The sequence below is a fragment of the Apis florea genome, unplaced genomic scaffold (assembly GCF_048593485.1).
Source record: "Apis florea isolate Af1SG1 unplaced genomic scaffold, ASM4859348v1 contig_2492_pilon, whole genome shotgun sequence".
Taxonomy (NCBI): Eukaryota; Metazoa; Arthropoda; class Insecta; order Hymenoptera; family Apidae; genus Apis; species Apis florea.
The window spans coordinates 4808910-4933539 of record NW_028256593.1 but is presented as its reverse complement, the minus strand read 5'-3'; the positions used below and the strand labels follow the sequence as shown (position 1 = coordinate 4933539).

General features: G+C 33.8%; 4 protein-coding genes and 1 long non-coding RNA gene across 5 annotated transcripts; 2 read left to right on the top strand and 3 right to left on the bottom strand.

Moving 5' to 3' along the window:
* The first annotated feature begins 3495 nt into the window (after positions 1-3495).
* LOC105735332 (proteasome assembly chaperone 4) lies at positions 3496-4546 on the top strand. Its single transcript, XM_012486026.3, has one exon. The coding sequence runs from the start codon at positions 3932-3934 to the stop codon at positions 4313-4315; it is 384 nt and encodes a 127-aa protein (XP_012341480.1). The 5' UTR covers positions 3496-3931; the 3' UTR covers positions 4316-4546.
* Positions 4547-4819: 273 nt separating this feature from the next.
* On the top strand, positions 4820-107789 carry LOC100864473 (midasin). The gene is given in 20 exon segments (XM_086906269.1): positions 4820-4991; positions 5530-5756; positions 6397-6636; positions 6734-11582; positions 12478-12777; positions 12963-13187; positions 13439-13567; positions 90352-90499; positions 92505-92743; positions 93756-93967; positions 94874-95341; positions 95917-96332; positions 96413-97503; positions 99515-102738; positions 102740-103615; positions 104564-105831; positions 105907-106257; positions 106339-107125; positions 107206-107446; positions 107520-107789. Coding segments are annotated over 20 exon segments (15555 nt in total). The 5' UTR covers positions 4820-4910; the 3' UTR covers positions 107703-107789.
* On the bottom strand, positions 10699-11791 carry LOC147657949 (uncharacterized). Its single transcript, XR_015291623.1, has 2 exons — positions 11296-11791; positions 10699-10890 (listed from the first exon to the last, which is right to left on the bottom strand). It is a non-coding gene; the product is annotated as an uncharacterized LOC147657949 (long non-coding RNA).
* On the bottom strand, positions 15059-68338 carry LOC100870144 (uncharacterized). The gene is made up of 8 exons (XM_086906271.1): positions 67925-68338; positions 33670-33925; positions 31676-31928; positions 24902-25156; positions 21287-21391; positions 20248-20430; positions 19215-19517; positions 15059-18600 (listed from the first exon to the last, which is right to left on the bottom strand). The coding sequence occupies exons 2-8, from the start codon at positions 33903-33905 to the stop codon at positions 18421-18423; spliced, it is 1515 nt and encodes a 504-aa protein (XP_086762397.1). The 5' UTR covers positions 33906-33925; positions 67925-68338; the 3' UTR covers positions 15059-18420.
* LOC147657948 (uncharacterized) lies at positions 107466-109598 on the bottom strand. Its single transcript, XM_086906270.1, has 3 exons — positions 109368-109598; positions 108743-109015; positions 107466-107698 (listed from the first exon to the last, which is right to left on the bottom strand). Exons 1-3 carry the CDS (start codon positions 109387-109389, stop codon positions 107661-107663), a joined length of 333 nt encoding a protein of 110 aa, XP_086762396.1. The 5' UTR covers positions 109390-109598; the 3' UTR covers positions 107466-107660.
* Between the last annotated feature and the right edge of the window lie 15032 nt (positions 109599-124630).

Genomic DNA, 124630 nt, shown 5'->3' with positions numbered 1-124630 from the left:
TCTTCAAGAACGCTAGAGGAAGAGGCTAGATAGAACAGGATCAAGGACACAAGAAGGCACAGAGGAACAGCCGTGGAAGAGAAGCAAGAAGAGGTGAAATAGCCGAGGAGAGAAGCGAAGAAAGAGAAGGAGGAGGAGGAGAAAGAAGAAGAAGAAGAAGAAGAAGAAGAAGAAGAGGAGGAGAAGAAGAGGAGAAAGAGAGAAGCGTGGAAGGAGGGAGAAGGATGCTCCTAATTCGCAGTTCGGGGCGTGGTTTTTTTTCGTAGACAGAGAGGGACAGAGGGTGGGCTGGAGGTTGGAGCGAGGGAGATGGGAAGGCAGGCACAAAGCGAGCTGAGGTATAAATTGGTTTGTTTGCCGCGGAGATAAAAGGGGCCGCTAAATGTTATCTTTAAGGTGTCGGATCAACGCAAATGTGGCTGAGTTACTCGTAATTATAGTATACACGGGCCGAGACCCTCGGCCTCTACCTGCCGCGCCATCGCCCTCCCGCTCTCCTCCCTCCTTCTCTCCCTTCCACCCTTCCGCCTCGCTCCTTCTCGCTCCTTCTGCCGCCTCGTTTCACCCCATTGGCGTAACTATCGACCGAGATCGACCGATCTGCAACGGATCGAGACCGTGCTTGCTCGGTTAGCTTAGGTTAGGTTAGGTTAGGTTAGGTTAGGTTAGGTTAGCTTGCCCTGAAAAGGAGTGGGGCGCGCCTCCTTCCCCCCCTCCACTCTCGTACGACATCGAGCATCGAGATCACGCTCGTTCGGATGAGATTCGATCGATCTTGCGATTTTTTTTTTTTTCGAGAGAGAGAGATAATGGATGGAATTTTTCGAATTAGATATAATTCGATATTCGGCTCTCTTTTCATGTTCGATCGAGGACCCACTCGAATGTCGAGTATCGGCATTTTTGATTTTTTTTCGAAATTTTTGTCAAGTATCAAGGGGTTATGATGAGGCGAGGGAGAGATTTGAAACGAACGATAATTTATATATAGGATTGATTTCGATTAGGTTGTTGATTAAATTTTTGAAGATTTTATTCTTTTCGAGAATTAATCTTGCGAATTAATTTAATGGGGATTGGGGATTTGGTGTGTTACTATGTAACGATGTAAAAGCTACGCGATACGCAAGATGCAAGAGAAATTCATTCATTCTGACTGAGTTTATACGAAAGTTATTACAGTACGATATCTGTAATTGGAAATTAATATGTGAATGAAAATAGATATTTTTTTTTTCTTTTTCTTTTTTTTTTTTTTTTTTTTCTTTTTTCTTTTTTCTTTTAATCTCCACATCTTTTCATAGAAATTTATTTCAATATCTATAGTTATTAATCATAAACGTGTAATTCAAAAAGCATTCTTCTTGAAAAGTAATGGGCATGACTAACATGTTGGTATGTCGGTAACCAAACTTGTCAGCTGTCAGAATGATTTCACGGATATATATTTACGTACTTACTTACATATGTCTTATTATGGTTCATGGGACATTTCATATGAAATCTTTACCATTACGTGTTTCTTTATTATCTAAAAGGTACAATGACAAATTTCATTTGTAATAAATTATGATCAACGTTAATGGGTGTAATAATGAAACATGTAGATATGTTAACAATAGTATTAAATATTTACTTACCTTTTACAATAAAATAAAAATGTATTGAGATATGGAATCGGAGAATATAAATTATGACGCATCATTTTTAAAAGTCGTTCGTATTACGCGCATGTTAGCACGTAGCAACAGCATGCGCAGGGGAATTAACAGGGAGAATTAACGGCTAGAAATCCAATTATAAGTTTAAAAATTTAGAAATGATTTCAAAATATACAAGTACTTTATATTTTGATGATAATATTTATACGTGTAATAATAAAATTATTGGTATTGGTTTTAAACATAGTTTTTTAATATCTTACGAGGTATTAAATTAATTTAAAAAATCGATTTCAAATTATTTCATTTAAATTATGCGTCTTTAATCAATTCGAGATTAATAAGTTATTATAAAGTTAATCCTTTTCCTTTTTATGATCAATGTTATATCCTTATCGTTAAAGTTTTCTTTCTCAAAGAAATTTAGGGGAAATACTTTTTATTTAAAACACAAGATATTTAAATGAAAAAAAATGGTAAATTTGTTTAACACGTAATTTTAACAAATATTTTAAATTTATTGCATATTGATTGTGTATTAAAAATTCGCAATACGTACAAGATAAAATATGCAAAATATATTTAAATCAAATTACTCGTATACACAATTTGAAAACAATTTATACTCATCTCGTGGTTTTTGAAGATGTTACGCCAATGGGAATGCTTTTTATCTCAGTTTCCAACAAGATGGGACTCCCCATTGGTGCGGCTTGAAACAGCCCCGCGTACAGTGGGGCCAACATTATAGTACAAAATAATAATTCATAAATTATACGCGCCACGACCGTTTAGAGGCTTAGGTATACAGCTCACTGCACATGCAGGTGATTTTGGTGCAGGTATATCAATAAGCCTCGCTAGCTGTGTAACTATCATATAGGGTGATTTAAAATTAATTTCATTATTTTTTCATACTTTTTTACACTTGACATAAACGTGTATTAAAAAACATTTCGATTTTATAGTTTATCCGATATTGTTCGAGGATTGTAACCTTTTAATAATAATATAAAATTTAATGTAAAAAAAAAAAGAAGGAAAGTATTTTTTAAATTTTAATAATAATAAAATAAAACTGTTATAATATTTTAATAATTGTAATATGAATATACGCAATGTGAATGTATAAGTAATGAAAAGTGGTTATTTTAAATAACTTGACAATTTACATTCTAATTAACTTGTTATTTTATAAAATTGATATACAATAAAAATAAAATATATATTTTTTGAGAAAATAATTTTAAACGTTTAATTTAAAAATTCACGTATAGTATCTGGCGGCACTGTTTTAATTTATTTTTATATCGTATTGGTCTTGTGCTTTCACTTTTCACTTTTCAAATATATCTTGTAAATGTATATGATCAACGTATTATTATAACGTGTTATAATTCTTCTATGCTTCGAGAATATATTGAAGCTTTTAAACAAAAATGATGAAAATGTGTTCAATTGATATCTCGTGTTTCGTTTGTGATTATGTATCGAGAGCAAGAATAGATAAGGAAAATCAATAATGAAAGAAGGATAAAGATAAAGTAAAAATTAGAGAATTAGCGCCATCTCTAGAGTGTCGATGAATGAAATTAATATATAGACAAGAAGAGCAAATAATAGAAGGAAGATAGAGATAGAATAAGAATTGGTTATAAAAGCCATCTCTTGAGTGTTAAAAAAAAGAACTTTTTAAAAACACTTAAGAGATGGTACTTATTAATTATTCTACTTTATCTTTTGATGAGACATATCCGATATCCAAGAGATGGCGTTGATTTTCAATTTCTATTCTACTTTATCTTCGAAGTATCTATCTTTTATCTTCATAATTTTCAATTTTTACTCTATGTTATCCTATTGTTGAAAAGATGTCTTTAACACTCAAAAGATGGTACTGATAATCATATCCTATATTATTTCTATCTCTCTCTTATCTCTCATTTGCTCTATCTAAACTTGCTCTGCAAAATTTACGCGCTCAAGAAACGGTTCCTATATATAATTATATTGTATTTTGTGTTTAACCTAATTTTGAAAGTTAATCTTATTTATCTTCTAGTTAAAAAAAAAATTCAAAATAGATTAGAAATATAGATATCTTATATTTCATGTATATATCGTATAGTATCGTATAATATTATTTATTATCGATAAATATAATTTAATATTTTGAGGTTACGTTCTATAAGAATATTGATTCTGATCGGCAAATTTTAAAATTATAACAAAAGTGCTGAATAACGATTGAATAATAGTCTGAAGAAAATATGGAAAATCAATCAGAAGAAATGGAAAAAAACAAATGTGATTTGAAATTTCATGAATTTATGGCAGAAATTGGTGACTTGTCAATTGTTTGTCATATAATTAAAATGGAAGATTCTCTTTATGTGTGGATAGGCAATTGTAATGAAAATGTTATGAATGATTTATCTTTTGCAATTAAATCACCATATGAAAAGGAACCACTTACAACGAAGATAATGGGATCAATTGTCAATGATTGTTCGAGTAATCTTGCTAAAAGACTTTCAAAAAAACTTTCAATGCCCGTTTACATCAGCTTTAATGTTCAGGTTGATAATTTTTCTTTACTTGGTATTGAAAGAAGACTACAAGATGAATTTAAGTTACATCCTGAGATTTTTTGAACTTGATATTAATCAATTATGTTATATAAATCTACACTAAACATAATATTTTTATATAAAATGTAATTTCAATTTATATATTTTTTGTATTGCAATGTGTAAAAAAATGTTTGTTTATTTGTTTTAAGAAATTCAAAATTTTGTAAATAAAATTATTTTCTATAAATAATTTAATTTTGAATTGATAATGTAAATGGATATACAAATAAAAAAATTATGCATATAATAAAATGATTACTTTATTTAAATTTTGATATTAAAACATTCACATCTCAAATTTGTATAGAAAAAGTTAAATAATGATATGATTTTCACATTTTTTAAAAATATGTAAACAATGTAAATTCACTTATTTTTCTTTTTTAATAAAATCGTATTTTTAATGTAGATATTAATTGATCTTTTGATATTTATTAGCCAACTTGTCAACTCTACATAGTATCTAGTAAATACTCTAGAGATTTTTTGTGCAATAAGTATTGTAATCCTTAAGGACTAACTTCAGTTCGTGCCGTCAAAAACACGTGGTTATTTGCTCATTGATTTCAACATTTATCCAGAATTGCACATGTGATTTAATTTTATATTTTCAAAAATGTTTTTACAAAGTTTGACAACTTTTATTAAGAAAAAGAAAAATTATGCTGAGAAACTAGCGTCTTTTGAAATTGATAGAGTAAGCATGAAAATTTTTTTTTAAGTATTTTAAATATATTCTTTTAGTTTGTAAACATCGTATTTAATATTTTCTTTATTCTTGTTTTTTTTTGTTGTTACTATTTTTTATTCTATAAATTTTGCTTAGATTTTTTTTTTATATATTATATTATTTTTAATAATAAGATTTTTTGATATTATTTTCATCTAATTATAACATATTAAAAGAAAACGATCTTTAATTTCCACATGTATAATATCCTTTTTAATTTAATAAAAATTATTATGTTTAATGAATGAGTATAATATATAAGTTATATATAAAAATTTATAAAAAAATAGAAAATTTCTTTTATTTTATTTATTACTTATATTTAGATTTATATATATGTTTATATGTATTAAAATAATTTATTAAATTATTAATTTTTTTGTCATTGAAATAATTTATTAAATTTACTAAATATAACATTCTCATCAAATGTATTGTATTAGCTGGTGTATTATCTTTATTAATCTAAAATTGTTATACATAATATGATGTAATTATATTATAGGAACCAAACAAAGATGAGTACAAAAAAATTTTAGATATTTTGTGTGAATTTTTAATGAATCCAAAATCTACGGAAGATATTGCTGAATGTTTTCCACAATTATTGCCTATATTAATCTCTACAAGTATCTCAATGGAAAAAATTTCTTTTGATGATGGAGATTCACTTCATAAATTAAATTCTGTCATTTTAGGAAAACTACTTTGTAAAAATCAAGATTTGTTAATGTATGTATATTTTTATAATTCTTTATATTGTAATATTTTATATTTTATATTTATATTTTCCTATTGTATAATTTATTATATATATATATATATATACATAATATATATATATACATATATATATATAAATTATATATATTAATACAAATATATATATTATTTTTTTATATCAATATGAGAAATTATTATCATTAAAGTTACTACTTATAAAATTATCTTCTCATATTTTTAAGTAAATTTATTTTATGTGAAATAATATTTTATTTAACATTATGATTTTTCTGTGTTCCATAATATTTTAGGTTGAATATTGAAGAGTGGAGAAATTCATACAAGGATGCAAATAATAATTTTCCAATACTTTGCAATTTATTAGACTTTTTTTGCTACTTGAATTTAAAAATATTTATTCTTAAAATATGTAATGAATGTAAAATATATTTGGAAAAAATTAAAGTTTTTTATAATATAGTATTTTGTGTGTTTTCTTAGCAATATTATCAATGCAGTTCAAACAAGTAATTTAAATATTTAAATGATTAAATATATTAATAAAGATTGATTAGATATATATAGAAATTTATGAAATTAATATAAAATATTTTTGGATAAAAAATAAATTGGTATTATTTTATTACAGATTTGTTCTACATTATTTTGAGTTAAATCCAGCTCCATTTGAATCTATAGAAGTTGATTATAGTCCATCTTCAAAGCGATGTAATAAACGAAAAATAACATCTTTTATAGAAGTATCTGATTATGATTTAGTAACTGCTTGTTATGATATTCTATGTAGTGCATCAATGCATTTTAAACACATATGGAATTGGTCTAAATTTTATAAATATTTAATTCATGAAGATGAAGGTGTTAGATGGTAAGATATATAAAATTAAATATTAATAAATGATTAAATTTAAATAATAAATGTTTATGAAAGAAATGTATAAAAATAATTTTTAATTATTTTTCAGGATAGCAATAAATTGCATTGCTGTTGTGTTAGGAATGTCGGAATCTTGCTATTTATCTCGTGCAAATGATTTTCTTTCAAAAATTCAACAATTCTTTATTGAAAGTAAAGAAATTAATAAACATAATGTAACATTTGAAGATATCAAAGAAATAGATCAAATTTTTGATGTACCTTCAGTAGTATCTATTGGAGGAATATTACTTCCAGTATTTGAAAAATCTAAATGTAAAAATGATTTGAATCTAGTTCCTGTACCATCTACACGACAAAACTTGCAGAACTTAGCTTTTGCAATATCTTCAAATAATTGTGTATGTTTACAAGGTGCAGTTGGTTCAGGAAAGACTGCATTAGTAGAATTTTTAGCACATGCTACTGGTCATGATGCACAAAATTTTGCAAAAGTACAATTAGGTGATCAAACAGATTCTAAAATGTTATTGGGAATGTACAGATGTACTGAAATTCCTGGAGAATTTTTATGGCAACCAGGGATATTGACTGAAGCTGTGTTATCTGGCAAATGGCTGCTTTTGGAAGATATTGATTGTGCTGCATCAGATGTTCTTAGTGTGATTGGACAACTTGTAGAAACTAAAACATTATCAGTTCCTGGTTACAGAGATTTAATACACATAAAAAGTGGATTTCAATTGTTTGTTACAAGAAGATTGATTTCTGGAGGAACACAAAAATCACTTCAAATGCCAATACAGAAAGAATGGTCTTGTGTTAATGTAGAATCTTTATCAAAAAAAGAACTTGTGACAATAGTTCAAACTTTATTTCCAGTATTACATACAGTAGCTACAAGAATTGTTGATGTATTTTTATTATTTTCTGCTGGAAATCATGAAGATGAAATTGAAATGATTAATATAAAGAATTCTCGACAAATTTCTACCAGGGATTTGATTAAATGGTGTTCCAGAGCTATTATTGATTTTGATGTATCTTCACCTATTTCGGCATTGAAAATCTTTCAAGATGCTTTGGATGTTTTTTGTTGTTCTATATCAAATTCTGTACAACGTTTAAATTTGGCAATAGCAGTAGCGCATAAATTAGGTATTGTAAAAACAAAAGCTGAATTTTTTGTTGAAATACATAAACCATCTGTAAATATTCACAAAAAATGTCTCATTGTTGGTAGAGCAAAGTTAGAAATAAAAAAATCTGACAAAGTTAAATTAGAATCAAAAAATTCAAATTTTTCTTATACAAGACCATCCGTTTGTCTTTTAGAACGAATAGCTAGTTGTATTATTCAAAAAGAACCAGTTCTTTTAGTTGGAGAGACTGGAACAGGCAAAACAAGTTGTGTACAATATCTTGCGCAAATAACAGGCCATAAATTAATAGTAATAAATATGAATCAGCAAAGTGAAAGTACAGATTTACTTGGTGGTTATAAACCAGTAGATCTTAAACTTTTGATCCTTCCAATTCGTGAAGAATTTGAAATTTTATTTCGATCGTATTTTGCAATTGAACCAAATCTAAAATTTTTGAATCATATCGGATATTGCTTTGAAGAAAGAAAATGGAAAACATTGACTACTTTAATGATTCATAGCACTAATGCTGCTTTAAGAAGATTGAGAGCATCTATGAAAAATCAAGATGAGGTAAAAGTTTTAAAGAAATGGGAAAATATAGCACAGAAATTAGAAAAACTTCAATCTCAAGTGCAAAGTCAATATTCCTTAGCATTTTCTTTTGTAGAAGGTAGTTTAATAAAAGCATTAAAGAATGGAGATTGGGTTTTATTAGATGAAATTAATTTGGCTACTGCAGAAACATTGGAATGTCTTTCTGGTTTATTGGAAGGATCCTGTGGATCTCTATCTTTGTTAGAGCGTGGAGATAAAGAACCTATAAAAAGACATAAAGATTTTGCAATATTTGCTTGTATGAATCCTGCAACAGATGTTGGTAAAAAAGATTTGCCAGTAGGATTAAGAAATAGATTTACAGAATTTTTTGTTGATGAACTTATAGAGAAATCAGATTTAGAACTTTTAGTAAGTTCATATTTGAATGATTTAAATCTTCCATCAGGAAAAATTGAAAGCATTGTCAAATTTTACTTAAATGTCAGGAAAGAAGCAGAAACTACTCTTCTTGATGGAACTGGACATAAACCACATTATAGTTTGAGAACTTTGTGTCGAGCTTTAAATGTATCTGCACAAAATCCTTGTGCAAATGCACTGAGATCTTTATATGAAGCATTTTGTTTAAGTTTTCTAACACAATTAGATAGTAACTCTTATCCCATAGTACATAAAATGATTGTAAAAGCTATCTTAGGAGATAAAAATGCAAGTGCTATTATTGGAATTCCAATTCCAAGACCACATGGTTCTGTTGATAATTTTATCTGCTTTGAAGGCTATTGGATTCCTAAAGGTGATCTTGATCCAAAAATTCCAGAAAATTATATTCTTACAGAAACAGTCAAACAAAATTTGAAAGATTTAGTACGAGTAGTATCAATAGGTAAAATACCTGTACTATTGCAAGGTGACACTTCTGTTGGAAAAACTAGTTTGATTACATATTTGGCAAAAGCTTCTGGACATGTCTGTGTTAGAATTAATAATCATGAACACACTGATTTACAAGAATATGTTGGTACTTATATTGCTGATTCTACTGGAAAGTTGGTCTTTAAAGAGGGTATTCTAGTAGATGCTATGCGAAAAGGATATTGGATAATTTTGGACGAATTAAATTTAGCACCTAGCGATGTTTTAGAAGCTTTGAACAGAGTTCTTGATGATAATAGAGAATTGTTTATTCCTGAAACTCAACAAGTTGTAAAAGCACATAATAATTTCATGTTATTTGCTACTCAAAACCCTCCAGGTTTATATGGTGGAAGAAAAATATTATCACGTGCATTTCGAAATAGATTTGTTGAGTTACATTTTGATGAAATTCCATCTAAAGAACTTCAAGTAATTTTGCATAAAAGATGTAAGATGCCAGAAACATATTGTAAACAAGTAATCAATGTAATGACAGAACTTCAAATACGAAGAAAGAGTACTGCAACTTTTGCTGGAAAGAAGGGTTTTATAACTCTTAGAGATTTGTTTCGTTGGGCTGAAAGATATCATCTCGCACCCGATACTGGAAGCACTTTGTATGATTGGAGTCAACATTTAGCTGATGAAGGATATTTAGTTCTTTCTTCAAAAGTTCGTCATCCTGATGAATGTTTAGAAATTATACAAGTATTAAAGAAACATTTAAGAAGAGATGTTGATCCAGATGCTTTATTTTCACTTTCTGAAAAAACTTCTACTGTTACTAAGCCAATTTTGGAATCTCTTTTGTCAAAAAAGATCCCAGGATTTGAACATTTAGTTTGGACATATCAAATGCGTAAAATGGCAGTACTTCTTTCAAAAGCCTGTGACTTTAAAGAACCAGTTCTTCTAATTGGTGAAACAGGGGGTGGAAAAACTACAGTTTGCCAACTATTATCTGTAATTAGACACCAGGAACTTAGTATTGTCAATTGTCATATGCATACAGAAGCTTCAGATTTTCTTGGAAGTCTTCGTCCAGTCAGAGAACATGGAGAAAATCAGAAATTGTTTGAATGGGTTGATGGTCCTTTAGTGAAATCTATGAAAAATGGAGGCTTTTTTTTAATAGATGAAATTTCTTTAGCGGATGATAGTGTACTTGAACGATTGAACTCTCTTTTAGAACCTGAACGTAAACTTTTAATCGCTGAAAAACCATCGTCCGAAGAAAATGCAACAGTCACTGCTCATGAAAATTTTATTTTCGTTGGTACAATGAATCCTGGCGGTGACTACGGTAAAAAAGAACTTTCACCAGCCCTTAGAAATAGATTTACGGAAATTTGGTGCGAAGGTTGTGTTTCAATGGATGATCTTAAATACATTATAGAACATAATTTACATAAGGAATTCAAGAAAAATATTTCTACAGCGATAATAGAGTTTATTAAATGGTTACAATCTATGGAAATAGGGAAAAAACTTGTTGTTAGTGTCAGAGATATACTTACATGGGTCAATTTTGTTAATTGTTGTGAAAATTTAAAAATAGGAGATGCCTTCTTCCATGGTGCAGCTTTAAGTTATATCGATGGACTTGGATCTGGTTTAACTGCTGCAGAAAATTCAAGAAAATTAAAAGATTTTAAGGATTCAGCATTGAAATTTATTGAACAGCAAATACAAAATACATTAAAATCTGAATTAATATTAAATTATAAGGAATTTGATATTGAATACCATAAAGATAAATTTGGAATACATCCATTTTACGTGAAGAAGAGAAACGAACAAATTCCAAGCAATATACAATTTGCTTTTTCAAGCCCAACAACAAAAATGAATACTCTAAAAGTTTTACGTGCTTTACAGTTAAGGAAACCAATCTTATTGGAAGGTAGTCCAGGAGTTGGCAAAACTAGTTTAGTTTCTGCACTTGCTAGAGCATCTGGACATCATCTTCTTAGATTAAATCTAAGCGATCAAACAGATATTTCGGATTTATTTGGAGCTGATTTACCAGTGGAAGGAGGGAAGCCTGGTGAATTTTCATGGAGGGATGGTCCTTTTTTAAGAGCTTTCAAAAATGGAGATTGGATTCTTCTGGATGAATTAAATCTTGCGTCCCAGTCAGTTCTCGAAGGATTAAATGCCTGTCTTGATCATCGTGGTGAAATTTACATTCCAGAATTAGGAATGACTTTTATTGTGAAATCAGGAACTCGATTATTCGGCTGTCAAAATCCTCTTCGTCAAGGTGGAGCTAGAAGAGGTCTTCCAAAATCATTTTTGAATCGTTTTACACAAGTAAGATATCTTTTTAAATTTTGTTCAAAACAGTAATACATTGTTTAGCACGCTATATAAAATTTTTTGTTAAAGATTTTTTAAGAATTTTTTTAAATCAAAATATATAAAAAAAATTTAATCTAATATATTCTGATCATTGTTTATACGTGTAATTAATTTCACGTTACGATCGGCTATTGGGATCAATAGTAACTACAACTGCCACTAGGTGGCTTCTAATGTCGCTAGACATTCTCGCTGCCAAAAGCGGTACATTAACATATATGATATCGGGTTCAGAATTAGCTTCATTCTCTGGAATATGCATTTTTTAATAATTATATTTTATTTTTATTTTTTATTTATTTTTTTTTTAAAGAAGATTATAAAGAATCTTTTTTTTTTTTTATGTTTTCCAAGTGAAGTCATATAACGAAAGTTGTTAGTTTTCTTTTGTAAAATTCATTTCATCTTTTATGATGTACTCCTATAATCCATTATTCCTTATATTTATAACGTTAATTAGACTGTAGAATATAAGAAAAGGGATAATATTAAAAAAATTGGAGTATAAAATTTAAAATATTAATAAATTATTAAAGTAGATTAGAGAAATTAAGGATTTTGCAGTTTTTTTTTTTAATGTTCCGGGTATATTTAAGAATATTGGTTATTATTGAATCATTTTTCCTTCTTATTTGTAGTATTTATAATAAAACTAAATATTATTGATCTTATTATAATTGTTTTTAAAGGACGGAATTGTAGGACTTTGTTTTTCGTAATACGAAATATTTATAATTTAAAGCTAAAATATTATAAACAAATTTGATAAATATATAGAAATAATAGATGGATGAAAATAGAATTTATCAGAAATTTTTTTCTATTCGACTTTTTATTTTTTGTTTAGGTTTTTGTAGATGCTCTCGAACAAAGCGATTTAAAGTTCATTCTAAATGTTCAATTTCCGGAGTTACCAGAAGATTTACTCGATAAGATGATACAGTTTAATGAAGAATTAAGCTCTCAGATTGGAATTACCTGGGGCCATTCAGGATCACCTTGGGAAATGAACCTTAGAGATGTTACCAGATGGTGTGAAATAATGATGGCAGGTTTTAAATTGTGTAAAGAAAAGATATTCAATCCTGGAAATGGTGCTCAGTTAATTTATATAAATAGAATGAGAACTAATGAAGATAAAAAAAAGGTAATGTATAATATATAATATTTTTAATATTTGGTATATCAAATATTCTTCTTTATATAATTTATTTCTTAGTGTATAATAATATATGTATATTGCTGTAAATTTTTTTTCTAATATTTTACATATTTTTTTAATTTTATTAATCTAAAATTAATTTTAATTTTTTTTTTTTTGTTAAATTACAGATAATCGACATATATAACAGGATATTTTCTCGGAATGATTGGCGTTTACCAGATACAGAATTTCCAATTCACTTGACGAAAGAGAAGATTTTTTTGGGAGATGAAGTATTGGATCGTAACGATTCTGCGATCTATGAGAACAATGATTTGTTGCTTCTAAGGGAACAAAAAATTGTTCTTAAAGGACTTGCACAATGTGTTAACATGAATTGGATGTCTATTCTCGTAAGTTTTTAAAGTAATCTTATTCTTTAGTAAAATTATGATTTAAAAATTATTTTTATTTTATTCTTTTTTACGTATATTTTACGTATAATGATAATAATAATTTTAAATGAAAATTTTTATAAAGGTTTTGGAAAAAAGTGAGATCATAATTTTTAAATAAAAATATTTTATTGTTTTATTTTATTTATTTTTTTATTGATTGTAATTAAAATACTGTTATAATATTGTAATTATTAATTCTACGATAGATTGGAGGATCTGGAACTGGGAAAAGCAGTCTCGTTCATCTTCTCGCAAACTTGACTGGACGGAAGCTCAAATCGCTTGTCGTAAATTCTGCGATGGACACTACGGAAATTTTGGGTGGCTTCGAGCAGGTAAGTCATTTTATAAAAATAATTATTTTTTAACATTACACTTCGATGACATGATTTTTACTTCATGTTAAATATAGAAAATTCTGTAAATATTGCAACTATATTGGTGCAATATTAAAATTTTATCTTGGGATTTAATTAGAAATTTTAAAAATACGAGTATATTGTTTTTGTGTGATTATAACATATTAATTATTTTTTAAAATAATTTTATTTATAAAAGATTACAATTTGTCTGAATTTTTTAAATAGATTTTTTTTTTACCAACCATCTGAATTTTTCTCGTTTATACATTGAATGATTGGACTAATCTTGTTTTGAATAAAAATAAGACAAAATGAAAATGGTAAAATTTGCATGGTTTAATGAGTTTCTCCGCTGACACGATTTTTTTTAATGGATTTATCGATTCGTCTGTATAATGGAACTTTTTTCTTCGAATGAAATATCTCTTTTTTTACAAATTGGTTTTATGAAATATTTCTCTAATAAAGAAATATAACACGTAGGAATGAAACAAGAAGTAAAATATTAAATATTAAAAGATATGCATATATCTTTTTATATTATATATCATAATTCTTTTTAAATTTTATCCACAATATAAACATATAAAACTTCGTTAAATTTTTTCTTTATATTTATTTCTTTATTTTATTTTATACAATTTGTTCAGTTTGTTTATTTCGTTAAAGTTATTAATTATATTTACTTTATTCATTTCACTCATTTTATTTATACACTCTTTTTTCAAATTTTTTCTTTTTCTCTTCACATTTTATTCAAATTATTCATTTATTTTTATTTTCCATTACTATTTACCTTCGTTTATTACCATCTTATGATATTGCATCGTTTTCTTTTTATTCGTAACTTAGGGCAAATATTACATGCACGATAAATCGTATTATGCAATTGTCCATATTTCTATGTTCCAAAGGGAAATCCTTAGTATCATAAGTTGTTAGACGAGAGTAATATGTTTATTGCTAGAAAGAAGTCTCTCAGGGGCAAGAAAGGTCGTTTGCTAGGATCGTCTATCTCGGCTTCAGTCGTTTTGTTGACAAACCTGACACCGTACGCTACATAGTAGTAGAAGAACTATAATTTGAATATTCAAAATCGTAAAAATTATTTTCATTTATTAAAGTTACATTAGGATAATCATTTAATTATTTTCGAAATTATTAATTATATAGTATGTCTAGCTTATTCATATATTGCCATTATCTAAGCCTCGATAAATTTAGATAATTACAGATCAGGAAAGAATCAATCAGATATCTCTTTTATAGAAATTAGGATAATATCTCTATTTAGAGACTCGAAGATGTGCTTCAACGTCACTTTGAGAATTTTTTTATCATTTTGATTTGATCACGTTTCTCTTACATATATATTTCGCGAATCTACCGTGTGGCAAAAATAACAGAACTCTAAAAAAAAAAAAAAAAAAAAAAGAAAGGAAATAATCAAAAGAATATCCGTTGTCAAAGATAATCTATCTTTATTTACACACTCATATATAACATCGATTCCATAATTTATTATATAAACGCAAATAATGCTTGTTGTATAATCAATGCGATACAAATATTGCAATCAATTTTTTTCGGACGATCTTTTTTGTGTGTAATATCTATTAATCTGCCAGGCACAGTTTATCAATAAACCTAATTAAATTAATATCCTTAACTCTATCATTTGGCGAACACTCATCGTTTTATTTTATTTTTTATTATTTTCATAATTTCGTAAGTTCGCTTCTCTTACAAAAGTCTTTCGAGAGAAATTGACATTGTTTCAGGGATTTTCCGGACTTAATTTCCTTTTTTCTTTTTCTTTTTCCTTTCGAATTGTCTCGTAATAAATATTTAAATATTCCAATTTTGGAAAGGAAATAATCATCGTTTCGATAATCGAATATCGAATTAATACGATCGAAACAATAATTGGATATAGGAAATGATCAGTTTCAGTTAATTCAAGTTTGATTTAACGCAAATTACGGTTGTATTATATACGCGTGATCGAAAAAATAACATTGTAGTATTATAGCTCGTGAAATTTATTAAACGCATGCAGAAGAAAAATCACAAAATGTTTCCTCGTGAATAAGTTAGAAATAGAAAGAAAAAATCGATTCAACAAAATCAAGTTTAAAAATACGAATAATCCGTTTCGTGAAATTATAAATCGATATTTATTTTTAAATAAATACGTACATTTTTTTAATCGTATTATTTCAGGTATTACAGCGAAATATATACATATATATACACTATTTTTCGATAGTGGAAAAATTATTTTTCTCCATTTGACTTGAATAAATTCGTTCAATTTTAAACAATTTTACTTTTTTTTTTTTTTTTTTTTTTTTTATGAAAACCACTCCGCGTAGAAACCGATGAATTTGCAGAAAATATCGATATTCCACTGTAGACACTGCATATATATTTGAAGATCTCGACTAATATTAGTAAACGTTCTAGCTATTACAGTTTGGATCCGCAGATCTATGAATCTATGGATTCTCCGCGAGGCATGGTAATTATATGAATTCTGCTTACGATCCATTTGCTCACGAAACGTTCAGTATTGACGATGTTCAATTGTTCGAATCGCTTCTTGAATAATGCTCGTGCAGTACGTATTAGGGGATCGAAATAAGGATGAAAATATTGCTGATATCGAGTAATAAAATTTCGATGATATCGAGTCATTGTACAATTATATATATATATTTGTACAAGGTGTGTACGTGTAAAGTTTTATAGAGAAAAATCGATTTTCGAGAAAAACATATTTGAAATATCATTTTAAAATAACGGATGATGGTGTTTGTTATGAAATTAATAATATTTTTAAAAAAAGGAAAAAATAGTATGTATCTCTCTCAACTATTTATTATAAATAGAAAAGTATAGTTAGCAATGTTTAAAAATGGGGAAAAAATTATTTATAAAATTTAATAATACGATACAATTGATTATAATAATATTTCTATAAAATGAAATACAAATACGTATAATTTGAAATACGATACGATTCTTGATCTCTCCGTTTATTCTCATCTTGTTATCTTGTTAAATTATTTATCTCCATAGAAATTGCTTGAATCTTAATACGATAAACGAACATTGTGAAATATATTTTATTTATTTTTTTTTTTTACGACAAAATTTCCCAGAAATTTGTTCTGGGAAAAATTAAAGAATAGTTGTTTTCAAGCATAAATTAAAAAATTATTCGAGAATTATTAAAAACGTGTATTTTTTTTTTTGTCAAATAAATTAGATCAGAGAACGCGCGTCCGGAAATCCCTAAAGTTTTGCATTTAGAAAATATATATGTATATGTATACATATATTTAGTTGCGTATGCACATATACAAGATGGTTATTGGATTTATATCCTTTTTTCTTTTTTTTTTTTAAATATAACTTTTATCAAATCTAATTTGAATTAGCAATTTTTATTATTTCTTAGAAATGATCGATCGATGATATGATAAAAATTAGTACTTTTAAAAAAAAGGTTATAATTCGTTTCATCAATCAATTGTGAAAAGTTTATCAATCTAGAGTTGACTCGTTCGTTTTCTAATTAATATCAGTTTCTTGAATTTTTTTTCACGTACATTTACATAATTTGTAAAATATATCATTTTTCTGACTATCGTTAATTTTAGAATATTAATTTTTAAATTTTATTGGCACACATTTTCGAACAATAATACATATATGACAAATTCGTGTTTTTATTTATATTACATATATTATTAACTCAAATAAAAATTGTATTACAATTTACTTTCACTTGTCAAACAATTTAAATCCGTGGCATTTATTTCTCGCACACCCTGTATACGTGTACATGCATCTACGCGTTTGTATAATATATTCGTATAATAAGTCCGTATATTAACGTTAATAATAAATAATATATAATAATAGTAATAATAATCGAGACAAAAAACTCGATTCATTTTGAGTCCCCATTTTGAGTGGAAAGCTCATTCGAAGGTGCAGACTATCTAACATATCTCCTAATTTAATCGCTTAATTAATCACTAGTTGGTGCACCTAATGCCTTTTTCGATTCACAATTAAAGGAACTATACGTTTGTTGGTGATTTTTTTTTTTATTTCCTGTACTTTCTACTAACTTTAATAATCGCTAACTTCTTTTCTCTTGTTTCGTTTCTCTCTCTTTTTTTTTATAATTTTTTTTTTCAAACTGGCGTTACCTAAATAGAGTAGTCATCTAGAAAGCGAAGTTTTACATGGAAACGTGCTTAATGTCGACGAAAGATTATCCCTACGTATTTTTTATCCCTTTTTTTTTTCTTTTCATGATTTGGCAATTTTTGAAGACTTTTGGACGGTTCCTCGCAGAACCTTTTTTTTTTTTTTTTTTTGGCAACGCTTTTATCTTTCTCTTTTTCGGAGGAAGAAGAATCTTTGGTTATGTTCAAAGAATGTCTCCGATAGAGATCCGTCTTACCGACTGAGAAGTGAACGTTCTGCGATTCTTTCCTCTTCGAAAGGTGTTCGAAACATTTTCAAGCGAATATTTCATTGGACACAAGTTTCTTTGCTTTCTTTTTTTTCTTTTTTTCTTTTTTTTTTTTTGTTTGACAAAGTTTTGACAAACAATGAGAAATTATAAGTATCTTGGAAAACAAGATCCGATACAAATGTTACAAATTTTTTATCTCGCATAAAATAATAAACGATACTAAAATATACCATTTATCGATAAAGAAGAGTATTATTAAAATTAATCTATTAGAACAGTTTAAATTGGTCGAACGAATATTTTCTATTGAGAACTATTTTTCTCAACGCGATCATTCGCTAGGTAAATCGCTGCTAGTCGGGCTGACGTTCACTTTCGAGTCGCTTAATTTCAGGGGTGGGGGTATTAATATGCTCGATCTTCTACTAACATCTTCCTGGTAAATGCTCGACGTGCTTTTCGATCTTGACACCAGAATCCATGGATCCGGTGGTACGATCACGGAGTCGTCCTGTACGGTTTTAATTCCGCGATTAATTACGATTAGTTAATCTTAAACAGAAAGTGTAGAGAAAGACACCTTGATTAATCACGAACATCATAGAGTTACGAGTTTCATTGCATGCTATAGAACTGTAAGAATCATGCAATTAATAACGTGATCAATTATAATTCGATCAAGCTTGGAATTTTTCTTCTTATGGAAAAGGATAACGAATGGAAAGAGAGGGACAGGATTTTTTTTTAAGAGGAATCGTTTCTTAATAATTTTTTCTACGTTACCTACATTCACTGCCATTGATAATTACCCTCGGATACTCTGTTCGAGAAGTTGTGCACGATCGATAAAGTCAACTTACGTCCAACAAATTACGAATTCGAAACTATTGTGTTTCTGATCAAATAATTAAGAGCTAACAAGGATATCAGCTATTCATGAAAAGATGCAATTCGATAACTGATGATGAAATTAGCCTAAACAACTAAGTTAAACTAAAAGCCATTCCTCGCGAGCCAATAATAAAACATTCCAGTTTTTCGCATTCGATCTTTGCAATTTAGCCAGAGAGAAAGGTGAAAGTTGGAAGGAAAGTTTGAAAGAGCGAACGTTTGTTCATCAAGTACCAGTAAGTGTTTGCCGGTGGGCGGCAAGGGCGGTTTGAGGAGGGCCACGTCCGTCAGATCGGGACACGCGTTAGGCTGAACCAACGGGGGTTCGGGGGGCGAAGGGACCGCCTCGATCGGCTCTTGGTATCGTGGTGGTTGCACGGCACTTTCGACGGGGATGCTTGGACCCAGGATCCAGCTGGCGATCACCTCGCAGCAGCCGCAGAAGAATTCTGAAAGACCTTGACGCAGACCACGGTGCAGGCTGAGGAAAAGTACCGGGTTCACGAATGCGTGAATGTACGCGATATGTAGAGTCACCTGCAATTTATTAAAATTCTTTCGTGACAAACTCGCTCTTCCTATGATTTTTCGAATTTATTCTCTCGCAACTGTATTAAAAAAAAAAAAAAAAGGAAAGTTTCGTACGGGAGAGGCAAAAAGTGAGAGAGCTCGAATTTGTATTGCGCGCCAAAAAGTAAAGCCGCATCCGGTTCGCGTGAATTCGGCGTTGCACCGTTCGAAAAGCTTCTGTGCGCTCGATCGGTTAAAAAGAGTTGGCGCGTCTCTTTCGTACGTGAAACGCAATAAAAAAAAAATTTGTTAACCAAGTAATAAAAGTTTACGAATATTATTTAAATATATTCTCTTTCGAGAATTTTATCCCGAAGATTTTATTACTTGCTGCAGAATCATTGAATAATTGATTGCCTTGAGGAAGAGATAGAGATAGAGAAAGAAAAAAAAAATCAAAAGCGAAGAGCGAACGAATAAAGGAATTGGAGATCTCGTAAAATGTAAAGAGGACCAACTGGTGATTTAAAATTTAAAATCTTTATAATCCGATACACATCAGAAGGGGAAATGGCCTTAATTCATGCAGTGTTGAATTAACGAGATCCTGTAGGTAAGCTCTTTCGGATCCTAATTACCGACCGAGGATAAATGAGAATACATAAATAAGAAATTTCTTCTCCCTTTGCTCTCTCCATTCAACAGAGATAACAAATCGACACACACACACAAATGATATGGCAACGGATAAATTTACCTCGTAACCGGTTGGATTACCGATGATAGGATGATCCACCAGAGTGACGAAGAACAGTGGTCCCCAAAAGATTCCGTACGCGGCGGTGATCACCAGAAACATCTTCACTCTCTGCACGCCCTCCCTCTCCATCCTCTTTAAGTAATTCCTCATTTTCCGGTGCTCCTCTGCCGCCCCGCTTCTCTGAAGCAATACTTCCCTTTTAGGGGAACGAACAGAGCGAAATGTGGTGGTGGGGGGGGGGACTCGACGCTCTTCGTTTCTCGTTTAGAGCCGGGACCTCTTTCTCTCGTGGTTGTCGCGCGTATTCCGCGCAGGGTGTCTCTGATAATGAGGTGGCGGGGATTCGAACAATGCGAACGAGGTTACGAGGAGAAATGAATCGGTGGTCGTGCGTACACCAGTTCGTTTCGTGGGAGGATTTGAATTATTTTGACGAAGAGGAAGGATAATAAAAAATTGCAACAGGGATTCTTTTTTTTTTTTTTCTTACTTTCTTTTTTTTTTTATTCGAGGATTCGAATCAAGAAAAATTGTGCGATGGTCGTGATGGCGAGGGAGATTTTATTTTTTAGAAAAAAATATTTTTTCCCCCGGAATTGTAATTTGACAAATTGAATCGTTCGTGCGAAACTCGTAAGCTGCTGCTGTATTTGATTATTGGATATCGATTATTTGGAAATGTGATTTTTTTTTTTTTTTTTTTTTTTGAGTGATATGCTTTTTTTTTTACAAGAGAGAAAATCATATGCTGTGATTTTTTTTTCCCCTTTTATTTGTTTATCGTTTAAGTACGTACGAGTTCAATATAATGAACTAATAAATTAAGTAAAAGTTGGAATTTTTTACAATTTAAAATGAAAAAAAAAAAAAAAAGAATAATTTTAAACGAATTACAGATAGATTTGGTGAATCGATAATTAATTGAAACCTCAAAAAATTAATTAGGAAAGTTTAAATTTTATTAAAATCATCTTTCTTGAGAAAGAGAAAGAGATTTTTTTTTTTTTATAGTTAATTATTTATTACTTATTATTACCTTGGGCGTGCCACCATTCGTGGATGCGGCAGAATTTTCAGGAACCGCATTCGTTTGTTGGTTACCCGTTGTATTCACGAGAATTGTTAGTAGTGCTACCTTTACCTGATACAAAAATCGATTATTTTTTCAGTAGAGAACGAGGGGAACTAAATTTTAGTAGTGCGATCATATCATAAAACTTGCGCTTTTCTCTACTCTTCAAATCTGTGAAATAAATTAATTTTGCGCGATTTAAAAAATTTTCGTATCGTTACAATCTCGAAAAATCTCGCGTTGACGGAGGTTAAAAACTTCTCAATTCGACTAAATTAAATTATAAAAAAAAAAAATCTAAATATTGTAAAGTGTTCTCAAATTAATTTCTAAATCAAAACATTAAATTTACCAAATGAAAAAAATAGAAAATCATTAAATTTTTTACACTACTGCGAATTGTACAAATTTTATCTTAAATATTTCTAACATTATAAATAAAATAGAATATTAACTATTTTCATTTTCTAAAGTTGCTATTATTGTTATGCTTAAATTAAAATAATATATGTATATATATTAATAATATTCCGGATTGCTGTTAAGCGGATTGGCAATTATATGCGTAACGAAACGAAAACAGTGCTAATTACCGTTCTAATCAACAGCCATCACGGCTATTTGCTTTAACAGGGCAACTGGATGGTAAATCGTAGGAACCAAAATTTGAATAATAAATTGCTTAATTTTCTTCGAATTAACACTCTGCTGGTGCATGATGCTGACATCGTATGAATAATTATTGCACGGTGTCGGTAGCCATTGAGGATGGATCTAAAGGAATTGCAAATTTCTATTCGCGTGTCCAGCTTTCATTTGAATTTATTATTTTACATCGAGCTTTTTGCAAAACGCAAATACAAGAGAATAAAAAAACTTGACGACACGGAAGAATTGTAGAATTCGTATCAATTTTTTTACAGATTTCTCAAACTCGAGAAGAAACTCAATTTCTATATCTTTGGCCAACATTATTGAAATTTACAATTCGTTGTGAATGAGAAAAAATGTAGAAAAGAAATTTTGAAATTTTTCTATCGTTTTCTGCGAAATTTTATTAAAAAAGATTCGATTATTCAAAATTAATAGAAATTGAAAGATTTAAAATAAAATAGTTTGGCCAACATTATTGAAATTTACAATTCGTTGTGAATGAGAAGAAATGTAGAAAAGAAATTTTGAAATTTTTCTAATTTTCATTTTCTGCGAAATTTTATTAAAAAAGTTTCGATTATTCAAAATTAATAGAAATTGAAAGATTTAAAATAAAATAGTTTGGCCAACATTATTGAAATTTACAATTCGTTGTGAATGAGAAAAAATGTAGAAAAGAAATTTTGAAATTTTTCTAATTTTCATTTTCTGCGAAATTTTATTAAAAAAAATTCGATTATTCAAAATTAATAGAAATTGAAAGATTTAAAATAAAATAGTTTGGCCAACATTATTGAAATTTACAATTCGTTGTGAATGAGAAGAAATGTAGAAAAGAAATTTTGAAAATTTTCTAGTATCGTTTTCTGCGAAATTTTATTAAAAAAGTTTCGATTATTCAAAATTAATAGAAATTGGAAGATTTAAAATAAAATAGTTTGGCCAACATTATTGAAATTTACAATTCGTTGTGAATGAGAAGAAATGTAGAAAAGAAATTTTGAAAATTTTCTAGTATCGTTTTCTGCGAAATTTTATTAAAAAAGTTTCGATTATTCAAAATTAATAGAAATTGAAAGATTTAAAATAAAATAGTTCGCGTAAAAATTCACCAATAAAATATAGTTTGAACATTCTCTCATTTCCATCGATCCATCGATCGATGCCCCGTAGAAATTGGCGCATAACGTTCGTATCGTTCCTTTGTAAGGTGGATATGAGTGACGGAGAGTGTGCAAGGAGAGAAAGAGAGAGAGAGAGAGACGAACGATGCTAGTGGCATTAGTCTCTCTGTAGTCAGACACGGTTTGCGCACAATGCGTCAACCAGCTGCCCTTTTACAAGGCGACGTTTATTCCAAAGAATTTTTTTTTAAAGAACAGGCGGTAAAAATTCAAGAAAACTTTGAATTAATCTGATAATAAAGTATCGTCGACAATTTAAATAGAAGGATATTTTACACCGATGAAGATGATGATCGTGACGTTGTGACGTCAGGCAGACACGTTGATTATCCTCTTTTAATAATAGAGATATATTACAAGATTTACGCGAGGATCAACGCGTGAGAATATTCAATCATGAATATTCATCGTTCCCAAGGAAATTTTCACTTTACGATGTAGAATAAGTTTGACAAAGGATCACGAGATGGAAAGGATACGACACGAACGGTTGTCAAGTGCTTTTTAACGGAAAAAAAGGGAAAGCATTATTGCGCCAATATCCAGCAAAGTGTTGAAAAATTCGAAAAGTTTGAAAAGTTTCGAGCGAAAGGAAAGTCGAACGATCCGAAGCGAAGAGATAAATTATTTCGCCTAATGAATTCTCTAATAGCTTCTAAATTTCTTTTTTTCCTTTTTCCTCTAGAAAAAGCATATTTCATAATCATCCTTCTCCTACAAAATATTCAGAAATGATATTCGTCTAACTGCTAAATTCACTACGATCTATATAAAAAAATAAAAACTATAAATTGGAAGGAATTATATCTCTCACTACTGGAAATGATGTATAAGCTAACTGTTGGAACTAAGCTGTTTAATTTATACAAAGTAATACTCTACGAGAATATTATTTGAATTACATAACAAATTATACTAGAAATTAGAAAATTAAACTGGTGAAAAGTGCTGTGAGAAAAATTATATCATTTACTATATAATAACTACTGTACTGGCTATACAATAATTATGCAATACAGTTTTAAAAATGAAGAAAAAGTATTAGAAAAATTTCCGTCGTTCTTCAATTTATATGCGTGTGTATTATATTCGATGTATATATTTATATATATATATATTTTTTTAAGGCTTGAATTAATTTAATTGTGCGTTAATAATAAGCATAAGTTAATCATTTTAGATTATTTAAATCGAATAAGCTGTAATAATAATCGCGACTAGTAATAATAAATAATCGAAAAAGAAGAAAAACATTCTTCTCGATATATCAGAATACTTCGTCTCGTGAAAAGTGCTCTGAAGAAAGTTGTGCCACTTGGATTTCTCTCTTGTATTCGAAAAATGATGTTCGATAATGTTAACATGCAGTTGTTCGTATATGCGATGAAATACAGATTCACACCTCGAAACTTGATAATATTTATAAATAATATTCAATAATATTCCTTACGTACGAATCCATTTATGCTACATTATTTCTATATATAAACAAAAAAAAAAAAAAAAAGAAATATTAATTCACTCGAATCGAATCTGTAAATCACCACGACGATCATCCCCACGTGTACAACAACAAAAACAACAACAACAACAACAATACTTTCGTCCCCCCACGCGTAGATTGGGCAAAATGGCGTCGTCACGTGCAGCGGGCAATGCGGCGGATGATGCATGCTTTCGACGTGGAAACATGAGATAAAGCTTCAAGGCCGGGGGGGAGGGGGGAGGCATAAATACGTACCGCTTCGACGTTCGCCTTGGTCAGGTCTTTGTGCAGTTTCCTGAGATGGATGAGGGTGAGGGCGACGCATATCATGTTGATGGCGATCCACAGGACGTTGAGTATGTAATGGCGGAACGGGCCGTGCACCAGGGGGCAGCTCGGCGCGTTGTGCCCCGATTCCGTGTTCGCTGCCAGAGCCCCGCTCAGAAACGTCGGGCCCAGGTTGATCGTGATGCTCGCGAACCATATCATGAACGTGCCGAACAAAACGCACTGGAAAACGGGGAGGGGTTAAGGGGGAGGGGGTGAGGGCGATGGTGAGCGTTGGCTCGATGACTTGTTATTATTAACCTTCTCGACCATTGAACGAACCACCGCAACCAAAAATGCGTACGACGCTCGAGAAAGATCGCCAACAACCGCGTTTACGCCTCGCAATTCGAGTTGTTTTGACGGTGTTTATTGAAAAAAAGGAAAAAAAATTGATAAAAACAAAATATCGATGCTACAGTTTCAAATACTCGTCATGTCGCACAATACGTGGCATCTTAGATGTAGAGCGATTGTAGTCGACTGTATAGTATCTCAGTGGCATCGTATGACTATAGTCGCTCATAGTATCTTAATGGTATCGTATGCAGAGCAACTATAGTCGCCTGTCAGTAGCATCTTATGCAGAACGATTATAGTCGGCCGTAGTACTTCAGCGACATCTTATGCAGAGCGACTATAATCGCTCGTAGTATCTTAATAGCATCTTATGCAGAGCAATTATAGTCGTTCGTAATACTTCAGTGACATCTTATGCAGAGCGACTATAGTCGGCCGTAGTACTTCAGTGACATCTTATGCAGAGCGACTATAATCGCTCGTAGTATCTTAGTGGCATCTTATGCAGAGTGACTATAGTCGCTCGTAGTATCTTAATGGCATCTTATGCAGAACGATTATAGTCGGCCGTAGTACTTCAGCGACATCTTATGCAGAGCGACTATAATCGCTGGTAGTATCTTAGTGGCATCGTATGCAGAGCAATTATAGTCGTTCGTAATACTTCAGTGACATCTTATGCAGAGCGACTATAGTCGGCCGTAGTACTTCAGTGACATCTTATGCAGAGTGACTATAATCGCTCGTAGTATCTTAGTGGCATCTTATGCAGAGTGACTATAGTCGCTCGTAGTATCTTAATGGCATCTTATGCAGAGCAATTATAGTCGTTCGTAATATTTCAATGACATCTTATGCAGAGCGACTATAATCGCTGGTAGTATCTTAGTGGCATCGTATGCAGAGCGACTATAATTGCTCGTAGTATCTTAGTGACATCTTATGCAAAGTGACTATAATCGCTCGTAGTATCTTAATAGCATCTTATGCAGAGCAATTATAGTCGTTCGTAATACTTCAATGACATCTTATGCAGAGCGACTATAGTCGCTCGTAGTATCTTAGTGACATCTTATGCAAAGTGACTACAATCGCTCTTAATATCTTAGTGGCATCTTATGCAGAGTGACTATAGTCGCTCGTAGTATCTTAATGGCATCTTATGCAGAGCAATTATAGTCGTTCGTAATACTTCAATGACATCTTATGCAGAGCGACTATAGTCGTTCGTAGTATCTTAGTGACATCTTATGCAGAGTGATTATAGTCGCTCGTAGTATCTCAGTGGTATTATGTAGAGCGACTATAGTCGTCCATCAGTGGCATCGTATGCAGAGCGATTATAGTCGCCCGTCAGTGGCATCGTATGCAGAGTGATTATAGTCGCTCATAGCATCTTAATGGCATCTTATGCAGAGTAACTATAGTCGCTCGTAGTATCTTAGTGACATCTTATGCAGAGTGATTATAGTCGCTCGTAGTATCTCAGTGGTATTATGTAGAGCGACTATAGTCGTCCATCAGTGGCATCTTATTCAGAGCGACTATAGTCGCCCGTCAGTGGCATCGTATGCAGAGCGATTATAGTCACCTGTTAGTGACATCTTATGCAGAACGACTATAGTTGATTATAGTAGCGAAAGGATTAACGGGCAAGAGATGTAAGATAGGGATTTAGGGAAAGAGAGGTCCGTCTAAAAATACGAATACGTCTATAATAAATCCATGTACGAGGGTATACTTTGTATATATTCCCTTCGAGTCGCATCGAAAGTTGGGGGGAAAAATAGGTCGGCCGAACATTTATCGTGTTTCGCCATCTTGATGCAAAGATTGGACGTGTCGCGAATTTTCAACTCCTTTTTTCCTCGTAACCTCTTTAAGTGGCGATGCATTTCGAAATATCTTTCTAGGTTTCGCTTACACGAGCGAAGAGAGGGACTCACGATGGTATTTTTAACCTTGAGAATCATAGAATATAACAATTTATTTTATTTCGAGCGAGTGTGTTGGATACGCGTATCAATTTTCTTGGTCGTGTCGGTGGTGGTGAAGTTAGATGAGGTTAGGTTAGGTTGGGTTAATATGCTCGTGTCGGAGATGAGAATGGGAAGAGGCTTGGAGAGACAGTGATACGAGGAAGATTACGGAAAAGCATGATACATCTTTATCTTAGGGAAAATTTAATGTGAATTTATCTCTATATAGATGTTTTCGTATATCGGTGGTGGTAAGAATGGAAAGAGAATTACAAGGACAGAGATAGAAGGATTACGGAGAAGCACGATACATCTTAATCTTAGCAAAAAGTATATGAAATTTACGTAAATTTATTTACAAGTGAATATGGACATTTTTATATATCAATTTCTCAGTCATGTCGGTTCGATGGTGAAGAAGCTTGCAGACAGTTACGTTGCAGAAAATATAATTTTTTCTCTTACTTATTTTTGAATTTATTTATCTCTTAATCTTAGACATTTTCATATATATATATATAACATATATCAATTTTTTCGGTCGTTTTCTCGCATAATATTTCATAACGAGATACACAACTTTAACTCTAGCAAGAAAGTACATCGAATCTATTCGTTGAATTTAACGAATTTATTTATCTCTCAATATAGACATTTTCATATACATCATATAATTTTTCGGTCATGTCGGTTCGGCAATGGGATTAGGTTGAGAGAGGTTCTCGCGTATCGGATGAAACGGAAGCGAGAATATAGGAAGAGGCTCGCAGAGAGACGACGGTTGCGGGGGATATAATGGGAGCATGACACGGATTGTTGGAACGAATTCATCGTTGGATGATTGCGGTGTAAACTGTCCGCAACGGAATGCGCCCGCGTCGGGATTAATCGTGTCGCGTCCCGTTTATTCGTCTTTTAACGACCTCGCCATCGCGCCTCGATTAATCCCCGCCGCGCCACCGCGCGGCCGTCTGTCCAATCATTCGAATATCCGCGCTCTATCGATTATCGATTATGGATCGTTATCGTTATCGCGATCGTTCCGTCTTGCCAGAATCTCGCTTGCCCTCTAATTACGAACATCCGTTATGTAAACATCCGATTTTAAAGATGATGGAACGAGAGAGAATTTTATCGAACGGTTGGGGATAAAGTTAAGTTAATAATCCGTAATAATTAAGTTGATCCAACTTGATTTATTACTCGAACCAATTGCAGATAAAACGAGGCTTAAGGAACGAGGATTAACGTATTATTTCGAGCATTTTAAACGAAATTATCGCTCAAAGTAAATTCGCTTTGTACGAAATTTTAATTAGTTTTTTTAGGGAATCAAAATATCGATACCTTTTTAAAAGATCTATATCATTGTATTATTTCCTCTAACGTTCTAATAGATTTTTTCGTAAATCGTGTAATGAGACACATAATACAATAATATAGATCTTTTAAAAGGTATTTTGATTCCCTAAAAAAAACTAATTAAAATTTCGAACAAAGCGAATTTACTTTCACTCGTTGTCGAACGACGACTAATTTCTCTTGTTGAAAGTTAAAATTTTCAAGGCGGGAAGACTCGCGGAGATTAGACGTGTTCGTAAAATTCGACAGATAAATGGAAATTGAATTGGGCCTTCTGGTTTCCAGGTTAGGGAAAATTAAAAATTACTAGAACCACTAGAACTTGGAAGATTTTTACTAGACCCTAATGATGAAACTTTATATATAGAATAATAATAATAATTAATAATCACAACGATAATTTCATACTTCTAGTATCAATTAACAATAATAAAGAGAAATATTTGCAAAAAAAAAGAAGAAGAAGCCAATCGTTGTGAAGATACATATTTATCACGATTGAACGATCGATCGATTATTAAAAAAAAAAAAAAAAAAAAAAAGCTCGACACACTGTTTGCGAAAACCAATAAGAGTTTTTAAATTCGCGAAGAGAGGGAGGCCGTACTTCGATCCATAAATAATCTTCGAGCGGCACTTCGCCTCTCCTCCTAGGTCTAGACGCTCGTTCGTACGTAAGGAGGCGTGTTTTACACATAGTTCCCACGCTATATTCGTTAAATCGATTTGAAACTCGAACCCGCCTCAAAGGCACTCGGCGCCGTCACTTAAGTCGTCTCTGATCGAGTTAAACGGGACGGGGCCGGCTGAAAATGCGCCCGGGGAAAACGTGCTTCTTACGAACGTTCCCCGCAATTCGATTTGCGGGGAAAGAAGAAGGGGAGGGGGTGGCGGGAGACTCTTTATTCTCCAACTTGATTGGCCCTGTTTCCAATTTTATTTTTCGTTCGAGAGTAATTCACGCGCAGGAATGATATTTTTTTTTTTTTTTTTAGGTATCGATTGATGGATTTATATGAAAATTTTTTCTTCAAACGATTTTGTTTGTTTCATTCTATTTTTCATCCATCAATTTTCATTCCCTAGAATAATTTATCTTATCGATCGACTCGATCGTGTGTGGAACTTTAATCGAAGTTACGGTAACGAGATTATGAAATTGAAACCGGTATAATTGGTATTGATTGATGGATTTATATGAATTTTTTTTTTTTTTTTAAATAATGAAAAGGAACAATTCGTTTCGAAATTGATCGAAAAGTCGATCGAAATCGTGACGAATTTTGTAAAAGAATTTTTTCTTTAAACGATCGTTTATTTCATTCTTCTCTTCATCGATCGATATTCATTCCCTAGAATAATTTATCTTATCGATCGACTCGATCGTGCGTGGAACTTCAACGTTTTCTTCGTTTTCATTGTTCAATTCGTTTTATTCTTGGATCTTTAATCGAAGTTGTGGTAACGAGATTATGAAATTGAAATCGGAATAATTGGTTGATGGATTTGTATGAAATTTTTTTTTAAGCAAGGAGAGGAGAAACAGCTCGTTTCGAAAAGTCGATCGAAATCGAATGACGAATTTTTTCTTTTAAACGATCGTTTATTTCATTCTTTTTTTCTTTTTATTAATAACAATTTATTAAATTAAAAATCTTACCACCTATTACCACGATTTGTAAACTCGTTCTCGTGTTAAGGCCATCTTCGCTCCCAAGATATCGTAGAACTTGGGGATTACACGATTTCCAACTTGGCTTAACTTCTACCCAGTTTAAAGGGGTGATGACTTTGCGTTCCGCGAAGTCGCCTTCGCGGATATAATCTCCTCTCGAATTGCGACGATTCTTAATCGATTCTTGATTCCTTCTTAATCGATCCCTCAATCGATCTTTTTTATCGTCCCTTTTATCTCGGCCTTTTATTTCCAATCCAACGACATTTTAACGTTACAAATATAATATTATTCTTTTAATTTAAAAACTTTCGATTAATTCGATTAATCTTTAATGATGAAGAATTAAATTTGAAATTGTATTATTTATTATATATATATATACATTTCGCTTATTTATCAAAAACATATAATTTTACATTAATTTTATAACATTATAATTAATATCTTATAATTTTTATAAGATTACTGAATTTTAAAAGTTTTAAATAGCTGCAGTGTATTGAACGTTACGTAGCAAAGGTAAAAGCATAATAGATCGGTCTTTTCTCCCAATTGCAATATATGTCCAAGTAGCACAATCTTGGATTCGGATGGCGTTTGTTTGTGGACGATAAAACGATCGATGGAGCGAGCCATACGGATGATATACGGATCGTGAATCATCGTTGAAATTTATTCGAATATTTTTCTTCCTACCATTTTTCCAATCGACCTTATTATCATACATTTCTTTGTCGAGAAAAATTGCTTTTTAATTAATAACGACGATCTTTTACATTTTCAAAGAATCGTTTTTACTCTTATTTTTTCCCCCCTTCCATTCATTTTCTTTTTTTTTTTTTTTTCAAAAGAATATCCATCCAAAGGTTTCCAGTTCCAGCTACGCGACAAAGATGCGCGTAAAAAAAAAAAAAAAAAAGAATGCGCCGTTTGGATGCTTGGACAACGAAACAAAGTTGCAAGCTTTGCCTTTCGCGAGGGCGGTGAAAGCTTTAAAAGCTTTCGACTAAGCTACTACCACCGAGTATACTGGGGTATATATTATCAAACGTTTGACGATTTAAATTGTTAATTTACATTGCAATAGAATTTCAAATATCGAATTAAAAATAATATTCGTCTGTGCAACAACGTGATGAAACTAAATAAATCTTCCAAATTCTCTCTCTCTCTCTCTCTCTGAATACTGAAAAAAAAAAAAAAAAAAATAGGCGACGAATTACAGAATCGTATCGTCACTCGAGCTTTTCAAGAGCGTCGATCTACGAAAGCAAACGTGAGGCAGAGTGTAGAGACAAAGTGAGAATCGTGGAGAGGGAGAGAAAAAAAAAAAGAAGAAGAAGAAAAGAAAGGGGACGAGAGAGAATAAAAGAGAGCGCTTGCCTGGGGCGAGTCCATGAGCAAAGGAGCGGCGAGGTCCGCCTCCTCGTCGGTTTCGGGGAAGATCGGGCTGTCGTTCAGCACTGTTGTCAGCATGTTCACGGTGGACACCGTGACGAGCAATAGAAACGCCGTCTCGACCAGGGAACACTTGGTCATCGGTTGACAGTTGAGGATGCTCGAGCCTAGGGGCAATAAAATCGCGGCCCGGGCGCAATCCACCATCGCCTGATGGAACAGCAACCCTTGCGACCATCTGAAACACGTTTCGATAATTGGGCAGGGATTCGTGGATCGTTTGGACGTGGTATCTTGCCAATCGAATCGTTTCGATCGATCGAATTTTGGAAAATTTTGGAAAATTGTTTTTAATGGAACTCTGATGTACGTTAGAATCGTTATTGCGGGGATTGTGATGCAATCTCGTACGCTCAATCGTTGGAAAAATTATTTATAATTTAATAAAAGTGTATGAAATACACCAGACATCCCTAGAATCGTTATTGTGCGCTCAATCGTTGGAAAAATTATTTCTAACTTAATAGAAATATGTGAAATACATCTCTAGAATCATTATTGTATGCTCAATCGTTGGAAAAATTATTTCTAACTTAATAGAAATATGTGAAATACATCTCTAGAATCATTATTGTATGCTCAATCGTTGGAAAAATTATTTATAATTTAATAGAAATGTACGAAACATCTCTAGAATCGTATCTTGTATACTCAATCGTTGGAAAAATTATTTATAATTTAATAGAAATGTACGAAACATCTCTAGAATCGTATCTTGTATACTCAATCGTTGGAAAAATTATTTCTAATTTAATAAAAATATGTGAAATACATCTCTAGAATCATTATTGTGTGCTCAATCATTGGAAAAATTATTTATAATTTAATAAAAGTGTATGAGACATCTCTAGAATCGTATCTTGTATACTCAATTGTTGGAAAAATTATTTCTAACTTAATAGAAATATGTGAAATACATCTCTAGAATCATTATTGTATGCTCAATCATTGGAAAAATTATTTATAATTTAATAAAAGTGTATGAGACATCTGTAGAATAGTATCTTGTATACTCAATCGTTGGAAAAATTATTTATAATTTAATAGAAATGTACGAGACATCTCTAGAATAGTATCTTGTATACTCAATCATTGGAAAAATTATTTATAATTTAATAGAAAGTGTACGAGACATCTGTAGAATAGTATCTTGTGTGCTCAATTGTTGGAAAAATTATTTCTAACTTAATAGAAATATGTGAAATACATCTCTAGAATCATTATTGTGTGCTCAATCATTGGAAAAGTTATTTTTAATTTGATAGAAGTATGTGAAATAGACATCTCTTGTATTATTTTTAATGTAATAGAAGTTGGATAAGAAAATGGTTCATTCATTTTCTTTGTGACGTCTACGATGATAAATATCATAATTTTTGGAAAGAAGTTGGATAAATGCACATTGTTCATTTTACAGTACATTAGTGTAACAATTGATATGATATATCTTGCCAATGTCTCGAATATGATTTCACTTGTTCAGTCGTAATTTTTGAAAAAGAGAAAAATTATTTCTAATGCAATAGAATAATATGAAAAACACTCTTTCTTTTTCATCAACTGATTCCTTTTACACGTCAGACAAGCAAACTTTAATCGAGCTATATTAATTATACTCCACAATATTCACAAACGCGTAATTTGACGGATTAAAATTTTCTTTTATTTTACCATACTGCATGCACAATTAGAAATTCTTCCAAGCCTAATCTAGATGAGATAACGATCAATGTTCGATCGAAAATAAATTTTCTCAATCGAGCGAATTTCGCGAATTCCAATCACAAATTTCGTTCCCAATAAATGTTTAAATCCTTGCTTTCACGTGAACGCGTTACATGCGAGCAGAGCGCTCTTCTTTTCAGCAAGATATATTCCAACGGCAGTTTCAGACTTTTTAAAAAGTTTCTCGGAATTACCTTCGCAACTGTCGCTTGGCCAGAATCAGAGCCATCAACAGGAAGTTCGCTCCCATGCCCAGAGCGCCGAGGCCGAAGATGAGGCTGGCCTCTGTCGCGCCCCCTGGATGACACTGGAACACCTTGGTCGCGTTTGACGACGCGTTACCCGATGCGCCGATCCCAAATCTCAGATTGGCGCCTATCATTGCCATCAATTCGACCTGTTTCGACAGATTTTCGACACTCTTCGTCATTCCATTCGATTTAACCGATGCTGCAACCATTTTCCCTTTTTTAAAAAATTTTTTGAAAAATTTTTTGAAAAATTTCGTAGAGAGAGTGGAATTTTCAAATCAGTCAAGGGATAGAAATTAATTCTATCAATTTGGATATTCTACGTTTCTATTCAATTATAAGTAAGATATTTAAGAATATTTCGTTTTTGAAAAAAATAATATAAAAAATAAATATGCATTTACTTTAAAGAAAGGAAGAAAAATTTGTTCGTGGCAAAAAACTCGTATATCCGATAATTTCATCGCGATAATAAGATTTATTTATAGAGATTACGAGAAACGAAATAATTTATTTGCGCGTACAATATTCATATATTATACGGGTATCAATTACAAAAGTAATTAAACCTGGTTCACGTGGGCGATGATCGAGCAAACGCGGGCTGATGCGCGATGTGGTTGCGGGATATACAATGGGTTCAGAAGCATAAACAGAATAATTAGAGAGCGAGAACGATGAACGCCTCGTCGTTCTAATAATTTATAACGCTCTCGAAACAATATCCTTTCCATTTCTTTTCTTTCTTCTTTTTTACGCGAATAATCTATCTCCCGATAAATTTTAAACGAAATTGAAATCTTGTATCAACCGCGTGTAATTAATCCCCGGCCAAAGTTAAACCAGATTTTTAACCGGATTCGTCACGGCGGAGGGCCGGCTAACACGGCAACGGTCCAATGTATTCAAAGACTGTAACACGTAAAGTTTCACGGTGGTGGCGCTTGGCTCGCGTTACATATTCATCGGTTTAACCTTTAAACTTCGTCTGCCCCCTCCCCCCCCTACTCTGCGGGAAATTCACGTGTTCGACGACTCGCGATATTCGTCTTTCGCTCGAGTTCCAACGTCTCCAAGAGAGACGTCGACTTGTTAGCCAAACTTTGTAGCCAAATAAATTACACGGATATTTCGAAAATCACATGTTAAATAATCGACGATACGAAGTTTTCGCAATAATGCTTGCACGTTACTTTATTGCCATTAAATTTTATCTTTAGTCGTATGAACTCTTGGAAAATCATTTTGTTTAAACAATTTCGAAAATAATTCTCAGAGTGAACATCGTACTTGAGATAAGTTTGAAATTCTCATTGTTTGTGATGGAGATTATTAAAAATTATTTTATAAATTGATAAATCACTTAGAAAATTCGATAAGGAATTAGAAATGCAATAGCAATATTGATAGAGCCGAGGAGACACGTAATTCACAATTCGAGATTCTTGCAAATTAACATGTGCAACAAAGTTAGGTTAGGTTATACGCTTCCTACGAAAAATTGTAATCACTGTTTAATTTTTTTCTTCAAAAATTTCTTCGCTATTTTTCTCTCTGAATCGGTTTGCCTGCACATTCGCGACAAATTTCTCTTAGGCTAAATAATTTGATACGATGGATAATTTAAAGATTCAAACAGATTGTACAGAGATATGCACAACACGTATATATGTATATGTTTAACAACTCAAGGGATTCTATAAACAAGACGCGCTGAATACGTTCACGCTTGAACGTCATGCCACGCATCTGGTATAAACGTGTGACGTTTGCGTAATACGATTTGTGGACGGAGTTCGACCGTAGTTTGTTAGTTGACGAGTTGTGGTTGTTGGTAGTTAAGTTACTTGGCCTTCGTCGCGCCTCTCGCGGCTTGTCAAAAAGTTAAACTCGCGTTGCGTATGAAATTCGACATTTTAAGAAACGTGTATTTTCCTTTCTCACGTTAGAAATTTTGATCCCTACTTTCAAATATAACGATACTATTGCAATTTTAACGGACAAGAATATGAAAAAGAAAAAAAATTTCCATGAATTTTATATCGAAATAAACATGGAATAATTATTTGCTTCTCGTAACGCAAGTCTTTCGAGTCGCGTTATAAATTACTATTCTCTTTGAACACTTTGGCCAAGTCTCTCTAAGATGAGGATCATAAAGAGAAAGGGAAGCTGTATTAATGACTCGAAAGTTTCTTCTAAAGTGTCTCCGACGTTATTTTCATCAAATCTCTCGTTGAATCGTTCCATTACAGATTCTCTCGTTTGAATAAATTAAAATTCAAGATATCGTTTCTTCGTATACCATGTTTGTGAAATTTATTTGAATTTTGTATAATTATCTTAATCTCGACAAAAGGAAAAAATTGATTTTACGTTAATCGATCTCGAGAAGGTTAAAAAACAATCCTCGATTTTTTTACAATTATTAGATCGTGAAATTCCTTTTTCATTGATCGAGAAGAAAAACAATATATTTTCGAAATTCCAATCGATGTATTTTTATAAAACTTCGTGATTTCAGCGCGAAGAAATTCTTCGAATGCTGGAATTACAGCTTCTCGAATATTTTATTTTATTTACAAAACAACTATGAATGGCGAAACGAGCGATGATCGGATGGACGATTTCCTATTTCGATTCGGCTAATTTTTATTGGAATGGTTCGCGACGCGGAAGAACAGATCCACGTTTATCGGCCAACGCGATCGTTTCTTAATCGATTTCTTAATAGAATGTCACGGCATCTCCTCGTTTCAGAAAAGAACAACGAATTATTCCTTTTACGTCGTAACTTTTTTCACTCGTAACGACGGTTTCGACGTTCGCTCAGGGTTTTCATTCGCGTCCAACCGTTGTCCGGATCGCGTACGATTACTATTGCGTTCAAAAACATAGCTTTGCGCGACGAGCGCATTTCCAACGCCGCAACTTTCGATTGGCGCGCCATCTGTTCCAATTTTTTCGCTTCACTCGTGTGCGCCCGAATGCCTGAAAACCGTCTCATTGGAGACACGCGTCTTCGTGGATCAGTTTCCGCTTTGCCTTTCGTTCAATGTGGATCTCGGTCTACCTCGAGGCTCGTTTCCAAGATTCTTATTTGCAGACCTGAATTTTTGAAACCAACCACTGAACGATCTTCTCGTCGATAGAATCTTCCTCGAAAGCTAATCTGATATTTCGATACGTTTCAGTTGATCCAGCTTAAACTCGTGCAAGAATAATATTCTAAATTCGTTCGAAAACAGTTAAAAGAACTTATTACGGAAAGAGGATATAAGAGAACAACGTCAAAATATGTCGAGCAAGACAGATCGCGGTTGATTGTGTCATTTATTGTAAAATTTGTATCGTAAAATATTGTGTCAGTTATTGTAAAATCGACAACGAATAAACAGCACGTCTTAGATTAAATTTTGTATTCCTTGCTCGATGAACGGGATATTAAAATTCATTTTTGATTATTTTGGATAAGTTTTCTTTCTCGCGATACGTGTTTTTATCGAAACGAAATCACTTTTATCCGTATATTCCGGGAGAATATGTTTGGAAAACTTTTTTGATGTGTATATTTAACGCACGTCATATGTGGATAAAATTTAATAATAAATAATAATTCTCGATAATTCATTGTTCAAAATAATAATCGCAAATAATTTATACGAGGCTATAAAAGCGGATCAATTATAATAGCTACGGAATAAATTGTCAAACAAATAATTTTATTCGATATTTTTAACCTTAGTTTCGACTAAATTTAATGGCCAATTGCCTGCACGTAAATAAGTTAGTCCACGTTCTTATACGTGAACCCGTTGGGTCCCCGTATCAGATTTACAGTGAAAATTCGTCAACCGCAGCTGCTCGAAACTTGTATATATCGCGAAAACTCTACCAACCAAAAGTTTTCGAAAACTTTTATTACTTTGTCCTCGCGTCTTGGGGGGATTCAAAATTTCCAGAGAAATATTTATATCAAATTTCTCGTACTGTTTAATTTAAATAATAAACGAAATTATTATCTCGAAAACTCGGCTAAAACTACGAATTCACAAGTTGTTAATTGTTCCAGCTTGGATTGGAAGTACACAACTATAGAGGCTATCCATTCAGAGAAAAGTAGAATTTTAGTTCCAATTTTAGTAATACCTTTGGGTATATGAATCAAAATAGCGTGTGAAAATAGCTTTCAGTAACTCTTTTTTTCGTCGACGATTCTCTCTTCATAAATTGGTGAAATTGGTTTCTGGTCACGTAAGATCCTCGATGATGACGAGGATAATATTTTGACTTGAATATTCGAGGGATCGATTCGATCTCTAGCATCGTCGATTAACACGCGTGCACCTGCCTTCCATTTCTGCCTTCATATTCCATATCGATTTCCATTTCATTTCATTTTTTTTTTTTTTACTCATCCGCCTCGATTTTATTTCTTTACCCGCTTCGTTTTACGTGCTTTGTTATTGTTCACACCGTTCTTTTTTTCCACACATATATATACGATAGAGAAATCGAGAAAATGCGAAATAAAAATTTTCATACATGAATTCGTTGGTAATAAATTTCGATAGATTTTAGAAAAATTTTCTCTAAATATAGTATAAATTAATTGTTGTATATAATAATTTTTAGAATCGAAAAGAATTAAGGAAAAGAAAATTGTTTATCGACAGGATACAGAAAATTCGCGAAAACTTTTCGATTTTCTTCGTCGAGTCGACGGGTTTCAACGCGAAACTCGTGTCATCCGCCTCGCCTATGCTTTCATGCATAAAACAAAAATGCGGCGGAGAGGAGAAGAACACACGAATTTTCCACCTTCGATATCCCTTTTTACGAATTCTCGAATACGTTTTCGCGCTCGTTCATGAAAATTCCTCCTCGAAATATTCTTGCAGTTAGTATAGACACGTAGATGATGAAAAAACTCGCTTGCATCGATTTCGTTTACGCGAAGATAAATTGAATCCGCGAATTTTCGATCCGAGAGGAGAAGCTTCTCGTGGAAAATTCCCAAGGTTTGACGTCACGCTTCGAAACAAACTTTAATAATAACAAACTGTCATCGTGTATCTAATAATTCCCCTTTCAAGGGAGCTACTAGTAAAATTTACATATTCGTATCTATTTTCTTTTATTCGATAAAAGGGATTTTCATTAATGAGAATACGATATAACAACGATTCGAACAATCTTCATTCGCGTTCTTTAATGCTTGTTGGATTGTTCGGAAAAAGTAATTTTTTTTACGACAATGAAACAATCGAATTCGACAAATTCCATCTCGTAGCGATTTCTCGAATTGTTATTCGATCGGTGTCTTTTGGAACGTCTTTATATATACATTTTTTCCATAAACCTCGCGTAACTTTTTTCTCGTTCTTACCTTTTCGATAAGAAAAAAGTGAAATATCCTGGAAATGCTCCTTTCGGTCTCGCATCTTTGTTTAACACGCGCGAAAAACAACAGCACTTAATCGAATGAATTTTTCTTATATAAATAAGCCACGAAATACCGACTCTCGAAATGTAATAATAACAACACGGTTTGGAATGAAGTTGGCTGGATAAACGTGCAACACTAGCGACACTCGCGTGAAAAAACGAAATTACTTTCCGAGCAACCCGATATAAAGCCTGTCCGTGTAATTTCCAATCTAGAATTCTCGTCGATTGTCGAACGGCATCTCGTACCGGTATCTCACCGTCATTCACACCGTGTACGAACCGTGTCAGAGTCAGGCGTGCGTACTTACGTCAATGTTCATCTCGATAAGTCACGAGGACAAAAATGGTGGAAAAAATTCGATAAATCATTTTGCAGTTGATTTTAATTAAAAAAAAAAAAAAAAAAAAAGGAATCGTATATTCGCGAGCAAAATAAACACGATCAACGATAAAAATAACGAGAGAACGAGATAAATAACACGGATAATCGTAAATCGTATTCTATATTGATTTTCTAGAACGATTTATCTTTGATTACGAATAATTTTTAAAATACACAATGCAATTTATCGTATCGTATCGAGTACGATATATTCGTGTCGAAAGGAGAATTATTACTACAAAGAATATATTCGAAAAAGAGGAAGAAGAGGAGTAAATTTTGTGTTGAAATATCTTCCAATAATTTCAACGAATTATATTCTTTACAATAACTACTACTGGTCCCTCGAGCGACGAATTTCTTCTTTTCAGAGAGAAGCAACGACCTCTCCCTGGTCGTGCTTTGAGAGGAAAACGAAGAAACAAGATAAACAACTCAATGTGAGGAGTGTGATACAATGTCCATATAATTCTCCGCTGTACAAACATAAGTTTTTTCGCGAGAAGCGCAAATTAGAAATCGCACTCAAAAATAACCTAAAAGACAAGAAAATTTGATCGACTTTTTAAAGGACACTAAATTGATGAATTAAATAAAATGTAATCACTTCTTACTTACTCCACGGTGCTGCTAATAAACCTTTGGATGTTGATGCTACATAAAACCCAAATAAAAAGAAGAAGAAAAGATAAACAAAGTCGCGAGCCTGTCTTCATTGGCCAACGAAAAAAGTCTCGCGATTCTTCGTGAGTTTGAGAGGGGAAGGAAACAAAAAGAAAGAGAAATTTCTTCAGAGGAAAATTCTCGAAGTGTAGCGTAACGGTTTTCGGTTGGCGAAAAGAAAGAGGAGGAAGGGGAGGAGGAATTCCGTGGAAAGTAAAGCGGAAGCTTAAAATGGCACTTGCCGGCGAAAGTCGGTTGCTCTTTAAAATTTTAAATAGCTCCACTACCGCCGTTTCCCTCGTCAAAATAGACAATGAAGCTTCGCTTCCCTGCCACGCCCTCTCCTTTCGATTCATCGAGGAGACGCGCCGCCTCCAATTTCAAAAACATATCGGGCACAGTGATCTCGAATTAATGGCGAGGGGCTAATTTTCCAGTTTTTTTGAAATTTTTGAAACGAAAACGTAATAAAACTGTTTTTTAATTATAATTTATTATTATCTCGTTAAAAATGTATGTAATGTAATATAAATATACTGAATATATGAAAAAGATTAACATTGATTAGTGATTAAAATAGAAAGGGAAAATACGTAGTAATCGATATATAAAAAATATACAAATATGTAGAAAAATAAAACGTATGATAGAATTTAAAATAAAATAGAAAAAAATAGTCTATGAATAAACAAAAACGAAAAGAATGAAACAAAATTATAATTTTTTTTAAAAATATGAACCATAACGTTTGAGAATTGGATTATGGTATTCTAAAGAAACGGATGTTGAAACGGAAAAATGCTTATTAAAAAAACAAAAGTTATGGCTGTTTGCTAAGGTAAGATATCCTCCACAATATTATCCTATAAATTATTCGATGGATACGAGCCAAATATGGGTCTAAACAGTGACAATTCAACAAAGTAACGATAAAAATGATAAAAACTGAAAATTATGTGATAAAATGAAAAAAAGATGAATAAAAAAATTGTCAACTAAAGTTAGGAATATTATCAATTATTATTATATATATATACTTCATGAACAGCGGTGAAATTAATTTTAACACAGTTTTGCAAATTAAATATGGCAGTAAAAAAAAAAAAAAAAAGAAAGTTTTTACTTTTCATGTGAAAAATAATCGACAAATCATTACATTGTGTGAATTTCTTAATACGAAGTAATTAACTTAACTTTGAGTTTAATTTACAAAAAGAAAAAAAAATTATAAAATTGAAATTTAAATGCTTCTTAAAAAATAAAATATTTACAGAATATTTCTCAACTACTGATGCAATGTTGAGCAATTATCAGAGATTAGTTCTCTGTCTGTATACACGTTTATTTTGTTTGATAAATGTTTAAAAAGAGGGTTTGAAAATTCAACATATAGTTTAATACATATCATTATTTTTCATATATTTTAAACTCTTTGATCCTCGAATTAGATTTTCAATTTTAACGGCTCGTAATTGTCGAAGGAAAAATTTGAGAGAGGTTTAAATAAATTTTAAAAATAAGATAGATATCGCGAAGGATCAACAATAAAAAAAATATCGAACAAATGTAAAATCGTGAGATTTATTTTGAGAGAAATTTTCTAATTTTATAGCGGAGAGCCACTCAAATTAATTCCCCATCTGCCTTCCTAAACCTTCTCTATCTTTTCCTCGTGGTCGGCCTTAAACCGCTGTCTTTCCAGTGCACAACTTCGATTTATCAGTAGCTAAGTTTTCCAATCAATCAACCCCATCTAAATTTGCCTCACTCTTACTGAAATCTAGTGTTCTTGCATGTGAACACAAAGGTGTAAAATAATGTTGATTACAATTTAATAGAAGAGAGAAATATGTGTATACATCTTTTTTTTTTTTACACTTGCTAGTGGCTCACAGGGATGGCTTGAATCAGATTTCAATTTAGATTCGGCTAGAGTATATACTTTAGTGAAAGGGATGGAGATTTTAAATTTTGCTCGTAGAAAAAAAAAAAAGAAAAACTAATTAAATTATAAATTGAACTTGAAGATTTCAGAAAAGTAATAAAAGTTTCGTTATTATAAAATTCAAGGCAAATATTTTCTTAAGTAAAAAAAAAAAAAACTAAGATAATAATTCAAACATTTTAAAGATGTTGAGGATATTTTTTGTTTGTTGTAAAACAAAAGAAAAAAAAAAGTATCAAATATCTTTCTAAAGTCGTGTACCTTTAGCCATTTCATTCGCTGAACTCCTGTCCCCCAAGAGGGATGAATTACTTTTAAGAAGATCGATGAAGAAAATTAAAACTTGCAGCATCTAAGGAGCTCCTTATAATTAGAGTAACTAAAAATGGGTTATCTTGCTAATTAAAAAAATTAAACGGGTGTTTAAGTTTGGAGAAATTTTTTCGGGGAGGAGTAAAAATTGGACGAAATGAGAAATCCGGTTTAACCGATGTTCCGCACGATAGCGATCTCTTGGCCGTGTTCCAGGTTAAATTTTTTGTCTAAAAAAAAAAAAAAAGGAAGAAAGAAAAATCGAGACGAATGGTTCAGCTTTCCTAAATTTAGGTCCACCCACCGATGATATTTATATTTCCATATTTTAAATCGTTTCATTTTTACTCTATTCATTGGTTCAGTTTCAATACGAAGAAACAATTATAGAAATTTTTTTGTCACTATGACTTATTGCTAATTTATCGCAGTATCCTTTTTCCCCGAATAAATATTTTTAGAAAGGAAAATAATATTGACGAATGAAGAAATTTCGAAAATTAAAAAATATCAATCATAATTGGTATACTTTCGTAATAAATTTCAGAGTTGATGCGAACGAGCACCTATTTTCCAATCCTGTGTTTTATATACTAGGTTACGTTTTCAGTTGTTCCTCGGCATGAATATTTAATTTATTTCCACAATTGTTGTCAGTGAATTGTTGTCCACGCTAGCTTGTCTCCATCGCACTGTATCAGGTTTCATTGTTTAGTTATTCAAAAGGCAGCAGTGTATCGTGTATCCACTGTTATTCATGTCACTTATTCTTTTCAATATAATTGTTACGGGCCGTTTTGTGTATGTTCTACCAGCGCCCTCTTCGCGCGAATAGCGTTGACAACAGACTCGTAAATATCCCTCGATTTCTCGTAACCGAAAACTATCAAAAATCGTTTTGATGTTCGTGACTGAACCTTCAATTTACTTCTATTGTATTTGTATTCATGGTTTTTCAACATAGAAAAAAAAAGTAGATAAAGTTCTTTTATTTTTTTATTTCGAAAAATCCAATTTTTTTTTTTTATAGGTTAGGATAGATACCATTTTATAAATCTTTTTTTTTAGATTAGCACCAGACGTATCATTTTACGTAGGAGAAATATATCAAAAAAAAATTTTTTTTCAACAGAGAATTAATAAATACATTATTACGTAAATGAACAAATCTAATCTAGGTTTAAATCGGATTAGAAATTTTATCTATATGACGATGATAGCCAATTAGCGCGAGCGACGGGGGAAATTTTGAAAAGTTTTAACTCGGTTATAAGTATGTTCATTAATGTAGTGGGATGATAGAAAATCGATGTAACATCAGAGGAAATGAGAGAATTTGAAAAAATTCAAATCGAGTTAATGGAGTTCCATTAGTGCGCGGAGAGTGAATCGGTGTTAGTTTTTCGAAAAACGTTCATAATTCATCAAAGAAACTGATAAATTCAAACACGGCACCGTGTTTGAGGTTAAATTAACCGTTCAAACGCTGTGATTAACGCTTTTGAAAATCGCGCTATTCGCGTACAACACACACACACACACACACACACACACACAGTAACTCCGTCTCATGCACAGTTTGTTACGCGTAATTGGATTTCTGCATTAGCGGAATTAGTGTTTGGTGACGGTATCACCGATTGTACGATCTCTCATTGCGGAAGAGAAGGATGACATTGTGCTGAAACTAAAGCCGTGTTTCCACAACGAAGTGCCAGGTATCTTCCATAAATACAGATGGCGCATTGTATCGCTAACGTTCGGAATTTAGATTATCCTCGCGTTAACGTTAAATCGTTGTTTCAGGATTTGTTTAAACCTATCATTGATCCATTATTTTCCTTTGTCATTCCTTTCTTTCGATAATACCAACAAATTACTATCGTATTATTATCGTATTAAATGTATGATTACATGTTATGTGACCATTGCCAATATTACGAACAATATCGTGCAAATATCGAATTCACGCAATATTTAATTGATTCTACTTGGAGGATATAATAATTACCTCGAATCATTGGAAATAAAAAAAAAAAAAAAATACAGATGAACGAAGCGCCTAAAAATATCGCGCCAAGAACGAAAAGCGATTTTTCCTCGAAGCGAGACATTTCTTTTATTTCAATCGTTTATGGGACGAGAGGTTATTTCTTCCAGGCGCCGCAGATGGCTCTGTTACTACTGCACGAGAGATGTTATATGATACGAAAGAGATGGCGGGTACAGTAGATATTTTGAAACGAGGGCTACTTACAATACGAAGACTTTATTGCACGGAGAAAGAGATTGTAGGAAATTGCTCTTGATGATGAAATCTAATAACGAGAGGGGAGGGGGAGGAGTCTCGTTCTATTTTGCCGGCAACAATGAGTTTCTTTGATGCGCTCATTGTTGCGGTGGATCAATTTTTTTTACGCGTCGAGTTTTCCTTCCGACCTCTGACCTTTTTAAAAAATACTTTCCGCCACTTGCCGCGCATACTTTTACCGCCGCGATGCCAAACACTCTTCGTCGTAATATTTTCGGGTTGATACGTTAAAATGTTCCCGTTTGCAAGCAAAGTGTTAACAATATATAAATATTCTCTGCGCATCGAGGCAGTTTATCGAAACTGTGATAGAACGCGATCAACTTGGTTCCAAACTTTTACAGTGACGTGCTCTTTTCGAGCTACGACACTCTCCAACAGTCCTTGATTCCACTCTGCTCTGTTTATCCGAAGTTTGCCTCGCTCGAGTATAGCGTGGCGTTTCCATTTCACTAGAAATTTTATTTATTCGTTTCTCATAAGAATAGAAAATATTTGAACGAAGAAATGAATCTTTGACACGCATTCTATTTTATTTTATATATATATATATGTTTATTATTTCATTTGAAACAATTATTTAGGACAATTTGTTAACGCAGGATTATTTAATAATTCTCTGCTTCCGAGATGTTCATCTGAAATTTAATCAAACCACTAATTCAACCGAATTCTAAACGCTTAGTTAACCAACTGCTAGAAGCTTCGCCGCTTTAAGATTAATTAATCGTTAACCGGAATCCTGAATTCCTGTCAACAGATTTCGCTTAATTACTGCGAAGCAATCACTGGTTACATTTCGAAATATATTGTTAAAAAATAACAGAATATTATCGAGCTGTTAGAGTTGTTGTTTTGTAAAGAGTGTAGAAACTAAGGATGAATTATAGCGGTAAATTGGAAGGAATAATTTAAAGGAAGGGAAAAATGACAACAAAAAATGTGGAAACGAACGAACGGCCAAAATTCCTGTCCTTCCTTTTTTGAATGTTACAGGCCACTGAATATCGTTATTAAACGAATATTGTGGTATTCGGTGTTTACATTCGGTGCTTAGCGGTGCATAAAACGCAAACACTCTTGAGACATCTGTGTTACACCCACTCAAAAAAAATAGTTGGAAACTTAATTCCCGTGTTGTCCAGTTGGATTTACGTTTGCTGGATATATTCAGGTCGGAGGAAGTGTAAATTGTCGAACTTTATCCAACTTCGTACACACGAATAATAACAGTAAATCTTAACGAGTTGTATGAACTACAAAAAAGAAGAAAAAAAAAAAACTTTAAAAGTGGAAAAATTAACACCAACGAGTTGATCAAAGTTGTCGAGTGTTCTTTAGAAAATACGCCAGTCATGTAATGAACCAACCGGTCACGTGGTGGCTCTATCTTCCTCCTTTGTCCCTCGATCTAATAGGAATTTCTCCATCACATAGATGTCGCCTCTGATCGGATAATACCTTGGTTAACAGTTCTATATTCCGTGCCAGTGCACGAGCTGCATGTGGTTTACGGTTGTTAGCAAGATTAAAGCTTTAGCCTGAGATATATTCTTCCTGCATATACACGGTGTTTATTTTAATCTTTTCATATCGTTATCCCTGCCGTCTTATCTTCTTCGATTCAAAATTTTCGATAACAATTCGAATACTATTTTCATCCTACTTGCATCCTACTCTCGGCGGATTTTTAGGTTGGAAAACACGTTTTATTGGCCAAAGTAAACTTATCATTTGGAGCATACTCGGATCGATAGGAAGCGAGTCAGCAAACATCATGATTTTTGTAAACAGAATGCCTCTCCACGAATCGAATCCGAATTCAAACGTTCGAACCCGTCTCTCTTCTTTTCTCTCTTTCTATCTCTTTCTCTCTCCACGTAAAATTTGTTCGAAAGTGAAAAATGATAAAATCAAGATTCGACAAACCTTGTCTCATGCTCGTATTCGTGCTTCGTGTTGCTTTGCAAAAAAAAAAAGAAAAAAGAATTATTACTTCTCTGAATTCGTTTCTTCTTCTTTTTTTTTTTCCTTTGATAAAATTACCGATCGAGATAATTATAATTATTCGTTTTAATTTCATTTCATCCTCGAAATCATAATGGTTCTATATATTGGGATAAAAACGAAGAATATTATTTGGGAGAAGAGTGGAATTGAAAATTGAAAATGCGTACGGATACAGATAGAGTTAGTGGCGGGAAATCATGCTACAAATAAATCGAAAAAAAAAAAAAAAAAAAGAAATAGAACTTTTTTTTTCGTTTGAGGCTTTGTATTCGAGAAAATCGAATTTCAAATAAGAGCCTGAAACGATTGGCCACGAGTGTGGACATGTATACTACTCGATGAATTTTCAAACTCGATCCTCTCGAAAATTGAAGCTGCAAATTTTAATCTTTTCCCACGTATATTCTAAATTTCCATTTCGTTCGTGTTTTTATTAATTCTTGTCTCGATTTTTCCGAAAGAATCTTGCCGAGTCATTCCATAATTGTCGCGACGAGAAAACGTTCTTCTGACAATTCATCTAATAACGCTGATAAAAAAACAGGTAATCGGTAAGTTTATCCCCGCAAGTTTTTGCAACAAATTATTGAATCGATAAATCGAAGAAAGAGATAGATTTGGAATAAAGAATTTAATTTATATCGAGTTATCTTTTTCTGATGTAGAAAAGCCATCTTGATAATATCGTATTCCCGAGAGGATGGACTTTTAATTCAGGTTCTTTCGATATATATAATAGCCACGAACGTGGTCACTCTATAACGCGAAATGACCCTTTTATGTGCTGAGATCCTCAAAAATTTATGTTACTTCCCGTCCAAGAGCAAATTACCGGATCCGGAATAATATTTCACGCTCCAATTGTGGTCGCAGATGATGTGACACTGTAGCAGATCATACGTTGGGAAACACCGCTGTCATCAATTTTATTTTTATTTGTTCCATCTCTTTTCATCATTATTTGTTTTCAATGAGAGGGGAAAAAAAAATCTGACTTAAACATGGATCACGTAAATTTATCAATTTTTTCTTAAATTTAAAACTTTCAAATTAACAAAATTTATTTATCTCACAATTATTTTATCGGAATTCAAATATATCTTTGAATTCTAATTTTCTAAATGTAAATGATTTTACACAAACATCGTCGTGTGTTTCTTACTATTGCTAATTACTTATACCATCTAATATCTTTGTTTACGAAACATACGAATACCTTATTCTTCGAGCGTTGTTCTATTATTCAGTAGTTGTGGTATACACATTAAATCTGGCAGTAAAAACATTTACATAATACTTTATGGGAGTACTATTCGCTGGCACATGGAATATTATAACGGTTATTTCAACTTCATAAGCTATTTCTCGTATTTCTCGCACAAAGAATTATGGGGATGTGATATAATATTATTTCAATCAGCTGTTACGAGCTCGGCAATGTTCGGCAAATGTCGCGTATCGTCGCGATATTTCGTGTCGATTCGTTCGTGACGCACTTACGAATTACGATATATCTCAATCAGCTGTTACCACTCGGCAGTGTTCGGCAACTGTCGGGCATTGTCGCGATATTTCGTGTCGATTCGTTTGTAATGCAATTCAATCCGCACTTCGAATCGTCTACGAATTTTTAATCAAATTTTTCCTTATTTTGTTCTTCTATTAATTCGAATTCAGAATTATAAATCCGCGGTACAAGATTTTCTTTTTCTTTTCTTTTTATTTTAAGAAAGGTTAATTATCCACACTCGTGGATGAATTAAATGTAAATTAGATGAAATTGTCAATTTGTTCGTTGAACGTCCGTTGAAGATAAAGTAAACGGAATCACGATCCGATGTGTACACTGCGAAATAAATCGATAGGTATAATAGACGAAGTCTAGAATTGTGTTTAATTTCGTTCAGTTTGAATAAACGAGACAATGCTAAGAAAATTGATTGCACAAAGAGCAAATTAATTTATTATTAAAGATACAACTCGATCAATCGGTTCTTTAAACTGGATCTTTAAACGAAAGGTTCGAACGAAACGAACGAGATGTGGCGAATATAATCAACTGCATACAAGAATTACACAAGAATCCTAAATTAGAAATAATAAATTTTTCAAAATGACACAAACCGTAATTAAAAAGAACATTCATAATAACATAACCTATAAAACCTTGATAACGAAACTATATACGAAAAACGAACACGAATTTCGTTCGCGATCTTTCTTCTCACCAATCTAAATCTATCACTCGCGACGAAAATAAAAGAAAAGGAATACTAATTCGGACAATTCCTCTCGATCTCGTAAGAATTCCCACGTGTGTGAACTATAAAATGTTCCACCATCCATCTTCGTCCACCCTGCCTTTCCTCCACGACATTCCTCACTCGAAACTCGTTTCATATTCAACGAATCGTCCAATTTCGACGAGAATCGTCCACTTTGTATACAGAGATAAATCCGCAACGGACCGTCGCGTCGGTGGGACGTGGGCGTGTTCTTTTCTCACAGCGAGAGCGGTCGCTGTGCCCCCAGGCGTAAACACTAACGCCGCCCTACCTGTTTTGCTTTCGATTTAGACGTTTCTGTTTGTGAATACGGAAACACAGAGGAGGCCCAGCAACCATTACACCTTCATTACTCGGCAAACAATGGCTGCTAATGGGAAAGCTCGTCGAACAAAGATTATACTCGGAATAGATGAGATGGAATAGATCACGGTTTAACGATAATTTTTTTTTCTTTTCTGCAGAAAAATAAATTAAAGTTGCAAGTTGATTTTCAACTCGAATGAGATTCAAATTTACTTTATTAAACGAGGGATTAAGTAGTCGATAAATTATTATTTTGTAGAGAGAATGATTCAAATTATTTTCAGTTCTTTCGAACTCTGCTTTGTAATTTTTGTAATTGTCTCACTCGAGATAGGATTTCTGTGCACTGTGATTCGACGAAAGTTATCCGAGATACAATATGTACTTCACTCGATATATATATATATATATACATACACAGTTCTCTACTGTTGAACAGCTTGTTGCGTCTAAATGCAACGTCTCTATTACAGATTTATAATCGTTCTTCTTATTACGTTCAACATATTTATTTATTGCATTTAAATAATTAAAAATATAATCAATAAATATAATCCTATTGTATTTCATATTTGAAAATAAATATTAACTCCACAATGAAGTATGAACGAACAAAATACAATTCTCCAATCTTTCAAAGTTGTACGATCCTCGAGCCTCGATAGCTTCCAGGAATAGAGCTCAATACGTAATTTAAGACTTTTCATCCACACGATGCTTTCTTCATTATTGGGTAATTCATGTTTTTAAATAAAAAACTTTTCTAACTATTGCCATCTATTGTTTTTGTATCATTGAGATTATTCCAATAATTTTTCTTTTCTTCTCGAAATTGTTGCTCGGTCAATGATAAACCTTGAACTAAAATAACTACAATAACTACTACACTACTGGTAAATTTGAACACGACCGAGGATCATCGTAGCAGCTTTATATATGAAAGGAAAGAAGGAGAGAGGAAGCGGAATCGATTATTATATCCCTTTTGAAGGAGGCATCCTCTGAAAGAACTTTTAAGATATCGGATCCCTTTTGAACCTGCTCGTACACAGAAATTCAAGACGGTCCGTAGTCCAATTTCCCTCGATCCTTTGCGAAAAAACCACTCGACCAAAATTTCCCTTGTCTTTATCCCTTGTCCACCGAAATTGTTTCACGAAAAAAAAAAAAAAAAAAAAAAAAAGAAATCTCTTAAATTTTTCTCACCTTCGATCTCAAATAATAATAATTTCAACGATTTTATTTCTCCTCGCTCTTAGGATTCCCTCTTAGAGAAAAAGTATCGAGCCCTCCTTCGTTAACATCCCCATTGTCCCACGGCCACGTTTCCATTGTGACAACACCCATCCCTGTCGTTATTATCAGAGTCGTTTAATCGATCGACGCCTCGATTGGCCTCTCCTCGATCGGAAGAAAGCGTCTCTCCTCCCCTCCTCTTTGCTCGAACACGTGTACACGTCGCCTCGTCGCGTCGTTCCGCCTCGACGTGCGCGCACACCAGGCGTAATGTTGTTTTTACTTGACCTGGATCGACGCGCGCGGCCAACGGTGGAAATTAAATTTCGCCCGGAAACGGTTCCCGGGCTGAATTTCCGTTCCCGGCCACGATTCACCATATTTTTCAATTCATCGATATTTATCCATCGATTTGTAGCTGTATTTATCATTCCAAGTTGCGATGACGCGGATGGAAAGGAAAATTGGGGGGGGGCGTTGAAGTAAGGTTAGGTTAGGTTAGGTTAGGTTCGTGTTATTCGAAGGATTTCGAAAAACGAAAAGCTTGAAGTTGAGGTTAATTTGGGGAAATATTTTCGAATTATTGTACATATTTGTTCGATCTTGTTGTTCCAAGGGCTTGAGTGATTGATTCCGTTCTTCGAAGCCAGGAATTTGTATTGAAAGAAATTTATTCGTATTTATAAATTATATCAGCAGATCACAGCTCTCGAGAAATTCAATTCTGTTCTGATTTTGCTGAAAGATGAAAGGAAAAAGTGTTAATCACTTGCCTAATTTTTCATTTCGTTTCGAAACAACGAAATAAATTAACGAGATCCTGGGACGAGCAATATTCAAATGATGAGATATAAAGACACGGAAGATTGGCGCTGTTCAAAATTTCGATTTTTCAATTCGTAGAAATCATTTTGACGTTTGCAAGATCGAAGGATGAATTGGACTAAAAAAAAGGATTAATCGCTTCTTTCCTTTTTTTTTTTTCCACGAGCGAATGGATTTCCTTCTTATTTAATTTCCAGCCTTAAATCAACGTTTCGCCTCCACCGGGGCGAGGAAAAGTAAGTTTTTCCTCGAGCGAGCGAAGATTATTTTTCTTGCAGCTGAGCCGGGGTGATTAAAGGATGAATCCAGCAAGAATTCTTCGAAGAACTCCCCGCGTGTAGATATAAACGCGGTATTATTTTCTAACTTCGTGTGGAAGGTGTCGATTGCCCTTTACGAGAATAGCCCGTGTCGGCCGATAAGTCGGCGGAAAATGGGAGAAATGTGTCCCGATGACCTCTCCTCGAGGCAAACACGCATTGGAACGAACGCCGCGCATGATCTCGATAAGATCGGGTTCAATTGATCAATTTCACGAGCGGCGAGTGTGTTTTTGTGTATCGAAAGCATGCTTCTTTCTCCTGATATCGTCTCTTGTTTTGAAACTACGATATATGTGGGAAATTAAAAGGATCGGATAACGTGGGAATAGTTTGATCTCGCGAGCAACTCGTACCCATCGCTAGTTTCGTTTCTTCGTCACTCGTCCATGCACAAATTATCATTCGCCCGTTGATTTTTAAACGATGAATGAATTTGGACGAATTTTTTTTTTACAGGGATTCAAGGTTACTCTTCCTTTCTCTCGTTTAGAAAAATCGCCATTCTCAATTTTGTCTAGACACGCGAGAAATAACGAACAGATAAGAAAACAAACTGGAACGTAATTTAATTTCGTAAGTATTTTATAAAATTCTCTTTATTCTATTCGAAGAAAAAAAAAAAGAAAAGGAACTTGCAAAGTTTCCAATTTTACTACTAGCCGAATATTAACTTCCTCTCTTCGAAGATTGGCCAAAGACCGACACTTGGAAATTTGCATCTCTTAAAGAGCACGATTTGCCAAACGCCGCGGATCCATGGATTCTTATCCGGGCCCTTGACCGACCATCGATCGGTGCTGCCCTCTCTCTCTCGACTCTCTTAGCGCGTTATCCTCTTGGAAGGGATGCCCTGTAATTGGCAGCGTGAAAGTTCGGCAACGGTGCGGAATTTTCGTTGGCCTCGTACGCTTTGGCCTTGTTATCTTGTATGCCCCTTATATATGTCTTCTTCTCGGCTCATTTTCGCAACTCGTCCGCTTTACACGTCTTTTTACTCCATGTAAACTTTCTCCACACCATGAAATATTATAATCTTTTTTTATGCTTGAAAGTACACACAAAGTTACAACTGTGACAGTTAATTGCAATCGTGTGTTGATCGAGTTGTTGTAAGGAAACAAGTAGTACAAGTAAATGGATGGCCGGCCAGGCCAAAAGTGTAGTAGAGTATATTTTCTTTTACAATTGAATAAACTTGCATTGCTATAAATGATGATGGATTACAACTGTGAAGTCGATCTTTAACGATACGACAGTTGTTAATTGCGATCGTGTTGATCGAATATAAGGAAACAAGTAGTGCAAGTAAATGGATGGCCAGGCTGAGAACGTAGTGCAGTAGAGATATTTCGAATATAGTATATTTTCTTTTACAATTTTTGAATAAACTTTCATTACAACTGTGAATTGTCGATCTTTAACGATACGACAATTGTTAATTGCGATCGTGTTGATCGAATATAAGGAAACAAGTAGTGCAAGTGAATGGATGATGAGGCCAAAAGTGCGACGTAATAAAGATATTCCGAATATAATATATTTTCTTTTACGATAAACTTCCGAAATAATCATGGATTACAACTGTGAAGTCGATCTTTAACGATACGACGATTGTTAATTGCAATCGGATATGAGGAAACAAGTAGTTCAAGTAAATAGATAGCCAGGCCAAGAGTATCTATCGACTCTATCTATATATATTTTTTCACAATCGAAAAGTTTAATAAAAAGACATTGAATATATTGTTATAAACTTCGATTATTATAAATAACGGACTCGCTTTAATGTTTTTCTTCAAATTTTCAACTTATTCACTCCTCTTCCATTATCACATCCCATAATTGTTACTACTCTACTAATCGTATAATCTTTCTGCTTTAAAATTCATCTTTCCGCGAGAAAAGAAAAAAAAAAAAACGCAAAGGACATCCTTTTCACTTCCCTCCTTCTCGAATCAGCCCGCCTGAACGTTGTCTAGCACCGCCCCTTTGAGAAGAAAATTGACGAAGGATCGACTCGACGCTTATTTTCGCGCGTTAATCCCGAAACATCTCCTCCCCTCCTCCTGTTTGAGACTGCACCCATGGCTTTAATTATTTTTCACGCGTCCTCCCTCCACGCTCACTTCAAATTAGCAGCGCGCGCGGCAACCACTTTGCCATCACGGTTTTCAGTTTCCACCCTCTCCCTTCTCTCTCTCTCTCTCTCTCTCTGTCTTGTTCCTCCCTCATTCTCATCGTTAACGTTTTCCCTCGCGAATGTATTCATTTTTTCTTTCCCTTTTTTTTTTTTTAAGCCTGTTTTGCAAGGTTTTAACATTTTTCCAAGCTCGCGTTTTCGGCGCAGCGTTAATTAATTAAAATTGACCCGGAATCCAACAGGACAGAATTATAAAAAAAAAATAAATGTGGCTGACACTGAAACTTTGAATTTTTCCCCCACGCTTCTTCTTCTTCTTCTTCTTCTTCTTTTGCACATTTCTTGTGCAATTTTTACGTTTGATCGAATTCTCACAACAATTCTTTTTCTTTTCAGGATAGATTTTTTTGTAGAATAAATTTCGATTCTATTATTTTTTTTTTTTTTCAAATTTTCATCGAGATTATTGTTCCGCTCGAACTGGCGATCGATAGAAATCTCAATTGAAATGGTCGTTCTTTTTTCCACCGGTTTGGTCGCTTGATTCCTTTCCAAGAAGTCTCGATTCCGCGAAATTTCTCTCAAATTTTTCTTACCAAGCCTTTTAACCCAATAAAAAAAAAAAAGGAAGGGAACGATGGACGTGACGATTCTATCGATCACGTAATCTCGTGTCAAAGCGACCTTTCGACAAGAGGGCAATTTACCAACGACGAAAGGGTGATCCCATCTAATGTCATCGAATTCTTCCTCTTTTTTTTCTCTCTCTCTCTGTCCTTTCTTTTACGAGGGTTAACGTGTCTAATATCGTTGGAAAAATTTGTCTCGGTTCAATAAGAAAACTCGTCGATGCGCAATAGTCTCGTAAAAAAGAATTACGTCCAGGTGAAGAACACCTGGAATCCACCCCTACTCTCACGAAACTTTGATACACGGCCGTAATAAATCTTTCGTGTAATTCCAAAATTAAATGTAACCACCAGCGGTTATAAAAACTTTCTCGACTGGTGAATCTTTCAGAGAAGTGGAGGAGGGGAAGGTTGTTAAGGAGAGATCGTGCGAAATGATGCAATTATCTTTGCATTCACGGATTGCTTCTCAGAAATTATCGTTAAAGTTTCTCGTAAAATTATCCATCTGTGTTTTTTTTTTAACTTTAACCAAACGAACCTAACCTAATTTTACAAAATCGTGAAATTTGACTTCTTAATCTGCTCGATTGGCCTCCTCTTTTCGTATCGAATGATCGTGTAAAGTCGTTGTCGATCTATCGAAGGAGGGAAATTCGACGAGGAAGCGTGGCGAATAATTCAACTTTGAATCATCGTTGAATGGAGAGGGGGGCGAAAAATGGGGGTGGTTGAAGGCGTTGAAAAGGCGTATCCACCTCGAGTTTTCGAAGGAAAGATACTGGACGGTTGAAGATAGAGCGTCCCTTATTATTGACGATGTCTTCGATTCACCGTTCAAACTTTCGAGTTGAGAGTGGCTTTCTTCCTTCGAGAATCTCCAAGAGCCATCTACTCCTGCCAAGATATTATTGCACTTCCGTCGTTTTCCCTCCGTTTAATAAATTTCAATTTATTATCACGCGATTTTCGTTCTACAAATGGAAATATAGTTCTGAATCTGAAGATATAAGAAACTGCAAGAGGATGATTGTTAATTGACTGAAAACAAACAAAGGATAATGAAAAAATTAGAAAAACTTAGGTCGAAAACAACGTATTTACACATATTCTTTGGCATAAGTTTTTCAATGAATAATTATTAAAGAATTTTTGAAGATATATCTGGATTTTGAAGAATAAAAGAAGAATTTCTTCAATACGTGAATTTTCTTTGGCATAAGTTTTTCAATGAACGATTATTAAAGAATGTTTGAAGATGAATCTTGATTTTGAAGAATAAAAGAAGAATTTCTTCAATACGTGAATTTTCTTTGGCATAAGTTTTCCAATGAATAATTATTAAAGAATTTTTGAAGATATATCTTGATTTTGAAAAATTTCGTCAATCTTCTTTGGCGTAAGTTTTTCAATGAATAATTATCAAAGAATGTTTGAAGATATACCTTGATTTTGAAGAATAAAAGAAGAATTTCTTCAATACATGAATCTTTTTTAACATAAGTTTTTCAATGAATGATTATCAAAGAATGTTTGAAGATGAATCTTGATTTTGAAGAATAAAAGAAGAATTTCTTCAATCTTCTTTGGCATAAGTTTTTCAATGAATAATTATTAAAGAATTTTTGAAGATATATCTTGATTTTAAAGAATAAAAGAAGAATTTCTTCAATCTTCTTTGGCATAAGTTTTCCAATGAATAATTATTAAAGAATTTTTGAAGAATTATCTTGATTTTAAAGAATAAAAGAAGAATTTCTTCAATCTTCTTTGGCATAAGTTTTCCAATGAATAATTATTAAAGAATTTTTGAAGAATTATCTTGATTTTGAAGAATAAAAGAAGAATTTCTTCAATACGTGAATTTTCTTTGGCATAAGTTTTTCAATGAATGATTATCAAAGAATGTTTGAAGATGAATCTTGATTTTGAAGAATAAAAGAAGAATTTCTTCAATCTTCTTTGGCATAAGTTTTTCAATGAATAATTATTAAAGAATTTTTGAAGATATATCTGGATTTTGAAGAATAAAAGAAGAATTTCTTCAATACATGAATCTTCTTTGACATAAGTTTTCCAATGAACGATTATTAAAGAATGTTTGAAGATATATCTGGATTTTGAAGAATAAAAGAAGAATTTCTTCAATACGTGAATTTTCTTTGGCATAAGTTTTCCAATGAATGATTATTAAAGAATTTTTGAAGAATTATCTTGACTTTGAAGAATAAAAGAAGAATTTCTTCAATCTTCTTTGGCATAAGTTTTTCAATGAATGATTATCAAAGAATGTTTGAAGATGAATCTTGATTTTGAAGAATAAAAGAAGAATTTCTTCAATCTTCTTTGGCATAAGTTTTTCAATGAATAATTATTAAAGAATTTTTGAAGAATTATCTTGATTTTGAAGAATAAAAGAAGAATTTCTTCAATCTTCTTTGGCATAAGTTTTTCAATGAATAATTATCAAAGAATTTTTGAAGATATACCTTGATTTTGAAGAATAAAAGAAGAATTTCTTCAATACATGAATCTTCTTTAACATAAGTTTTTCAATGAACTTTTCAATGATTATCAGAGGACGTTTGAAGATATATCTTGATTTTGAAGAATAAAAGAAGAAGAAATTCTCCGATACATGAAAAAAAGGAAAAAGAAAAAGAAAAAGGAATTTTTAATCTTCTTTTCACTCTTCTCACTGTTTCAATCTAAAGGTTTATCGATTTTATTTCTCATTCTTTTTTCATACGTGGCGCAAAATGATCAATGTCACACGAGCCGAGAGTGAGACAATTGATACGTGATTTTGAAATACGTGAGTTTACAACAGGTGTTTAAATTGCTGGCTGCTCTTTCTATATACATACATATATATATGTATGTATATCTATACGTTTCATTAAGAATCAATGTAAAATGCTATTAAAACAATTGCTGGTATTTTTATCCCTTTCTTGCGTGTAAAATGTCCACGTTTGAAATGACGTGAATTCGATGAAAATAACGAAGCTTCTATCTATACATTTAATTCTCTCAACGTTTCACAGCGCTCGGATTAAGGAAGTATTTTCAGATTAAAACGAATCCATCGAATTTTAGTTTTCGTTATTACTTCGACTCCTGAATTAAATATATCGAGACGCTTTTAAACGGGTGAAAAGTACAATAAAAAATAAATGTAATAATAATTTACATAAATTCTAACATAATAAATTTAAACGAGATTAACTTTAAATCTTTTTTCCACACGGGTCAAGTTATTTAATTTAATTTTCAAAAATTTTCTTATTAATTAAAATAGCTTCCAAGCTCCATCTTTAAAATATGTGTTTAAACTAAAAAAAAAAAAAAAAAAACACTGAATGTATCGAGAAGTATATTCTTCATTTTTGCAACGCAATTTAAGTAAACACTTTTCAAAATAGGGGAATACGGGTTGAACGTTTCATATCTCTTCCGATATATATTGGAGGTAAACACGGAGGCAAACGAACGAAACAGGTTAATTAAAAGAAAAAAAGGGCGTGTTCCGTTAATTAATTAACAGGAATTGCGCGTCGAATACAAGGCCTGTGAAAATAACGCAAGGGGGCACAAGCCGGTAAATTTGTCGTAATTCTCTCATTTATTTCACTCCAGGGAGCAAACCATTCCTCTGAACACGCCGCCACCTTCCCGCCGGATTGTCTAATGAATTATCGAGTCACGAGGTTCGCCCTCTGTTGTTGTTTCGACGTACTACCGTTTCACGCAGCACCGAAACGCTTCTGTACATCCACGATGATTTAAAGGACACGGTTTGCCTGTGAAGCCCGCAACAATTTGCGGAAACGTCGTTGCGCGGCGAATAAAATATAATTTGTTTGCCAGCGCGAATATAACTCGATAATCTCTTCGCACGAATTCTACTCAAGATAGCGGAAAATTCGACATTTTCTCGATTCTCGAGAGAGTAGTAATTCTTTGATACTTTATTCGAAACTTTTTATTATTAGCTCGATTACTTTGTTGGATAAATGTTATAGGATCGAGATTTAAATCTCGTGTATTTATGGGGTATTGGTATTCAAAGTTGAAGATTTTTCGATTCGAAAATAGTTGACTTTTTTGCATCGTTCGAAACTTTTTATTATTCCGAATATTTGATGTTAGATAAATGTTATGGGATCGAGATTTAAATGCATTTATGGGGTATTGAAAATTGAAAATTGAAAATTTTTCGATTCGAAAATGATTCTTTGATTTCTTTGCATCGTTTGAAACTTTTTATTATTCTTAGCTCGATCACTCTGAATATTCAGTGTTGGATAAATGCCATAGAATCGAGAATTAAATCGTGCATTTATGGGATATTGGTATTCAAAGTTGAAAATTTTTCGATTCGAAAATAGTTCTTTGATTTCTTCGCATCGTTTGGAACATTTTATCGTTCTTCGATTAATTCGATTACTTAACAAGCGTCGCAGGATCGAGACTTTAAACCGTGTATTTATGAACTATTGGTATTGAAAGTTGAAAATTCTTCGATTCGAAAAATAGCTTTTTGAATTATCCGCTTGATAAATTGGATTATTCGAAACTTTCCATTATATTTTAATCATCTTGGTTATTGCAAGCATTAAACAAGTGTTGGAGGAACAGTTAAACTTTATTGAAATTCGAACTTTTTTCTTTTTTTTTTTTTCAATACGAAAATAGTTTCTCCACTTGACCGAATTGGACCGTTTGAAACTTTCAATTACTCTTAGCTCGATTACCTCGATTATACTAAGCTGTCCGAATAACTGCCAAAAGATGAAAACTCAAACTGTGCACTTAAGCAATATTAGTATTGAAATTTAATCCCGATATGGGTCGGTCAGACGTCCAACGCTCGTAGCTTCGTATTTTGTGTGGAAAAGGACAGCATGTGAAAGATAAACACAGTTGTAAGTCAAAATAAACATATCGATTTCATTTCATGGGGGAATCCACTAGCCTGCTGGAAGCCGTCTATCTTGATCGTCGCTTTTTGGAACTCGATCACTGTTCGAAATTGTTTAAACTTCAGAAAATGGCAAAAAATAGTTTGTTAGAAAAAGAAATAAACACAACAGGAAAAGTCTCGTTTTAACGTTCTGTTCTTTTTCAACGTTTATTCATTTTAATTTTCCGTGGTTTAATTTCTGTGAGCACCGTGGCGAAACTTAATTTGATATAACCACGTATCACGTGTCCTTCTTACTCTTCTTCTTCGTTATGCTCTTCTTCTTTGTTTTTTTGTACAGCGAATTTTTCTCGTTTCGAGATGTCGTTTCGGGATCGCAGAGGTCGAGAATGGAACAAAACAAATGAAGGCTTTCTTCGTTATGATCGAGCGTTAAAAGTTGTTCAAGTAAATTCAATATTGGGATCAGATTTAAATTTAATATAGGGAATTTAAAGCTTATGGAGATTCGATACAAGGTAATTCGATACCTTGGCGAAAAATTCCATATTTTCGCGAGGATTACGAAATTGAATAAAAAATGAAACCAAAGAAGAATATTCGAAGTTTTTTTTATATATTTAATAATTCGTAATTTAAAAAAAGAAGAAGAAAAAATCTCACGTTGATATAACAATATATGTATAAAATTTTTCTATTAAACTTTCTTTATATTCTCAATAAAGAGTTCATCGTATTCACACACGCGTATGAGATTGGAAACGAAATTTCGATTAAAATTGAACTAAATTTAAGATATTACCATTCAAAAGGAATAATTTTAATTTCGTTTAATCGGCTTAAGTAAATTGGCCAAATTGAAATTAAACATAATTAAATCGATCGACATAATTTGTCACAAGGTGTAAATAATAATTTCGGTTAATTTCATTACACGGTGAATTTGCTATAAATTTGCTGGGGTTTGAATCGCAATCATCGCACCTGTTGTTATTGTTATAATCGAAATTGGCTGGGGATTACAACCGACTATTGGCGCAGCCATTTCAAGAGAATAGCGGCGAAACAATCGAAGGAATCGGGCAATCGTAGTTGAAGATGATGTCCCAAGACATTTTAAAGGAAACACGTTTTTGGAATTCGATTTTTCGAAAGAAAAATCATCAATTTTTAAAAAGATTTACACGAAGATTTATTTTCATTGATTTCGAATTAGAACGATATCCATTGATTATTAATTCGATTTTAAAAGATGAAAATTCGGAATCTACTTTAAAAGAAGCGTCTATCAATTCTCTCTACCATTCACTTGATTACTAATTCAATTTTAAAAAATTCTATTACTTACTAATTCAATTTTAACTTCAAAATAAAAATTCTGAATCTAGAAAGAAATTTGTTTATTAATTCTTTACTAATTCAATTTTAAAAAAAATAAAAATTCTGAATCCAATTTGAAAGAATAAACAAGTAATAAAAACTCTTTCAAGTTTCTCATGAATATTCGCTGCAAATAAAATAACGTATTCAAAACCACTGATTTAATTTTACAAGACAACGAGTATACCTCTACTCCACTTCCATTTTACGTGATAATATTCATTTCAAAAAAAAAATCCCAACTTTTTCTAATCCATTTCGATTGCCAAAATCTTCTCCCCTCGCTTGGATATTCGCATATGCGATTGTACGAAATTGTTTCTGAAACGTTTCGGTTAACCGTGAAATTAGGAGACGCGGCGTGCGCGCATGCGCGGCTCACTGCGAAACTCGCGAGAAGAAAGTCGCGTCCGATCCATCGAAGGATTGACAGCGATTGAGTCGCGTGTAAAGTCGGTAAAAAGTCGGTCGCGTGTTGCAGCGTCACACGCTCGGGGTGGAGAAACACTTTTCTCTTTCGCGGAAAATACAGTGAAAGATATCCGAAGTCGGGATTCTGTCGGAGAGAAAGTAAAAATGGAAACGTGGCGTGCCTCGTATTTTCTTCCACCTTATTGCGATTCTGAGTGTGTCGAGGAGTATCGCGTTTCGAATTTTCATTGCATAGATGGCGCATTCGTATACGTATAACACTCGGAATGAAAATATTATTGGGAATTATTTAACCGTGAAATTTCATGGCTTTTCGATTCTTAAAATTCCGTGGTGAAAGTGAATGATGTGGAAATATTTTCAGTTGAGTGTTTGTTCGTCTAGAGGTTTCGTAAACACTTTATTCCGATTTTAGTCTTTCTCCTCTCTCTCTCTCTCTCTCTCTCTCTCTCTCTCTCTCTCTATCTCTATCTCTATCTCTATCTATTTATCTATCTATCTCGGTCTCTCTCATAACTGTTTCTCGAAAGATCGTTCGTTTTGTTTTGTTGCTTTTATTTTTCTCGTTTTAGATTTATTTTCGAGTATTATTTTAGCAATGTTTCAGAGGGGAAGAAAGAAAAATTTGAGATTGCAATTGATTCGATAATTTTTGAAAGAAATAAGACGAAAAAAAGAGGAAAAAAAACACGGAGGGATAATTCCACTTCGCTGACAATCGAAGCGGTGAATTAAATTCTATTAAACGCAAGAGCTCCCCTGTCATATTATCGGCAAGAAGCAAATTGAAGGATCGGTGGGTGATGCTAATTGGAAAGTTGAAAGATAAACTCGTATCAATTTAAAAAAAAAAAAAACTGAGAGAATAAAAAGAAATTCAGAAACAATAATTTTTGACGATATCGTTCGATTAATCGTATCGTTCAAATAAATTAAGTTTACGATACAGGTTAATTGAAATTGAATTATTATCGTGACCATTCGCATCGTACGAGTGAATTCAAATTAAAAACGAGCCATTTTTTACAAATAGAAAAATACGAATACAATGAAATATAATAAAAAATCGTCACATTTATATTTTCGTAATAAAGATTTTTATATATACAATTTTATTTATACATATTTTTGTAGCTTGAATGATCTCTCTTAATATCACTTCGACAGAATTTAGAGCAGCGAAAATTAATTAATTCGAATAAGCACCGGAAACTGCGCTTCAACACAGATAATCACTCGAATTTCGATTTATCGTAACATTCATTCGTTTCACGAATTTATCGCTACCACGTTGATTGCAACGTTCACAAAAATGAACTGTTCTAAATCCAATTTTCTAGGATTCTTGTTCGGCCGAAAACATCGCTTTGTTATTTGTGCATTACTCGATTTCATCCGGTTTCTTTCAATACACGTCGCGAACATTATATTATATTTTACAAAATTACATGTGTATTGCTCGCGTAAATAAACAACTATTTATATATCGTCGTGTCGAATATCGTTAATATTTACGAGATCTTTAAATGATCGAAAATTACTTTATTATCTGTTTCCAATACTTGGAAAAAAACTTTCAAGATTGCAGAAAAATCAGATCAGAAAGAATTTATCGATATTTCTAGCTAGCACGTGATCGGAATTGGGATGGAACGATATTCGAAAAAAATTTTCTAACCTAAAAATATTCTGGAACTTAATTTTTACCAAATATTTCTCCCAGAATGGAAAACGAAAAGGAAAGAAAAAATTATCGATTTAAATATTAAAAATTAAAATCGACGATGAATCGAAGCTGCAAATTAAATTCATCATCGGGTGTAAAACAATCTTTCATCGAATAGTAGTCGGGCCGGGAGATAAATTATTATGCGACACACGTTCCCGGCGAATTAATGGACGGCGAGTCGTTTTAACGATGGCTACGAAGCGTCTCGTTACTTTATTTCTACGGTTTCACCGTTGCAAAGTTATTATTTCCACCGCGCATTAAAGCGGCGAAATATAGGGACTCGCGATAAATCGTGCCTCTCTCTTTTCGCTGCCTTCATTTTTCGGCTTTTCGCGTATTTTTATTTTTTTCTTTCTCCCCTCTTTTTTATCCTCTCTCTCTCTCTCTCTCTCTCTCTCTCTCTCTCTCTCTCTCTCTCTCTCTCTCTCTCTCTCATTTTCATTCCGCGATTCGGAATCGGTGCGCCAGAAAATCCGGAAAAATCGTTGTAACCGGTGATAAATACGGTGTTGCGAATAAAGAGGAAACGAAAAAAATTGGAACGATCGTCATTCGCATGGTGTATGGGCTGTCGACGAGATTGCTGTGCGATTTAATCTCGATCGAGTCGAAAACTTTCAATAACGTTCGTTCTTCGCTTGGGAATAATTTAATCGATTGCGAGCGTTTTTAGTTTACGCGTTTCGTTTAATATACTTTTCGTGTCGTATCTCGTTTATTTATTATCGATGGGAAAAAATCTAATAGCGAGTTTTGGCTCAGTCGATCGCATTGCCATCTGTCGTGTAATATCTATAATGGACTCGAACCACGCGAATCGAATGCGAAAAGGGCCTCGGTGACGTCAGTTAAAAGAAAAAAAAAAAATTCATTTGCCAATATTAAAAAACATTAAAAGTTGTAACTTTTCATCAGTTTTCGAGATACTGAATGAATGATGAAATTTACAGCGTATTTATAAAAAAAGAACGTAGAATGTGATAAAATATTTTAATCAGAAAAGAATTGGAACGAATTGAGGTATTTCTCTTTTTAATGGAAAAATATGAATTTTTATACATTTGTAATAATGATTTTTGGGCCAGTCGACTGCATCGCCATCTATCGTCTAATATTTACGATCCAATACAAATTCGAATAACACAACCAATCATTTCCATTATTTTTCATATAATGTAGATTGTTATTATTAATAATTAATGATGCGTTAAAAATTATTTTCATCCTTATTTTAAATCCTTTCGAAAATAAACGAATCAAGACAAAGCAATCGGAATATTGCCATCATTCAATAAAGAGATACAAGTGAAAATATTTCTCGAAAAAGGGTGCGTTTACCGGCTGTAAAAAGCGACGGTGTTAAATCTAACAAGGGTTGTAACTCTCGTCTCATAAATTTCGATCCGTCTTTCCTTTGAATTTCGAACAGTTCGGTTATTTCCTTCTTCTCCTTTCTTGAATTATTTAACGACGCGCATAAAACTTTAATCCTTTATTTATCCCATTTTACTTATCTATTTAATTCGTAAATTAATTATCGAGAAATATCTCATCGACGAAAAGGGATCGCCTTTTTTCTTTCTTTTTTTTTTTTTGAAGAGATAATTCTTCTTAAAATTATCACTTTACTTTCATTTTATATTTTATTAGAAATAAAGTTTAAAATACGAGAAATCGGAACGGGATCGGCGTCATAATTTCCATGGAAATAAATAACATCGATCGACTCGAATTCGCAACATTTTTTTATTCTTTAAAAAAGAAACTTTTTCTTTTTCCCCTGATCACATTTTAATCGAAAATAAATTATGGAAAGTATATCGTGAGTGTGACGAGTTAATTATGCACGAGAAGGGGAGTAATTCATTCGCGATATTCCACCCCAAAGGGGAAGCAAGATCACATTCTTCCTACTTAAATGCACCCCTGAGCACATCTTGACGACGCGCCACGTTTATTGGACTCACAGGGTGAAAGGAATCCTATCGTTCCTCCAATTTTGCTCAGTTTTTCCTTCACTTTTTTTTCGTGATAAATGAAAAGAAAAAAATTTCTTTTTTTTTTTTTTTTCAAAAAAGAAGTTTTTTATTCGATTCTACCTTCTGTTCTATCTCATTTTTCATTATAGTACGGTTACGAGAGAAAATATTTTGCAAGCAAGAAAGAAAAAGTAAATAGAAAGATATTTCGAAAGGAGATTTTAAAAGGCAATATTTAAATACATCTTTCTTTTTTTCTTTTTTTATTATCTTTTATCTTAACAGGTCCAAGTTAATTTTAAAAGTCAGATTTCGTATTACTTTTTTTCGACAACTTTAGAGAGCGAAATTTAAAAGTAGTTCGAACTTAATTTTAGGAGTTTCTGGTTTTTTTTTTTTTTTTTTTTTTGAGAGCGAAATATAAAAATGGCTTGAGAGCAACATTTTGAAAATGACTTTGATGTTTTTTGCTGTAGTTTGAAAAAAATGTTTCGAAATACGACTTTTTTTTTTTGTTACTCTTTTTAAAGCTAATCTTAAATGAATATTTTCCTCTCCCTCTTATTTTTACCGATTGAAAATCATCGTTTGTTTTTTTTATCTTTGGGCGGTTTGAAATCAAAAAATTTTTTGATAGCTCGAGATTTGTATATCGATTTTTTTATTATTATTATTTTCGAAATCTTTAGATTCAATAACTTTATTATTCTATTTTCAACCTCGTTCCTATATTATAAATCATATTCACAAGAAACATTAATCGATGCTTAAACCAAAAAAATACCAATCATATTATGAAAAACATTTGAAATTTAACAAATAATAATTATAACACGAAACAACGAGTTCTTCAATTTTTCTCAAACCTTCAAGTGTTCACAACTTTTCATCAAACGTGCTTCTTTTTTGTAATTCAAAGCTTCACCTTTCACCCTGATGAAAATATCATAAAACAGTAATGTTAATACACTCACACGCGTTCGCACGCACAAACGAAAAAAAAAAAAAAAAAAGAAATTCATTTAAAGTTTCACAATTTCCATTAACCAATCTCTCTCTCTCTCTCTCTCTCTCTCTCTCTCACTCACTCTCACACGTTCATTTCACGAAAGGTAAAGCGCGCGAATCGTAAAATAGTTCCATAAAACGGGTGAAAAGCCGTTCGAGGATCCATCGAGTTTGGAAAATATCCGTCCACGGACTTTATCATTTTCGCGATGACAAGTTTCACGAGACGATTGTTAATGTATGATGGATTCAATGGATCATCATACGAGCGCGTGTTTCGGCCCCCTTCGAAGGTTTAATTAGCGCCGAGTGCGCTCTCGATTCGATTGGGCCTGGGAAGATTGTTTCGAAAAGTTTCCACCGATGACACAGTTCCCCACAAAGGAATGGAACGTTCAATCCAACAACCGTCTGTCATGTGCTTCGAAAGAGAGGAGGAAGAGGAGGATTGGGGGAAAAATTTATTTATTTCTTCTCTTTTCTTTTCTTCTTGGACATTGTAATTCGACAAAATTATTAGTCCAAGTCTGTCCACTGTTTCGCACATTGTGCCTCGAGCAGCAAAGGGTTAAGGGTTTGCACGATGTGACGAAATGTGTGTAACGTCGTGTCTGAGATTTATAACGAGTTTCGTGCAATTTTGAATTTTGCGAAACTTGAAATTGCAATTTCTTCGAATCGACTTTGTTAAATAAAAAAAAAAAAAAAGGAAGGGTCTCTGGTTTTTTCTGGCTGATCCAATCTCGTTTCTTTCGCCTGGAGGGGAGAGGAAATTGAGATTCTTTCAATCTTAGATATTATACTTTTGATGAGTAACTGACTAAGAAGAGTTATATATACACTCGAGAAAAATTGAATAATTATCTCGAATTCCCTGTTCTCTGTTTCTTCAACATCATCGTCGTCAAACAAATTATCCGTTTTAAAGATCTTCATTCGATAATCCAATCTTTGCTTAATTCGATTAATTTGAAAAGCTTCGTTCGAAAGTAAGTGGAGAAAATCCTGTTACTTACATCACATCGTTCATCTTCTTATTCACGTGTCGAAATGAAAGGGTTCGATCAATGTTTGTTTCTCGAGTAGAAGAGCTTCAACTTTTTACCCGAGGCGTTTCATTTCCCTTCTTTCATCCTCCTCAGAATAATAAATTAAACGCGTGCGTAAGAGTGTTAACGAAGGAATTGCTTAAAAAAAAAAAAAAAAAAAAAAGGGATGCAAAAGGAATTTATTCGATAAATTTGTTTTTCAAATAACTTTTCGACACGAAAAAAGGGGAGAAGAAAAAAAGAAATATAAGGAAATTCATTTGAGAGAGAGAGTAATGCTTTCAACGAATTCCTGAGAAACTTTATTAACATCAATGTCCATGAGCTTGAAAAAGAAAAAAAGAAAAAAGATACCGAATAAAAAGGCTTCCACGATGAAATTCTTAAATTCAAACTCGTCATATCGAAATCGAAGGAGATCGGCACCGATAGCGTGGAACAAAATTCGTGGATCCAAATCTCTCGACAATTTTTCCATTTTCACAAAAGAGAATAAACAAGAACAAATTACGAGGTAGTCCTAAAAATGAGACAAAAAAAAAAAAAAAAAAATCTGAAGTCCAATCGCTCTTCGATGAAATTATAAGAAAAAGAGAAAAAATACAATGGCAAAATACAATAACGATAAAAAAAATATCCTCGCAAATCGTAGACAGCGTAAAAACACGCGGGCCGCGCGAAAAGAGGAAGCCTCTCGGAAGGTGGAAAGGTTTGATCGTCCCAATTAACAGGCGACGCCTACGCAACCGAACGAAAAAGGACAAACTAATGAAGCATTAACCCAGATAGAGATCCACTCTCCCTCTCTCTCTCTCTCTCTCTCTCTCTCTCTCTCTGTCCTCCGTCAAAATCACCCCTCCCGTCCCTCCTCACCCGGTCCAGCCCAAGAGGCAAGAGTCCCTCACTGCGGGACTTGAATCCAACCGGCTGTGAATCGCGATCACCGCCGATCCTCTCATCCCCCTACTGTCACGTCTTCTCCGGGGGTGTGTCTCCTCGAAGATTCACCATATTTACAAGCGACCACCACCACCGCCACCACAACCACAAGCACCACCCTTCTCCACCACTTTTCTTTCCACCACACAACCACAACCACCGCCACCACGTTCTCTCTCACAAAAACTTTTCAACTTTTCTCTCTCGCTCGCTCCCTTGTCGCTCTACTTGGCCGCGCACGTGCCGTGTCGGATCGGCACGAATTTGTTTGCCGCGCACGACTCCTTTGTCACGCGTGTTCAAAACCTCGAGCGGGATCGCGAGATTTAAGGAGAGGAAGCGGTGGTCAAGGAGGAAGAAAGCAGCACGGCGTGTGCACGGCGAGGAGGGAATGGAGACGAAGAGGAGAGGAGAGAGAATCAGAGGGGGGCCGAGAGGAGGAGACAGGAGCGGTTCTCTCGGCTCGGGGCGCGAGAGAGTACTGAGTTCCCCCGAGTGGATGGAGCCCGTTGAGCTGCGGGCAGGGGAAAGGGGGGCTACACTCTAGGCGAGGTGGAGGAAGGGAGGAGGACGGAAGAGTCCGCTCTCTCTCTCTCTCTCTCTCTCACTCTCTGGTGGAAATCGACGCGCGCGCGTATTTCGAGCGTGTTCTCGGTGTTGTTTCGCTAGGAGGGGGAGGCTTAACAGAGGGATAGGGGGACGAGTCGGTTGGCCGAGTGGCACTCGGGGCCTCGAACCCGACGACTCGTCCTGCGGGACGGAGTCCCCGACGCCTTCGCCGGTTGTCCACTGATCCGCTTCGTTCCGTTCCGTGGGATACGCCAAGTTTTCGCGTGGTCGGAGGAGGGGGGAGTAAGAGATCATTTTCAAAATCGTGTTCATGAACTTATATCGTGTTTTTTTTTTTTGCTTCCGCGTTCTTTGAGTTCCTTTTTCTTTCTTTCTTTTTTTTTTTATTGAGCTGGAGAGGAACATGTGTTTATCGATTGATTAAAATGAGTTTGGAATTACAGATATTTGGTTTTGGATGATTTTGGTCGTGGTTTATCTCGGGGAGAAGCGATGAGAATTGGAATTTCTTATATATCCGTTTGTTGAGCAGTAGGTGCTTTGAACTTGAACAGTGGGGAGGAGAAGTTTAAGTAAAGTCGTTGTGTTTTGTGCGTGCATGTGTGTGTGTGTATGTGTGTGTGTTTTAAGCGTCGTTTGGCTGGCAAGAGAATGAAAATGGAAGTGAGAAAGGAAAAAGTGGAAATTGTATTGCGCTTCTTTGAAAATTAGAAAGTATCATTTATCAATTTTGGGATTAAATTTGAATATTATTTACTCTTTAAGAGTTTAAGCGTTTTTTGGACACTTGTTCGACATTTGCCGCAAAGTCTACGTCGATCAATTTTGAATAAAGGAGGAATGATAAATTCAATTTTAATATAGCTAATTCTTTAAAAATTACAAAGTATCATTTATCAAGATTCTTTTGGGATTAAGTTTCAATAATATTATTTCATAAATGTAAATTTTAAATATAAATCATAACTTTAATATTATTCTTCTTTCAAAATTAGAAAATATCAAGATTCTTTTGGGATTAAATTTTATTACTCTTTAAATAGACCAATTTCCAGTTGCACGCTTATCCAACTGTAAAATTTGACTACTGACTGATTTTGAATGAACAGAGAAATGACAAGTTTAACTTTAATATTCCTTTTCTCTAATGATTATAAAGTATCCTTTATCAAGATTTTTTTGGGATTAAGTTTCAATACTATCATTCCAACTTTAATATTGCTCTAAAAAAAAAAAAAATAGAAAGTACAATTTGAATTAAGTTTTCAAGTGTCGTTACTCTTTAAGTATATAAGTTTATACAAGTTACTTGGACGCTTATTCAACATTTACCAAAATCCACGGACAATTGTTGTCTGCATACAATCCTCGTGCACTGTTCGTTAACAATCGCCACGGTTTATACGCGCAGACTACGTTACAGATAATGTCGTGCACTCACATTTGGTCCGATTACCGGCCAAAATATGGATCAATAGTTATTCGCAAACTGCCCGCAGGACTTGTATAATATCTTCCGTTATCCACACGAACACGTTTTGCGGACAATCATCCATCGATGTAGATCTCAAATCTACGAGACACACTCGATCGAATCATTTTTCTGGAAATTAAAAATCGACGAAAATATTCTCGTTGCAATAATAACAAAGTCTCTTGTACAAACGAATTTTTGATATTCTAGTGTAAAAAAAAAAAAAAAAAAAATTTGCAGTTGGAAACAATTTTCTTCCCTTTTTTTTTGCCAGCTGAATCATCGTGAACATTGACCCCGAATCTCTCGAATCCAATAATAAAATGCTCGAAGAATATCTCTCGCGCTTAATTTTTCACCGCTGCCAAGACATAAGAATATTCCCGAGTCACGATTCTAATTCGCTTCTTTTCCTCTCTCTCTTTCTCTCTCTTCCCTCCTTCCTTTCCCTCTTCAAACTCTGAAGAGAAAGCATCGCTACATTTTTATCTTTGAAGGCTGAAATAACGCCACGTGTGTGTGTAACTGATCGCGATGGATAAAGTCGATTCCACTGACAGCTTCCGTTTCTTCTCCTCTCCCTTCCCATCTCTTCATCCATTTCTCAACTCGTTGATCAGCTCGTTGGACAATTCTTCGAAATTAATCCTACCATTTCTTAAAATGTTTTCTCGATAGTTTCTCCTTGTTTATTTGCAATCAAAGTTTTTCCAAACGATTGTTAACAATTCGAATTGTAATTGGTGAAAAATTCTTCGAATGTATATATGTATATATTCGAATATGTATGTGTATATATATATATATTGTTCGGAAAGTGATTTCGTTTTTTTCACGCGAGTGTCGCTAGTGTTGAACGTTTATCCAGCCAACTTCGTTCCAAACCATGTTGTTGTTATTACATTTCGAGAGTTGGCATTCGTGGTTTATTTATATGAAAAATTCGTTCGATTATGTGCTAGTGTGTTTTTCACGCGTGATAAACAAAGATGCGAGACCGAAAGAAACATATTTCACTTTTTTATTATGGAAAAGGTAAGAACGCTGTTCAAGAGAAAAAAGTTATGCGAATTCTATAGAAAAGGTGCATAAACGGTACGCCAGTGCGTACCGAGTGTACTTTCAAGATTTCGTTTCGACAATTTCGACGTTAAAGACGCGCCATGTTCCACCACAGGTAAACCAGTCGAAACTGATGAAAATAAAATAAACGAATTCGAGAAATTGCTACGAAATTGAATTTGTCGAATTCGACTGTTCATAAAACGAGTTAGTGTTTCATTCTCGTGAAAAAAAACGAAATTACTTTTCGAACAATATATATACATAGTCTTCGAACTCTTCGAAAAACTGCCGTAACTAACTTCAAAAGAGCATTCTACTTCTTCGCATTCTGCCTGATAGATTCGCTCGATGTTCCAGAAATTCTAAAACTTGCGCGCACCGCCATTACGTGACGTTTTATTTTTCCTCTCAGCAGAAATATATCTTACCATTTTTGTTAACTTTTCACGTTACGGTTCTCGAGTAGTAATACTCGTCCCTCATCGAGGAAATGCATCGTGGCCTTGATATCGATCTCGTTTCGAAACGGTAAAATACGACGAGAGAAGAAAGCGTAACGTATCTCGCTTAGTTTCGGATATATTTGAGCGCATTGATTAAAACTGCACGCCTTTTACACACCGGGTGGCCCACTTCACTCTTCTTTCTAAATATCCTTTGAACGTCGTTGTTCGGATTTGATCGCTGAAAGAACAGGTTTATTTTGCAACGATATCTTGGTTACAACAATTATAATAAAATTAAATAAAATTATTATTTCGGACTGTTTTATCGTTCGAAGTATGATCGTTTGTTAAATCAAAGATAAAAATAGGTAAATTTTAATTGTAGAAATTACAGTGATAAATCACTAGTCCCAGGCTGGCTGGTTGTCTCGTGTAGCAAGAGGTATCATGGGTATCGTAAATAAGAAGAATTTTTATTGGAACAGAACGTGAGAGATAGGTGAATATGTTAGATAGATTTATCTGATACGATAAAAATACAACTGAAATAATACGATATAAGTAATTGCAAATATTATTTTAATATTTTCTTCATTTTTTTTTTTTTTTAGCTTTTAGCTTTTTCTTTGTTCCTTTATCTATTGTGGGAAAATTGTATGGTAAAGTGTGAAAAAAAAATAGGTTAATTACACTGTCACTGTATCAAAAAGGCTCTGTGTAATAAAATATGTAGATTAAAATACGAAAGAACGTAGGATGTTATTTAAATTGATATAGTCCTGTTTTTCTTTCACTCGATGTTCTTTTTTATGTAAATAAAAAAGAAATACGAAGAAAATTTTTTGGATTGTAATGAATGAGCTAGAATGGGATTAAATTTCAAATTCTATTATTCCATAAGGGTACAGTTTGAGTTCTGAATCTTATCAAAATATTATACAAAGAGAACTCTTCACAATTATGATTGAGTCATATTAGAAAATATTAGAATTATATTATGCTATTTCATAAATACAAGATTTAGGAATTCTCTTAAATGTCAATACTATTGTTCCATAAAATTTAGGAATTTTCAACATTTATTTATCAATACAAAAAGATTATTTTATATTTCAATACTATTATTCCAAATTAAATACAAAATTTATAAATTTTTGTGTATTTATTCATAGAGTATTATTGTATATGTGCAAGATTTAGGAATTTTTGACATTTATTCATCAATACTACTCTATAAATGCAAAATTTAGGAATTTTTTGGCATTTATCCATCGATAAAAAAGAATTCTTTTAAATTTCAATACTACTACTTCATAATTGCAAAAATTTGGATCCTGATTTTTTAGCACTTATTCGTTACATATACTAAAACTTAAAATAAAAAAGAAAATCCTCTCATTCTCATATTCAGATCAAATTTCAATATCCCTATTTTATAAGTGCAAACTTTGTGAATTCCAATTTTTATTATTATTCAATTGCGTGTTATTTTTCTCACAGATTTTCTATGCACCTCAAAAAAATTTCAACCGCGTATAAACCATTCCTTTCCAATTTCGCAGATTTTTGAAATTTTCCCTTCGAACGACAACAAAACCAACCGTCACGGTTTTGATAAATTCTTTTGCCTTATTTCGCGCCTCGACCTCGTCGATACGAATTTCTATCGCGTATTTTCCTACTCGTGTCCTACCAAATATATACACGATTCCATTTACATTTTAAAATTATTAAATTCTACGGTGTAAAAAGATACGCTATAAATTTTCGATTTTTCGAGATTTCTTTCTTTTTAAATAAAATTTGATTTCACAACGACAAGGGATCAAGTTGTACGTTCAAAAATGATCGGAAATGAAATTTTGCCAATCGGCAAAAGGAAATTTCTCACCGACGATAAATGGATTTTCATAGATAAATTTAACCTTCGTAACGTAAATAGCACGAGCTCGCAACGGATATTCTAAAAACTGAATTTCCAAGTTTTACAATTTTCCATAATTCTATCGAATTGAATTTTTAACCTTATCTCCCTCCTCCCATCTTTGCCGCTCTCGACTCGAATTAACCCTTTGCACTCGTATCTATATTTAAGAAGGTTACCAATCAATTCGAAATTTTTTTTTATCAAAATGAAAACATCTTTCTGTGAATATATTGCAAGTTGACTTGCCGTTTTAATAAAAAAAAAAATTGAAAAATAAAATATATTTATTATATATATTTTATTATCTTATTATTATTTATAATAATAAGATAATAAAATAAAATAATAAAAGGATAGCGACATACGAGTGCAAAATGAGAGATACAAAAGAAGAGGCCAAAAGGAGAGCTCAAATGGTGATCATCAGCCTGGCGAAATGTCTTCAGATTTTTCCCTCTCAGGTTCGTCGAGCTTGAGAAATTAAGCTTACAAACAATTCCATTTGTCCAATTCCGGTGTCTTCGGTGTCTCAAGATTAATTCGTTTCAATAAGGCCGAAACTCTACACTCTCTTAAGTGGGATATACGGATTCGGTTAACGGGTTAACGATTATTAATGGCAGAACGGGATAAACCTCTGCTGGATTGTCTGCGTGGCAACCGAGCGTGTTACCAATACTTGAATCCGACCGACGGTGTCTGTATTGCTTGCAACGAGCAGCTGAGATCATGTGTACAGCATAAACTGTCCAGTTTCTAATGAACCGAGATTGTATCGAGATTGATTGTTGATCTATTTTTTGGACGACAAGCAAAGATTTCGATTCTCTTTCTATTTGTCGATTCGATATTTCTTAAAAAAGGAAAAAAGAAATAATCGTTGACGGATTTTTTTTTTAAATATTTGCTCGTTACTTTTTTTCGAAAATTAAAATTCGAAGGATATATTAGGTGTGCAAATAAGTTATTTCCCCCCCTTTTTTTTTCCAAATTCAAGATTTTATTACATAAATCAGGGACCAAGATTACCCAATTGTTTCGGATGTCGTCCGCCAATCTAATTCGGCGTCGGATTTTCGTCGAGCGATTCTTCTGACTCACCGTCGTCGAACTTTCTCGATACACTCGAACGATCGTCGTCTTTCGAATTAAAATTTCCGGCTTTGAATCTTTGCTACCACTTTTTCCACATTCCGTGAGATACAGCGTTGTTTTCCAACGGCTCGCAAATCGTTTCAACAGTTTCGATCCCCTAAACTGGAACGCAAAAAGTAAACAATGACGCTTCTCGCGTGCCGCTATCGCTTGAAATCGTCGCACAGGACTGAAAACTCTCGAAGCGCTCGTAGCGACTCTTCTTGAAAACGAAAGAACGCTGTTTCAGGTGGCGCCACGAGCGGTGAAGTAATTCGAATCCGGCAGAAGTTGTGATCGTAGAGGAAAGAGGGGAAGGAACTTATCTGCACGCCTAACCTAACCAGTTTACAACGTTTTCGTAGACGAAGTAAAGTCACTATCAACAATTATTTTGCAGAATTTTCACTGTTATCAACAACGCTCAATATTTTTTTTGACGACATTTTTAACTTAACATTTTTAATATCTTTCTAATATTCTAATGTTCTTAATTTTTCTAGAGGAAACATATCTGCATCGTCTGAATTCTGCGATGTTATTCGAAGAAACTTATCTGCACACCTAATATTATATTGAACAATTCGTAATTGAACGCGAGAATTTACACAATTTAACGCGTTGTGTTCTCTATAATATTAAACCGTAATCCTCCCTATTAAATTCTATCGTAACGAGCTGAGCTTTCAATAATATGAAATTCGACTAATAAACGACGCTATAAAACGATAGATAATCGTACATAAATTAAATTTATCTTTCAATAATGAAATCGTAAATTTTTTTTTTTCTTATCACGAGAAAAGTGAGAAATATTTCATCTTCGTAAAATTGTAACTGAAAAGATATCGATGATTGAAAATTTGCTAATTAAATTATTATTATTATTTTTCACAACTTCTCCTTCTCGTGCATTGTGCAACACGCGACTTGACGCTAAACTTACATTAAAATCGTATTGATTCTTGCTTGGAGAACAAATTATTGTTCCAAATCTCGATTGTGGATCTAATTTAAACGATCGATCGATATCTTCTTCTTTAAACGTTCCACCATTTTTATCCCCCATACATTATCTTTTTATTCAGAGATATATTTTTGAACGGATCTATGGATTGCAAAATACTTTCATTTCCTTTTGTGATTTTTCCTTTCGTTCGAAACTGTTACTCGCTTTAGTCGCGCGTATACGCGTATTTCCAATCGTCGTTTGAGAACGCTTTGGAATTTGCTGGAATATGCGCAGGCAAATAGAGACTTAACCGGAACTGGATCAAACTTTCGAGACAAGAACTGCGATAGATGGTGTTCCATGTGTTTTTCATACATATCGATTTGGGAAAAGAAAAAAAAAAAAAAAAAAAAAAATAACACATTTTTCATGCGTGAAAAATAAAGGAATAAATAAAAATTAAAAACAATTGTGGAATAATCAAGCTGACGAGAGGATTTAATTTCTCGATGGATATATAATTCGATCTCGAATAATTTTTCACATCGCGTAAAGAAGAACGAATTAATTTTGCACAATGGACGCAAGAAGAGAATAAATAGATTGGTGAAATATAAATAAATAAAAAGGAATAAATAAATATACGGGCGAGCACGATTCCTCTTTCGTTGTTTATTATCTCGTTCGTGTTCACGGATCGCGTGCCAATAATTTTTCGTATACATTCATTCGGAGAATCGAAAATAAGAAGATAAAAAGAAGAAAAAAAGAAAGGTAATGCCGTGCACGAGGCTGGCTTTATATATATATATATATATGCGTCACTTACACCGTATCGTATTTCATCGTGGATTACAAAGGGTAATTTATCCGAACCGTGATATATTTCTCTCTTTTTTTTTCCATCGAGGGAAAAAGGAAGATCAATTACACTCCCCTTGCTTTTGCAAATATTTACCACGTCAATACCGATATTTATCACTTGTAATCGTTTAAAAAAATTGATCTTCAAGAATAGAAACTTTCTGCGTGTAAGTAAATAAATAAATTAAATATTTTTTAATGGAAATTCGTAATCGTTTAAAAAATTGATCTTCAAGAATGGAAATTTTGCGTGTAAGCGAATAAGTAAATTAAATATTTTTTAATGGAAACTCGTAAGCAAGTTGTGATTCTTAAAATGATGTTAAAAATTTTCACTAATTAAGAACCGGGTTAATAACAATTTACAACGAGAATTATTGTCAATATTTATATCACTTGTTGTAACGTTCAGAAATAAAATTCTGCATATGAGTTAAATATTTTTTCATGGAAATTCGTAAGCAAAAATTTCCATTAATGAAGAAATGAAGTTAATTGAACGATCAAGCAACGAGAGAAATCTCGAGTAGTGCGATTAATCATACAAAGAGTAATAATAAATAAATGATTAAAAGGACGATTAACAGGAATTAATCAAGACGATCGAATTTTCTCATTTATATTTGAAGGAATGAAAATGGAGATCTCGTTACGCGAAACAGCCGGTAAGGAATTAATTAATTTTCGGTGCGGAAGGGAAATCAAGTTTTCGAGCGCTCGTTTCCGTTTCTCCTCTCCTCCCCTTCCCCCAACCTCGTTACACGCCGTTTTTCGATTCGAACGCACTTCCTCTCTCTCTCTCTCTCTCTCTCTCTCTCTCTCTCTCTCTCTCTCTCTCTCTCTCTCGCTATTCTCGAAATTTCCAACGAATTTCCATTTTCCTTTCGAATCGAACGTTGTAATCATTTTTTAACAATGGATTTGAAAATACAATGGAATTTACTCGATGTTTCTATTTACTTCGATTCTATTTTTTTTTTCCATCCATGAATTTTTCTCTTTTCTTTTTTTCAATCGAACGGATTATTAGATCACGATTTCTGAAAATATATTCGTTACGGATTCGTATCAGAATCGGTAAGAAATAGGAATTTTCGATGGACGGAAAATTTGTTGATTAATATTTTTCGACGAAAAAAATTGTAATTACGTATTTCGATTTACGTTACAACGAGTATGTAATAAAATAAATACAGGGATTATAATTCTCGTAAAATAAGCGAGGTTAATTGTGTTGTTGTTGTAGTACATGAATATTAATTTCTTAAACGAGCGCGGTCGTTGAAATTTAATCGGGGAAATAATTAATCGGGCGATCATACGCGACGAAATTACCGATTCACCACTTCGTTTTCGAGGAGAGGTGTCGAGAACAGGGCGATTAAATTTCGAAAATCTCTGCCCAACTTGTGGAAATTCTAGCATCGTTACACGGCACGGGATCTGCACGGTACAAGTTAAAATACCCAAAGGAAATCTTGCGAGATCCTAGATTGGGTAAACGGTTCCCCGCTTAATATCCACTTTTAATTAATATCCTCGATGGATTGTTCTTAATTTCTCTTCCTTCGAATTTATCTTATCAATACGTGTTTCTTTTTTTTTTTATAAGATTTTGTTAAAATAAAAAAGATAAGAAAAATATATACACTTGATATATATACAGAATGATAGATAATGAAATTGTTCTTAATTTCTCTTTCTTCGAATTTATCTTATCTATACGTGTTTTTTTTTTTAAGTTAAAATAAAAGGACACAAGAGATAAGAGAAATATATACAGAATGATGAATAGTTTCTTAATTTCTTTTTCTTCGAATTTATTTTATCTAAACGTGTTTTTTTTTTTTTAAGTTTTTGTTAAAATAAAAAAGATAAGAAAAATATATACACTCGATATATATACAGAATGATAGATAATGAAATTGTTCTTAATTTCTCTTTCTTCGAATTTATCTTATCTATACGTGTTTTTTTTTAAGCTTTGGTTAAAATAAAAGGACACAAGAGATAAGAAAAATATACACAGAATGATGAATAGTTTCTTAATTTCTTTTTCTTCGAATTTATTTTATCTAAACGTGTTTTTTTTTTTTAAGTTTTTGTTAAAATAAAAAAGATAAGAAAAGTGATACACACACTTGATGTATATACAGAATGATAGATAATGAAATTGTTCTTAATTTCTCTTTCTTCGAATTTATCTTATCTATACGTGTTTTTTTTTAAGCTTTGGTTAAAATAAAAGAACACAAGAGATAAGAGAAATATACACAGAATGATGAATAGTTTCTTAATTTCTTTTTCTTCGAATTTATTTTATCTAAACGTGTTTTTTTTTTTTTTTAAGTTTTTGTACACACTTGATATATATATATAGAATGATAGATAGTTAAATCTGTTCTTTTTTAAAGATCAAAATTACCCTCAAAATTCGGGAATTGTTAAAATGGTTCATAACAAAATCGGGGGTATATTTTTTTTAACAGGACGATTCGCTTTTAAACCGTTTTTTTCCCGCAATTTTCTGGCCGTGGTTCAGGCAAAAGGCCGTTTGGATAAACTTTTTTCTTTTTCCTTCGTAATAATAAGCAAGCTCTCCCATTTCGCGAGAAGAAGATTTAAAAAATATAACGAATAAAAAATAAGATAAAAGAAAAAACGAAAGTGACTTAAACTTGAAATATTTCAGCGTACATTTTCACGATCGGGAACAAGATTTTCGCGTTTAGAACGCGCAGTTACACAGTTACACGGTTGGCTCAGCGCCAAGCAAGTAGCTTCGCCAGACCACGAAACACATCCTCTACGAAAATTACATTTGTACAAGAGCACAACAAACTCTATTATTAGCGAATAAATGTTAAAATCTTGACATCGCCCTACCGTTATATTTGTATTACGATAAAAATCAAATTTCAAGATCGATCGATTGCATTCATAACGCTGCCCAACTCGTGGCCCACAAACGTTGTTGAAAGCTCGTCAAAGTGTAAAACGAACGAGCGAGGAGATTTAACCGGGCGAATTTTTGGAAATTGAAAATCCGAATTACGAAAGGGAGTCGACGAGTGTTGAATAACCGGTCGAAAATGGTGATTTTCTATCAGGGAATATATCAAGGTTGCTCTGTGGCGAAGATACGCGTTTCCCGCCCTCCTCCCTCCTCGATTGATTTTCTACGGCACTGCGGAGACCGCATCTCTTTTATCTATATATATATGGAAAGAGCGGAGAGACAACATTCCTTCTTAATTTGTTCCGAATCAGAGGATTCGCGATTTATCAGACCGACGTTCGGTTCCATTTTCGGTTTCTTTCCATTTTGCAAAGGCTCTTACGAACGAGATCGGTTCATTTAATTAGAGTTGCGGATCGATTTGTTGTTTCAAAGAGAAATTTTATCTCGCTGTTTGAGCAGGGGAAATTTTCGATTGAAGTGGAAACGTTATTAAGTATTTAATCTGGAAATGATTAATTTTTGGCTATACGAACAATTATGTTTAGGGTATATTGTAGTTTGTTCTTTCTTTCGAGTTTTAAGGAATGTTAATTTAGGTAATCTAATGTGGCTCGTTTAAAAAATGTTTAAAATATTATTTGTTATAACAGGCATAATAAATTGATTGATTTTGGCTATTCGAATAATCGGTTATTTAAAATAATTCGACTCTTTCTGTGAGAATGTTAAAGAAATTATCTGTTATAGTAGATGTAGTATAATTAAATACAATGCTTTGTTTAGTTTGTTTAAAAAATAGTATTTTGAATTAATCATTAATATTTAATTTATTCGAACAATCGCTCATTTGAAAAGATTCGATCTACTGTAGTTTGTCCTTTTTCTGAGTTTAAAGAATATTAAAAATATTATTTGCTGTAATAGTCACAAAAAAAATTCGTCTCTCGATTAATTTAGATTAACAATTAATCTATTTTAATATAGTTTCTTCGAAGAATGCTATAATAGTAGCTATTTAAATTAACAATTAACTTTCTTTATATGTTATAATAGTTATAATACAATTAATTGAAAAAATTCACCTCTCGATTGATTTAGATTAACAATTAATCTACTTTAATAAAGAGTTTCTTTAAAGAATGTTATAATAATAGCTATTTAAATTAACAATTAACTTTCTTTATATGATATTAAAAATATCATCTGTTATAATAGTTGTAATACAATTAATGATTAATTGAAAAAATTCGTGTTTCGATTAATTTAGATTAACAATTAATCTACTTTAATATATTTCTTCGAAGAATGTAATATAATAGTAAATTAACAATTATGTTTCTTTATATGATATTAAAAATATCATTTGTTATAATAGTTATAATACAATTAATGATTAATTGAAAAAATTCGCGTCTCGATTAATTTAGATTAGCAATTAATCTATTTTAATAAATAGTTTCTTTAAAGAATGTTATAATAGTAGCTATTTAAATTAACAATTAACTTTCTTTATATGTTATAATAGTTATAATACAATTAATTGAAAAAATTCACCTCTCGATTAATTTAGATTAACAATTAATCTACTTTAATAAATAGTTTCTTTAAAGAATGTTATAATAATAGCTATTTAAATTAACAATTAACTTTCTTTATATGTTATAATAGTTATAATACAATTAATGATTAATTGAAAAAATTCGTGTCTCGATTAATTTAGATTAACAATTAATCTACTTTAATATATTTCTTCGAAGAATGTAATATAATAGTAAATTAACAATTATGTTTCTTTATATGATATTAAAAATATCATTTGTTATAATAGTTGTAATACAATTAATGATTAATTGAAAAAATTCGTGTCTCGATTAATTTATATTAATCTAATTTAATAAAGTTTCTTCGAAGAATGTTATAATAGTAGCTATTTAAATTAACAATTAACTTTCTTTATATGTTATAATAGTTATAATACAATTAATGATTAATTGAAAAAATTCGTGTCTCGATTAATTTAGATTAATCTAATTTAATATAGTTTCTTCGAAGAATGTTATATAGTAGCTATTTAAATTAACAATTAAGTTTCTTTATATGATATTAAAAATATCATTTGTTATAATAGTTATAATACAATTAATGATTAATTGAAAAAATTCGTGTCTCGATTAATTTAGATTAGCAATTAATCTACTTCAATAAATAGTTTCTTTAAAGAATGTTATAATAATAGCTATTTAAATTAACAATTAAGTTTCTTTATATGATATTAAAAATATCATCTGTTATAATAGTTACAATACAATTAATTGAAAAAATTCGCCTCTCGATTGATTTAGATTAACAATTAATCTACTTTAATAAATAATTTAAATTAACAATACAAAATTAACGACGAATCCCTTATTCAAATTAAAACTATTCCATCTCTTATAAACCGCTTCATCGTTCCCCTCGAAAATCGTAATTCGTGAGAATTCCATTCTTTTTTTACCCGACAAAAGAGAAGAAACCTTCTCGTTCGCGTTTCGCCGCAGACGTGTCGTGATCTCTCCACGAGAGATCTCCCGAAAGAGTGAATTCTTGGCAGACAATTCCGCGTCAACAACGCCACTCGTTCCGCTACACGTGAGAAAATTTGTCAACCTGATTCATCGTCTCTCGTTTTTGCTCGCCGCACTAAGAAACTTGCCCTTGCCTATCTATTACTACCTCTTCCTCAATCCTTCTCCTAACCCTGCCACGTTGAAAACTAACCCAACGATTTTTTACGTTTTCATTATTTCGTTTTAAGATCTCTCTTAAAGGGAGATATGTATATATACAATTCTCGTACAACAGCTGTTTGGATTGGTTGGAAAGGCGGGAAAAATTCGAGAGAGGCAAAGAAGCGCCGCGACAATGTCTGCTTCCTTTTCAATCCGTCTTTTCGCGCTGGTAGGGTTGAAAGGGACGCCCCACGTCCTCGTTAAAAGAGTCCTCTGGAGTCCTCTTCTCGCGGAAGAGAAATAAGAAAATAAAGAGTTTTCCATTATAATTATGAAAGGAAAAAAGGAAAAGGACAGATGACTGCTACCTCGTTAACGGCCACCTCGTTTTGTTTCGGATATGAATTTCGTTTCGGTTTGTAATTATTGTCTCTCGTAATGATCTCTGTTATTGTCTTTTCACCACGTTTTAGGGGAAATAATATAGGGAAGTTTTCCCCGTATAATTGAATTAGTAATTGTTGGTCCAATTGTTGTCACTGATAAATTATGTGTGCGATATTTTTTTTTCTAACTTTATAAATGTTTCTCGATAAATTGTCGCTTTCAATTAAAACGTTATTCAGTCAAAGATCGTGGCGCCATCTTCGAAAGACTCTTTATTCTTCTGTAAGCACGACAACCTTTCGTCCAATTAATTTTCATGATATTATATATTTGATATTTTTTGTTTGCAACATTTGATTTTATAAATATTTTATAAAATATTGTCGCTTAATTCCAATTAAAACGTTATTCAGTCAAAGATCGTGGCGCCATCTTCGAAAGACTCTTTATTCTTCTCTAAGCACGACAACCTTTCGTCCAATTAATTTTCATGATATTATATATTTGATATTTTTTGTTTGTAACATTTGATTCTCTAAATATTCTATAAAATTGTCGGTTAATTCCAATTAAAACGTTATTCAGTCAAAGATCGTGGCGCCATCTTCGAAAGACTCTTTATTCTTCTCTAAGCACGACAACCTTTCGTCCAATTAATTTTCATGATATTATATATTTGATATTTTTTGTTTGCAATATTTGATTTTATAAATATTTTATAAAATATTGTCGGTTAATTCCAATTAAAACGTTATTCAGTCAAAGATCGTGGCGCCATCTTCGAAAGACTCTTTATTCTTCTCTAAGCACGACAACCTTTCGTCCAATTAATTTTCATGATATTATATATTTGATATTTTTTGTTTGCAACATTTGATTTTATAAATATTTTATAAAATATTGTCGTTAATTCCAATTAAAACGTCATAAATTGAAAATAAGCCGACCTTTCGTCGATCCATCCGCTTATCGTTGAAAGCGAATATTCAGTGAAAGATCGTGGCGCCATCTTCGCATCGTGGCTCCTTATTCTCCTGTAAGCAACCTTTCGTCCAAGCCATCAATTCTCATACGTAATACGAATACGCTGTCGTCCATGAATCTTTCATGGATATTTTTGAAAAGAAAGTGAAGTTTTCATCATTTCCTTATATCGATAATAAAGTTAAGCGGACGAAAATTATTTTATCGATAACGTTCATATATTTGTTAACGTTCGAGCCAATAACCCGTGTGGACTGTGCGTGGACCTTACGGACGTTAAACTGGCCAAGGTTCCCTTCGTTTACCCAAGTCCAACATCAATCATGACCGCGTAATGCAGTCTTCCCCTCCCAATCAAACACTTTCGACACGAGTGAAACGTTTTCAACGCGCGATCTCGCGTGTCACCTCGTGAATCATTTGCCCATTTACCCAAATCGCTGTATCCAATTTATAATCTTGCTACTATACTCTCTGTATACACATAAATCTTCGCCAAAATTTGCGATAACTTTAATCGAATTATTTTTCTCGAGGAAAATAATATAATCGTCTGTTTTATTTAACATCTATGATTAATATAAAATTCTATTGCCAGTTGAAAAATGAAAATCTCGCTCGGAAAAAGGTGTTTCTAAAAGGGATTTTTAGGAATGGACGTTGCTGGAATCACGTTCATTTCTACTTTTCAACATGGCGGACGCGAGGGTATTTACTTTGTCTCTCGACGCGTGATTTCTGATTCATAGCTCGATCTCGAGGGATTCTGGATACGGATGTTCAAACTTTCCGTAAGGGAGAATGGAAATCCCTTCGAAAGCAATTTTCCTAAAATCTGTGACACACTCTGAAAAGGGGGTGTACCCGTATCGAATAACAAGTAAGTCGGTATAATACTTGGTTTAATGAGAGAAATTTTCTTCGTGCACGCGGTACAAAATCGTACTTAAAATCGTCGAACGATTTTGAAAAAAAAAAAAAAAAAAGAAAAAAATAAAACGCGCAAAATAATTCATAAACTCGTCCGGGGAGGGGGGGTGGGTTATCTTTGCTCTCGGACAACAAGAAAACAACAATTGGAAAACAACAGTTGGTGGGAATTCAACTCGGTAGTTTTAAATTATTCAATCCATACAAGCTGGAGGGTCGGAAAAGTTAAATACCGAGAGAAACGTAGGAGGAAGTCGTGTGCTGTTTACACGAAATATAATAATTCGCATATGCGAATCTTTCGTTTTTTGTTGCTTCGTTTGCTCCTCCTCTTCTCTCTTCGTTTCGGTTTATTTTGTTCATAAACTTTGATATTTTTAGACGTAGAATTTTTCGTTGTTCCGTTGATCAAACTCGTGGCTGTTACGTCGAGAACTGTAAGTGATTCTTCCAAAGGATCGAGGAAGAAACGAAAAGTGAGAGGGATGCCTTTCGCGGAGGATATTCCAACCAGGTATTATCCCTGGAAAGTGGAATCGAAGTGATTGATGCGCCTTCGTCGACCCTGTCCTCGATGGTATGGATTTTTCGGCGTCCATCTTTGGCCCAGAAGCATCGCTCCTCTAATGAACTCGGCCGCGTTGTTCTTTATTAATACTTAGATCAATAGACACTTCCAAGTCGTTAGACATATTGTTACTATATTCCGAATCTCTTTTATACAGTTTAATATTGAATATATTGAATATTTATAGGTAGTTAAAGTGGTGTCTGTTATTAGACTCCATACTTCACAAGATAAGAAGGATAATAATTTGTTGGATCATTTATTTTCTACAAGTGTTCCAATACTTATAAACAACAGATTGTATTACATAGAAGAGAAAAAAATTATTGTAGGTATTTTATACTCCTTACTTTTTATTTTTTAATACTTATACATGATAGATTTTCCAAGGCAGACGAAACAAGTAGTATAACCACATATAATGTGCTACATAGAGGAAAAAAGGAACGATTGTAGATAGTTTAGACTTCTTGCTTTACAAGATTTCAAATAGAATAACAATTTGTTAGATTATTTATTTTTTAATACTTTATACGCGATAGATTCTCCAAAGCAGACGAAACAAGTAGTGCAATCATGTATAACGTATTATATAAAGGAGAAAATTGATTATAGATAAGGATTATATAGGGAAAAAATGATTATAGATAAATTGAGACTCCTATATTAAAAATATCCAAGATTTCTGATAGGATAATAACGATTTGTAAGGTCATTTATTCTCTACAAATGTTTTAATACTTACAGATTTAAGTAACAGATTCTCCAAGGAATCAGACGAAGCAAGTAGTATAACCATGTATAATGTACTACATAAAAGAGAAAAGAATGATTATTATAGATTTTTAATTTAGACTCCTTATTTCACAAGGTTTTAGATAGAATAACAACGATTTGTTAGATCATTTATTTTCTATAATAAATGTATTTTAAGTGTAAAATATTTTTCTATGATATAATTTATTTTCTAATACTTACAAACGATAGATTCTTCGAGGCAAGTAAGTAAGTAGTATAACCACATATAATGTACTACATAGAGGTGAAAAGAATGATTATAAATATTTTACTCCTTAATTCACAAGGTTTCACATAGAATAATAATTTTTTAGATCACTCAATTTCTAATACTTGTACATGATAGATTTTCTAAGTGGTATAACCACGTATAATGTACCACACAGAGGAGAAAAGAACGATTATAGATAATTTAGACTCCTTACTTCACAAGATTTCTAATAGGATAATAACGATTTGTAAGGTCATTTATTCTCTACAAATGTTTTAATACTTACAGATTTAAGTAACAGATTCTCCAAGGAATCAGACGAAGCAAGTAGTATAACCATGTATAATGTACTACATAAAAGAGAAAAGAATGATTATTATAGATTTTTAATTTAGACTCCTTATTTCACAAGGTTTTAGATAGAATAACAACGATTTGTTAGATCATTTATTTTCTATAATAAATGTATTTTAAGTGTAAAATATTTTTCTATGATATAATTTATTTTCTAATACTTACAAACGATAGATTCTTCAAGGCAAGTAAGTAGTATAACCACATATAATGTACTACATAGAGGTGAAAAGAATGATTATAAATATTTTACTCCTTAATTCACAAGGTTTCACATAGAATAATAATTTTTTAGATCACTCAATTTCTAATACTTGTACATTTTTGTAGATTTTCTAAGTGGTATAACCACGTATAATGTACCACACAGAGGAGAAAAGAACGATTACAGATAATTTAGACTCCTTACTTCACAAGATTTCTAATAGGATAATAACGATTTGTAAGGTCATTTATTTTCTACAAATATTTTAATACTTACAAACGACATATTGTCCAAGTAGTATAATCGCCTATAATGGAGGCTTTAATCAAAGAATCGAATATCAGTCTGTTCGAAATCTTTTAACGAAATATTCGAAAATGTGTAACTTTTATAATTCTTATATAATTTCCTTCCCCTATTCTTCGGAAATTTTTGTTCCACTTTTTTTTTTTTTATTCCAATTTTCGTCGATTCTTTTCATCTTCCCCACGTGTCGCTTTTTACACACCGTTGTACAACCCTTGTTTTTCCCTCCCCTCGCTGCCACCTTTTTTCTCTCTCTCATGTTCTACTTGTTTAACCCGTTTCCAGTGGACAGACGAAACAACATTAGAAGTTAAAATACGTGTCACCCCGGCTTCCTCTAATGACGATTTATACGTTTAACGTTTCACCGCCGTTTAATTAAAATTTATTCCCCGCACGTCCACCGGAATTTTATCATTTCATCGTTACACATTGGAACACATTTGCGAAAGGGGAAAGGGGAGAATACGAGTGATAAATGGAGTCGACAAATTTTGCGAATTATTCTTCTATTTAAATTCGATCAATATTCTTCGACTGTGTTTCTTCAGTTTTTTTAATTGATCGCGAGAAGAAAAATTCACGGGAATATATTTGCATGGAATTTTTTGATAAATTGACGAATTTTGGAAGATATTCTTCCATATTTATTATTTGATTCAATATTTCGCAAAAAACTCATTCTTCCTTTCGATTTCAGTTTTTTAATTGTTACGTGAATGCATCGTTGTGGAATTTTCATTGTCGATAATTATTTTAACAAATTGACGAATTTTGCGAAATATTTCGAAAAATTCATTCCCCCTCCCGATTTCTTAATTGTTACGTGAATGCATCGTTATGGAATTTTCATTGTCGATAATTATTTTAATAAATCGACTAATTTTAGAGATATTTAAGATACTGTTCTACTTATTATTAGATTCAATATTTCGAAAAATTCATTTTCCCTTTCGATATTAGTTTTTTAATTGTTACATGAATGTATTGTCATGGAATTTTTGTCGTTGTCGATATCGATTATCGATAACTATTTTTAAAAATTAATGAATTTTACAAAATACTGTTCTACTTATTATTAGATTCAATATTTCGAAAAATTCATTCTCCCTTTCGATAATTAGTTTCTTAATTATTATAACTTTCATTGTCGATAATTATTTTCAAAGATTAATGAATTTCGCAAAATACTCTTCTACTTATTATTGAATTCAATATTTTGAAAAATTCATTCTTTATTTCGATTACTTAATTATTACGTGATTGTATCGTTATGAAACTTTCGAAATATTTCGAAAAACTCATTCTTCCTTTCCATTTTTAAATTATTATTGTAAAACTTATCGTTATATAACTTTCATTGCCGATAATTATTTTTAAAGATTAACGAATTCTGCAAAATATTTCGATTTCTTAATTATTAATTGTAAATTTTCATCGTCGACAAGTGATTCAATAAATCGACGAATCTCGCAAGACATTCTTCTTCCACTTTTTGTTTCTTAAAAAAAAAAAAAAAAAAAAAAAAAACTCATTCTTCCTTTCAATCTCTTAATTATTACGTGAACCCATTGTTATCGAAACTTATCGAAGGTAAAAGTTTCTTTATTATCACGATTTAATATACACACTCCTTGCTCCATCGATCGAAGCGAGATGAAGAAGAAGAAGATGGTCGCGTGACCGGTGATGTTAATGGAAAGTTGAATTCTCTCGATCTCTTTGTTCTTTGTCGAAGATGGGCGAAAAGGAAAAGGAAGAAAACAGTTATCAAGGGGAGGCACTTAGCCGCAAGCGGGGAAAATTAATGAAGGAAGCGAGGAGGAGGCATTTTTCAATTTGAGAACAGCGTAGGAAGGAACCGTTTTAGCTTAAGTGCCTCGCCCCTTCCACGCGAAAACTACACTTGCGATTTCTCTGTTTCTCGATTAATTCGTAAACGTAATTCGCACGCCATCTCGCGACGCATCCATCAGTTAATCTCGTCGATACATTCGTCTAACCGAGCGCCTCACTACTGGAATATTAATTTTATTATTATTTTTTATTATTATTACTATTATTATTTTTTATTATTATTATTATATTATTTATTAACACATAGATGGAGTATTAATTTTATCGAAACGAATATCGTTTTCATGCGAAATCGAGGTTTTTAAACGAAAAAAAAAAATATATATTTTACTAAAATTTTATCAGTTTTTATTATTATTATATTATTTATTAACACATAGATGGAGTATTAATTTTATCGAAACGAATATCGTTTTGAGACAAAATCGAAGTTTTAACCTTTTAAACGAAAAAAAAAAATATATATATATATATATTTTACTAAAATTTTATTATTTTTTTATTATTATTACATAACTTAACACGAGATGGAATATTAATTCTATTAAAATGAGTATCGTTTTGAAGCGAAATTTAACTAATTTTATCAAAATCGAATCATGATACTAGACAATGTAATTCTGATTATTTTATAAATTACAAAAAGTATACAAATTGTTATTACAGAAACGTAAAAATCTCAAAATTTACACTAAAAACTTCATTCGTCAACATTTTGTTCAACATAATACCCTTTTTCACGAGGAACTGGAAGAAATAAAAGGCTTGTCCATATTAGAGAAAGTTCACGAAAATATACTTTGAAAGAGACTCGAATATCAGTGAAAATGAAATTAAACTTTTGTCTCGTACCAGGACAAAAATAGGATAAAAGATAAGAGCACCTCGACCGACAAAATATGCATTTTATCAACTAAGATAAATAAAATGAAAATAAGTATATATAACGTTTCTAACTTTAAATTATATATCATCGAAGCTATATTCCATTTTAAAAGATATTTTTTATCGTATTTATTTTATTTAATTAACTCTGTCCAATAATTTTAGTACGTGGTTTATAAATCACATTGGCAGTTGAAGGATTAAAGCAAGATATTTTTTTTTTTCACTGTATTTCTCTAAAAATTGCAATTAACTTGAATTTGAAATATCGATGCAATTATAAATGTTTTATAAATTTTACTTTTATTCGAATAATTTATTAAATCCTCCCCAAAGTTTGAGATGTTGCCTAAATGCCTCTCTCTCTCTCTCTCTCTCTCCCCTCCTTCTTTTCTTCTTCTCAGAGAAAGGAAAGAATGGCGAAAAGATGTTGGAACCATCGAGGACGAATGAAATAAAAATCGCGATTGAGGCTAATGGAAAGTGCATTTGTCTGGAAATGGAGCTCTGACAATTTGCACGTATCATACTCCACGTCGTATTGTTATGTTACAAATTTATTATATCAAATGAAATATAATAGAATTTAATGTGTCAAAAATTATTGTTAAAAATTGAGAGAGAGAGAGAGAGAGAGAAATTTTGACACTAGTTGAAATCTAGACGGCAAGCCACAAATTCACCAGGAATTTGTCTGTCAGCAAAAATGTTGTTTGCTTCCTCTCCTCGGAGAAATGGAGACCGAAGAACAAATCGTTCTCTCGATTGCAGACCGATTACGATCGACACTTGGAGGAATTGTTGGAGCGGGTGGAAGCACTGTTGATCGGGATCCTGAGGAAGAATTTGAGGAAAGAAAATTTGGATCAGGTGGCTCGTTACCATGCCCTCCTCGAGAACGTTCGACATTTGTCCAAAGGTGAGTCTTAAGCTTCCTTCTCCTCTATTAAAATCACTTAATGGAGAGTAGAAATTCATTCACATCGAACAAAGTGTTCCAAATTATTCTTCTTTCTTGTTCGACACCGTACGTTATTTTCGACATTTGTCGAAAATGATTTACTCTTCTCCTTTACTAAAATTATCTAATGGAAAATAGAAATCCATTCGAATAACGTCTCCAATTATTTTTTCTTCTTTTCGAAAGACGATCAGTCATATTTATATATAATTTCGAAAAGTGAGTCTTACGCTGTTTCTCTAAAATCACTTAAATAAAAGTAGATATCCATTCACATCGAATCACGTGTTCCAAATTATTCTCCTTTCTTCTTCTTTTTTCGAGACCACATGTTATACATGTTTTTGACATCTGTCCAAAAGTGAATCTTACGCTTCTCCTCTAATGGAAAATAGAAATCCATTCACATCGAACAAAGTATTCCAAATTATTCTTCTTTTTTGTTCCTTTTTTCGAGACCACACGTTATATATATATTTTTGACATTTGTCCAAAAGTGAATCTTACGTTTCTCCTTACTAAAATCACCTAAACAAAAATAGAAATCCATTCACATCGAATCACGTGTTCCAAATTATTCTCCTTTCTTCTTCTTTTTTCGAGACCACATGTTATACATGTTATATGTTTTTGACATCTGTCCAAAAGTGAGTCTTACATTTCTTCTCTAAAATAACCTAAACAAGAATAGAAATTCATTCGCATCGAATAAAATTATTTTGCTTCAAATTTTCCTTTCTTGTTCTTTTTTTTAAGACCACACGTTATATATATTTTCAACATTTATTCAAAAGTGAGTCTTACATTTCTTCTTTAAAATAACCTAAACAAGAATAGAAATTCATTCGCATCGAATAAAATTATTTTGCTTCAAATTTTCCTTTCTTGTTCTTTTTTTTAAGACCACACGTTATATATATTTTCAACATTTATTCAAAAGTGAGTCTTACATTTCTTCTCTAAAATAACCTAAACAAGAATAGAAATTCATTCGCATCGAATAAAATTATTTTGCTTCAAATTATTTTCCTTTCTTGTTCTTTTTTTTAAGATCACACGTTATATATATTTTCAACATTTATTCAAAAGTGAGTCTTACATTTCTTCTTTAAAATAACCTAAACAAGAATAGAAATCCATTCGCATTGAATAAAATTATTTTGCTTCAAATTATTTTCCTTTCTTGTTCTTTTTTTTAAGACCACACGTTATATATATTTTCAACATTTATTCAAAAGTGAGTCTTACATTTCTTCTTTAAAATAACCTAAACAAGAATAGAAATTCATTCGCATCGAATAAAATTATTTTGCTTCAAATTATTTTCCTTTCTTGTTCTTTTTTTTAAGACCACACGTTATACATATTTTTGACATTTGTCCAAAAGTGAATCTTCCGCTTCCCTTGCACTATTAAAATCATCTAATGGAAAATAGAAATCCATTCGCATCACAAATTATTTTCCTTTCTTGTTCTTTTTTTCGAGACCACATTATATATATTTTCAACATTTATTCAAAAGTGAGTCTTACATTTCTTCTCTAAAATAACCTAAACAAGAATAGAAATCCATTCGCATCGAATAAAATTATTTTGCTTCAAATTATTTTCCTTTCTTGTTCTTTTTTTTAAGACCACACGTTATATATATTTTCAACATTTATTCAAAAGTGAGTCTTACATTTCTTCTTTAAAACCTATATAACCTAAATAACCTAAACAAGAATAGAAATCCATTCGCATCGAATAAAATTATTTTGCTTCAAGTTATTTTTTCTCCTTCTTGTTCTTCTTTTCAAAACGATACGATCTATGCACATTTACATTTCGATTTCGAACAAGTTTGAAACAAAAGTCGAAGATAAAGTTGGAAAATTGTGAATTTGATTTTTTCGTCGCTCCCATTTTTCCCATCGGGCACGATTCACGATTGTACCGGTTTCGACGAAACTTTTGTCGCTAGAACCAGACGGCGGAGGGGAAACAATGGAAACGACCATGTCGTCGGAGACGAAGCTGTTTCTACGTAAAACCGAGGAATTATCGAGGCTCGTGTCGGCGATGAAAGGGCTCGAGATCCGCAGCGAGTCGGAATTACTCGAGATCGAGAAAAAGCTGGCCGATCTATCGATCGCCGTGAACAAGGACAGATGCCTGAACGCCGGAGGAAAATTCGAGTGGGTGGACAGCGTGTTGGTGAAAGTGAGTATCGCCTCCTTTTTTTTTTTTTTTTTCGTTTGATTTAAAAAAAGAGAAAAGAAAAAAAAGCGGCCATTATTATTATAAGGAGTGGATTCAATTCTCGTCGAAATTGTATTCTTTCGAAATTTTTTATTCCACTCTTGTATTTTATTTGTTATATTTATTTATTGTTATCTTGTAACAGTGTTTCGAAACGGTGTTTATCGAAAAAATAAGTCTATTTTCTGTTGTTTCTATTTGAAATTTTTATACAATTTCTTTACAATAGTGTTTATCGAAAAAATAAGTTTATTTTCTGTTGTTTCTCTTACTCGAAATTTCTTACAATTATACATTTCTTACAACAGTGTTTCGAAGCGGTGTTTATCGAAAAAATAAGTCTATTTTCTGTTGTTTCTCTTGTCGATCGATTCTTGCCAAGCCAAAGATATAAATAGTTACAGGTAATAGTTTGTATCGCCATTTGAGAACGATCTGAGAAAGTTTCTTTGCGAGACTGGCGACAATTTTAGATAGACATTTTAGATGAACATTAATAAACAATAAAAAATATATATCTAATGGATATTAGTTAAATATTAAAAAAATGGAATCTAATGAAAATAAAAAAAATCGATCATCCCTTTCGAAAAGTTTCTATTTACAATCGATTTCTCAACTTTCTCCAGAACAAGGTGAACACCTTTGAGATCGAACGACGCCATTAAAAGATGGAATAATAATAATAAAAAACTATCGAAAAAAATATATTTTCAACGCGGAATATTATTCTCTCAATTCTCGATCGAGTAATAAAATAATACAAATTAAATGATAAAACATTGGAAAACATTTCCACGAAACAAAGAAATCGTTAAATTTAAATAATAAAGAATGGAAAGTGTTGCACGAGGCGATCAAAGACGGCTAATAGGAGAATCGATGACGGGGTCGAATTTAGAAAAAAAAAAAAAAAAAATCTAATTTGTGTGGACAAAGCGCACGTAAGTGGGAATCGCGTTTTCCATTTCAGTGCCTGCGGAACGGCACATGGTTATTGCTGGACCAGGTGAATCTGTGCAGCCCAGCAATTTTGGATCGATTGAATGGGCTGCTGGAACCGAACGGCGCGCTAACGATCGGGGAGAAGGGTGTCGATGAAAACGGGGACGTGTTCACCGTGAAACCTCACCAGGACTTTCGCTTGTTCCTAGCTATGGATCCACGCTATGGAGAGATATCCAGGCAAGTGTAATTAATTCTCTTCCCTTTTTCCCTTTTTATTCCTTTTTCATTGAAAAAACTAAATTATTAACCTTCTATCGTGTGAATTTTGAGTGACGAGTTGAGAAAATATATATATATATATATATATAACCGTTAGTTAAGTCTACTTACAACCGGATCAAATGACAAGCAATGCAGTCGAGCATGAAGTTGTTATGATATTTGAGTCGAATGCGCGCTATATGAATGCATGGAGTTCAGTTTCTAGCCGATAGATGTCTCTTAAGTCTGTTCTAAAACGAAGCATAGATTTTTGGTATGCAAAATTTTGGAATTTTATCTTTACTGGCTGATTCCATGTGACTGTTTAAAGACTATCGTGCTCACGTTCCTATTGATAGGATATTTAAATCTAATTTCACAAAGACGATGTCATTGGGATAAAAGTGAGCGTTCCTATTTTTCTCATGTATTAGGAACACATTAGAAACATCCTTTGAAATTTAATTCCTCCAATTGGGAATGGAATGCAATGGAAGTGGATTAAAATCGTAATCGTGATGAATAATGAACAGAAATTTAGAATCGTTATCGAATAGACTATAAAGAGACGCAACAATTCTGATTAATTTCAAACAATTTTATTTATTTTTCTCATGTGTTAGGAACACACCTTTGAAATTTAATTCCCCTGATTGGGAACGGAATGCAATAGAAGTGTGGATTAAAATCGTAATCGTGATGAATAATGAACAGAATTTTACAGAATATAGAATCGTTATCGACCGAGATTAAACTATTAAACTGTAAAGAGACGCAACAATTCTGATTAATTCCAAACATTTATTTAGACTTATTATAAACATTTATTATTTATATTCCGATTAATTTAAACGAAATTTAACCAAATTTTTCTATTTTTAGAGCTATGCGAAACAGGGGCGTAGAAATTAGCATACCGACCCCCCAAAATCACGCGCCCCTCGATCGACTGGACGTGGTGTCTTTGTTGAACAACTGCGGGATCAGGGACGGGGCCCAACGGGACTCGATAGTGGAAATTCATCGATCGTTGTACGAGGCCCGGTACAGATTGAACGAGTTGTTGCAGGTAGCTTCGTTCACCAGCCGCCAGATGTCGAAGGGATTCTCGTTCGAGAGATCCTTAAGGAACTCGTATCGCGAGCTCTGCGCCACGCTCGACCCGAGATCGAGGCACGAGGCTTGGGGAAAAATCGAGGCAATTTTGTCCGGGGAGAGGGGGGAACGAGCCTTCTTCCGTTACGATCTCGACGCCCTCACGTTGAGATTGTGCGATCTTCGAAGGAACTCGGGGCTGGCCGTCGTCAGGCAGCAGGGATTCCTTTTGAAGTCTGCCGTGGAGAAATTGAGGTAAAGAGAAAGTTAAAATTGGTTTACTTTTCTTCTCTGCTCGAAAGTAGAAGAAAAAGAGAAGAGATTCGAAAAATTTTCCATACTTTTTTCTTTTTCTCGTGCAATATATGCGTTTCGAGTGGTTCGACAATTGAATTCCTCGCGAAAAAAATATAAATCGAAAATGTGGAATGATATTCTTGTCTTGTTAAAATTGTAATAGTATAGTTATATTTGAAAGTAGGGATCAACATTTCTAACGTGAGAAAGGAAAATACACGTTTTTAAAATATCGAATTTCATACGCAATGCGAGTTTAACTTTTTGACAAGCGATCGATTATCGTTCGTTTCGTCGTTCGAAATAATTGTTTTTAAATAAAATAAAATATTCGAGAACCTGTAATCCTAGCATTCGAAGAATCTCTCCCTCGTTAAAATCGTGAAGTTTATTTTAATTGGAATATGTCGTTGGGAAAATATATTGTTTTTGTTTCGACAAATTTCGTGTTTTCGATTTAATAAATTTTTAACGAAATTTCAATTTTGCTTCTCGATGAAAAATTAGGTCGTTTCTTCATCTCTTCGTTTCAGGGACGATTCGGAGAAAATTGATTTTGGAGATTTATTCGATGGACCGCCCATCACGGATACAAAGAAGTTTTTGAAACACCTTTTGCTCGATTTTTACGAACGTTCTTCCATGGACGATTTACCGATCAGACGATTATGGTGCTCGAAGAACATTTTCTCGAAGAACGAGTTGGACGAATTTTCAAGTATGAGCGAATGTTTGGCCAAGAAAGTGGAGGACTCGAAACCTTTGTTCGAGTCTGGCCTGGACGTCCCGTTGTATCTGATCGAACGTTCCACTATCGCTAATAATTTGTCCATTAAGCTGTATTTTCGATCGATGATTCACGATTGCCAGTCGAGAAGAAGAAAGGAGGATGGAAACGGCGACAAAAATGTTATTCGATTGGAGGAGTATTCGTCCGCCGTCTCCTCGGGTGAGTTGAAAAGAGAAAAAATTAATAATTCGCTGAAAAAAAACCTTGATCTTCGAATTTTTCCTCTCACTTCTTTTCAGGAAGATTGTCCACCAACTTGAAACACGAGACGTTGATCTTGAAATTCGCACGGTTGACTGAACAATGTCCGATAATCTTGGACACGATCCTGGAAAATCTCAACTTACCGATAGACGATAAAACGTATCTCGAGTTGCGAGACGATTTGAAATGGTACAAAAGATTCCACGATCAAGGATCGGCGAGATTGGTGGACAGATCTCGAGGCACGTTCCTCGATCTCCGCGAGATCTCCTCCTCGTTGACGGTCCATTACAAATGGTTGGTCAAATTTTTCCAAAGATTGTTCGCCCTTCTCCCCGCCTACTCGACTAATCTCGCCCGCCAACGATTGTCCGACTTTGCGGCCGAGTATCTCAACGTTCCCCTCGAAGGGGACAAGTATCGAAAATTGCGCAACAAGGTCAAGAAACACCTCTCTTCGATCCCTCCCCCCCACTTCTCCCACCGTCGAATCGCGTTCCGCGAGAAATTGAGATCCGCCTCGAGGAAGTTGGAGATCAACGAGGAGGACACGATCGACTCGTCGAGGACCAGATCGAAGATGGCCTCGATCCGACTCGAGCGAAATTTGGCCGCCAGGGGGAGGCTGATCGAGATCTGCCTCGAGGATTCGAGGAACGATCGGTGCGAGGACGAGGCGGAGATCGACGAGTTGGACGAAAGCATCGTCGAGTTGAGGGAGGAGGAGGAGATTGGCGAGGGGAGGAGAAAAGAAGAAAATGGTGTCGAGTTGTGGCCTGTCTACGAGTTTTTCTTCCTGCTTTTCGCGTATCGCTTTCAAAGAAGATTTTGCGACGTGTTCTTGCTTCGTAATGTCACGGATCAGGAAGAGACGAGGATTGGGAAAATTTGCGAAGAGGGCGCTTTTGGAAGATTCGAACAGGTTCCTACCATACCGGCGCGATTGATCGGCTTGATGAGAGCTCTGAACGACGAGGAAGCGTTACCAGGGGGGAGGAGGATCGCTTTGTTCCATGAGTTGTTCAACGCGGTCGAAGATTTCACGGGGCGATCCTTCTCCGCCGGAAATTCGAACGTTTTTCTACGCTGTTTGCGCGACGAGGAGGAAGAGGAGGACGATTTCCAGGTAATTTTTGTTTTTCTTACTTTTTTTTTTTTTTTTTTTTTTCAATTTCGAAGATTTTATTACGCACGAGTCGTGGAGAAAATTAAGTGGACGCGTGTAGCGAGCAAGAAAAAGTTTTAATTCGTTTGAACTCACGATCTAAATTTTATTGATATAACGTGAAATGGGGCTCAGTCACGAAATTTAATTGCAAAAATAATCAAAGTTATATTGCTCATAAAAAAAAATATAATATAATGTTTCTAGAAGCACTGTTGATAAAATTTATAAAAAGTATTTAGAACACGGTAGCGTTGATAATTTATACGGTCGAGGATGGAAACGTAGCACGATCCAACGATAACATCACGAAATATCGTTGAATAGTTACGATTATTTTTAAGACTGTAAAAGATTAAAAGAGGCAAAGACTTTGTTTAAAGACCTTGCAAAAGAAGAAATATTTAAATTTTGCCATAAGTATATAAACAAATAATTTAAAGAGTAAAATTTGAATTATTAAATAAGAAAAGAAAGGCTTAACCATCTTACCGACTGTTGTATCGATTGCCAAGTATGGAGGAGGATCAGTAATGTTCGTTTCTCGTGGTATGGAAATTTAATATCCATGGATGGTATTACGAATGCAGATAAATACATCGATATCTTGAATGAAAATTTAGAAGAATTTTAAAAATGGACGTTACAACAAGATAACGATCCAAAACCATACCAATTGGAGTATAATGGATGCTTTAGAAATTTCTTTAGAATAAAATTTGTTTATTAATAAACAAATATTATTGAAAGAATTGAAAATTCAATGGATTGACAAAAATTACTTGGAAAAACTTGTTGAAAGCCATATCACGATGATTAAAGGCCATTATAAAAATCAAAGATTCCAATATCAAATACCAATTATCTTTATGTACGTATAAAACGTCCACTCGTTCACAATTGTAATTTTGTGCGGTTTTGTATAAATGATACATAAATTATAGTACATTCTTTTTATTCATAGTTGAATTTTAATGTTTCGCATTTTGCATTTCATTACTTGTTATATTTTGTTACGTTTTTACTTGAATTTTTATTATTACGCTGCGTTAGTTTTTCATTTTTCATTGCATATCGAGTTTTTTTCTTGTTACCATTAGTCGTAATACTATCTGTCTGTCGAACCTACCGCGCAGTTTTGCTTTTTAGGTAGTATTTTTTAGTAATTTAGGGTACATAGATTAAAAAATGCTCAAAAAGAATGATTTTGTTTCTATTTAATCGCGCTGTCTTCAATTCAATTAGTAATTTACAAGAAGTTAAACACAAACGTGCATACAACTTTCGATAAGTTTCTAAAAGAAGGATCTGGGTTACCGATCGAGTAAAGCATTCTAATTCCGAAGGGATTGCTAATTATATCCAAATTCGACCAACCAGAAGAACTCTAAATACAGATAGATTGTCGAAGCAGAAACACGAAGCAGCGCATTCTTAGGACTCTTATGTCGAGTATGGCTTAATATTATACATTGTAATTTTTAAAATAATTTAAAATGTTTAAATCTAATTTTTTCTTTTAAATACTTTGTAATAAAGATCGAATTTGTTTTATATTTCGCCATTTTACACAATTAAGGAATTGTTGTTAGGATTAAGCAAATTGCTTAGAAAGAAAAGAAAAAATATCCTCGAAAGCTTCGCAAAGTCTGCAGCTCGAAGAGAAAAAGAAAAGAAACAAGATATACACGTCAATTCGGTCAAGTGTCAAGTTTCACAAAATATCGTAACACGCTCGTAAGAAAACACTAAGCATACGAACATACAAACAACTTTGTAAAATTTTATCAAAAATAGCGTGGATTTAACAAAACTGCTTTAAAACCGTACATACGTGTTTGTGTCCGAGAAAGACAAAGAAAAAAACGTCTGTTATGTATTCAATGAATCAATTTCTTCTTGCTCGCTAGATGCACTTAATTCCACTTAATATTGTACACTTCTTTCAAATTCGCGTCTTCCCAATTTTCAGACGAGTCTCGTGAACAAATCGACCCTCTGCCATCTCCTCTACGAGCTCTTCTCTTCTTCCGAGCGGCGAGGAGATGAGGGCGCCACTTTCGGGAATCACGAGAGCAGGAAAAGACTGCTGCGCACTGTACAGGCGTTGTTGTGGAGAAATTCCACGGTGTTGAACTCGACCGACTACGACGTGTCAGCCAATGACTCGGCCCTCCTCCGATTTTACGCCAACTATTACCTGTCCACCGTGAACGGGATCCTGGACTCGATCGACCTGAAGCTGAACAAGGAGGAGAGGGCCGACTTGACGACTCGTTTCCTCTCGCCTGCGAACGCGTTGCAGGCCATCCAGCAGAAATTGAACAGCTCGAGCGACGCGTCGAGCAGAGGGAACGGTTGGCTGTTGCTGGGCCATCTCCAAGCCTTTCTCTTCGCCCATCTCGACTCCATCGATCCCGTGCGAAAGATCGCGTTGAAATCTGGATACCTTCGCGAGAACGTGGCCGAGTTGGAGCTCTCGTTGCGCCTCGACCGCTTGCAATCCTCGATCCTCGGCCCAACTTCTCGTTCCTCCTCGAGAAGAACTATGATAGAGGACCGTTTGAGGGAGTCGTCGAAGGGTTTGGAGAACTCTTCAGGCGCGGTCAGACCCCCCTCCCTGTTCCCCCGTTTAAGGGAAGAGGTGGAGAATTTCTCGAGCAACGTGGCCTCGTCCACGTTCGAGCGGATCGAGCGATTGAACGAGGCGGTGACCGATTCGAGGGTGATGGAGGAGCCTCGGCTGAGGGAGAGGCTGCGCGAGGCCGAGATCTGGAGGAGGTCGTTGGAGAGGTTCTCCGCAAAGTTGGAGAGGAACTTTCTCCCAGGTTTCCCGGATCTCGTCTCGCCTATTCTCTCAGCCGTGTCGAGCCTCCGCCACGGGTTGTCGATCCTCGCGCATCTGGCGGCATCCAGCCGTGCGATGGGATCCAACGAGTCCTCGTCTTCTTACGAACTGTTGCGTTTCCCGGTTATTGGCCGATGCCAAGAGAATTACCTGAACCTGGTCAGACTGTGCTTCTCCTCGGAAAGCTCGAGACTCTCTATGAGCAAGATCGCCCTGATGGAACTCGAGAATTTGTCGCTGGCCGTTCGAAACGGCGGGCAGACAGGGTCCTTGCTGGACGAATTGATCAGGATCCTGCACTGGATCAGGATCGCGTGGAGGGAGCAGGAGAGACGAAGAGAGGAGGAGGCTAAGGAGAGGGAGAGCCTGTTCAAGAGCAAAGGAGCTAGGAAAAAGGAGGAAGAGGAGGAGGAGGAGGATTACAGAGACACGTTCCCCGACCATGGACGAGACTTCCTCGAGTTCAGGGAGCAGGATTCGATCGTCGAGGAAGGGACGAGTTCGGGGAGAGACGTCGAGGCGATATCCTCGAGGGACGCCAGGGCCATCCTCGAGATTCACTCGAGCGTGTTGGACAATTGTTCAGCAGAGGAGGAGAAGGATCGAGGAGCCCTCGAGCCGGACTTCCTTCGCCCGTTGGCCCAAAGGTACGAGGTGTTGGGCCACGAGGTGAGAACTTGGCCAGAGAGTCTCTCCTCCCGATTGGTGTCCACTTTGAGCGTGTTGATCTCCCACGGATCCTCCTCGTCCTCGTTCTCCCGTCTAGAGGATGGAAAGGCGTACAACTTCTACAAGAATCCGAACGTGGACGAGGTGGAACGTTGCCGCCCGCTTTTCGACCAGCTTCGCGCGAGGATCGACGAGCTGTCGAGGGAGTGGCCCGGCAACCCGTTGCTCGACTCGATAACAACGATAATCGACAGGGTGTCCGGCTTCTCCGTGGAATCCCCTTTATCCAGATACCTGATGGGCGCTGAATTGGTGTTGACCAAGGTGAAACAGTGGGAGGAGAACGCCCGCCACGACGTCAGCCTGGCTGAGTTCGTCGAGTCGTTCGGGGCAACGATCCTACGTTGGAGGAGGCTCGAGATCTCGAGGTGGAACGACTCGTTGGAGCTGGTCGAGGAGGACTCGAGGACCGAGGCCTCGAGATGGTGGTTCTTCCTCTTCGATTTGACGGACGAGTATGTTACGGATGATAGTGGAAAGGAGGAGGACGACGCATCGAGGAGAGGGAAGATGATCGAGAGCTTGGAACGTTTCATGACCGAGTCGTGTCTGATCGAGTTCGAGGGCAGGCTCGGATTGATTCGTCTCTTCTATCGACACCACGCTCGCCTCCTCGATGAGGAGGGGGAGAAGGGGAGGAGGAGAAGGAAGGAATTGCTGTCCATATTGTGGAACGTTCACATGTATTACGCCCGATTCGTGGACGACGTTCGTGGACGGATGAGAGCCTCGAAGGAGCCGATCGCGAAGAAGCTGAGGGACGCGATCAAGATCGCGAGGTGGAACGACTTGAGCTACTGGTCCGTGAGAGGAACGGCCGATAAAACGAGGAGGACGCTGCACAAATTCGCGAGGGAGTATCGAAACGCTCTGCGGGAGAGCGTCGCCTCTCGTCTCAGGTCGCCGAGGAGCGAGGCTCCCTCTTCTTCGAGAAGGGAGGAGCCGATCGAACCCGCCGATTTCTTGATCACCGAACCCAAGGATTCTGGAAAATTGGCAAGATTGGCGCGCAAGGCTCGCCAATACTGCGAGCTCGTGATCAAGAGCAACGATTACGCCCGGATCCGAGGGGACGTGGAGGTCTTCGTCGAGGAGTGTCTGGAGGAGAGCGAGGAGTTGAGAAACCTGAGGATCGACGAGACGTTGACGGAGGAGAAGCGACGAGGCCTGTCGAAGAGCATCGGCCGGCGAAAGAGGGCGGCGTTGGCGAATTATTTCAAAACGTTGGCCACTCGACTAGGCATCTCGTACAGGACGGGCGTCCTCGCGTGGAAGAATCGAAGGGGCCAGGTTATGAATTTCACGTGCTCGCCCCTGGATCTGCGTCAGATCCGGGCGGACGAGTTATTCTTGCAAGGAGAGGAGGGCCAAGCGGGGAGAGGATTGCAGGAGCAGTGGTCGGATTGCGACAGGTACTATTACGAGTCGTTGGTCAGACTGAGCTTCCTCGACGGGATCCTGAGCAGCGGGAGGGGCGGGCTGGGCGCGCAGGACGCGGAGCGTTGCCGCGGCCTCTCCGCTCATCTCGTCCTCCTCGCCCATCGTCAGAAACAGACCATAGCCGGCTTCCTCGACCTCCTGCTCCCCTTCGGCCTCCAAGTGTCGAACCTTGGATCGATGAGGATCGACGAGAGCGGTGTCGAATGAAGTCGTCCAACTTGACTCCTCCAAAGATGTTCCCCCGGAATCGGCTCGAAGAGTCGTGATAATCCCTCCGCAGAGGGAGTTTCGTGAGGCGGCGAGCAATTTCCAAGGATTGTTGGAGGTGTTGCAGATATCCGTGAAGCAGATCGTGACCTTTTTGGAGAGTTGTCCGACGGGCGATTGTCTCGAGGAGGGCCTCGATCTGACGGAGACGCGCGTGGCCGGGTTGAGGGACGAGGACGTTTCGAGGAGCGCCGCCGCCTCGTTGAGAGATTGCTTGGGCCTGGTGAGGGGGATAGCGAGCGAGTCGAATCGGTGGATCTCGATCGAGAGGAGGGTGGAACGATCGGGTGGAGGAGGGGTCTTCCTGTCGCATCGAGGGCGAGTCGAGTTCTTGGAGGCGAGTCATCGACGGCTCGATCGAGTCAGGCGGGAACTGGCCGAGCTGAGGCGCGCGTTCACCGACGATCATCCGATCGTCGAGAACGTGCGTTTCCTGATCGAGAAGATCGACGAGAGCAATCGAGAGATACTCGGATCGATGCGCGAGCGAGCGAGCGAGAAGAAGAGAGAAGAGAGAGGGAAGGAGTACGAAGAGAAGTTGGACGCGTTGGTCACCCAAATTCTACTCGTCGTTCAGAAGAGGCTCACAGACAGTCGGAAAATCGGCGAACGAGGGAACGAAACCGAGGAAAATCGTGACGTAGAGGAGAATCTGATGACCGAGAGATTGATAGAATCGTTGGAGAGGGTTATGCCAGACTTACGTTTGAACACGGTGTCGCGATTACTCGGCGAATTGATGCAAATCATTCACGAATCCGATGTCGAATCTGCGAATGATCGTGTAAGGTAGGTAGAATTTCTAACGTTATTTTTTCTTGATTTTAAAATGTTTTGCATATCAACTTGAGCATACAAATATTGGATCAATAATGATCAAATTTGTGATACAATTGTTACTAGATATTACTAGAATGGTACAAGGTACGTGGAATTTCTTGAAGAAGAAATCTAAAATGATTTGTATATCGTGAATCAACAATGATTAAATTTATATAATACAATTGTCACTAAACATTGCTAGATCGTATAAGATACGTAATTTCTTGAAGAAGAAATCATTTGTGATGGTCATGAATCAATAATGACCAAATTTATATGATACAATTGTTACTAGATATTACTAGAATGGTACAAGGTACGTAGAATTTCTTGAAGAAGAAATCTAAAATGATTTGTATATCGTGAACCAACAATGATTAAATTTATATAATACAATTGTCACTAGACTAGAATTGTTAGATCTTACGAGATACGTAGAATTTCTTAAAAAAGAAATCTAAAATGATTTATATCAATAAAAATCATTGGAAAATATTGGATCAATAATGGTTAAATTTATATAATACAATTATTATTAGACATTATTAAATCGTACGTAGAATTGAAGGAGAAATCTAAAATAATATGCATATGAATAAAAATCATAAAAATCGTGAATCAATAATGATCAAATTTATATGATACAATTCTCACTAGACATGCATCGATATTAGGCATCTCCAGACGTGGCATTTCCACGAATGAATAATAATATTAGATCCATTATCCCCATCACTATTATTACTATTGTTAAGAAACCTATCCTATCCAAGAGCAAGCTAACAGAATTAAAACTACGCGTTATCCATTGTCTTCTCTCATTCATCGGTCGATTTTGCAATTCTCTTTCTCCTCGTTAGTGTATACACAAATTTCACATGAAATTAATCCACAAATAATTTCAATTTCCCCCAGATCTTTATTGCGGTATCTACCTCTTCTCGAACAATACACCCTGCTCCTCCGTTACTATCTGCACGAGCAAGTGGCGTCCTTCCGTCTCACTTGCAAATTCCTCTACCTTCAACTCGGCGTCTTCCTCGACTTGGCGGCTAACGGTTTCTGCCTACCGAACGACGAGGCCGAGTGCGGCGGGGAGGAGGGGAGGAACGTCGAGGGAGGGATGGGATTGGCCGAGGGCGAGGGGCGGGTGGACGTGTCAGAGAGGATCGAGAGCGAGGATCAGTTGGAGGGGGCGAGGGACCCGAACGAGAAGAGCGAGGAGGAAGGGAAGAAGGATGTAAGGGAGGAGGAGAAAGGGATAGAGATGTCGGAAAATTTCGAAGGATCGATGCAAGATATCGAGCGAGGGGACGAGGAGGAGGAAGAGAAGAACGAGGAAGACGAAGACCTCGACAAAGAGATGGGTGAGACCGATGAAACTGCTGACAAGCTGGACGAAGAGATTTGGAAGGACGAGGAGGAGGAGAAGGAGGAGGAGGGGGAAGGTAAGGAGGATGAAAAGGAGGAGAGGGGGAGAGGTGAGAAAACTGGAAAGGAGGAATTGAGCGCGAAGGACGAGGGCGATAAACAGAGGGATGGGAACGAGGAAACGGAGGGTGAAGAAAGGAAGACGGAGGAAGAGAAGAGAGAGATCAACGAATTGGAAGAGCCCGAGGTAAACGAGGATCAGATAGATCCGTATCACGGAAAATATCGGCCGGAAATAGAGCCGGAACCGTTCGAGCTTCCGGAGGATGTTAATTTAGACGAGGAAGCGAAGGAGGATAATCCTGAGGGCGAAGAGGAGAAAGATCCCTTCGACATTGATCAGATGAAAGAGTCGAGAGAAATTTCGGAAGAAATGAACGAGTGTGAAGAGAAAGAAGGCTCTGAGGAAGATAAACGAAATGAGTCTGGTGATGATGAGGAGGAGGAGGAGGAGGAGGAGGAAGATTCAAACTTGGACGGTAACAAAAGAAAAGAGGAGAAAGTTGAGAAAGATGAGAAGAATGAGAAGCTCGAGGAGGATGAGAAGAAGGATGAGAAGATGGAAGAAGAGAATAACGAGGAGGAAGATGTGGCGCCAGCCAGTTTTGACGCGGGTAGCAAAGAAGTCGACGCCTCCCAGGAAGTTGAATCGAGGAAAGATGGCTCGAGAGATGCGGTGGAAAGTCAGTCGAATGAGGAGCAAATGGAAATAGATCCCACGGAGAATAGCGTGGAGAGTAAAAAAGATAAAGGTAACAAAATTTTTATCTTTACATTTGTTACAATATAAAACTCGTTTCGAATAATTCGTTTCGTTGTTTTTCAAGGAACGGGCCAATCGCAAACGGAAGAACGCGAGGGACATTCTGGATCCAAGCAGGAGGAGAACGTCCCTACTTCTGGCGAAGAGGTGTCTTCGAAACCAGCACCGAAACGAAGAAGGCCAGGCCAGAGTGATGATAAACGTAGCTTGCTCGATGACGACGCCCAATCTTCGGCAAAGAAATTAAAAACCGCCGAGATACACGATCGAGACACCGGGGAGGAGAGTGAGAAGAATAAAGGTGGCGGTGAAAGTGAGACTTACGAGCATATCAAAAGTTCGGAGAAACACGACGATTACGCTTTTGATGCTGCGACCGAAGAACAAATTAAGAAACAGGCATCGAACTTGGAAGGTAAATTTCTTCTTTCTTCTTCAAAAAGTTTTTTCAAAAATTATATTTTAATTTTCCTCTCTCTTCGTATAAATTATTCAGAAGAGGATAAAATGGACGATCAATTGGAAGATGATGACGTTAAAATGCACGAGGATCCAGCATCGAGCGATCGAGAGGAAGAAACAAAGAAGGAACAATCTCAGAAATTGTCTGAAAGTAAGAAGGAAAAATCGGCGAACGCGAGAGGCGAAAGAACAGACGACGCGGAACAGATCGAGATAGGGGGTGACGTTGAAGGGGAAAACGTGGAAACGACTCGTGTTTTACGAGGGAATGAATCTACCATTCATACAAAATTATCGGAAACAGAGTTGTACGACGTTTCCACGGATGACATTGCACAGAAGAGGTCCGAGATAGAGAATATGTTGGGCCAATGGTCTCAGGGGCCATCTTCGATAGAGGCGGCGAATGCTTGGAATTCTATAAGCGCCATAACCGAATCAGCTGCCAGGGAATTGTCGGAAAAATTACGTTTGGTATTGGAGCCGACGTTAACTTCTCGATTGAAAGGCGATTACAGGACTGGCAAGCGTATAAACATGAGAAAAGTGATTCCGTATATAGCCAGTGAATTTCGTAAAGATAAAATTTGGTTGAGGCGTACGAAACCGTCGAAAAGGGATTATCAGATCGTATTGGCCATCGATGATTCGAGCAGTATGGCCGACAACCACTCGAAGGAATTGGCATTTGAGTCGCTTTCGTTAATTGGCAAAGCTATGACTTATTTGGAGGTTGGCCAACTCGCTGTTCTCAATTTCGGGGAACGGGTGAACATACTTCATCCTTTCGGGGAAAACTTTACAGAGGAAAGTGGCGCTAGGTAAGCGTGCATAACTGTGACGAATAATTGAATAAATCTAGATGCAAGTAGAACGATTAAGAAAAGTTTAAATCTTCCAGGTTGATTCAAGAAATGAAGTTTGAACAGAAAAAGACAATGATCGGTCAGTTGCTTGATTTTACGATAGAAATGTTCGCATCTCAAAGCAGTTCTTCTGACAATGCCAAATTGGTTACTATTTTATCGGACGGTAGAGGAATATTCTCCGAAGGGATAGAAACGGTGACTACAGCTGTGAGAAAAGCTAAATTGTTGAATATATTTCTCGTTTTCATAATAGTCGATAATCCTCTCAACAAGGTAAATAAGAAAATTTATATTATTTTGTATAATTATGTGCTGTTTTGTTTTTATTATATATTCTTTTTTCTAGGATTCAATACTTGATATTAGAATGCCAGTTTTTGATGGTGGTAAATTATTAGGTATACGTTCCTACATGGATAACTTTCCATTTCCATTTTATATTATTCTTAGAGATTTGAATACCTTGCCTGTTGTGTTGAGCGATGCATTACGACAATGGTTTGAAATTGTAGGTAGAATTGATACCTGAAAACAATAACGTTTATATAATATAAATAGATTTCTTTTTTTTTATGTTTTGCATTTGATTCGAAATATAAAATATTTATTAAATTTATTCGTATCTTTAATCCTTTTGTAATTCTTTTTTATTTAAAAATCATATCAAAAATATTTAAAAAATGGACTAAATTATCTGAATTATCTGATATTTCGTATTTTCTTTATGGTCACGTATAAACAAGGAGAGTCAATAATAAGAAATGGATAGAGGTAAAAATTGTAAAATCAACGCCATCTTTAGAGTATAAATCTAATATAAATAAGGAAAGTAAATAATAGGAGAAAGATAGAATAAGAATTGACTGTCATTTCTTAAATATCAAAGATATTTCTTCAAAGGATCATTTTTTTAAAAACACTCGAGAGATAGTGCAGATGCTTAATTGTTACTTTACTTTCCCAAAGATATCTTTAGTAATTAAGAAATGGTGCTACAGTCAACTCTTATCTTTATATATATATGTATATCTTTCTCTTACGGATTACTTTCTTTGTCTACTATTTTCTCTAAGATGGCGCTAACTTTTAATTCTTACTTTATTTTATCCTATCTTTGAACAGATGTTTTTGATATTTACAAGATGGCGCTAATAATCAATTCTTATCCTGTCTTCATCCTTGTTCTACGATTTATTCTCCTCGTCTATATTTGTTTTCTCTGCAGCACACGAGGTGACGCTAATTCTTGAATTTTTTACTCTATTTCTGTTTACTCTTTATCCATACAGTTAAAAGATCTATGAATACATTTCAATAAATATATTGAACAAAAATATCAAGGTTGTATCAAAAATTATTTTTAAAACCTATTGACTTACATTATATATCGAATAATATCTTACGTTAAATAAGTAACATAAAATATATTTAATGCTTTTTAAAACTTATGAAGCTTAACAATAATTAATTATTCTCTAACTTATTCTAATTTTTTTTAACTTTTTCATTTCTTCAATATCCTTACACGTTTTTACACGTTTTTCACTTAAAATGTTTCAAAGCCTTTACCATAAAGTATTAACGGCAATTTAACGTTATGCGGTATTAAAAACAAACATTCCTTCAACTTCTCGTATTGCGGTCTTTTCAATTCGCCGATCTTTTTGTTGTTTATCCTGAATTTATTGATAACCACGGCGTTTTTCATTATTCGATGCATTGTCACGTGATGGACTCGATGCTTCATAGCAAAATAAATAACGTCCTTCAAGTCCTCAAGAACGTTTAAACATTGTTGCTTGGATAAGTTCAGTTTTTTCTTTTTTGTCATTATCCTGATCACTTGAATTATTATTAATGATTAAACACAACAAAAGATAAGATTAATAAGATTATATTTTATGGGTGCATTTATGAGATTGTTTTTTAAATTTATAAGTGTGATTATTCCTCTTAAATTAAAATCGAAAAGTTTTTGGTTTTCATAACGTAATTTTGATATATAAAAAGTATCAGAGGAGAGAAATACATGGATTGATCCTATGATAAAAGTTCGTTAAATTATTTTATTTAATCTTTTCAAGATCTGGATTATCTTCATATTGGTGAAACAATAATAATGTAAAATTGTTTTATTTTTGATTTATTGTTGATGAAATAAATTAATTAATCGATAAGACTATTTTATATTTACCAATGTAAATAAAGGTGTTCATTCACTATTTGCCACCAGTATGAGCTAATTAATATATCAATGATCAAGATTTCGTATTGAGAACGAAACATTTAATACACAGGAAACACGATACGTAGATATATAACTATTTACTGACTCTGGCATAATAATGTATAGTAAATATTTTATAATTGCAAGATTGACCTACTTCATAACTGGAGATTCATCCCCAACACTGAGAAAATCCCCTCTTACCACGACACGTAACAAGATGTTCGAGCAATGAAACTTGATCCGAGATAAAATGTTGGAGAGACAGTATTAGTGCAAGATAAAATAATGAAAAAAAAAAAAAAAAAAACAAATTTATTATCTTATATTACATACATAAATATGGTCCAAATTATATCATATTTGAACTTATTTTAATTAAAAAGATCTTACAATTACAATGGTTAAAAATTTCATTAAAAGAATGGAGGAAAATAGAAGAAATGTATAGTATTGCATTATTTTGTTTCATCGACATGTTTTTTTTGAAGCATCTTTGTTTTCTGTCTCTTTCACTCGTTGTCCTTCTCTATGTTTGAGAAAAAACATAAACAAACATCTGTGTTTTGGTTGAGCGCATATTAAAAGCGAGAATCAATATCACTGATAGATAATTGCAAAGATTGCGAATCTTTTACAGTTATTCAATGTTCGCTCTATATTATCGACAGCGATGAACAAATAGGGGAAAAAAAAAAGAGAAAGAAGAGAACGAGCGAAATAAAATCATAACACAATAAATATGTTTCGTTTCAAAATATATAATTCTTTTTTTTTATTATTATTATTTTACAATATATAATTGTAAATAACATTAATCCTATTAAAAATATTACGTTATTATTATTTTAAATATATGTAAAGTAATCTGCTTTCATAATTTAATAAATAAATGTTAAACATTATATAATTTAACATGAATTGAGTCATATAGTGTCGTGTCATTATAATCAGTATATATAAGTCTCACGAATATAATAAATGAAACTTTCATAAATAAATGATGAAAATTAAAAAAGTTTTATCAATTATACTTTCGAATTGTCTCACCAACATGAAGGATTATGAAAGCGAGTTGATGTGTCAGATTACTTGTTTGACTGATCCAAAAGGGATTTGGGAATTTTATTTCGTTCGAATAACGCCGAATGTTAAATAATAATAAACGCGTGTTATCGAATCGATGTTAATAACTTATGTATTGCAACAGAGAAGAAAGAGAAGAAATACTATGCAGTTTGTGATCCCGAATTCACTTAACAGCTATTGGCTGGAATGGCACGGTTCCCCTTCTACTCGAAGCTGGGCGGGAAATTGAAATATAGTACATCGTGAAATATGCGAAAATGAAACAAGGTATGAAAAATTTCCATTGGATAGTGATAAGATATATTCATTATTTTGATTTTTATTCAACAGAACGCGGATGCATAAATATAAATAAATGATTTCTTCGAGAAATCAAATATTTTGCGAAATATTTTCACAATGACTGCAAACAATGGTTTTGAAATATAAAAATATGACTAAAAATACATTGCTTATAAATTTATATGCATTGAATCAATTTAAAGAAAAAGTTTTCGAAAAAAAATTACTCTAATTCTTTGGGAATTTATCTTTCATATTTCATATGAAAAGTAAAACTTATAATTGCCACAATAATTAATTAAATTGCATTCAGATTTATCTTTATCATATAAAATGCAATTTTTTCCACTTTATCAACTTTAATTGTTATAATATCGATTAATTTTTTAATTTATTCTTCAAAATGTGCAGAAAAAATATCCCGATTCGTTGTATAGTCGGTATTTCAGAATATGGATAAATTTATTCTTTGCCTCGCTAGTTGTGTTGCAATCTTATTCTATGCTCAGTCGATAATAAGATACAAAAATAAAAAAAAAATCTCTTATAATTCCTTCAAAATATAATAAAAAATTAATTTAATGATTCGATTCTTTATATTCTTTTACGATGAAATATTGTTAAATGATAAATGCAAAAATATTGTAAATATTTTAAGAAAATGTTTCACTATGATATTTCAAATTTAAAAATCTTTTAATTAAATTATAAACATAATTTATGATACAAAAAAAAAATAAAAATATATATTTTCTTCAATATATCACATTTTATTTTAATTATCTCATTTCATATTCGCATTTTATCATTATATCTTCTTCTTCTTCCTCCTCCTCCAATTCGTGCTGATATTAATTACATCAAAAAATAATTTTTAACGAGAATGTCAAATATGAAAACTTTTAATGACTCCGTGACACAAAATAGCGATCTAATTCACACTTTACTTAATAAAAACTTTAAATTGCTAATAAAAGCTTCCATATCTAATTACACTAGCTTTATTTAAAAACTTCCATCAAATATCACACAATACACATTTCTATTCAATTCTATGGAAAGAAATAACATACTCTTATTGAATACAATTCATGGAAACACGAGTACAACAACATTTTTCTTTTTTCCAACAATCGTCACCTTCAAATACACTGAGATACTCTCAGAAAAACATCAAACTTTGCATATTTTAAAACTCATAAATTCCATTGATTCCAATTTATCCCCGATTCGAAATTTTTCTTTCCATCCTTCCCCTGCCTTCCCTCCCCTCCGGCCCAGCCACAACTCGATCTCGTGAATTTCCAATTCCATCATCCACCTGTTAAAACGGGAATTTTCAGGATCCTCCACAAGGATCCTGTTGTGTACCTTCCCTCTTCAGACATTTCATTTTGACATGCGTTCCGCGTTCCCTATGTGTTCCCAAGCGGCACGCGCGCGTTTCTTCCGCCAGTCTCGCTCGGTCCCTCAGACCGGGAGTGTTCCATGAATGGGCGCGTTTACAACTCGGTTATAATAACCCGTCAACAACATCCTCCTCCTCTCGATAACCCATCCATTAACCCATCCGTTCGCCTGAATATATCCTCCACGTCCTGATAAATCGATCGATCGATATTCATCTGAAAAAAAGAAAAAAAAAAAAAAAAAAAAGATCTTTCATCACATTGTCTCTCTCTCTCAATCGCACGAACCGTGGACGCAGATGGAAATTATCAATCGACGGGATTGAAAAGGGGAGTGGATTAATCCTGTGACGTGTTCGAAGTTTACTGTTTCTACTGGTGCTCGTTCAGTGTCGATCAACAAGTAGCTCGTATACATGCAGAAAGTGTGTGCTCCACAGTGTGTGCAATTCTGGTTGATTGAGGCGGGTTGTAAAGTGGGCCAGAAATTAGTGTCCCGTTCTCTCTCTCTCTCTCTCCATAAAGTGAGAAGTGACAGCGTCAGTAATTACTCGGTCGGTCAAAGTGACGGTCATCTTCCGTGTACGAGTGGCTTGGATCATAGTGGAGAGTGGCTACGATTAACAGTCCGCGTAATTGGTGATCAATTGCCTCTCCACCGTCGAGGATTCGGTTTCTGAATTCCAGAATGCGTGTATGTATTTCGATCATTTTCCATTGTATATCGGTGGAAGAGGAAAAGGCATACTTTTAAGTTAATAGCCGTTCGATCATTTTAACGTGATTTCGTTCGAAGATATCGAACGTTTTGAACAGTGATATTCTCGATATTCGACTTCTGATCTTGAAAGATCTCATCCTCCTCAATCTCACGAAACAACCGACAGAATTACATCCATTAGACAAGTTGGAACGATCGATCGAAAACTTTAAACGAAATATCAATTCGTACGACGAGTTAAAACCATTCGAATTCTAGAACACGGATAATAATAATATTGCGAAGATCGTTGGAGAGATTGCAAATCGTCGAACACGAATCCCTCGATCCAAAATTATTCTCGACATCGTCGCAACAAAACGTAATTGTAATTTCTCTTCCCCTCTCTCTCTCTCTCTCTCTCTCCGCAATACTCGAGAGTCGATCGATCACCGCGCGCCTCGATCTCGATCGATCTCGATCGAGACCAACCGAGAGATTTTATTGTGTACTTGGACGATTCGCAGGGAGGGAAGATTCTATTAACGATAGAACCGTAGTGGAGTGGAGTTTACCTTAAATGTCTTGGGATGAGGGGAGGGGGAGGGGAGGATGACGGATGCTCCAGGGTAGCTGGTGACCGGCCGGATGGCGGGAAGATACGTTGACGAGAATTACCAAGTTTCCTGGATACCAAGAAGTGGAATGTGAGAGAGAAGAGGTCGACACCATAGCCGCGGAAATAGGAAGGGAATTCGGTGTCCCAGGCGCTGGACACAGCGGGATCAAGGTCTCCATACTGGCAGTGACGTCGATGCACATCTGCGCGCGAATATTCGCGTGGGCATGGGACTTTCTTGTCGGTGGCGCATCGTATCCAATGCAACACGTGAGCACCTCTCGATATTTTTATTTTAGGTTTTAACATTTTTCTTTTTTCATTTGGCTAGTTGGAATTTGTTCTCGAACGATTTATGGTAGGGATAGTTTGGAATGGTTGGCCAAGGGAAAGGTGTGAGCGAGGATGTGCAGATTAAGTTTGGAAGGACGAACGATCTGTTATATGATAAATTTTATATTTGGTTTTGAATACTGTGTTCCTTTGGTTTTTTTATATTATGTATACGCGATATTTTTCGGAAATTTAAAATTATTTGAAACGAGGAAGGAGTAATAAGTTGACAGTATTAAAATTTTTATTTAAGAAAATTTAATGGCAAAAATAAATTTGAGACAAATTTTTCTATTAAAGATGAAAAGGAAAATTTGATATTTGCTTTCATCGTGGTCCTCTGATTTTTCGAAATTTAAAATTTTTGAAAATAAGGAACGAACGACATATGAACGACAGTTTTATTTAAGAAAATTTAATGGCAAAACGATGTTGGTTGAATAAATTTGAGACGAATTTTTTTAAATAGAAAGACGAGAAAATTTGATATTTGCTTTCATCGTGGTCCTCTGATTTTTCGAAATATAAAATTATTGAAAATAAGGAACGGACGACATATGACAGTTTTATTTAAGAAAATTTAATGGCAAAACGATGTTGGTTGAATAAATTTGAAACGAATTTTTTTAAATAGAAAGACGAAAATGTGATATTTGCTTTCATCGTGGTACTCTGATTATTCGAAATTTAAAATTATTTAAAACGAGGAACGAACAATATATTTATTTAATTCAAGAAAATCCAAAAACGATGATATTCGATCGACGTTGGTTAAATAAATTATTGTTATATGCTTTCGAATATTGTAATCCTCCGATTTTCTTGTAATCCAATATACAATAATTTTCGAAAAAAGAAAAATTCAAAAGTACACATTTAAAATGAGGAACGAACGTGACATTTTTTTATTTAATAAAATGCAATGGCAAAACAATGGCACTCGATCGATCTCCTTCCTTTCTCCTCTAATTCAATACCATTTATCCATTTTTTTTTTTTTTTATTCACACTTCTCATTGTCTCGTTGCGAGAAAACTTTCCTTTCGTTCACAATCGTTGCAACAATCTGTTACAAGCATGTGCTCGAGTCGAATCACCAACTCAAACACTAATTTTTCTTCAGATTTTTCAATTCAACACTCGTATTCTGTTTTCCATCGAACGTGAAGCCAATTTTCATTCATACATCGTGGCAAAGGTTTGATTAAATTTAAATCAAAAAACGAACGAACGAGGATTATAAATTTTAATTAGTCGCAATTTTTAAAGGGAATCGATTGATTAATGTAAAAATTAATCGATCAATTTTTATTCAATCTTATTCTTCACCAACAGTTTTTGAATCTCGAAGCTTCGTTAAAAACCGTTTCGTTCTTTTTCCGTGAATTAATTACCTGGTTGAAAATTGTATCTCCTTTCTCGAGATTCGGCTGCATTCTGTTCAAGAGATCGCGAAAGGTTTTATTCACAATTTTTTTCTTTCTTTTTTAGTAGAATAGAGTATAAAGAGGAAGGGATTTTAATTAACATCTTTGCTGTTATAGGTTGGTGCGGATACACGAACGGTTTGATAATGAACGGTGTAATAATAATGAGACGTTGTACGCGTTTACGCGTGTAAAATGAATATCCTTTCAGAGATACGATTTTCTAATTTTTCGCGAATTAATTCAATCCTTTGAATCACTCGGATTCACTTGGAATCTTACAAATTTTCGTCGAGTCGAGATTCATGAAAAATCCAAGAATAATTATGAAAAATTAATCGGGCTTTATAGTAATTCCGAGACAAAAGTTCCTTATTGTGTATTGTGAAATTATATTTGGATTAATATCAGGGAATTATCCCTTTTGTTCAGTCTCTGACCACTTTCACACACAAGGCTGTAATTATAGATTCCTGAAATACACCCATTCAACCGATATCCTCCAAGTTCAATAATAACTCGATTGTTCCCTACGTGTATCTCCAACGAGATGACACCACAAACCATCAAATTCAGGGAATTAATTATTTTTTTCTACTTTCGAGAAACGCTCCGTTTCCCCATATCTCTATTTTTCTCCTTATTTTCTTTTTCTTTTTATACGTATTCATCCGAGAATTAAGAGACTCTCGAGTTTTCGACGATCGTTTTTCGCCAATAAATATTGCGTCAAGAGCGATCATTCTCGAAACAGTATCCAATAGCAAGAATAAAAAAAAAAAAAATAACTCCGAAAAACAATTATTTTATTCTCGAATGGATTTGTTTTCCTTTCTCTCTCTCTCTCTCTCTCTCTCTCTCTCTCTCTCTCTCCCTCTTTCATTAGATCTTCAAAATGACGAAGATGTTGTTTACGATCATTTAATTACTTCGATAAATTGAACATCTTAGCACATCACGTTTATTGTTTTTAGAAAGATAAATGAAATCTCAAGTGTCGGGTAAAATTGAAAAGGAGGAGGAGGATGGAAAAATAAAATTGATGTAATTTTGATGTAAAGATTGTGTGAAGAATTATTGCTCCTCTTTATATTTCTCTCCCCCTATGAACTTGTTTAATCTCAAGGGAATTGCACAGGTTTTGCGTGCGAATAACGAGTCTCTTTATCAAGATTTCGTTCTCCTTGTCCAAATACCTTGGCAAATACAGGAAGGGGGGGGAGGGGAAGGGTATTATAAAATATTTCATCTTGTAGCATCGAATCTAAGCCGGTGTAATTTCGTTTATTTCATTCGAGGCGAACAGTTAAGTAATTAAAAATGAGATTTACTTTTGTCGTATAAACGAGCGGCAATTTACAATTTTTCCCCCCTTTTAAAATAAAATAAAGTTCAAAATATAAAGAAGTAAAATATTTTAAACGAAAAAAAAAAAAAAAAAAAAGAAAAAAAGAAAAAATTGATTTATTTTCCCAAGCGATTTAATTAATTTTCTCCTTCTCGCGGAAGTATAACATTTTTTTTTATCAATCATTCCTTTTTACAAGGAGGAAGTTTGCCTTATCCTTAATTGAAAAGAATTTGAAAATTCATCGAACAATCTGATCTCCCGATTAATCTATTTGATTTCATCCCGGTTGCATCGTTAATTGTACTCTAAATTAATTAACATGTGCTTCACCTTCTCGCTTCGCTCGAAATGTCAAAGTTTAAACGGTCCAGCTTTGCCAAAAATTACGCGAAAAATTTTCGTTCGACTCCTCTGTACAGAAGAAACGAATTTGCGATAAAAATTTCAAGGAAAATTCTTCTTGTAGAAAAAAAGAGCAATTTTTTAAAAATAAAGTAGCATTAAAAATTTACGAAATCGAGTAGAAGAAATTTCCAGTATTTTTCTTTTTTTAATCCTTACCCTCAAAATTCTACTTTATTACTTCATTGTCTGTGAATACCTGTATTTTATAAATATTTCTTCTCTCTAAAGAATTATGTAATTATATTTATATAAATAGCACATATTCTTATAAAAATATTCGAAGCCCTCGAACACTTTCGCTTTCGTCCACTCGTACACCTATGCTTCCAATAACATTTTAAAAGAGGAGGATGCAAAATTTCACGCGAATCACCACTCGAATCAAAAACACTTTGAGGTCACTGCATTGGTCACTTTAATAACAAGGGTTAAGAGGGCGACTATTGTCATTCCGAGCCGCATATATTTTTCGCTAAAATTCGAATGAAAATTCACGATTCACAACAATTTAAAAAAAGAAAAAAGTAACCTTTCAACAAACTTCATCGAGCATTTCAATCAACGTATTCTTGCAACATTTTCTTTTAAACGATTTTTCGTTCATCATGGCTACACTTGACCATCAATTCGTTTGACGAAAATTTTTTCAACAACTTTCGCGTAATAAAATCTTTTTAAAATGTCAATTTCAATCATAATTCACGGTCAGCCATCTTTGTCAATCGACGAAAATACGAGGTCCAAAACAAAACGGAATGTAGCTGTATATCGCATCGATATATCGATGCGCTTCGATAAGATTATGAGAGAGAAAGAGAGAGGGAGAATAGGAGGCAGCACTCGACCTGGTCGAGTCGTGTAATCAGATTGTCGACTAATGGGTAACGTTGGATGAAAATAATTGCTTCGTTGCGACCGATACACAGTTCAACTCTAATGCAGGATATTGCGTGTTTTATGTCAATTTTCGTCGGAAGCTATCTCAAACAGTGTTGTTCATTTGAGCTTGATAAACAACGTGTGTAATTTTAATCCCGATTCTTTGAGAAAAATACACATATGTATGATCAATTGTTGGATCCAAGTTAATCATGTAGCGCATTGTAGATCTTTGTATCAATCATATTTGTTTATGATTGTGAATCAATTAAAAGAATCTAAATCCATTTGGATAAGTGTTTAAGAAGAATTAAATTTGACAATTTTCAAATATAGTTTATTATATTAAAAGAATATATACATATACACAATCATCTTCTGTTTATAACAAAAATTTGGATAATGTTAAGATCATGAAGTAGAAATACAGAGAAGAGATTAATGAGAAATTGGACAAAATCTCTAGAAAAATAAAAATAAAATATCATTAATTAATTAGCCAAGTCAGACATTAAACTTTAATCCCAATTCTTTGCAAGAAAGAGCATATATATGATCATACAATAGAGTATAATATTATACATTATATGCATATGATTAATTCTTGGATTGATTTTGGATTGTGTGTAGATTGTGTTTGGATTTGTTTGAATCCAAATTAATCACCTAGCTTTTGATACACATAGTAGATCTTTGTAACGTGACCAAGCATATTTGTTTATTTGATTGTGAATCAAACGTTGAATTGAAAGAATCTAAATCCACTTGGATAAGTGTTTAAGAAGAATTAAATTTGACAATTTTCAAATATAGTTTATTTCATAAATATACATATACGCAATCATCTCCTGTTTATAACAAAAATTTGAATAATAGTAAAATTATAAAGCAAAAGCAAAAGTACAGAGAAGAGAAGAAGATTAGTGAGAAATTGGACAAAATCTCTAGAAAAATGAAAATAAAAAAAACAATCGAGCGACATTTATCAGTCAGCCAAGTCAAATTAATTGATATTAATTCATTTAATTAGAATGAAATTTTCAATTTTTTAATCAATTATGAAAAATTAATCGAAAGATTTGACGATCGTTGTCGCGAAAGGAAAGGCAACAAGGCTGGCAGTGAAATCGACGAAATTCCGCGAATTCTCACGCTAGTTCAGGAAAAGTAAGTAGTTTAGGAAAGGTAATAATTTCAACAAAGCTATTTTAACCTATTTTAACCTCGAATGCCTCTCGATCAAGATGAAATTTTGCGCCGCAAACGTGATTCCGGGCTCAAAGAACCCTGGTCGAGTTCGAAACGGCGCTTTATTTCTCCATCATTAAATGCAATACCGGCTAATCGAATCGTTCTCGACCCTTTTGCACCGCCGAACAACCGATAACAGATTCCTGGAGTTGAAGACGCCTCTCTGGAAAATTCGAACGAGAAATTATTACGATCCAAGTGAAAACGCCAAGAAACCGCGAAGAAAAAGAGATTCGAAGCTGGTTTTGAAATTCGGTGTTGCGCCGAAAAGAACAGAAGTGGTTTCGAGATCGGCTCGATGGAAAAGGAGATGAAATTTAGCTGAAATTTTCTTCTATTATCTATAAACCGGATCGTTAGAGAGGGAGATCGAAATTCCAAACAAGTTAACAAAGTATCGTGGCTTTTCGTTCGAGAACAAATTAAATTTCGCGAATTCGCTTCAAATTAGAAACACGGTGGATCGCGAACGATTCCATCGATGCTTCGATATCCTATCCTTGCTCCAAGGAAAGATTCGGCCAATTTGGCGAATCGTGCGCGAAATTCGACAGCAGGGAATCCACTTTTGAGGGGAGGGATCCAGAGCATGGCAAATACAAGGAAATGAGGTTTTTCCCCCGGCATATTTTCACTTTCGTTTTACGAGCGTATCGGGCAGCCTTGTCCTACAAACGTTTCCTATGTCGCGAATCGAGAGGCGGTATCGATTCACGGAAAACTCGACGACGGCGAAAACTCCTTTTCCTTTTCTAGACTCGCGAATGAAATTTACGAGCAACTCTCTGTTTCGTTGAAACGAGCGGAAAATGGATTTTTCTTTTCTTTTTGTTTCTCTTTTATCATATCGTTTTGGACCGTTGAAAGTTCCAAGAAAAAATTGGAAATGGAGGGGAATTTTTCGATGGAGGAACAGTGAAAGACTCGATGAGAATTGAGGAACAGTGACGAACGAAATGGAATGCAATTTAGTCGCGTAAAGAAAACCCATAAATTGGAGAATGTAACTTCGAATTTCTATTTCTATAGAAATTACTCGTAATTCTCGAATAAATATTAATTTTCCACGAAACGAAGGATAAGAAACAAGAATGCAAGTTAGCCACATAAATTTGAACGAAGGAAAATTGAGAAATATAAGTTAACTTTTATTTCTATAGAATTACTATAGAATTAAATATTACTTTGCCACGAAACGAAAGATAAGATAAAAAGGATCGATATGGGTTTTCGTCTTGTCCAGAATTGTGATAATTCGAAAGAAATCACGCGTAATAAACGTTGCGAGCAATCGTTTAATAATAACTCGTCAGCCATTAAACCTAATTCGTTTAAGATCGATCCACGTTTATACTCGCCTTGGAATTTCGATCGAAAGGGTTTCTGCTTGCCTTGTCCACTTTGATCACGATCCTGTTAAATGTTTCCATGCGCGAAAACCGTTCAAAGCGAGCGACACTTCTTCTTCTTCTTCTTTTTTTTCTCTGCGTGCGTGTTTGTTAATATGTCTCTATAATTAAAGGAGAATTCGCTCATGAACTTCGCCATGCCATGTCTCGAAACTTGTTTCCAACCCTTTTCCCGATATTACACTCACCGTTTGCCGAGTAAACAATTCAAGAACATCCCGCTCCAGTTTCACGCACCTTTTATTTCCCTCAGACGTTAGTCCATCCCCTTCTGTATCTCTCTTTTAATATCATATAACAAAATGTGATACATTTTGCGTTTTTTCTTTTTCCTTTTTTTTTTTTTTTTTTCCGTTTCTCAAGAGAAATCTAGTCTCTCATTTCTCTTAAATCATCATCCCTCTCCCGCTTTGTTCTCCTTCTAAATTTCTCTTCGATATCTCTTTATATAATGGAAGATTAACAATTTTTGATATTTATTTATCCTCCTTAACCTATTTACGTTAGTGCTATTTTTACTTTTTCTTGATGTATTATTATTATTATTATTATTATTATTATTATTATCAATTTTCTTTTCCTCATATTTTAACGACAAAACGTATGGTACACTTTTTAAGAAAAGTTTGACTTCGTTTGATACATACTCTCGCACGTAATAATAATAACATTGTTAGAAGTAAGAAAGAAAAATTTCCCCTCATTTTCAAAGGAAAATTAAATTTCCCATTTACGCAGTTTATTTATCATCATTCTTATTTTTCATTCAACATTTTGATCTTCTTTTTTTTCCTTTTTCTCTCGTGTCACTTCAACTTTCTTCTATTTCATATTCATTACAATTTTCCAAAAAAAAAAAAAAAAAAAAGAAAAAGAATTTTCTTATATTGCTTTACGTACACTTCTCGGTACGCTTCATTGTAATAAATATTTCCAGCAGTGTTACAATTGCACGTGGGTGGTAACTTCCATCCGGAAGTTACTTAACCATAATTAATGCCACACGAGAGACAGCGAAGATCGATGTTCGACCATAACCGATCTCTTCCACTGGAACGACTCGTTCGCGTCCATAACACGCACCAGTCTCCATTCTTTTCATCCATTTGGCCACCATGACCTTTTCCTTCTTAACGCGCTTCGCCCGATTACAACAATGTGCTTCGTCTCTTGCTTCTATAATGTTTTCCTCGGCAAAATTGCCACAACTACGTTCCTCCTTTCCATCGAACTTCTTAACAGCGGAAGCTTTTAACAATTTGCACGATTCGCTACGAGATATTTCACTCTATCTCGGATCTTGGCAAATTGATTGCTTCGTCTACTTATATCTTTCTGATAATGAATATGAAAATGAAAAAAAAAAGGGGGAAGAATATAATAATTGTAATATTAAACGTTATCGTTTTTCAAGAAGTTTCTTTTGCATATTCTCTGAAATATAAAAATTCGTGGAATGTGTAAGAATTAAGAAAGGTTAATTAAATTAGTTTGCTTCTCTTTGGTTCAATTTTTAGATGCCAGATTTACACCTACTAAGCTATCTGTTTACAACACTTTTCTATTACTTACCTTCCTTTCAAATAATGGACATACTATAACGGATATTTTGATCTCCATTTTCAGTAAATTGCGTTGTCAAGTCTTCTGGTGTCTAATGACGATATAATGTTTCTCCAGATTTATTATTCTTCCTTTTTCTAATCATAGAAATTGATCACTAGATGGATCTAGTAACGGTTTTATTTAAGTCTCAAGGACACGAGACTTACATAATTAAACAATTAAATATTGTAAATATTTTTGGAAACGTTAAATTTCATGTTTCTTTCTTTCTTTTTTTTTTTTAATTCAAACGATCCTCCTCAAATTGAAGATTCCTCTTTAAATCATCGATATTTTCCTTGAAGAAGAAAATCTCAATTTCAAATTCCTTCCTTTTCTCACAGTATTGTATCGAGAAAAAATTTTCTCATCGATTAGACGTTCTGTACACATTCTCCTCGAATATTATTAAACTAATACACCCTCTAAAGTTTATGATCAACATAAATTTAGCGGGGAAGGTAACAAGGGATCCATTTTCACTCACGAGATTCTCAAGTATATTTTTACCCGCCTACGCGATAAATGCGATCCTTTCGCACCGAAATTCTTCTCTCCAAGAGGATCTTTTATTCCGCTGTTTGTCCGATTCATTATCGCGGTGTCAATCTATGATTGTCAGAGTATGTTTTATTTCGAAAATCGATACCGATGTTGTTTGTTAGCTAATATTAATAATTGACAACCGCTCTGCGCTCCTCTTTTCTTGGAACCGTCTTCTTGACGGTTGTAATTAATATCTTAACGATATTGATATTTACATGGATCGCTAATCGAGTTAATTATTATCGTTTTAATACTAGGGAACTGAATTTAATTAATGTAATAAAATATATTGTTTCAATTATGATTTTAAGATAGGAGAAAAATTTTTGTATTAATATTTCACTTTTGCAACGATAATGCATAATTAATCCTACGGGTCACTCGTTATATTTGTTGAATAATTAAAAAATAATCCTCTTAATATAAAAATAATTGAGATTTCTTCTCATTTCATATATTCATTTAAATTTCGTGCGATAACTCGTGTGTTCCTGCTGCATTAAATGTTCTCCTCCTGTATTAGAAAATCACTCAGGAAACAGCAGCACAATCGTGTTGTGCTAAAATCATGATTGTGGTAAAATCATGCAGGAAATAAGCTTTTGGTGGACAAACGAACGATAATTTAAGTATCGATCCCTTCAAACGGTGCTTTATAGTCGACACGATTCCAAAGTTATGGTTCCTTTGTGCCATGCATGGTATCAATTATTATTGTCCAATAAATATCATTTTCGACCGAATACTGGAATCTGGAACTATTACTCCAATTACCAATTTTGGATAAATAATTTCTGTTCGAATCTGATGTTTGATGGATAAAAGATTGCCATTTATTTGATCAGATTACAAATCTCTTCTGTTCTTCTTTTCTTTTCTTTTCGATTTAAAATTTTGCATATTTGTTTAATAATAGAATAAAAATAATGGTAATAATAATACTGTAATAAATAAAATAATAATAATAAATATAAATATTATGGAATTTTCTTGAGTTATAATATGATTTGAATTCATTCGATTTGATATTACTTGATTGTACTAATTACTTCAATTACATCTCTTTTCAAGTTTTGGTTTTATTATTTTATTAAAAGTTCTATCTACTATGTTAAAAAATGATATAATAATTAAGAAATTTATTAAGAATTTTGTAAAGTACTCTTAAACTTTATACCGATATTTTTATCATTTTAATTTTTCTTACCTTTCGTCATTTGCAGCGCAATCCTTTCTCTATTCTTTATTCATTTACAAATTTTTCAATATAAAAGTGTTTCGAAATTCTTCGTTAATTCTTCGTGTTGATATCTCGATTAATTATAGCGTGGGATAATTTTCACTGTGACACAATCGATTAATTTAAGCGTAAAAACACAATTAGAATGGATGGAAACAAGAAACAAACAATTTAACGTCAGTCACATTACTGAAACAATACATGAAATGTAAACGTGTTAATAGCGTGTTGAAAATATTATCATAATATAACCTCTTTTCGTGAAGAATGATTCGAATCGAAGTTACGTAACAATACGATAACGTTTCTTATAACAAAACTTACAAATTCAATTTTCAATTTCATTTTCGATCTTTACAATCTTCGACATAAACAAATGAACATTCACATTTCATACATAACCTCTTTTTCTTGATTTCACTGACTATAATTAAACGTACACGTTCGTTGATTTCGCGAACGAATACAAAATAATAACGATGGGGTTACAGGTATTTGAATACATATTTATAATGCTTTAAAATGATTTTACTTCGAATAAATCGCGTATGTAAACACGTGAATATGTTACGAAAACGAACGCTTCACTCGCACTCTCGCACTGTGCGACGCGTGTATAAGATCGAGATTCGATTTCTCGATCTGGTCGCTAGAGATCGATACCGCACGAGTGAAATCGAAAGAA

Bases quoted from the DNA above. Each gene is read 5' to 3' on its own strand.
- LOC100870144 (XM_086906271.1), bottom strand. From the start codon at position 33,905: ATGACGAAGAGTGTCGAAAATCTGTCGAAACAGGTCGAATTGATGGCA. The intron at 25,157-31,675 runs GCAAGCGCTCTC...CCCGTTTTCCAG, and splicing joins TGCTCATGGACTCGCCCCAG to TGCGTTTTGTTCGGCACGTT. The intron at 18,601-19,214 runs GTACTTGATGAA...AAAACCGTACAG, and splicing joins CCACCGGCAAACACTTACTG to GACGACTCCGTGATCGTACC.
- LOC147657948 (XM_086906270.1), bottom strand. From the start codon at position 109,389: ATGAACACCTTTATTTACATTG. The intron at 109,016-109,367 runs GTAAATATAAAA...TAATAATTCAAG, and splicing joins GAACACCTTTATTTACATTG to TGATCAGGATAATGACAAAA. The intron at 107,699-108,742 runs GTAAAGGCTTTG...TATTGTTTTCAG, and splicing joins ATTGCCGTTAATACTTTATG to GTATCAATTCTACCTACAAT.
- LOC105735332 (XM_012486026.3), top strand. From the start codon at position 3,932: ATGGAAAATCAATCAGAAGAAATGGAAAAAAACAAATGTGATTTGAAA.